This window comes from Battus philenor, unplaced genomic scaffold (assembly GCF_028537555.1).
Source record: "Battus philenor isolate CCGP_79_NKW_IND1 unplaced genomic scaffold, ilBatPhil1.0.hap1 SCAF_2, whole genome shotgun sequence".
In the NCBI taxonomy this organism is placed as follows: Eukaryota; Metazoa; Arthropoda; class Insecta; order Lepidoptera; family Papilionidae; genus Battus; species Battus philenor.
Genome location: NW_027181682.1, coordinates 17,737,525 through 17,860,000, shown reverse-complemented (window position 1 = coordinate 17,860,000; position 122,476 = coordinate 17,737,525). Strand labels below are relative to the sequence as shown.

Here is a 122,476-nt window from a genome sequence, read left to right as displayed (position 1 = left end):
TAACCTAACCTAACCTAACCTAACCTAACCTAACCTAACCTAACCTAACCTAACCTAACCTAACCTAACCTAACCTAACCTAACCTAACCTAACCTAACCTAACCTAACCAGTCCGCCGTACGCTCCCGAGCAGAACGCACGCTCCCACGTGGCCTAGATCGCTCAAAATAGATCGATAAATCAAAAAGTGTCAGTAAAAGTGCTCGAAAATTAGTGAAAATAGTGTCAAAAAAAGCGCGTTCACAGCCCGAACGCTTTGACACCAAAAAAGTGTAAATTGGACATAATTTGGATTTTTAAACACAAAAACAAAAATTACAGTGAGCAAGTAAGAAAAGAAAAAATTAAAACGCTGCACGATTTTCAGTGGGAAATCGTGTAACGGCAACTGTGGCGAGGTGCGCCGTACCAAGGCCTCTCGTTTGACACCTTTTTTGGATTTTTACGACCACAGACGGAGGAGCTGCAGCCGAAGTAAGGGAATTCCAACTGGAAAACATAAAGAAAACCGGTTGGAACCTTACTTCGAGAATACCAGCGAACATCCGGGGCCTTTTAAGGGTCCGAGGACCGCGGAGGTTGCAGCCGGGAGCCGGGAGCGACCTGGACTTAGCATAAGTAAGATAGCCGCCGAGTATTACACGCATTTACAAAGCGTAATATTAAATAAATAAAGTGGTGGGTAATTACATTTTCTTTTTAGCCCACCACAAGGTTAAATTCCCTTTATAAATACTAGAAATTAAAATACTCGGCGGCTGTCACTGGGAGTGAGGTCTTTTTGACCTATCCCATAGTTTTAAGATTAGCATTATAAGTAGAATTAGACAATAGTTGCTGTTTATAACAAAGCACCTTAATAAAAATAAGCGGACGGTAGAAGGTAAAAAACATAAAACCGAGCCAGATTCGCGCCGCCGCGGCCGTAGCAAAACATCTGGTGCGCGCCTGAGCGCCGCGGAAAGGGATAGACCTACCGGGCGGCGCAACCGTCTCTCTCGCACGCGCACGCTTTGTCGTGCGCAGTTGCCGAACTTCGGGCGCGCCCCTGCGGCCGCGGGCGAGGTCAGCGAGCCGGGAGACGTTGCCGTCCGCACCGCGCGAGCGACGCGCCGTGCGTAGCAATAATAATTAATATTACAGGGAGTTAAACGGCGCGCCGCGCGGGGTAATAAATTTTACGACCGGTCTTTGTTATAGACAGCAACTGCAATAGAATAGGGGCCCTATTGCCTTAGTTTAAGAGTCTTTTTGCCTTGTTGCACTAGAGTTAAGTTGACATTATTGTTTACATTTTTAAATTTTGAACTGTAAGACTAAGTATTAAATACTTTAAACTTTTAATAACGGACGAAGTATATAATACTTCAATTTTAAATTAGAACAATTTAGGACTAAGTATATAATACTTTATTTTTGAAATTTTTAATTTTGATTTTAATTTTTAATTTAGAACATTTTAATTATTTACATTTTTGAATTTTAAAATTTTTAAAATTTTTACACTTCAGACGAGTACCCCTACCATGTACCGGACCCCCACAAAGACCACCGACGCGGGCGAGGTGAGCCAGGCAGGCGCCAGCCAGGCGTGCAGGGTGAGCACCTCGCCCATTAAGAGCGTCCGGAGGAGTGTGGGGGAATGGGAGGGACAAGGGAAGAAGCCCAGGACCTCTCCCCGCAGCGTCGCGCCGGCCGTCAAACCGAGGACGCGTGCGGTGCCGAAAGCGGTGGAGCCGACACCTGCTCCTGCGGCGGCCGGGCAATCCCCGAAAGGGGACAAGCCGGCGTCCGCAGATCGAGTGAAGGAGGCGCGAGCGTGCCTAACTAAGGCAAAACTGCACTTGGGCAGCTCGCGCAACCTGAAGACCGAAATAAAGGAGCAGGTAATCAACGCGATAAATCGGCTCTACGAGCTTTACAAGGAGGCGGAGCTCGCAAACAGGGGACGAACCCAGGACCCAAAAGGGGGTCCAGTAGAGGAGCCGGCGAGTGGGGCAAACCGGGTGGAAGTAGAAGTAAAGGACCCACCCGCAAACCCCCCGCCGGCGACCCATTGCGAGCTCCTAAAGAAACTAGAAAGCCACGCGAGACTCCTTGAAGCCAATACCAAGGAATTGGAGGGCTTGAGGGAGTCTCTCGTGGCTACAAAAACAACAATACAAGAAAAGGGGAAGCCTCCCGGCACGTACGCGAGCGTGGCGGCCGCCCCGGCAAAAAGGCCGCCACCGGGGTGCGAACCTAAGCACTCGGTGGCGGTCTCGTCGGGGACCGACACGGGCGAGCAGGTTCTGGGCAAAATTCGAAAGGCCCTAAACGCCACCCAGACCGGCATAAGGGTCGACCGGATCCGCAGGGTGCGGGACGGTCGCGTCATCCTGGGCTGCGGCTCAGAGGCCGAGCTGGAGAGGGTGCGTGAGGGGCTGAGGAGAGCAGGGAAGGACCTGAGCCTTGCCGAAGTGAAAAACAAGGATCCGCTGGTGCTGCTCAGAGACGTGATGGCCTATAACACGAATGAAGAAATAGTAAAGGCCATCAAAAACCAGAATAAACATCTGCTGGCAGACGTCTCTGAGGAGGATCAGCGGGCGGAGGTAAGGTTCAGGAGGAGGGCGCGAAATGTGCAGACGATCCACGTGGTCATGCGCGTGTCGCCTGCTCTCTGGGGACGACTGACGGCTGCGGGCTACATGCACGTGGACCTCCAGCGAGTGCGGGTGCAGGACCACTCCCCGCTAGTCCAGTGCACTCGGTGCCTGGGTTACGGCCACACCAAACGGCACTGCGCGGAAAGCGAAGACCGCTGCAGCCATTGTGGTGGCCGGCACCTACGCGCCGAGTGTCCGGATCGGCAAGCCGGGAAACCTCCCGCCTGCCGGAACTGCCGACAAGCTAAGGCAGACCGGTGGGACCACGGCGCATTCGACGAAGACTGTCCTGTGCGGAGAAAGTGGGACACCATTGCACGGGCGTCCGTAGCGTATTGCTAAGGGCACCCAGGTGACCCACCGCACTCTCCGCGCAGGGCACCACCAGTACCGCGTGGCGCAGCTTAACCTGCAAAGGTCCGAGCTCGCTACAGCCGAGCTGATATGCGAAGCGCCGAAGAGAGGCTGGGCGTTCGCATTGGTCCAGGAGCCGTATATCGGCGCTATTGGCGAGATGAGGCACTACCCAGGGACAAGGGTGGTACAATGTGTCGCGCGAGGCAACGGGGAGGTTGTCAAGGCGGCCATTGTGCTATTCGACGACACCATCGATATCACTCAATGTCCCCAACTCACGTCTGGCAACGTTGCCGTGGCCAGGCTGAGGACTGGGGCTTGGGAGATAGGGGTGGTGTCCGTCTACCTGGAGCCTAATACGCCCGTCGGACCATACCTGGACCGGATCGGCTCGGCCGTGGAGGGCTTGGGGACTGCCAACGTGGTGCTGGGTGGCGACGTCAATGCGCATAACACCTGGTGGGGTAGCCGGTCCACGGACCGAAGGGGAGTTGAGATCGCAGCCGCCCTCGACCAACTGGGGGTGCACGTGTTGAACCAGGGGTCTGAGCCGACGTTTGATACGTATCGGGGCGGTAAGCACTACTCCAGTCGCGTCGACATTACTGCTTGCTCGACCACCCTGCTCGATCGAGCGGTGGGCTGGAGCCTCGTGGACGACATATCCTCGTCGGATCACAGGGCAATTGTGTTCAATCTGAAGCTTGACAGGTCCCGAGGCACGGACGTCAAGCGGACCACACGGCAGTACACTACCCGTAGGGCAGACTGGGGCGAGTTCCATCGAACTGTCGCCCGGCTGCTATCGGATCGCTGCCTGACGTCTGCCGAGGTGAATCAAATCACCGAGGAGGGGGCGTTGGACAGCATGGTCGGTCGGTACGTGGAAACCGTGAGGGACGCTTGCGAGTTGGTCCTGCCGAAGGCCTCCAAGCGGAAGAGGACGGAATTGCCCTGGTGGTCCGAACAGCTCTCTCTCCTCAAGGCGGATGTCCTGAGGAAGAAGAGAAGGATCAGGGCCGCGAGGCCGGCTCGTAAGGAGCTGGTCTGGCGCGAGTACTGCGACGCGAAGGAGGCATACCGTCTCGAGGCGAGGCGCGCTCAGACCCATAGCTGGAAGCGTTTCTGTGAGAGGCAGGATCGCGAGACCATGTGGGACGGGATCCACCGTGTGATGCGTCGCACGGAGGTGAGGCGAGAGGACGTCCCCCTCGTCCAGTCAGGCAAAGTGCTGGACGCAGCGGGATCAGCCAGGTTGCTGGCGGAGGTTTTCTTCCCGGAGGATGACCCCGGGAAGGACAATGCGGACCACAGAACTGTAAGAGCAAAGGCCAATGAAGTCAATTCGGGGGACCATGACGGAACATGTGATCCCCCGTTTACGATGGAGGAGCTCCGATGGTCCGTATCGACCTTCAATGCCAAGAAGGCACCTGGCTCTGACGGACTCACCGCGGACATCTGCCGAGCGGCCGTCGCCGTGGACCCCGTTCTGTACCTCGCGCTCTCCAACCGGTGTCTCGCTCTTTCCCACTTCCCCACGAGATGGAAGGAGGCAGTGGTCGTAGCGTTGCGGAAGCCGGACAAGGAGGACTACACGCACCCGAAATCCTACAGGCCCATCGGACTCTTGCCGATTTTCGGCAAGGTCCTAGAAAAAATGATGGTCCGTAGGATCCGGTGGTACACTGCACCGTATGTCAGCAGCCACCAATACGGCTTTATGCCGCAGAGGTGTACCGAGGACTCCCTGTATGTCCTGATCCAGCATCTGCGAACTCGGTTGAAGGAGAAGGAGATCGCAGTGCTGGTATCATTGGACATAGAGGGAGCCTTCGATAACGCCTGGTGGCCTGCTATACGGTGCAGACTGGCAGAAACTCGCTGCCCCGTGAATCTGCGGCGCCTTGCTGACAGCTATCTTAGCAATCGCAAGGTGTCCGTACGGTACGCGGGGGCAGAGTGGGCCAGAGAGACCACCAAGGGGTGCGTGCAGGGATCCGTAGGCGGCCCAACCTTCTGGACCCTCCTCATTAACCCTCTCTTGGAGGAGGTGGTAAAGACCGGGACACACTGCCAGGCGTTCGCAGACGACGTCGTGCTGGTCTTCTCGGGGCAGAAGGCCCAGGACATCTCGAGTCGGGCTAATGCCGTTCTCGCCCATGTTCATGAATGGGGAGTCAGGAACAAGCTGAGGTTTGCACCACACAAAACAAAGGTGATGGTGCTTACCAATAAGCAAAAGTTCGACTACCCATTACTGAGCATGGGGGGCGAGCCGCTTAGCCGGACTGGGGAAGTCCGGATACTAGGCCTCACAATTGACGATAGGCTCACGTTCAACACTCACGTGAAGAACGTGAGCAAGAAGGCACAGGGCCTCTATCGTCAGCTGTGTAGAGCCGCGAAGGTATCTTGGGGTCTGAACTCGGAGGTGATCAGAACGATGTATCTGGCGGTACTGGAGCCGACGATTTTGTATGCAGCGAGTGCATGGGCGCCGGCGGCTAGGAAGCTGCTGGTCCGCAGGCAGTTGGACGCGGTCCAGCGGGGCTTCGCGCAGAAGATTGCGAGGACCCACAGGACCGCGTCCCTGCACTCGGCCCTTATACTTGCCGGGTTGCTTCCTCTGGACCTTCGGGTCCAAGAAGCAGCCCGCTTATTTGAAATAAGAAAGGGTCATTCCCGGCAGGTGGTAGGGGACCGAGACCTGGAGGTACCGGTCAGCTACCTGAGACTACCGCACCCGTCTGGTCAAGTTGGTGTGGAGTTCTCCTGTCTGGGGGAAAGTGCGGAAGAAGTCCGACTTGCCACCGCGGCTGCCGACTTGGTAATTTATACCGACGGCAGCCGCATAGAGGACAAGGTGGGTGCGGCGTTCTGCGTCAAGCGGGGCGCCGCAGAGCTGTTCACGAAAAAGCTCAAGTTGGGCAACTTCTGCACCGTATACCAGGCAGAGCTGCTGGCTCTGGCTGAGGCAACAGGGCACGCGGCCAACGAGTCGGCGCAAGTCTGCGCCGTACTTAGCGACTCGCGGTCCGCCCTCGAAACTGTCGCAAGACCTGACACCCTCCATCCTTTAGCGTTAAGAGTGAAGGATAATGTTATGAAAGTGAGAGAAAAAGGGAAGGATGTAAGGTTGTTTTGGGTGAAAGCGCACGCGGGGATGGAGGGGAATGAGAGGGCGGACCAGCTGGCCAAGGAAGCGGCCCTGAAGAGTAAAAGACGACCGGAATATGAGAGATGCCCTGTTTCATTCGTCAAGAGGCAACTGAGACAGCAGTCGCTTGACGAATGGAACAGGAGGTATGTAGAAGGAACGACGGCTTCGGTGACGAGGATGTTCTTCCCGGACGCCGTCTCAGCCCACCGCGTGCTCCGCAGCATCGAGGTGGACACGGTCTTGGTTCAGCTCTTCACGGGGCACGGGGGGTTCTCTGAGTACCTTCACAGGTTCAAGCTCAAGGAGGACCCCTCGTGCTTCTGTGAACCGGGCGTGGACCAGACCGTGATCCACCTTGTGGCCCGGTGTCCCGCATTCGGGGGACTCCGGCTCGACTTCGAGTGCCGGTCTGGTGTTCAGGTCAAAGAAGACACGATACCCTCCCTGATAGGCGATAAAGCTACTAGGCAGGATTTTGTATATTATTGTAAAACAATAGTTAAAAAGATTATAGAAATAAATAAAACCTAGGTATAAGATAAAAGACTGTTATAAAATAAATAATAAATGTGCAAATATGTGATACCTAGAAAATAAGATATACAAAATAAAAAAAGGGATGAAAGAAGAGTAGTATAGAAGGGCACAAAAGAAAGAAATATAGCATGAAAGACAGACTAAAAGAATATGTGATGAAAGACTGATGAGTATGAAAATAAAAAAAAATATATGTGAAAAAATTACTGTAACAAAAGACCCTGTCCCACAAAAAGATAGGGGTACGTATAAAAAAAAAAAAAAAAAAAAAAAAAAAAAAAAAAAAAAAAAAAAAAAACCTAACCTAACCTAACCTAACCTAACCTAACCTAACCTAACCTAACCTAACCTAACCTAACCTAACCTAACCTAACCTAACCTAACCTAACCTAACCTAACCTAACCTAACCTAACCTAACCTAACCTAACCTAACCTAACCTAACCTAACCTAACCTAACCTAACCTAACCTAACCTAACCTAACCTAACCTAACCTAACCTAACCTAACCTAACCTAACCTAACCTAACCTAACCTAACCTAACCTAACCTAACCTAACCTAACCTAACCTAACCTAACCTAACCTAACCTAACCTAACCTAACCTAACCTAACCTAACCTAACCTAACCTAACCTAACCTAACCTAACCTAACCTAACCTAACCTAACCTAACCTAACCTAACCTAACCTAACCTAACCTAACCTAACCTAACCTAACCTAACCTAACCTAACCTAACCTAACCTAACCTAACCTAACCTAACCTAACCTAACCTAACCTAACCTAACCTAACCAGTCCGCCGTACGCTCCCGAGCAGAACGCACGCTCCCACGTGGCCTAGATCGCTCAAAATAGATCGATAAATCAAAAAGTGTCAGTAAAAGTGCTCGAAAATTAGTGAAAATAGTGTCAAAAAAAGCGCGTTCACAGCCCGAACGCTTTGACACTAAAAAAGTGTAAATTGGACATAATTTGGATTTTTAAACACAAAAACAAAAATTACAGTGAGCAAGTAAGAAAAGAAAAAATTAAAACGCTGCACGATTTTCAGTGGGAAATCGTGTAACGGCAACTGTGGCGAGGTGCGCCGTACCAAGGCCTCTCGTTTGACACCTTTTTTGGATTTTTACGACCACAGACGGAGGAGCTGCAGCCGAAGTAAGGGAATTCCAACTGGAAAACATAAAGAAAACCGGTTGGAACCTTACTTCGAGAATACCAGCGAACATCCGGGGCCTTTTAAGGGTCCGAGGACCGCGGAGGTTGCAGCCGGGAGCCGGGAGCGACCTGGACTTAGCATAAGTAAGATAGCCGCCGAGTATTACACGCAATTACAAAGCGTAATATTAAATAAATAAAGTGGTGGGTAATTACATTTTCTTTTTAGCCCACCACAAGGTTAAATTCCCTTTATAAATACTAGAAATTAAAATACTCGGCGGCTGTCACTGGGAGTGAGGTCTTTTTGACCTATCCCATAGTTTTAAGATTAGCATTATAAGTAGAATTAGACAATAGTTGCTGTTTATAACAAAGCACCTTAATAAAAATAAGCGGACGGTAGAAGGTAAAAAACATAAAACCGAGCCAGATTCGCGCCGCCGCGGCCGTAGAAAAACATCTGGTGCGCGCCTGAGCGCCGCGGAAAGGGATAGACCTACCGGGCGGCGCAACCGTCTCTCTCGCACGCGCACGCTTTGTCGTGCGCAGTTGCCAAACTTCGGGCGCGCCCCTGCGGCCGCGGGCGAGGTCAGCGAGCCGGGAGACGTTGCCGTCCGCACCGCGCGAGCGACGCGCCGTGCGTAGTAATAAATTTTACGACCGGTCTTTGTTATAGACAGCAACTGCAATAGAATAGGGGCCCTATTGCCTTAGTTTAAGAGTCTTTTTGCCTTGTTGCACTAGAGTTAAGTTGACATTATTGTTTACATTTTTAAATTTTGAACTGTAAGACTAAGTATTAAATACTTTAAACTTTTAATAACGGACGAAGTATATAATACTTCAATTTTAAATTAGAACAATTTAGGACTAAGTATATAATACTTTATTTTTGAAATTTTTAAATTTTTAAATTTTTAATTTTGATTTTAATTTTTAATTTAGAACATTTTAATTATTTACATTTTTGAATTTTAAAATTTTTAAATTTTTACACTTCAGACGAGTACCCCTACCATGTACCGGACCCCCACAAAGACCACCGACGCGGGCGAGGTGAGCCAGGCAGGCGCCAGCCAGGCGTGCAGGGTGAGCACCTCGCCCATTAAGAGCGTCCGGAGGAGTGTGGGGGAATGGGAGGGACAAGGGAAGAAGCCCAGGACCTCTCCCCGCAGCGTCGCGCCGGCCGTCAAACCGAGGACGCGTGCGGTGCCGAAAGCGGTGGAGCCGACACCTGCTCCTGCGGCGGCCGGGCAATCCCCGAAAGGGGACAAGCCGGCGTCCGCAGATCGAGTGAAGGAGGCGCGAGCGTGCCTAACTAAGGCAAAACTGCACTTGGGCAGCTCGCGCAACCTGAAGACCGAAATAAAGGAGCAGGTAATCAACGCGATAAATCGGCTCTACGAGCTTTACAAGGAGGCGGAGCTCGCAAACAGGGGACGAACCCAGGACCCAAAAGGGGGTCCAGTAGAGGAGCCGGCGAGTGGGGCAAACCGGGTGGAAGTAGAAGTAAAGGACCCACCCGCAAACCCCCCGCCGGCGACCCATTGCGAGCTCCTAAAGAAACTAGAAAGCCACGCGAGACTCCTTGAAGCCAATACCAAGGAATTGGAGGGCTTGAGGGAGTCTCTCGTGGCTACAAAAACAACAATACAAGAAAAGGGGAAGCCTCCCGGCACGTACGCGAGCGTGGCGGCCGCCCCGGCAAAAAGGCCGCCACCGGGGTGCGAACCTAAGCACTCGGTGGCGGTCTCGTCGGGGACCGACACGGGCGAGCAGGTTCTGGGCAAAATTCGAAAGGCCCTAAACGCCACCCAGACCGGCATAAGGGTCGACCGGATCCGCAGGGTGCGGGACGGTCGCGTCATCCTGGGCTGCGGCTCAGAGGCCGAGCTGGAGAGGGTGCGTGAGGGGCTGAGGAGAGCAGGGAAGGACCTGAGCCTTGCCGAAGTGAAAAACAAGGATCCGCTGGTGCTGCTCAGAGACGTGATGGCCTATAACACGAATGAAGAAATAGTAAAGGCCATCAAAAACCAGAATAAACATCTGCTGGTAGACGTCTCTGAGGAGGATCAGCGGGCGGAGGTAAGGTTCAGGAGGAGGGCGCGAAATGTGCAGACGATCCACGTGGTCATGCGCGTGTCGCCTGCTCTCTGGGGACGACTGACGGCTGCGGGCTACATGCACGTGGACCTCCAGCGAGTGCGGGTGCAGGACCACTCCCCGCTAGTCCAGTGCACTCGGTGCCTGGGTTACGGCCACACCAAACGGCACTGCGCGGAAAGCGAAGACCGCTGCAGCCATTGTGGTGGCCGGCACCTACGCGCCGAGTGTCCGGATCGGCAAGCCGGGAAACCTCCCGCCTGCCGGAACTGCCGACAAGCTAAGGCAGACCGGTGGGACCACGGCGCATTCGACGAAGACTGTCCTGTGCGGAGAAAGTGGGACACCATTGCACGGGCGTCCGTAGCGTATTGCTAAGGGCACCCAGGTGACCCACCGCACTCTCCGCGCAGGGCACCACCAGTACCGCGTGGCGCAGCTTAACCTGCAAAGGTCCGAGCTCGCTACAGCCGAGCTGATATGCGAAGCGCCGAAGAGAGGCTGGGCGTTCGCATTGGTCCAGGAGCCGTATATCGGCGCTATTGGCGAGATGAGGCACTACCCAGGGACAAGGGTGGTACAATGTGTCGCGCGAGGCAACGGGGAGGTTGTCAAGGCGGCCATTGTGCTATTCGACGACACCATCGATATCACTCAATGTCCCCAACTCACGTCTGGCAACGTTGCCGTGGCCAGGCTGAGGACTGGGGCTTGGGAGATAGGGGTGGTGTCCGTCTACCTGGAGCCTAATACGCCCGTCGGACCATACCTGGACCGGATCGGCTCGGCCGTGGAGGGCTTGGGGACTGCCAACGTGGTGCTGGGTGGCGACGTCAATGCGCATAACACCTGGTGGGGTAGCCGGTCCACGGACCGAAGGGGAGTTGAGATCGCAGCCGCCCTCGACCAACTGGGGGTGCACGTGTTGAACCAGGGGTCTGAGCCGACGTTTGATACGTATCGGGGCGGTAAGCACTACTCCAGTCGCGTCGACATTACTGCTTGCTCGACCACCCTGCTCGATCGAGCGGTGGGCTGGAGCCTCGTGGACGACATATCCTCGTCGGATCACAGGGCAATTGTGTTCAATCTGAAGCTTGACAGGTCCCGAGGCACGGACGTCAAGCGGACCACACGGCAGTACACTACCCGTAGGGCAGACTGGGGCGAGTTCCATCGAACTGTCGCCCGGCTGCTATCGGATCGCTGCCTGACGTCTGCCGAGGTGAATCAAATCACCGAGGAGGGGGCGTTGGACAGCATGGTCGGTCGGTACGTGGAAACCGTGAGGGACGCTTGCGAGTTGGTCCTGCCGAAGGCCTCCAAGCGGAAGAGGACGGAATTGCCCTGGTGGTCCGAACAGCTCTCTCTCCTCAAGGCGGATGTCCTGAGGAAGAAGAGAAGGATCAGGGCCGCGAGGCCGGCTCGTAAGGAGCTGGTCTGGCGCGAGTACTGCGACGCGAAGGAGGCATACCGTCTCGAGGCGAGGCGCGCTCAGACCCATAGCTGGAAGCGTTTCTGTGAGAGGCAGGATCGCGAGACCATGTGGGACGGGATCCACCGTGTGATGCGTCGCACGGAGGTGAGGCGAGAGGACGTCCCCCTCGTCCAGTCAGGCAAAGTGCTGGACGCAGCGGGATCAGCCAGGTTGCTGGCGGAGGTTTTCTTCCCGGAGGATGACCCCGGGAAGGACAATGCGGACCACAGAACTGTAAGAGCAAAGGCCAATGAAGTCAATTCGGGGGACCATGACGGAACATGTGATCCCCCGTTTACGATGGAGGAGCTCCGATGGTCCGTATCGACCTTCAATGCCAAGAAGGCACCTGGCTCTGACGGACTCACCGCGGACATCTGCCGAGCGGCCGTCGCCGTGGACCCCGTTCTGTACCTCGCGCTCTCCAACCGGTGTCTCGCTCTTTCCCACTTCCCCACGAGATGGAAGGAGGCAGTGGTCGTAGCGTTGCGGAAGCCGGACAAGGAGGACTACACGCACCCGAAATCCTACAGGCCCATCGGACTCTTGCCGATTTTCGGCAAGGTCCTAGAAAAAATGATGGTCCGTAGGATCCGGTGGTACACTGCACCGTATGTCAGCAGCCACCAATACGGCTTTATGCCGCAGAGGTGTACCGAGGACTCCCTGTATGTCCTGATCCAGCATCTGCGAACTCGGTTGAAGGAGAAGGAGATCGCAGTGCTGGTATCATTGGACATAGAGGGAGCCTTCGATAACGCCTGGTGGCCTGCTATACGGTGCAGACTGGCAGAAACTCGCTGCCCCGTGAATCTGCGGCGCCTTGCTGACAGCTATCTTAGCAATCGCAAGGTGTCCGTACGGTACGCGGGGGCAGAGTGGGCCAGAGAGACCACCAAGGGGTGCGTGCAGGGATCCGTAGGCGGCCCAACCTTCTGGACCCTCCTCATTAACCCTCTCTTGGAGGAGGTGGTAAAGACCGGGACACACTGCCAGGCGTTCGCAGACGACGTCGTGCTGGTCTTCTCGGGGCAGAAGGCCCAGGACATCTCGAGTCGGGCTAATGCCGTTCTCGCCCATGTTCATGAATGGGGAGTCAGGAACAAGCTGAGGTTTGCACCACACAAAACAAAGGTGATGGTGCTTACCAATAAGCAAAAGTTCGACTACCCATTACTGAGCATGGGGGGCGAGCCGCTTAGCCGGACTGGGGAAGTCCGGATACTAGGCCTCACAATTGACGATAGGCTCACGTTCAACACTCACGTGAAGAACGTGAGCAAGAAGGCACAGGGCCTCTATCGTCAGCTGTGTAGAGCCGCGAAGGTATCTTGGGGTCTGAACTCGGAGGTGATCAGAACGATGTATCTGGCGGTACTGGAGCCGACGATTTTGTATGCAGCGAGTGCATGGGCGCCGGCGGCTAGGAAGCTGCTGGTCCGCAGGCAGTTGGACGCGGTCCAGCGGGGCTTCGCGCAGAAGATTGCGAGGACCCACAGGACCGCGTCCCTGCACTCGGCCCTTATACTTGCCGGGTTGCTTCCTCTGGACCTTCGGGTCCAAGAAGCAGCCCGCTTATTTGAAATAAGAAAGGGTCATTCCCGGCAGGTGGTAGGGGACCGAGACCTGGAGGTACCGGTCAGCTACCTGAGACTACCGCACCCGTCTGGTCAAGTTGGTGTGGAGTTCTCCTGTCTGGGGGAAAGTGCGGAAGAAGTCCGACTTGCCACCGCGGCTGCCGACTTGGTAATTTATACCGACGGCAGCCGCATAGAGGACAAGGTGGGTGCGGCGTTCTGCGTCAAGCGGGGCGCCGCAGAGCTGTTCACGAAAAAGCTCAAGTTGGGCAACTTCTGCACCGTATACCAGGCAGAGCTGCTGGCTCTGGCTGAGGCAACAGGGCACGCGGCCAACGAGTCGGCGCAAGTCTGCGCCGTACTTAGCGACTCGCGGTCCGCCCTCGAAACTGTCGCAAGACCTGACACCCTCCATCCTTTAGCGTTAAGAGTGAAGGATAATGTTATGAAAGTGAGAGAAAAAGGGAAGGATGTAAGGTTGTTTTGGGTGAAAGCGCACGCGGGGATGGAGGGGAATGAGAGGGCGGACCAGCTGGCCAAGGAAGCGGCCCTGAAGAGTAAAAGACGACCGGAATATGAGAGATGCCCTGTTTCATTCGTCAAGAGGCAACTGAGACAGCAGTCGCTTGACGAATGGAACAGGAGGTATGTAGAAGGAACGACGGCTTCGGTGACGAGGATGTTCTTCCCGGACGCCGTCTCAGCCCACCGCGTGCTCCGCAGCATCGAGGTGGACACGGTCTTGGTTCAGCTCTTCACGGGGCACGGGGGGTTCTCTGAGTACCTTCACAGGTTCAAGCTCAAGGAGGACCCCTCGTGCTTCTGTGAACCGGGCGTGGACCAGACCGTGATCCACCTTGTGGCCCGGTGTCCCGCATTCGGGGGACTCCGGCTCGACTTCGAGTGCCGGTCTGGTGTTCAGGTCAAAGAAGACACGATACCCTCCCTGATAGGCGATAAAGCTACTAGGCAGGATTTTGTATATTATTGTAAAACAATAGTTAAAAAGATTATAGAAATAAATAAAACCTAGGTATAAGATAAAAGACTGTTATAAAATAAATAATAAATGTGCAAATATGTGATACCTAGAAAATAAGATATACAAAATAAAAAAAGGGATGAAAGAAGAGTAGTATAGAAGGGCACAAAAGAAAGAAATATAGCATGAAAGACAGACTAAAAGAATATGTGATGAAAGACTGATGAGTATGAAAATAAAAAAATATATGTGAAAAAATTACTGTAACAAAAGACCCTGTCCCACAAAAAGATAGGGGTACGAGAGACCCCCAATAGCGGGGGTCATAAAAAAAAAAAAAAAAAAAAAAAAAAAAAAAACCTAACCTAACCTAACCTAACCTAACCTAACCTAACCTAACCTAACCTAACCTAACCTAACCTAACCTAACCTAACCTAACCTAACCTAACCTAACCTAACCTAACCTAACCTAACCTAACCTAACCTAACCTAACCTAACCTAACCTAACCTAACCTAACCTAACCTAACCTAACCTAACCTAACCTAACCTAACCTAACCTAACCTAACCTAACCTAACCTAACCTAACCTAACCTAACCTAACCTAACCTAACCTAACCTAACCTAACCTAACCTAACCTAACCTAACCTAACCTAACCTAACCTAACCTAACCTAACCTAACCTAACCTAACCTAACCTAACCTAACCTAACCTAACCTAACCTAACCTAACCTAACCTAACCTAACCTAACCTAACCCAGTCCGCCGTACGCTCCCGAGCAGAACGCACGCTCCCACGTGGCCTAGATCGCTCAAAATAGATCGATAAATCAAAAAGTGTCAGTAAAAGTGCTCGAAAATTAGTGAAAATAGTGTCAAAAAAAGCGCGTTCACAGCCCGAACGCTTTGACACCAAAAAAGTGTAAATTGGACATAATTTGGATTTTTAAACACAAAAACAAAAATTACAGTGAGCAAGTAAGAAAAGAAAAAATTAAAACGCTGCACGATTTTCAGTGGGAAATCGTGTAACGGCAACTGTGGCGAGGTGCGCCGTACCAAGGCCTCTCGTTTGACACCTTTTTTGGATTTTTACGACCACAGACGGAGGAGCTGCAGCCGAAGTAAGGGAATTCCAACTGGAAAACATAAAGAAAACCGGTTGGAACCTTACTTCGAGAATACCAGCGAACATCCGGGGCCTTTTAAGGGTCCGAGGACCGCGGAGGTTGCAGCCGGGAGCCGGGAGCGACCTGGACTTAGCATAAGTAAGATAGCCGCCGAGTATTACACGCATTTACAAAGCGTAATATTAAATAAATAAAGTGGTGGGTAATTACATTTTCTTTTTAGCCCACCACAAGGTTAAATTCCCTTTATAAATACTAGAAATTAAAATACTCGGCGGCTGTCACTGGGAGTGAGGTCTTTTTGACCTATCCCATAGTTTTAAGATTAGCATTATAAGTAGAATTAGACAATAGTTGCTGTTTATAACAAAGCACCTTAATAAAAATAAGCGGACGGTAGAAGGTAAAAAACATAAAACCGAGCCAGATTCGCGCCGCCGCGGCCGTAGCAAAACATCTGGTGCGCGCCTGAGCGCCGCGGAAAGGGATAGACCTACCGGGCGGCGCAACCGTCTCTCTCGCACGCGCACGCTTTGTCGTGCGCAGTTGCCGAACTTCGGGCGCGCCCCTGCGGCCGCGGGCGAGGTCAGCGAGCCGGGAGACGTTGCCGTCCGCACCGCGCGAGCGACGCGCCGTGCGTAGCAATAATAATTAATATTACAGGGAGTTAAACGGCGCGCCGTGCGTAGTAATAAATTTTACGACCGGTCTTTGTTATAGACAGCAACTGCAACAGAATAGGGGCCCTATTGCCTTAGTTTAAGAGTCTTTTTGCCTTGTTGCACTAGAGTTAAGTTGACATTATTGTTTACATTTTTAAATTTTGAACTGTAAGACTAAGTATTAAATACTTTAAACTTTTAATAACGGACGAAGTATATAATACTTCAATTTTAAATTAGAACAATTTAGGACTAAGTATATAATACTTTATTTTTGAAATTTTTAAATTTTTAAATTTTTAATTTTGATTTTAATTTTTAATTTAGAACATTTTAATTATTTACATTTTTGAATTTTAAAATTTTTAAATTTTTACACTTCAGACGAGTACCCCTACCATGTACCGGACCCCCACAAAGACCACCGACGCGGGCGAGGTGAGCCAGGCAGGCGCCAGCCAGGCGTGCAGGGTGAGCACCTCGCCCATTAAGAGCGTCCGGAGGAGTGTGGGGGAATGGGAGGGACAAGGGAAGAAGCCCAGGACCTCTCCCCGCAGCGTCGCGCCGGCCGTCAAACCGAGGACGCGTGCGGTGCCGAAAGCGGTGGAGCCGACACCTGCTCCTGCGGCGGCCGGGCAATCCCCGAAAGGGGACAAGCCGGCGTCCGCAGATCGAGTGAAGGAGGCGCGAGCGTGCCTAACTAAGGCAAAACTGCACTTGGGCAGCTCGCGCAACCTGAAGACCGAAATAAAGGAGCAGGTAATCAACGCGATAAATCGGCTCTACGAGCTTTACAAGGAGGCGGAGCTCGCAAACAGGGGACGAACCCAGGACCCAAAAGGGGGTCCAGTAGAGGAGCCGGCGAGTGGGGCAAACCGGGTGGAAGTAGAAGTAAAGGACCCACCCGCAAACCCCCCGCCGGCGACCCATTGCGAGCTCCTAAAGAAACTAGAAAGCCACGCGAGACTCCTTGAAGCCAATACCAAAGAATTGGAGGGCTTGAGGGAGTCTCTCGTGGCTACAAAAACAACAATACAAGAAAAGGGGAAGCCTCCCGGCACGTACGCGAGCGTGGCGGCCGCCCCAGCAAAAAGGCCGCCACCGGGGTGCGAACCTAAGCACTCGGTGGCGGTCTCGTCGGGGACCGACACGGGCGAGCAGGTTCTGGGCAAAATTCGAAAGGCCCTAAACGCCACCCAGACCGGCATAAGGGTCGACCGGATCCGCAGGGTGCGGGACGGTCGCGTCATCCTGGGCTGCGGCTCAGAGGCCGAGCTGGAGAGGGTGCGTGAGGGGCTGAGGAGAGCAGGGAAGGACCTGAGCCTTGCCGAAGTGAAAAACAAGGATCCGCTGGTGCTGCTCAGAGACGTGATGGCCTATAACACGAATGAAGAAATAGTAAAGGCCATCAAAAACCAGAATAAACATCTGCTGGTAGACGTCTCTGAGGAGGATCAGCGGGCGGAGGTAAGGTTCAGGAGGAGGGCGCGAAATGTGCAGACGATCCACGTGGTCATGCGCGTGTCGCCTGCTCTCTGGGGACGACTGACGGCTGCGGGCTACATGCACGTGGACCTCCAGCGAGTGCGGGTGCAGGACCACTCCCCGCTAGTCCAGTGCACTCGGTGCCTGGGTTACGGCCACACCAAACGGCACTGCGCGGAAAGCGAAGACCGCTGCAGCCATTGTGGTGGCCGGCACCTACGCGCCGAGTGTCCGGATCGGCAAGCCGGGAAACCTCCCGCCTGCCGGAACTGCCGACAAGCTAAGGCAGACCGGTGGGACCACGGCGCATTCGACGAAGACTGTCCTGTGCGGAGAAAGTGGGACACCATAGCACGGGCGTCCGTAGCCTATTGCTAAGGGCACCCAGGTGACCCACCGCACTCTCCGCGCAGGGCACCACCAGTACCGCGTGGCGCAGCTTAACCTGCAAAGGTCCGAGCTCGCTACGGCCGAGCTGATATGCGAAGCGCCGAAGAGAGGCTGGGCGTTCGCATTGGTCCAGGAGCCGTATATCGGCGCTATTGGCGAGATGAGGCACTACCCAGGGACAAGGGTGGTACAATGTGTCGCGCGAGGCAACGGGGAGGTTGTCAAGGCGGCCATTGTGCTATTCGACGACACCATCGATATCACTCAATGTCCCCAACTCACGTCTGGCAACGTTGCCGTGGCCAGGCTGAGGACTGGGGCTTGGGAGATAGGGGTGGTGTCCGTCTACCTGGAGCCTAATACGCCCGTCGGACCATACCTGGACCGAATCGGCTCGGCCGTGGAGGGCTTGGGGACTGCCAACGTGGTACTGGGTGGCGACGTCAATGCGCATAACACCTGGTGGGGTAGCCGGTCCACGGACCGAAGGGGGGAGGAGGTCGCAGCCGCCCTCGACCAACTGGGGGTGCACGTGTTGAACCAAGGGTCTGAGCCGACGTTTGATACGTATCGGGGCGGTAAGCATTACTCCAGTCGCGTCGACATTACTGCTTGCTCGACCACCCTGCTCGACCGAGCGGTGGGCTGGAGCCTCGTGGACGACATATCCTCGTCGGACCACAGGGCAATTGTGTTCAATCTGAAGTTTGAGAAGTCCCGAGGCACGGACGTCAAGCGGACCACACGGCAGTACACTACCCGTAGGGCAGACTGGGGCGAGTTCCATCGAACTGTCGCCCGGCTGCTATCGGATCGCTGCCTGACGTCTACCGAGGTGAATCAGATCACCGAGGAGGGGGCGTTGGACAGCATGGTCGGTCGGTATGTGGAAACCGTGAGGGACGCTTGCGAGTTGGTCCTGCCGAAGGTCTCCAAGCGGAAGAGGACAGAATTGCCCTGGTGGTCCGAACAGCTCTCTCTCCTCAAGGCGGATGTCTTGAGGAAGAAGAGAAGGATCAGGGCCGCGAGGCCGGCTCGTAAGGAGCTGGTCTGGCGCGAGTACTGCGACGCGAAGGAGGCATACCGCCTCGAGGCGAGGCGCGCTCAGACCCATAGCTGGAAGCGTTTCTGTGAGAGACAGGATCGCGAGACCATGTGGGACGGGATCCACCGTGTGATGCGTCGCACGGAGGTGAGGCGAGAGGACGTCCCCCTCGTCCAGTCAGGTAAAGTGCTGGACGCAGCGGGATCAGCCAGGCTGCTGGCGGAGGTTTTCTTCCCGGAGGACGACCCCGGGAAGGACAATGCGGACCACAGAACTGTAAGAGCTAAAGCCGATGAAGTCAATTCGGGGGACCATGACGGAACATGCGATCCCCCGTTTACGATGGAGGAGCTCCGATGGTCCGTATCGACCTTCAACGCCAAGAAGGCACCTGGCTCTGACGGACTCACCGCGGACATCTGCCGAGCGGCCGTCGCCGTGGACCCCGTTCTGTACCTCGCGCTCTCCAACCGGTGTCTCGCGCTTTCCCACTTCCCCACGAGATGGAAGGAGGCAGTGGTCGTAGCGTTGCGGAAGCCGGACAAGGAGGACTACACGCACCCGAAATCCTACAGGCCCATCGGACTTCTGCCGATTCTCGGCAAGGTCCTTGAGAAAATGATGGTCCGTAGGATCCGGTGGTACACTGCACCGTATATCAGTAGCCACCAATACGGCTTCATGCCGCAGAGGTGTACCGAAGACTCCCTGTATGACCTGATCCAGCATCTGCGAACCCGGCTGAAGGAGAAGGAGATCGCGGTGCTGGTATCATTGGACATAGAGGGAGCCTTCGATAACGCCTGGTGGCCTGCTATACGGTGCAGACTGGCAGAAACTCGCTGCCCCGCGAATCTGCGGCGCCTTGCTGACAGCTATCTTAGCAATCGCAAGGTGTCCGTACGGTACGCGGGGGCAGAGTGGGCCAGAGAGACCACCAAGGGGTGCGTGCAGGGATCCGTAGGCGGCCCAACCTTCTGGACCCTCCTCATTAACCCTCTCTTGGAGGAGGTGGTAAAGACCGGGACACACTGCCAGGCGTTCGCAGACGACGTCGTGCTGGTCTTCTCGGGGCAGAAGGCCCAGGACATCTCGAGTCGGGCTAATGCCGTTCTCGCCCATGTTCATGAATGGGGAGTCAGGAACAAGCTGAGGTTTGCACCACACAAAACAAAGGTGATGGTGCTTACCAATAAGCAAAAGTTCGACTACCCATTACTGAGCATGGGGGGCGAGCCGCTTAGCCGGACTGGGGAAGTCCGGATACTAGGCCTCACAATTGACGATAGGCTCACGTTCAACACTCACGTGAAGAACGTGAGCAAGAAGGCACAGGGCCTCTATCGTCAGCTGTGTAGAGCCGCGAAGGTATCTTGGGGTCTGAACTCGGAGGTGATCAGAACGATGTATCTGGCGGTACTGGAGCCGACGATTTTGTATGCAGCGAGTGCATGGGCGCCGGCGGCTAGGAAGCTGCTGGTCCGCAGGCAGTTGGACGCGGTCCAGCGGGGCTTCGCGCAGAAGATTGCGAGGACCCACAGGACCGCGTCCCTGCACTCGGCCCTTATACTTGCCGGGTTGCTTCCTCTGGACCTTCGGGTCCAAGAAGCAGCCCGCTTATTTGAAATAAGAAAGGGTCATTCCCGGCAGGTGGTAGGGGACCGAGACCTGGAGGTACCGGTCAGCTACCTGAGACTACCGCACCCGTCTGGTCAAGTTGGTGTGGAGTTCTCCTGTCTGGGGGAAAGTGCGGAAGAAGTCCGACTTGCCACCGCGGCTGCCGACTTGGTAATTTATACCGACGGCAGCCGCATAGAGGACAAGGTGGGTGCGGCGTTCTGCGTCAAGCGGGGCGCCGCAGAGCTGTTCACGAAAAAGCTCAAGTTGGGCAACTTCTGCACCGTATACCAGGCAGAGCTGCTGGCTCTGGCTGAGGCAACAGGGCACGCGGCCAACGAGTCGGCGCAAGTCTGCGCCGTACTTAGCGACTCGCGGTCCGCCCTCGAAACTGTCGCAAGACCTGACACCCTCCATCCTTTAGCGTTAAGAGTGAAGGATAATGTTATGAAAGTGAGAGAAAAAGGGAAGGATGTAAGGTTGTTTTGGGTGAAAGCGCACGCGGGGATGGAGGGGAATGAGAGGGCGGACCAGCTGGCCAAGGAAGCGGCCCTGAAGAGTAAAAGACGACCGGAATATGAGAGATGCCCTGTTTCATTCGTCAAGAGGCAACTGAGACAGCAGTCGCTTGACGAATGGAACAGGAGGTATGTAGAAGGAACGACGGCTTCGGTGACGAGGATGTTCTTCCCGGACGCCGTCTCAGCCCACCGCGTGCTCCGCAGCATCGAGGTGGACACGGTCTTGGTTCAGCTCTTCACGGGGCACGGGGGGTTCTCTGAGTACCTTCACAGGTTCAAGCTCAAGGAGGACCCCTCGTGCTTCTGTGAACCGGGCGTGGACCAGACCGTGATCCACCTTGTGGCCCGGTGTCCCGCATTCGGGGGACTCCGGCTCGACTTCGAGTGCCGGTCTGGTGTTCAGGTCAAAGAAGACACGATACCCTCCCTGATAGGCGATAAAGCTACTAGGCAGGATTTTGTATATTATTGTAAAACAATAGTTAAAAAGATTATAGAAATAAATAAAACCTAGGTATAAGATAAAAGACTGTTATAAAATAAATAATAAATGTGCAAATATGTGATACCTAGAAAATAAGATATACAAAATAAAAAAAGGGATGAAAGAAGAGTAGTATAGAAGGGCACAAAAGAAAGAAATATAGCATGAAAGACAGACTAAAAGAATATGTGATGAAAGACTGATGAGTATGAAAATAAAAAAATATATGTGAAAAAATTACTGTAACAAAAGACCCTGTCCCACAAAAAGATAGGGGTACGAGAGACCCCCAATAGCGGGGGTCATATAAAAAAAAAAAAAAAAAAAAAAAAAAAAACCTAACCTAACCTAACCTAACCTAACCTAACCTAACCTAACCTAACCTAACCTAACCTAACCTAACCTAACCTAACCTAACCTAACCTAACCTAACCTAACCTAACCTAACCTAACCTAACCTAACCTAACCTAACCTAACCTAACCTAACCTAACCTAACCTAACCTAACCTGTATTGCATCTAATCAGCTGTTGCCCGAGGTATGGCAGATTGAGGTATGACTGCGAAATGACAATGGGCGTTGACATACAGAGGAACACCATCTCCTCTATCATAGACGACGCCCAGAGCCGTCCCGTATTTCTCCAATTTGCAGCAAAAATAATTAAAAAAGCCACAAAAGAAAATAAAGCCAGTCAGTAACAAAAATTAAACGTAAATAGGAAACAGACATTACCAGACAAATAAGTATAAGCCACAGTTAAATAAATAGATTAAGTACAAAATAAGAAAAATGGTTAAAATTCGAAATGCAGTGTAAATATAATGTATACATAGATAGGAACAAACATAAGTATAGAAATAAGAAATATTATTTAAGCATAGACTAAGTGAAATATTGTAATTAGCATAAGAAATAAATAAATAGCGATGTAAAACAAAAATAACCATACTATAGCGTAAGCAACAATAGATATATTAATATTAAATGTATAAAATTAAGATAGATAAATGATAAAACAGAGCCGGCGGTGGGGGGTTTTAGTCAGTAAGAGTCTGACACTGTCTGGGCCCTCCATTCCCAGACGTCCATTCGAGGATTTCCCCCCGCCGCCTAGAAATTGTAAACTAGAATAAAAAAAGCTCTGACCATGTTAGAGGTACTTTTGCATTGTATAATTTAAAAAAAAAAAAAAAAAAAAAAAAAAACCTAACCTAACCTAACCTAACCTAACCTAACCTAACCTAACCTAACCTAACCTAACCTAACCTAACCTAACCTAACCTAACCTAACCTAACCTAACCTAACCTAACCTAACCTAACCTAACCTAACCTAACCTAACCTAACCTAACCTAACCTAACCTAACCTAACCTAACCTAACCTAACCTAACCTAACCTAACCTAACCTAACCTAACCTAACCTAACCTAACCTAACCTAACCTAACCTAACCTAACCTAACCTAACCTAACCTAACCTAACCTAACCTAACCTCGGCTTCGAGTGCCGGTCTGGGGTTCAAATCAGGGAGGAGTCAATAGCCTCCCTGATAGGCGGAGAATACCAGCAAGATTTCATAACCCTCTGCAAAGAAATAGTTAAAAGAACAATAGAAATAAATAAAAGACAAACATAAGTAAGTAACAAAGCGACAATAAAATAGGAAAAAATTAAGAAATAAGACTGTGATAAATAAAAAATAATTATAAAATAAGAAATCCAAATGTAAATAAAAAGATAAAAATGTAATTATTAATAAGAAAAGAGGGAAGAATGAAAGCTGAATAGGGCGAATGAGAAAGAAAGATGAATTGTGGAATGAAAGATAGAAAATAGAATGAAAGAAATGACATTATAAGGAAAGAAAGAAGAGAAAGAAAATAATAAGAAATGTGAAAAATTATATTGATACAAAAGACCCTGTCCCAAACTAGATAGGGGTACGAATAAAAAAAAAAAAAAAAAAAAAAAAAAAAAAATAAAAAAACCTAACCTAACCTAACCTAACCTAACCTAACCTAACCTAACCTAACCTAACCTAACCTAACCTAACCTAACCTAACCTAACCTAACCTAACCTAACCTAACCTAACCTAACCTAACCTAACCTAACCTAACCTAACCCAGTATCTCGCCAAATCTCGAGGCGTTAGCAGCGAATAATAACTGCTCCGCGTTAAAAAAATAGAAATATCGGTTTCTAGTCATCCGATTTTGACGAATCAAGTGTCCGTGTGTGCATCTTAACGCAATCTAAGTGTTGGTGTTTGGTGCAAGAACGTGACAAAACTTATTGGATTGATTTGAACGTTTGAAGCGAAATTTTGAGGTTAGTTTTTACTATTTCGGTGATAACTCGAGTCTCAGAACTCGGAGACTCCTACTCTTTTCACCGTTCCGGAGGCCTCAAGGAGCTTTTTAATAAGCAAGAAAATTGGAAGTCGTTACTCACTGGATGACGTCACAAAGATCAGAAAACCGAACAACAAAAAACACGTGGTAGCAGAAGGAAGCATTTGTCGACGTTCAAATTTTATAAGACAATGCACCTAGGTGTATACATCAATTTTTTATAATAAAAAAAATTTTTGGACTTATAGTTTTTGAAAAATTAATTATTAAATTGTTAAAATTTGGAGGGTCATAACTCGAAAACTAGATCGAGGACACCCACTTTTTAAAGTGAATTTAGCTGCGCGCTTCTTTGTAGAAGCGAGATACAAAATTTTAGATTTTTCTCGTAAAAAAAAGTACCCCCCCAGCTGAAAAAACTGAAAATTTCTATGAAAATTGGATTATGTTAAAAATTTCTTATTATTTATTATAATTTTAAGATTTTTTTTTTGATTTATGTTAAAACGAAAATTTATGTTAATTTTAAAAAATTTTTTTCAAAATTTTATGACATACGGTTCCGGAGATATTAAAAGTTGAACAAATTTTTATATTCTTTCTTAATAAATAATAAAAAAAAAAGGTAATAAAATTAGTTTGACGCTATAGGTTATTCTATAGCATAGCATTCAATAGGAACAAGCATTTATTTTGGTCTCCTATGTCAAAAATTGACGAAGTTGTGACTGAAACCAAATTAGGTTTCTAGATTGCAAAGTTCAACCATTAATAACTCTGGAAATATTTTGTATAGAAAGCGGGGGTTTTCAGCTTCCGTACACTACCTACGCTACCCTCTGTACAAGAGCGGTTTCAGCATTTTCAGGCCCGAGGTTTTTCACCGCACCGAAACACGGTGCATAAGATAAAGTAGGTGAAAATATACTGTGCAGTCGAAACCGCGCACTTCTGCGGCGAACGAGTCGGGAGCTATAGCTAGTCAAAGTTTCCATTTGACAGCTGAGCGGCCATTTTGAAAAATTTCAAACCGCCATAGCTCAGTGGTTTTTCGTCGTAGAGGATCCGGGTTTTCTCCATTAAAAAGAGGATAACGCAGAGTACATTATACGAGATTTTCAGGTGTTTCGGATCGTAGAGGTTTCGAACCACTGAAAACGCACTATCCAAAAAAAAAAAAAAAAAGTTATCAGTAGTACTGTCCTCACAGAATCTTTAAGCAGGAGTTCTCTGTGACACATAAGACCGGAGATAACATCTGTCAAAGCTTAGTTTTGACAGTTGAACCGCCTATCTCGGTAACAGTTAGTCATACAGATCTCTAGTTTACATGTTTGGCGTCAGTGTACTTAGTTCCTGACGCCTGATAGTGTACTGGAAATTTCCGGGGCAGACGCATTTTCGGGCCTGTAAGGTAGTATATTCGAACGGCTTCAGGTGGAGCGAATATATTTGACGTTATATTTTAAGTTTAAGTTAGTATCGGTTAGGCTACTATTGTAAGACATATTTTATACACAGGTGTTTTATTACACAGATAAAGTATTTTAGTTAAGACAGGCTTTCTTGAGCCAAATATAAAGTGACAGTAAGAGACACTAGTGAGCTCACACTATTGTCTAACACAGCACTTTTTAGTGATTAGAATAAATGTATCGCACACCGTGCAAAATGGATAATGTTGCATCTGCAAACCAGTCAAATCAGACGGAGACGGCAGGACCGTCGAAGTTAGATGAAACATATGACTTCGGTGTTGTGACTACAAGAATCAAGGAGAAAACTGATCTTGAAAGTTACAACCCAACAAAAGTGAGAAAAAGTATAAATGACTGGGAAGCGGGAGTTTCAGATGCCAAACAAACATGCTCCCCGGAGAAATCCTTGCCTTCAGATCCTTCAAAAATGAAAACAAAAACAACGCTTTTGCAGGCTAAAAGTATTGGAGGGAGAAGAGCTTCGGCAGAAACAGGAAGTTCGCCGAAGCAATCTGCCACAAAGTACATAAGTAGAATATCAGAAGCGCGTGCCTGTGCCTTAAAAGCAAAAATGCAACTGGGAGCTTCTAAAAATACGAAAAGAGAGATCGTTGCGGAAGTCTTGAATGCGGTTGAAAGACTTGTGCAGTTAGTCAGGGAGTCGGAATCGGAGCGAGGGGTTTCCGCCAAGGAAAAAGAAAAGACCTCAAATCAGCTCAACAGAGGTGACAAAGTAGAGAAAGACTACAGCCTCGAACCAGAAGAACGCCAGGATTTAATACAAAATACCAACAGGAAGTTGGAGGAAGTTATGCAGATGCAGCGGCATGAGTTCGATCAACAAAAGCGCATGTCCGAAGCAACAAGAAGACAGCTTGATGAAATGAAAACACAGATGACACAGATGCTTTCCATTCAAGAAAAGATCCAAAACGAACAAAAGCTACCCACAAACGAAAGCTCGGGAGAATGTAATAGTCAGCTGAGGGAAATTAAGTCCCAGATTAGAGAGTTCACGAATGTCCAGGAGGAGATACGCAAAGAAATAAACACCGCAAGAAATATAACGTTATCATATGCGGAAGTCCTTGCTGGTAAGAGTGCCACACATCACGCCCATCCCCAAAACCCCAAACACACTATAATAGTGTCTTCCACGGAAGAAAAAGATACTAGTGAGGAAATATTGGAAAAGGTAAGGAAAGCAGTAAATGCCAAAGGAGAAGCAATCCAAATAGACCGCATGAGAAAAGCGAGGAACAAAAAAGTGGTCGTCAGCTGCAATTCGGAACAAAACCTAGAAAAAATCACTGAAAAACTGCAAAGTAGCGAGAGCCTCCAAGCACAAAAAGCCCGAAATAAAGATCCATTAGTAATCATAAGAGACCTTCTAGCTTATAACACAGATGAAGATATTATAACAGCCCTAAAAAAACAGAACGGCGACACTCTTGCGCATATACCGGAAGATGAATACAGAATAATTGTAAAGTACAGACGCAAAGCAAGAAACCCTCACGAGAACCATGTGATCTTGCAGGTCTCGCCAAAAGTCCACCGAAATCTGATAGCAGCCGGCGTGGTCTACATAGACATCCAAAAACGAACGGTCAAGGACCAATCTCCACTGATCCAATGCACAAAGTGCCTCGGTTTCGGCCATGGCAAAAAGACGTGCACAACTACGGAGACTCTGTGTAGCCATTGTTCTGGCCCACACCTAAGGTCAGAATGTCCATCTTGGATATCGGGTGATGGACCTAGTTGTAGAAATTGCAACCTAGCTAAGATGGACACCAGTAACCACAATGCGTTCGACTCTGAATGTCCAGTAAAAAAGAGATGGGACGCGTTGGCGAGAAGCAGTGTGGCTTACTGCTAAAGGCGTGCAAACGAAAGTTAAGTATAACATAATACAAGCTAACCTCCAGCGTAAAAGGCTCGCCACGGAAGAGTTATTTCAGGAGGCAATAAAAAGGAAGGCCAAATTCGCCTTGGTGCAGGAGCCCTATGTGGGAGCAATGGGGGAGCTAAAGAGGAAGCCCGGAACAAGGGTAATACAAAAAACCCAAAACAGGCAGGGCCCAGTGAAGGCTGCCGTGATCGTGTTCGACCAGGACCTGCTAATAGTCGAAGACCCCCAGCTAACCACTGAAAATGTAGTGGTCTTGGCTGCGAAGGCAGGTACAAAAACTCTGGCCCTCGTTTCGGTGTATTTTGAGGAGGACAAGCCCTTGGCCCCATATCTCGACCTCGTACAAAAAATCAGCGACAAATATCAGACAAAATATTTGCTCATTGGAGGAGATATTAATGCATGGAGTACGTGGTGGGGCAGTAAAATTGAAAACCATAGAGGAGCTGAACTGTCGACTTTCTTCGAAGAGATCGGGCTTCAAATCCTCAACATAGGGGAAGATCCGACATTTGAAACTGTTAGAGGCGACAAACAGTACAGCAGCAGAGTGGATGTGACGGTCTGTAACTTAAATCTGCTGCAATATGTTGGCAAGTGGAGGGTGGATAAAGGGGTCACAAGCTCGGACCACAATGCAGTCACATTCACCATCTTATTTGAACAACTCAGTCAAATACAAAATTTCTCCACTAGGATTTATAACACTAAAAGGGCGAATTGGCCTGATTTCAAGGAAGAATTTGAAAAGAACTTGATCGCAGAGGCCATCACCATAGAGAAAATAGAAGTCATCACGGATGTAGTAAGGTTGGAATCGACTATTAGAATATACAGTGACTGCGTTACAAGGGCGTGTGAAAAAAGTATTCCTAAAAAGAAAAATCCTATCAGGAAAAGAACGGTCCCTTGGTGGTCTGAGGAGTTAGAGCAATTAAAGCGCAACACTGTTACGAAGAAGAGGCGCATACGGAATGCGGCAGCCAGCAGGAGGAAATATGTAATTGAAGAATACCTCAAAGCAAAAAGGAAGTACGAAGAGGCTGCAACTGAGGCACAGACTGCTGGATGGAGGGAGTTCTGCACAAAACAAGAGCGAGAGAGTATGTGGGATGGTATTTATAGGGTACTGAACAAGACGCGCGCAGTGGAAAGTGACCAAATGCTTACAGCAAGCGGCAGACAGTTGGACCCGGAAGAATCAGTGAAGCTGCTCGCCGAAACTTTCTACCCGGATGATAGTGAGGAAGGGGAAACATCAGTCCAGCAGAAAATCAGAAAAGAAGTCGAAGAATCGAACACGGGAGAGCTAAATGCGCTCGAAGGCGACCCTATCTTCACTGCAACTGAGGTGGAGGTCGCGGCGAGCAGTTTCTCATCCAAAAAGGCGCCCGGTCCCGATGGGTTTACAGCCGACATTTGCCTGGCAGCGATAAGAGCGGCGCCCGGCATTTTCCTAACCATTGCCAATCGCTGTCTGAAACTGGGATATTTCCCACAAATGTGGAAAGTAGCTTCAGTAATAATATTGCGAAAACCGGGCAAAACTGATTATACCCATCCCAAATCATACCGGCCCATAGGCTTGCTCTCAATTCTGGGCAAAGTTCTAGAGAAGATGCTGGTCGCGAGGCTGAAGTGGCATCTCTTACCAAAAGGAAACAAACAACAGTATGGGTTTGTGCCGCGGCGCTCGACGGAGGACTCCCTCTATGATCTGGTCACACATATAGACAATAAGCTAAGCCAGAAACATATCATAGCTCTAGTGTCGCTAGACATAGAGGGGGCGTTTGACGGTGCGTGGTGGCCTGCGGTCAAGCTACAACTAATCAAGAAAAGATGCCCGTGGAACCTTCGCAGAGTAGTGAGTAGCTACCTGCAAGACAGAAGTGTTTCCGTGGCTTATGGAGGAAAAAAGTTCGAGAAGGCCACAAATAAGGGCTGTGTGCAGGGATCCATAGCTGGACCACTCTTTTGGAACGTGCTGTTGGATCCACTATTGGACGCACTGGAAAAGGAAGGAACGTACGTTCAGGCCTTCGCGGACGACGTGGTTCTGGTGTTCTCCGAAAGCTCCACAGAAGCTATAGAAACGAAAGCTAACAAAACGTTAGAAAAAGTCAATAAATGGGGATTGGATAATAAATTAAAATTTGCAGCGCACAAAACTAACCTTATGGTGATTACAAATAAACTCAAATTTGATACACCGAGACTAAGCATGGGGGGTGAAATTATAAAAGCAGTGGAAGAGATAAAATTACTTGGGCTGATAATAGATAGTAAAATGACATTCAACAAACATGTCTCATATATCTGTAAAAAGGCCACAAACATTTACAGACAGCTTTCTAAAGCAGCTAAAATAAACTGGGGGATAAATTCGGAAATCATCAGAACCATGTATGTAGCAGTGATAGAACCCATGGTGATGTATGCCGCCAGCGCATGGGCTCCAGCAACTAGGAAAATCACAGTACAGAAGCAACTTAATACCATCCAAAGAGGCTTTGCCCAGAAAATCTGCCGCTCATACCGTACAGTGTCACTGACCGCGGCCTTAGTGATTTCGGGACTTCTGCCGCTGGACATTCGAATAAGAGAAAGTGCCCAGCTTTTCCGTGCTAAGCGTGGTGAGACGCTAAAGGGACTACCTGACGATTGGCCCATTGAAGGGCGCGCGAATGTCCTGGAGAGGATTCACCCATCACAGCAAATAAAAATCTTATACGAATGCGTGAATGGAGTGGATGAACTCCCTCCCGGAGAGGAATCCCTGTTCATATATACAGATGGCAGTAAGATACAGGAAAGAGTGGGGGCCGCAGTGTCGTTATGGAAAAATGGGGAGGAAGTGAAATCTGTAAAAATGAGACTGGAGCCATATTGCTCGGTCTTCCAAGCGGAGCTCCTTGCCATAAAAAAGGCACTCTGCATAGCGGAGAAACGCAAAGAAGATAGAATCACCATTTTGAGTGACTCCAGGTCAGCGCTAGATTTAATCAGCAGCTGTTCGGATTGTCACCCACTTTCCCATGACATCAAGTTGTCGATGAAGAAAATGACTGAACATAGAAAAACGGTGAAGTGGTGTTGGGTTAAGGCCCACACAGGAATACCTGGTAATGAAAGGGCTGATGAACTGGCAAAGGACGCCGCCCTATACAGAAAGACCGCAGCAGAATACAGCAGCTTCCCAGTGTCATTTGCTAAAAGAATAATAAGGACAGGCTCCATTGAGGAATGGCAAAGGCGATATACCGCAGAGAGCACGGGAGAAATAACGAAAATTTTTCTCCCGGACGTTAGAAAAGCGAAGAAAGTAGTCAAAAACTTAAAATTGGACCCCATATTGGTTCAAGTGCTAACAGGTCATGGTGGTTTCTCGTCTTATTTGTGTAGGTTCAAATGCAAAACAGATCCGACGTGTATCTGCGACCCGGACGCGGAGGAAAGTATAATTCATCTACTAACCGCGTGCCCAAAGTACATTCGCCATAGAGCTGAATTGGAAATCAAACATAGAATGGAAATAGGGCACAATACGCTTAAAGATTGGCTAGAAGGCGAGACTACTCGCAGTGATTTCGCCGAATTCTGCGTCCGGGTGGCGGAGGACGCCGTGCAAAGAAACAAAGTTAAGTAAGAAAGATATGTAGAATGTATATACTAATGTATATACAGGTAACATATAAAATAGTAGTAATAAGTAACCATGTATTAAGTATAAGAAAAAAAAAAGGGCCGAAGAAAAAAAAAAAAAAAAAAGAAAAAAAAAATATATTTATAATTATAATACAAAAAAAAAGTAAAAATAATACAAAAGAGATAAGAAAACGACTATGATAATCATAGCCACAACACTTAATTTAAAAAAAAAAAAAAAAAAAAAAGAAGAAAAAAATATATAGTTAAGGCCAGCACGAATAATACTAGTATGTAAGACAATAAGCAAGGAATCGAGGAACCACACTGACCTGTAACACAAAGAAGGATCTGAACAAAAGGCATCGACCTCCATGTCGATGGACAAACTTGAAAAGTGGGGAGATTGGCAAATGGGGTTTTTAGTCGGTTAGAGTCCGACACTACCTGGGCAACATTCCCAGGTGTCCATGAGGATTTTCCCCATTTGCCAATTAGCTCGACTACAATTAAAAAAAAAAAAAAAAAAAAAAAAACCTAACCTAACCTAACCTAACCTAACCTAACCTAACCTAACCTAACCTAACCTAACCTAACCTAACCTAACCTAACCTAACCTAACCTAACCTAACCTAACCTAACCTAACCTAACCTAACCTAACCTAACCTAACCTAACCTAACCTAACCTAACCTAACCTAACCTAACCTAACCTAACCTAACCTAACCTAACCTAACCTAACCTAACCTAACCTAACCTAACCTAACCTAACCTAACCTAACCTAACCTAACCTAACCTAACCTAACCTAACCTAACCTAACCTAACCTAACCTAACCTAACCTAACCTAACCTAACCTAACCTAACCTAACCTAACCTAACCTAACCTAACCAATGATTCGCACACCAACAAAACAGACAGAATCAGGAGAAATGAGCCAGTTAGGCGCTACAGCCACTGGCAAAGCAATCACCTCCCCCGTTCCTGCTATTAGAAAAAGCTTAGGAGATAAAGACAGCGGTAATATAGTCGGACCCAAACCCTCTCCCCGTAAAGTCATCCAGGCTGGAAAAACAAAACCAAGGGTGGTGCCGCAGAAGCTGGTAGAGCAGCCTCAGTTAGATACGGGGTCCGGAGAGCCCCCGAAAGGAGACAAACCGGCCCCCGTAGACCGTATTAAGGAAGCGCGAGCATGCCTGAATAAGGCAAAGCTAAACTTGGGCATGTCTCGCAATCTGAAATCTGAAATAAAAGAAGTAGTAGTTAATGCGCTCGACAGGCTCTACCAGCTTGTGAAAGAGGCAGAGCTCACTAAAGGGAATCAAACCCGGGTCCTTACCCAGGAAACGGATGCTGAACCAGCAAGCAAAGGTAGTGAGGAGAAGGTGGATAGGGTGGCTCCCCCTACTGAACCCTCGCAGGTGCAGCACACAGCAACGGAAAGAGAGCTCCTACTTAGGCTAGACAGTCATGCGAGACTACTTGAGGCTAACACGAAGGAGCTTCAAAACCTCAAGGAGTCTCTCAAGACAGTCAAAGCACAAGAAAACAAAGGAACGTATGCGAGCGTAGCGGCCGGGCCAGCAAAAGGACCGCAGCTGAGAAGCGAGCCAACGCACTCAGTTGCGGTCTCGTCTGGGAGCGATACTGGGGACCAGGTTTTGGGTAAGATTAGATCCGCCCTAAATGCAACGAAAACCGGAATACAAATCGACCGCGTCCGGAAGATACGGGACGGCAAAGTCATAATTGGATGTGGATCGGAAGCGGAGCTGAAGAAAGTCAGAGAGGGCCTCAGCAAAGCGGGTAAGGGCCTGAACCTAGAGGAAGTCCGCAGCAGAGACCCTCTGGTTATTCTGCGGGACGTAATGGCCTATAATAAGGACGAGGATATAATTAGGGCCATCAAGTCTCAGAATGCGCAAATTTTGAGTGACGTTCCGGAGAAGGACCAGAGAATGGAGGTTAGGTTTAGGCGGAGGACGCGCAATGCACACACAGTGCACATAGTTATGCGGCTCTCACCAAAACTGTGGAGCCGGTTCACGACTGCCGGCATGTTGCATGTGGATCTCCAAAGGGTCCGTGTGTACGACCACTCCCCGCTTGTCCAGTGTACCCGGTGCCTGGGATACGGCCACAGCAAGCGGCTGTGTACGGGGGCGGAAGACAGATGCGGTCACTGCGGCGGTTGTCACCACCGCACCGAGTGCACCGATAGGCATGCGGGAAAACCCCCTACCTGCCGTAACTGCCACAAAAATAAGGCTGAACGACAGGACCACGGGGCATTTGACGCCGACTGTCCAGTAAGGAGGCGTTGGGACACCATTGCACGGGCGTCCATAGCTTATTGCTAAAGGCACCCAGGTGACTCAATGCACCCAACATGCTGGGCTCCACCAGTATCATGTTGTGCAGCAAAATTTGCAACGATCTGAGCTTGCCACGGCCGAGTTGATTAGCGAGGCGCCGAAGAGGGGATGGGCGCTCGCGCTGGTTCAGGAACCTTATATCGGAGCTATAGGTGAGATGCGGCATTATCCAGGGACTAGGATAATACAATGTGTCACCCGGGACGCAGGCGAAGTGGTCAAGGCGGCCATTGTACTATTCGACGATGCGATTGATATCATCCAATGTCCCCAACTCACGACGGCTAACATCGCTGTCGCTAAGTTGCGAACGGGGGCGTGGGAGATAGCAATCGTATCAGTCTACCTGGAACCAAATGTCGCAGTCGGACCTTACCTGGACCAAATTAGCTCGGCGGTGGAAGACTTGGGGATGGTCAATGTGTTACTGGGAGGAGACGTCAATGCCCGCAACACGGAATGGGGCTGCCAAAGTGCAGACCAAAGGGGTATAGAAGTGGCGGCAACATTGGACCAGCTGGAGCTCCACTTGCTAAATAAAGGGTCTGAGCCGACCTTTGACACGTACAGGGGCGGGAGGCATTATTCGAGTCGCGTCGACGTAACCGCGTGCTCAACCGCCCTCCTCGACCGGGTGGAGAACTGGAGTCTTGCTGATGATATAACATCTTCTGACCACAGGGCAATCGTGTTCCACTTGAAACTTGTGAGGTCCCAAGGTATAGACGTTAGGCGAACCACACGGAAGTTCAACACCAGTAGGGCAGACTGGGAAGAATTCAATACGACTCTAACCCGGCTGCTGACTGACAGCTGTTTGACGACCGCCGAGGTGAACGAGATCACTGAAAAAGGGGCGTTGGACAGCTTTGTTGGTCGGTACATGGACACCGTGGGGGAAGCCTGCGAGCTGGTCTTGCCAAAGGTCTCCAAGCGGAAAGGGCCACAGCTGCCCTGGTGGTCTGAGAATCTCACCCTCCTCAAGAAAGACGTGGCGAGAAAAAAGAGACGGATAAGAAACGCGAGGCCGGCCCGAAGGGAGCTGGTTGTACGCGAATACGTCGAAGCGAAAGAAGCTTACCGCCTTGAGGCAAAGGCGGCTCAGACCTCCAGTTGGAAACAGTTTTGTGAGAAACAAGACAGAGAGTCAATGTGGGATGGGATATACCGCGTGATTCGCCGCACGCAGACAATGCGCGAGGACGTCCTCCTCGTCCAGTCCAATAAAGTGCTGGATGCAGAGGGATCAGCCAGGCTGCTGGCAGAGGTTTTCTTCCCGGAAGACAACCCCGGGGAGGACAATGCGGACCACCAAATTGTAAGAGTTAAATCCGATGAAATCAACGCGGAGAGTGGTGGCGAAACCTTCGACCCTCCGTTTACGATGGAGGAACTCCGATGGTCCGTGTCAACCTCAAATGCCAAGAAGGCACCGGGCGCAGACGGACTCACTGCGGATATCTGCCGGGCGGCCATTGACGCGGACCCAGTCCTATTTTTGGCTCTCACAAATAGATGTCTCGCGCTTTCCCACTTCCCCACGAGGTGGAAGGAAGCGGTTGTCGTGGCTTTCCGGAAGCCCAACAAAGAGGACTATACGCACCCGAAATCTTATAGGCCGATCGGACTTCTGCCCGTCATGGGGAAAATGTTCGAAAAGATCATGGTCAAAAGAATCCGGTGGTACACTGCGCCTTATATCAGTAGCCATCAATATGGCTTTATGCCGCAGAGATGTACCGAGGACTCCCTGTATAACCTGACCCAGCACCTGCGAGCTCGCTTGGAGGAGAAGGAGATTGTAGTGCTGGTGTCACTGGATATAGAGGGAGCCTTCGATAACGCTTGGTGGCCTGCTATAAGGTGTAGACTGGCCGAAACGCGCTGCCCCGTGAATCTGCGGCGCCTTGTCGATAGCTACTTTAGCGATCGCAAGGTGTCCGTACGGTACGCGGGGGCAGAGTGGGCCAGAGAGACCACCAAGGGGTGCGTGCAAGGGTCCGTGGGGGGTCCGGCCTTCTGGACCCTCCTCATTAACCCCCTTCTGGAAGAGGTGGTAAAGGGCGGGACATACTGCCAAGCGTTCGCAGATGACATTGTGCTGGTCATCTCGGGGCAGAAGGCTCAGGACATCTCGAGTAAGGCCAATGAGGCTCTCGCTCATATTCATGAATGGGGAGTCAAGAACAAGCTGCGGTTTGCACCACACAAAACAAAGGTGATGGTGCTAACCAATAAGCTTAAATACGACACCCCATTACTAACTATGGGAGGCGAGCAACTCGGCCATACAAGGGAAGTCCGGATACTAGGTATCACGATTGACGATAGACTGACGTACAACAGCCACGTCAAAAATGTCTGTAAGAAGGCCGAGGGCCTCTATCGTCAATTGTGCAGGGCCGCGAAGGTATCTTGGGGTCTGAATTCCGAGGTGATCAGGACAATGTATCTGGCGGTGTTGGAGCCAGTGATTTTGTATGGAGCGAGTGCATGGGCGCCAGCAGCTAGGAAGCTGACGGTTCGCAGGCAGCTCGAGGCGGTGCAGCGGGGGTTCGCGCGAAAAATAGCGAAAACCCACCGTACCGCTTCACTGCACTCGGCCCTTATACTCGCCGGGCTGCTCCCCTTGGACCTCCGAGTCCAGGAGGCGGCAGAGCTGTACGCGGTAAAACGTGGGCACTCCCGGCGGATAGTAGGCGACCGAGAACTGGAGACACCAGAAAGCTTCCTGAGACTACCACACCCGTCTGTTCAAATTGGTGTGGAGTTCTCATGCCTGGGAGAAAGTGCGGAGGAAGTCCAACTTGCCACCGCGGCTGTCGATCTGGTTATTTACACCGATGGCAGTCGCATAGACGACAAAGTGGGAGCGGCGTTCACTGTCACGCGGAACGCCGCAGAGTTAAAAACCAAAAAGCTCAAGTTGGGTAACTTCTGCACCGTATACCAGGCAGAGCTGTTGGCCTTAGAGGAAGCAACAAGGCACGCGGCCAACGAGTCGGCGCAATCGTGTGCCATTATGAGCGACTCGCGATCCGCCCTCGAAACTCTCGCACAACCGGACACCCTCCATCCCCTAGCGTTTAGAGTGAAAGAGAATATAATGAAAGCGAGAGAGAAAGGAAAGAATGTGAAATTATTTTGGGTGAAAGCGCACGCGGGGATGGTGGGCAACGAGAGGGCGGACCAGCTGGCCAAGGATGCGGCCTTAAAAAGCAAGAAGAGACCAGAGTATGAGAGGTGCCCCGTTTCCTTCGTCAAGCGACAACTCAGGTTGGATACGCTTGACGAATGGAACCGGAGGTATGCGGAAGGCAACACGGCTTCAACAACGAGGATTTTCTTCCCGAACGCAGATATAGCATATCGAGTCCTCCGAAGTATTCAGATGGACACAGTTCTGGTCCAGATGTTCACGGGGCACGGGGGATTCTCGGAGTACCTGCACAGGTTTAAACTCAAAGAGAGTCCTTCGTGCCTTTGTGATCCTGCGGTGGACCAGACTGTATTGCATCTAATCAGCTGTTGCCCGAGGTATGGCAGATTGAGGTATGACTGCGAAATGACAATGGGCGTTGACATACAGAGGAACACCATCTCCTCTATCATAGACGACGCCCAGAGCCGTCCCGTATTTCTCCAATTTGCAGCAAAAATAATTAAAAAAGCCACAAAAGAAAATAAAGCCAGTCAGTAACAAAAATTAAACGTAAATAGGAAACAGACATTACCAGACAAATAAGTATAAGCCACAGTTAAATAAATAGATTAAGTACAAAATAAGAAAAATGGTTAAAATTCGAAATGCATTGTAAATATAAGGTATACATAGATAGGAACAAACATAAGTATAGAAATAAGAAATATTATTTAAGCATAGACTAAGTGAAATATTGTAATTAGCATAAGAAATAAATAAATAGCGATGTAAAACAAAAATAACCATACTATAGCGTAAGCAACAATAGATATATTAAAATTAAATGTATAAAATTAAGATAGATAAATGATAAAACAGAGCCGGCGGTGGGGGGTTTTAGTCAGTAAGAGTCTGACACTGTCTGGGCCCTCCATTCCCAGACGTCCATTCGAGGATTTCCCCCCGCCGCCTAGAAATTGTAAACTAGAATTAAAAGGCTCTGACCATGTTAGAGGTACTTTTGCATTGTATAATTTAAAAAAAAAAAAAAAAAAAACCTAACCTAACCTAACCTAACCTAACCTAACCTAACCGAGGTGGACGCGGTCTCGGCCCAGCTCTTCACGGGGCACGGGGGGTTCTCTGAGTACCTTCATAGGTTCAAGCTCAAGGAGGACCCCTCGTGCTTCTGTGAACCGGGCGTGGACCAGACCGTGATCCACCTTGTGGCCCGGTGTCCCGCATTCGGGGGACTCCGGTTCGGCTTCGAGTGCCGGTCTGGGGTTCAAATCAGGGAGGAGTCAATAGCCTCCCTGATAGGCGGAGAATACCAGCAAGATTTCATAACCCTCTGCAAAGAAATAGTTAAAAGAACAATAGAAATAAATAAAAGACAAACATAAGTAAGTAACAAAGCGACAATAAAATGGGAAAAAATTAAGAAATAAGACTGTGATAAATAAAAAATAATTATAAAATAAGAAATCCAAATGTAAATAAAAAGATAAAAATGTAATTATTAATAAGAAAAGAGGGAAGAATGAAAGCTGAATAGGGCGAATGAGAAAGAAAGATGAATTGTGGAATGAAAGATAGAAAATAGAATGAAAGAAATGACATTATAAGGAAAGAAAGAAGAGAAAGAAAATAATAAGAAATGTGAAAAATTATATTGATACAAAAGACCCTGTCCCAAACTAGATAGGGGTACGAATAAAAAAAAAAAAAAAAAAAAAAAAAAAAAAAAAAAACCTAACCTAACCTAACCTAACCTAACCTAACCTAACCTAACCTAACCTAACCTAACCTAACCTAACCTAACCTAACCTAACCTAACCTAACCTAACCTAACCTAACCTAACCTAACCTAACCTAACCCCCAGTCCGCGCCGCGCTCCCGAGCAGTACACACGCTCCCACGTGCCGAGATCGTTCCGTAAAGTTAGAAAAATTAGTAAAAGTGGTATAAAGTTAAGTAATATAGAAGTGTTATATATAGAAAAAAGCGCGCTTTTACGAGGAATCGATCGGTACTAAGAAAATAAAAATCGGATTATAAACCGATTTTTAATTAAGAAAACAACGAATTAGACGCGGAGTGCGGCAACGAGAAAAGTGCGAACGCTGCAAATATTTGAGTGTAAAAGTGTGTAACGGCGATTGTAGAAAGTTGCGGAATTGTCTCCTCTACACCCCTGTGCAAGTTTCATAATTTTCGTGCAAAAATTAGCAAAGATACAAATTTTTAAATCATTTTTTCCGTTAAATTCTGCCCATAAATCAACAACAAGTGCCTAAAAATAGTAAATTCCAGTGAAAAATTGTGCAAAATTTTACTCAGCGAGCAACACCTCGTCCTAGGCCAGAGTTTAAGTGCCTTCACAACCAGCTAGAGGCAACCACCTGGCCAGGGCAAACAAAAACTCCAGTATCACACGCCCTTGAGGTACTGGATCCGGAGCCATCAGCCACCAGAGAAATACATCATTGCAAAGGGGACATTGCGGCCATTCCAAAACTGTGCGGACATTAAAGATAAGTTCATGTGTTTTAAAGTTATAGAGCTGCAAAGTTTTGCAAAGTTGACATTTGTTGATAAGGCCGAAACTAGCTAAAATCTTCATTTTTAAAATACGAAAAATAGCTCAAATTTATTTTTTAGTAACGCTTTATTAAGTTAGATATTCAAATTCAGTAATTTCAGAGGCACAACAAAGGTCAAATTACTTTTCATATTACGTAAAAATAAAAATTGTAAAAATTATTGCATCTCTATAGCCACTAAGTAAGAGCAGTGGTTTTTAAACCCTCTCTGATAGTTTTTAGATTTTTTACTATATTCCTTGCATGATATTTACAGCTTCTAAGTGACAATTTTATGTTTTTAACGACCTTTTGTCGATCTAGAAGTGAACGCCATTTAGTACAGTCTTCAGTGAATAGATATATATAAATTAATACACCAATACACCGAATAAATATCAAAAATTTACATGTGCCATATCACATGCCTAGTCACTAACTCATGACGTCATAACCGAGTAGAATCATACGTCGCAAACGAGTAGCAACGTACATCACACGCAACGAGCAGCGCCGAGGTGGCGAGAAGATACACCACAATACACAGTAACTCTGTCAACTAGGGACTTACACACATTAGCTGGTAATTTAGGCTCCGCCCACGAAAAATTGCTATTAAAATTCTAACAGGAACACCAAAAATTTAAATTTTTGCATCTCTAAAATTGTACATCAAGTAGATAAACATAACTAGAAATTAACCAGGATACAAATAAAAATATTCACACAAAAATTAATACGAAAAATTTTTTACAAAACAAATTTTTACACTGGAAAAAATCTCAAAATTCCCAATCTAACATTTTTTAACCCAGCACAAATAAATTAAAATAGATTTCAAATAAAATACAGGGAAAATTCGATACAAAAAGTACTCAGTCACCGTGGATTAGAACACGGGACTAGGGCGTTCCCAAGCCACGCCCCCGAAAAATTCAACCGTATTGACTGAAGACTTGTACACACTTGCGTTGAATATTTTTCTGCTGACATTTGTTGCAAAGGCCGAAACTAACCAAATCCTTATAATAAAAATACCAAAAATAGCCCAAATTCATTTTTCAGTAATACTTAATTAAATTAAATAATCAAATTAAATTTATACAAAGGCACAACAAAGGTCAAAATACGTTTCAGATTACGCAAAAAAATTAAAATTGTCAAAGTTTGCTGTCTATAGTTAGTAGTTTAGAGCCGTGGTTTTTTGACCCGCTCTGATAGTTTAAGACTTTTTATATCCTGGTGTGAAATACACAGCTCCATTTGACAATTCAACTCAATTAACGGTTCATAGTAGTTCTGGCATTAGAAGCTCTTAGCACTAAGTCTTAAGTAAATATTTAAACATAAGCCAAAACATCAACACATCGAACACACATTAAAAAATTACACATACCATATCGTATGCCTATTTATTAAAAATTATTAATATATTACGTCACAACTCAGATACGGCATACGTCGCAAACGAGTAGCAACGAACGTACACGCCCCACGCGACGATCAGCGCCGCGGTGGTGGAAGGATACACCACGCAACTCACTAAACCGCGTCAACTAGTGACGTAACACGGTTGTTGGTGATTTAGGCCCCGCCCACAAATCATTGCTATTAAAATCTGACAGGAGCAACGAAATTATTTAGGCCACCATTAAAACATTGCTACTAAAATTCTCACAGGAATAACGAAATTGTCAAAAACCTTGCTTCTTTATAGCTAGCAAGTAAGAGCAGAGGTTTTTAAACCCTCTCTTATAGTTATAAGATTTTACTGTTAATTTTGTAGTGTTGTAGTGTATTCTGACTCTTTAAGAAAACACTTACAACTAGAGTAGAGAGGTTTATTGCCGCAAATAGGAAATAGAACCAAATCCAGGTACTAGAAATAAAATAAGCCCGTATCTTTAAATAGGAACAAATAAACATTGAAATGCTCCGCACACCTACAAAAATGGCGGAGAAAGAGGTCGTTGGCTCTGTTGAAGAAAGCGCAGCGGTGGGGCCATCACCAAATAGCAGGGCCACAAGCAGCAAAGGCGACATGGTGGTAAACAAGGGCGATGACGTACCGGCGGGTGGCCGAGCGATAACAACGAGAAAGGTAAATGCATCGCCCGCAATTGTAGATAATGGTGCCGGGGAAAGCACATCAGCACAGGGGAACAAGCCCGGTACCTCCTCCGAGCAGGTCAGTCAGAAACCCGAACAAGTAAAAAGGAGACGCATAGTGCCGGACAAGCTTGCAAAGGGTTCGCTTGTGGGTCAAGGGGCTGAAGAAACCCCGAAAGTGCTCAACCCAGCTCAGACGGATAGGGTCAAGGAGGCCAGAGCGTGCTTAAATAAAGCGAAGCTTAATTTAGGCATCTCTCGCAACCTAAAGACGGAAATTAAGGAGGAAGTGACCCGGGCATTGGATAAGTTATACCAGCTTGTTAAAGAGGCCGAAACTGACAGACTGAAGGCCAGTGGACATTATAGGACTGCGAGCTCGACCGCCGGGCAGACGAGCGAGATAGTAGGGAGGAAAGAGGAAGAGGAAGCCTCCCTTACTGCACCCCCGAGTGTCGGGCGGCCGGAGTCGCAGCCGCAACCACACACCGCGGAGCTCTTTAAAAGACTTGAGGAGCATGGGAAACTTTTGGCGGCTAACACCAAGGAGGTAGAAAGCCTCAAGGAGTCTCTCCATGCTATGAAAGTTAACAAGGAGCAACCACTGGCAAAAGGCACATATGCAAGTGTAGCCGCCGTACCGGCAAAAGGACCGCCACCGGGGGTCGAAAAAACACACTCGGTCGCGGTCTCGTCGGGAACGGCAACGGGAGAGGAGGTGCTCAGTAAAATAAGAAAGGCACTCGACGCCACAAAAACAGGTATAAGAGTAGACAAAGTGCGAAAGGTACGGGATGGCAAGGTGATACTGGGATGTAGCACGGAAGCTGAATTGGCGAAAGTTCGCGAAAGATTAAGAACAGGGAAAGATCTTAATCTTAACCTCGAGGAACTGAAGAGCAAAGATCCTCTGGTCATTCTCAGGGACGTCATGGCATACAACACGAATGAGGACATAATAAGGGCCATTAAATCCCAAAATCAACATCTTTTAGGAGACGTACCTGAGAAGGAGCAGAGGATAGAGGTTAGGTATAGAAAGGGAACACGGAACGCGCTAACGACGCACGTAATACTCCGAGTGTCGCCGAAGGTATGGAGCCGTTTGACCGACACGGGTCTAGTGCACGTGGACCTCCAGCGGGTGCGCGTGTATGACCACTCACCACTGGTACAATGCACTCGCTGCCTCGGATACGGACACAGTAAAAGACTGTGTACTGAGACCGAGGACAGATGCGGCCACTGCGGAGGTCGTCATCATAGAAACGAGTGTACAGACAGGCAAGCTGGGAAAGCACCCACCTGTCGAAACTGCTGCAAAGCAAAAATAGATCGACAGGACCACGGGGCATTTGACGCCGACTGTCCAGTAAGGAGGCGCTGGGACACCATTGCACGGGCATCCATAGCTTATTGCTAAAGGCACCCAGGTGACTCAACGCACCCAACATGCTGGGCTCCACCAGTATCATGTTGTGCAGCAAAATTTGCAACGATCTGAGCTTGCCACGGCCGAGTTGATTAGCGAGGCGCCGAAGAGGGGATGGGCGATCGCGCTGGTTCAGGAACCTTATATCGGAGCTATAGGCGAGATGCGGCATTATCCAGGGACTAGGATAGTACAATGTGTCGCCCGGGACGCAGGCGAAGTGGTCAAGGCGGCCATTGTACTATTCGACGATGCGATTGATATCATCCAATGTCCCCAACTCACGACGGCTAACATCGCTGTCGCTAAGTTGCGAACTGGGGCGTGGGAGATAGCAATCGTATCAGTCTACCTGGAACCAAATGTCGCAGTCGGACCTTACCTGGACCAAATTAGCTCGGCGGTGGAAGACTTGGGGATGGTCAATGTGTTACTGGGAGGAGACGTCAATGCCCGCAACACGGAATGGGGCTGCCAAAGTGCAGACCAAAGGGGTATAGAAGTGGCGGCAACATTGGACCAGCTGGAGCTCCACTTGCTAAATAAGGGGTCTGAGCCGACCTTCGACACGTACAGGGGCGGGAGGCATTATTCGAGTCGCGTCGACGTAACCGCGTGCTCAACCGCTCTCCTCGACCGGGTGGAGAACTGGAGTCTTGCTGATGATATAACATCTTCTGACCACAGGGCAATCGTGTTTCACTTGAAACTTGTGAGGTCCCAAGGTATAGACGTCAGGCGAACCACACGGAAGTTCAACACCCGTAGGGCAGACTGGGAAGAATTCAATACGACTCTAACCCGGCTGCTAACTGACAGCTGCCTAACGACCGCCGAGGTGAACGAGATCACTAAAAAAGGGGCGTTGGACAGCTTTGTTGGTCGGTACATGGACACCGTGGGGGAAGCCTGCGAGCTGGTCTTGCCAAAGGTCTCCAAGCGGAAAGGGGCACAGCTGCCCTGGTGGTCTGAGAATCTCACCCTCCTCAAGAAAGACGTGGCGAGAAAAAAGAGACGGATAAGAAACGCGAGGCCGGCCCGGAAGGAGCTGGTTGTACGCGAATACGTCGAAGCGAAAGAAGCTTACCGCCTTGAGGCAAAGGCGGCTCAGACCTCCAGTTGGAAACAGTTCTGTGAGAAACAAGACAGAGAGTCAATGTGGGATGGGATATACCGCGTGATTCGCCGCACACAGACAATGCGCGAGGACGTCCTCCTCGTCCAGTCCAATAAAGTGCTGGATGCAGAGGGATCAGCCAGGCTGCTGGCAGAGGTTTTCTTCCCGGAAGACAACCCCGGGGAGGACAATGCGGACCACCAAATTGTAAGAGTTAAATCCGATGAAATCAACGCGGAGAGTGGTGGCGAAACCCTCGACCCTCCGTTTACGATGGAGGAACTCCGATGGTCTGTGTCAACCTCAAATGCCAAGAAGGCACCGGGCGCAGACGGACTCACTGCGGACATCTGCCGGGCGGCCATTGACGCGGACCCAGTCCTATTTTTGGCTCTCACAAATAGATGTCTCGCGCTTTCCCACTTCCCCACGAGGTGGAAGGAGGCGGTTGTCGTGGCTTTCCGGAAGCCCAACAAAGAGGACTATACGCACCCGAAATCTTATAGGCCGATCGGACTTCTGCCCGTCATGGGGAAAATGTTCGAAAAGATCATGGTCAAAAGAATCCGGTGGTACACTGCGCCTTATATCAGTAGCCATCAATATGGCTTTATGCCGCAGAGATGTACCGAGGACTCCCTGTATAACCTGACCCAGCACCTGCGAGCTCGCTTGGAGGAGAAGGAGATTGTAGTGTTGGTGTCACTGGATATAGAGGGAGCCTTCGATAACGCTTGGTGGCCTGCTATAAGGTGTAGACTGGCCGAAACGCGCTGCCCCGTGAATCTGCGGCGCCTTGTCGATAGCTACTTTAGCGATCGCAAGGTGTCCGTACGGTACGCGGGGGCAGAGTGGGCCAGAGAGACCACCAAGGGGTGCGTGCAAGGGTCCGTGGGGGGTCCGGCCTTCTGGACCCTCCTCATTAACCCCCTCCTGGAAGAGGTGGTAAAGGGCGGGACATACTGCCAAGCGTTCGCAGATGACATTGTGCTGGTCTTCTCGGGGCAGAAGGCTCAGGACATCTCGAGTAAGGCCAATGAGGCTCTCGCTCATATTCATGAATGGGGAGTCAAGAACAAGCTGCGGTTTGCACCACACAAAACAAAGGTGATGGTGCTAACCAATAAGCTTAAATACGACACCCCATTACTGACTATGGGAGGCGAGCAACTCGGCCATACAAGGGAAGTCCGGATACTAGGTATCACGATTGACGATAGACTGACGTACAACAGCCACGTCAAAAATGTCTGTAGGAAGGCCGAGGGCCTCTATCGTCAATTGTGCAGGGCCGCGAAGGTATCTTGGGGCCTGAATTCCGAGGTGATCAGGACAATGTATCTGGCGGTGTTGGAGCCAGTGATTTTGTATGGAGCGAGTGCATGGGCGCCAGCAGCTAGGAAGCTGACGGTTCGCAGGCAGCTCGAGGCGGTGCAGCGGGGGTTCGCGCGAAAAATAGCGAAAACCCATCGTACCGCTTCACTGCACTCGGCCCTTATACTCGCCGGGCTGCTCCCCTTGGACCTCCGAGTCCAGGAGGCGGCAGAGCTGTTCGCGGTAAAACGTGGGCACTCCCGGCGGATAGTAGGCGACCGAGAACTGGAGACACCAGAAAGCTTCCTGAAACTACCACACCCGTCTGTTCAAATTGGTGTGGAGTTCTCATGCCTGGGAGAAAGTGCGGAGGAAGTCCAACTTGCCACCGCGGCTGTCGATCTGGTTATTTACACCGATGGCAGTCGCATAGACGACAAAGTGGGAGCGGCGTTCACTGTCACGCGGAACGCCGCAGAGTTAAAAACCAAAAAGCTCAAGTTGGGTAACTTCTGCACCGTATACCAGGCAGAGCTGTTGGCCTTAGAGGAAGCAACAAGGCACGCGGCCAACGAGTCGGCGCAATCGTGTGCCATTATGAGCGACTCGCGATCCGCCCTCGAAACTCTCGCACAACCGGACACCCTCCATCCCCTAGCGTTTAGAGTGAAAGAGAATATAATGAAAGCGAGAGAGAAAGGAAAGAATGTGAAACTATTTTGGGTGAAAGCGCACGCGGGGATGGTGGGCAACGAGAGGGCGGACCAGCTGGCCAAGGATGCGGCCTTAAAAAGCAAGAAGAGACCAGAGTATGAGAGGTGCCCCGTTTCCTTCGTCAAGCGACAACTCAGGTTGGATACGCTTGACGAATGGAACCGGAGGTATGCGGAAGGCAACACGGCTTCAACAACGAGGATTTTCTTCCCGAACGCAGATATAGCATATCGAGTCCTCCGAAGTATTCAGATGGACACAGTTCTGGTCCAGATGTTCACGGGGCACGGGGGATTCTCGGAGTACCTGCACAGGTTTAAACTCAAAGAGAGTCCTTCGTGCCTTTGTGATCCTGCGGTGGACCAGACTGTGTTGCATCTAATCACCTGCTGCCCAAGGTATGGTAGATTGAAGTATGACTGCGAATTGGCAATGGGCGTTGACATACAGAAGAACACCATCTCCTCTATCATAGACGACGCCCAGAGCCGTCTCGTATTTCTAGAATTTGCAGCAAAAATAATTAAAAAAGCCACAAAAGAAAATAAAGTCAGTCAGTAACAAAAATTAAACGTAAATAGGAAACAGATATTATCAGACAAATAAGTATAAACAACTGTAAAATAAATAGAGTAAGTAGAAAATAAGAAAAATGGTTAAAATTCGAAATGCATTGTAAATATAAGGTAAACATAGATAAGAACAAACATAAGTATAGAAATAAGAAATATTATTTAAGCATAGACTAAGTGAAATATTGTAATTAGCATAAGAAATAAATAAATAGCGATGTAAAAACAAAAATAACCATACTTTAAGCGTAAGCAACAATAGATATATTAATATTAAATGTATAAAATTAAGATAGATAAATGATAAAACAGAGCCGGCGGTGGGGGGTTTTAGTCAGTAAGAGTCTGACACTGTCTGGGCCCTCCATTCCCAGACGTCCATTCGAGGATTTCCCCCCGCCGCCTAGAAATTGTAAACTAGAATAAAAAAGGCTCTGACCATGTTAGAGGTACTTTTGCATTGTATAATTTAAAAAAAAAAAAAAAAAAAAAAAACCTAACCTAACCTAACCTAACCTAACCTAACCTAACCTAACCTAACCTAACCTAACCTAACCTAACCTAACCTAACCTAACCTAACCTAACCTAACCTAACCTAACCTAACCTAACCTAACCTAACCTAACCGTCTCAGCCTCACGGGGCACGGGGGGTTCTCTGAGTACCTTTATAGGTTTAAGCTCAAGGAGGACCCCTCGTGCTTCTGTGAACCGGGCGTGGACCAGACCGTGATCCACCTTGTGGCCCGGTGTCCCGCATTCGGGGGACTCCGGCTCGACTTCGAGTGCCGGTCTGGTGTTCAGGTCAAAGAAGACACGATACCCTCCCTGATAGGCGATAAAGCTACTAGGCAGGATTTTGTATATTATTGTAAAACAATAGTTAAAAAGATTATAGAAATAAATAAAACCTAGGTATAAGATAAAAGACTGTTATAAAATAAATAATAAATGTGCAAATATGTGATACCTAGAAAATAAGATATACAAAATAAAAAAAAGGGATGAAAGAAGAGTAGTATAGAAGGGCACAAAAGAAAGAAATATAGCATGAAAGACAGACTAAAAGAATATGTGATGAAAGACTGATGAGTATGAAAATAAAAAAATATATGTGAAAAAATTACTGTAACAAAAGACCCTGTCCCACAAAAAGATAGGGGTACGAGAGACCCCCAATAGCGGGGGTCATAAAAAAAAAAAAAAAAAAAAAAAACCGTCTCAGCCTACCGCGTGCTCCGCAGCATCGAGGTGGACGCGGTCTCGGCCCAGCTCTTCACGGGGCACGGGGGGTTCTCTGAGTACCTTCATAGGTTCAAGCTCAAGGAGGACCCCTCGTGCTTCTGTGAACCGGGCGTGGGCCAGACCGTGATCCACCTTGTGGCCCGGTGTCCCGCATTCGGGGGACTCCGGCTCGACTTCGAGTGCCGGTCTGGTGTTCAGGTCAAAGAAGACACGATACCCTCCCTGATAGGCGATAAAGCTACTAGGAGTATGGTTCCTGTTGCGCTTCTTGCAGATGAAAGAACTGATCTGTACCGAAGCAAAAAAAGCAAATCAGACCCAACTTCAGCTGAACTTCGAATTCGGGGAAGACTGAAAAGCTTGCAACAGTGGCAATCGTCCTGGGAAAAGTCGACGAAAGAAAAATGGGCGCGTAAGCTAATACCAAACCTAGAGCCATGGGTGAACCGGGATCATGGAGAGTTGAACTACTACCTGACTCAGATGATATCCGGCCACGGCTGCTACCGAGCGTACCTCCATAGGTTCAAATACGAAGATTCCCCTGACTGTCCTAATTGTGTGAAAAACTCGTAAAAAATGTTTATTTCGAGTTGAAGCCAAAAAAACGCGCCCGTAGGGCGCTCGCGTTTTACAACTGCCGCCCCTGTACTGGCTGGCCGCATCTATGCGTTCAACACGTGAAATAACGTTTATTTCGAGTTGAAGCAAAATGTTAACAAAACGCCCGCGTAGTGCGCTCGCGTTTAATAACTGCCGCCCCTACACTGGCTGGCCGCTTCTTAACTTTAATCTCGTGAAATAAGGTATTTTTCCAGTAGAAAAAAAATGTTAAAAAAACGCGTCAATAGGGCGCTCGCGTTTTATAACTGCCGTCCCTGCACTGGCTGGCCGCTTCTAAACCTTATGTACGTAAATAGTGTAATTCGAGATGAAACAAAATGTTCGCAAAAGAAGCCGCCCATGGGCCGCTCGCGTTTAATAACTGCCACCACAGCACTGGCTGGCCGTTTCTAGACCTTAAATGTGTGAATTAGGTTTATTCGAGATTAAACAAAACGTTTCTGAAAAAAGTTGTCCATAGGACAATTTGCTTAATAAGCGTGTTAATGGTTTGTAAAACGCTGTTATTATCACATTGATTAAAACAAAATGTAGTAATTGATAGCGTTTTCATTTTACTAAATAATTATTTATTTATTTTATTTCAGGAACAAGCAGTCGTTCAACTATAGTTTTTCTATGAGAAGCTTCATTACAGATTTATAGTTCCCTTAAATGTACTCGTAAATGTAAATCTTAACAATATAACAAAATAACTGCTACACGATGTAATACGCTCGCATCATCATAAGCAGTTTAATTATAAGTACAGTTCAAATTCGTAAAACATGATCAATAATAATAATTACGACCAAATCTTTTCATTTTAACTTTTTATTTACTTTACAATTTCTAGATATTCCACATACGATGGTAATTTGCTGTAAATTTAGCGGCAGTTGTATAAATCTTTATCAATTCTATGAATGTTATATTGAACAGTAGATTAGATGATTTGAATTTACTGTTTTACTGTTCTTATAAATTTACACAGACGATAGTTACAGAACTTGAGTCTTATTTTTGGATGATAATCTACTTTGGTTCTAAAGTATGCCCACCGAGTTTTAGGTGATGGATGTTAGATATTGTGAACCAAAAAGGTTTGTGTCGTCGAGTTTTACCAGTCAGCGGGCTCGGTTCGCACGGGTTTATAATGGTTTTTTATAATATTTTTTCATCAGCTCGGATGTACACAAATCGTAGTTTATAAGAGAAATATTACGTCAGAAAAAGGAGATTTTTCACACTATTTTTAATGTGACTTTGTTATTTTCTTTTGTGTCAATTGACTCTGGCAAGTGTATAGGCTTTTTGGAGATGAGCAGGTGCACGCGTGTTGCTGAGTACCCCGCACACAGAGTAAGTTAATAAAAGTAAATTAATAAAAGTAAGGAATTGGAATAAAGAAAAAACATAGAAAACAATCAAAATGTAAATAAATATGAAAATATAAATTTAAGAATAGTGGCGAAAAATGAGAGATGACGAAAGAAATGAATAAGCTGAATGAGAAAGAGTGATAGAATTTGTAATGTACTTCCTACTACTTCCTAGAGGGAGCGAAAAATCATGCGAAAAATTAAAGAAAAAATAGATAGAGCAAAGCTGAAAAACTCGGGCCGTACGAGAGGCCAGAGGAGGGAGCCAGGAAAAAACACTACCTAACGATCGCAAGTCTCACTCCTGCTCGGCAAGGCTGCCACCGCTCATTGATCTTGTGCGTCGTTTGCTCTGTGTACATAAGAAATATAGTTTCGAATTGGTCCGGACCTATTAGGTAACTATCTTGTACATCTGTGTTAAACTGACTGGTCGCTTGTGGGTTAATAATAGTTTAGTTAATAATTTTTAATTTTAGTTAATAATGTATTATATAATGTAATATACGTATTTTTTATATACGCTATAAGTGGACTATTTTTTCGAGGCGCTTGTGCAAATTACGCGGTATAAAATATTATGTAGAGTCTTCAGTTTGTTACAACAGGAAAGAGAATAGTAAGATAGGAAAACAAGGGCCAAGGTACTCACCATATCAGCATTAATTCCTTATTCGCAGTGTCCTGAGAGCGGCGCGGAACTCGATTCTCGTTCTAGCACTAATTGTCTGTTTTACAATAAAAAAACACACGTGGCGTGGATGCGGTTAGTATTAAGGTTTGCGAAACAATAATGGTGGGCGGAAGAAAGTTTTGTCGCGGTTTTTAACCTATGCGTCAATGTTGCCACTTCACAGCACAGCGTGTTCCCTCGGCGTATTGATGCGTGAGTGGGAAATGGATGGGAACATTGGAAATGAAAAACTTACAGCTACATAATTATTTCGAGTGTGAAATATGAACGCGAAAAAGTAAATGTATTGATAATTAGAATAATTGTACGTATAATACATATCACGGCGTAAACACTGACTTTATATATTAGGCGCAGGATTGTTGCCGTCTTGAATGGATGTTTCATTTGCTCTCTGTACGAATTTATTTAATTTCTTTTATTTTACATTAATGTTGCCTAGAGACCTCTAAAAATATATTTGCCGGACTCAATTTAGATTTCCTTGAATAGAACTGCATACAGTTGCTAGCGATACAACTAGATGGCGTTATCCTCAACACGCGTTGTGCGGAAGAGAAAAGGATATTTCTCGGTCTTTGATTGGCTGCAATTTTGTGTTATTTTTGGTTAAGTATTGTATTCATAGTTTTAAGATTTCGTATTGTCACCATCTCCAAGGTCTACCAGCCCTAGGAATAAATCCCACAAAGTATTATCGATATTAAACAAAATCGGGCACATCGAAGCCGGATGTCTAATGATGTCCTCCGTGATGAAAACATAAGAGTACGTTTAATCTTTTCTATTTCCCTACCCGTCGCGTGCAAGCGCACCGACTGACGACTCGGCTGGAGTTTTGGTTCCAGTAAGTAAAATAACAAGTAACATAAGAAACAAGTCAGTTAATAGCAAGCAATCCGGAACCAAGGGAGTCATAAAGAAACGAAAATGAAGAAACTGTGCAAATAAGTCCCACGGGGTGCGTTTTTTCATTTGACACCTGTTAGGACTACTCTCATTGCGCCGCGCACAGTTACATTTATGGCGGACACGTTCGGCGCTTAAAAATAAATACAATATATTTACACTTTTTATTTACTACACGTACACGCATAAACTTCAACAGTAATATGAACACAAACACCAAAAATGAATAAGGACTCCCGCGCGGCGAGGTAGCCTCGCTGCACCCGCGGCACTTGCTCGCGCGACTTTGACTTTGTTGTTGTTCTTCTTTTCAGCCGATGCGACGCTCGCTGCAAAGCCTAGGCCTGCCCCAAAGATCGCCGCGGTCCCGCGCTGCTCGCGTCAACTGCCCGCGACCTTAACTTTGTCGTCGCTCCGCCCAGCGGCGGCGCCGGCTCGTGGTCGCCACTTGAAAATCTTTCGAGCCAAGCGGCTGTCGGTTTTTCTTTAAGTATAACATAGTTACGATTTCGTCCCATATGTTAAACCTTTCAGTGCTGACCACTTGTATACGGAGCCGTTTCATAGTAGCAATGCCCACCACTCGGAACCGAGCAGGCGTCTCGTTCATTATGTATTATTAAAAAATATCCGGCATTTATGGCGAGCGAGCATTATTTTAACTACTCTGATAATATGGTTGACTTTTGGAAACTAGTATTGGATTCATTCTTACAGTGTAATAAAGATTTGTATCGTTGGTTGCATGAGAAACAAAAACGCGCAGAGATTCATCTGCACTTCTCAGCTCCGAGGCATTTCATCCGAACACGTAGGAGAGTCAGCTTGACGGCAACAAGAGAGGTAATTCATTTTATGTTGGTAATAAAATATAGTCTTAGTTGATTGAAATGTCTGCAAGTTGGTCTGTTGACTTATTAGCAGAGTTCATAATATAATGTATATCATACTTTGTCAATTCTTTTTTTAAAAAAAAACCAACTGCGAATTGTACTTCTCAGCATCGCGAACCAGCACTAACCACGGACTGACTGCACTGACTTTTTATAATGTTAAAAAAGGTTAACGATTGAAAAGTTCTTGTAGATGCCTGTTGAAATGAAGGTATTATAAATTTGAGTAAGTAAATAAAAGGCGGTCAGAGTATGCAATATATTTATTGTTCAGCTGCGGTAATTACAATCATATTAACAATTTATATCGGAATGGAGACCAAATAATATTTACAGGAGGCCGCGGCGACGCGCGCTCAGCACCTGCAACATGAGGAGGAGCCAAGTGAGCGTGCTGCTACTGCTGCTGGTGCCGGTGGGGGTGTTCGCTATCTACCTCGGCGGCGGCGGCTGGTGCTGCTGGTGTTGCTGGTGCGGCAGGTGCGGCGCAAGGGGCCCGAGGGGTGCGCCGTGCGGGGGCGGAGGCCCGGCGAGCGGGGGCGCGGCGTGCGGCAGGGCGGCGTGCTGCAGCGTCGCGAAGGCGGGCGGCGGCGCGTACAGCTGCTTGGGCGGGTCGCGCATCAGCGAGTGGTAGAGGTTGAGTGCATCCACGAGGTCGGCGCTGAGCTGCGTGAGACGCGCGTGGCGGCGATCGGCGCGCTCCAGCGCCGCGTCCACCAGCGGGCCCATGGCGTGCACGCGCGCCTCCAGCCGCCGCAGCTCGCGCTCCTCGCCGGCCGCCGCGGGGTCCGCCTCGTGCAGCAGCGCCAGCGCCGCGTCCATGCACGCCTCGTCGATGCGCGCCTCCTCCTCGGCGCCGCTCGCGCCCGCGCCCTCCTCTTCGCTGGCTGCGAACTGTACGCTCTTGCCGCCGCCGCCGCGTTGCTCCATGTCTGAAGAAATATTGCATGAAAGCCTTAGAGGCATCCGGAACGCAGCGAGCTTTAAACATCTTGAACACTCTAGGTAATAAAATTAAAGCGAAAGGTAACTTACCGGGGCACGGCTCGCTGAGGTCTGACGTCACAAAATTTGCGGGAAACAACCCTTCGCCGCGCTCGTTGTAGCCCTTCCACCAGTTGGGGTCGCTGGAGTCGGTCACGTGAACTGCAACACTTTACTAATTAACATCAGCTTCACGCGGCGCGGACAACGAGCAGCCATCAGAGCAAATCGACTAGACGGCCGAAATTAGCCCGTGCAGAGAAATATATTGAAAAATATTGAATGTACGAACCTATTTCACCCGCCAGGAAGGTCAGCTCATTGTCCTCGGCCGCCTCGAAGTCGTAGAGGGCACGGACTTTGCGAGGCGGCGCGGTCTCGGCGGGCTCCACGCGCGGGTAGAGTGTGCTACCCGCGCCTGCAGCCGCCGCCGGGCCCGCCTCACGCAGCGACAGCGCGATAGCGCGTGCCAGCTCGTCCTGCTCGCGCTGCGCAGCCGCGGCGGCAGCAGCGCTGGCACCGGGCGCGGGTGAAGGCGCCGCGGGCGCGCGCTCTCCCGCCTCGGCGGCCAACTTGGCGTGCAGCGAGGGTATGAGGTCGAGCTGCGGGTCGTCACGGAACTCGCCTTCCGCCCACTTGCGCAGTAGCGCGCGCAGGCGCTGTGCGACCGGCGGCTGCGCGCGCGCCAAGAGGCGCCGAAACTCCAGCTCGAAGTCGCGGGAGGCCACTTCGAGCAGAAAGGCGCGGCCGCAGTTGGCGACGCAGGCGTCGAGCAACGTCGCCGCGTGTACCTGCACGTGCGGGTCGGCGTGCGCCAGGCGGCGCAGCACGGCGCGCAAGCAGTCGCGCGCGCTCGCCGCTGACGCGCCCGCGCGGTCGCAGATCTCCATGATCAGCCCCCACTCCTCGCTCGTGTTGTTCTCGCTGGTCGCGCGCTCTGTAATGACACCCGCACCTCGTCCTCAGTGAACGCGCGCCAACTTTACACCTCGCAGCGAGGGAACAGCCCGCGCTCATACGTAATGCATCACACAGATTCAGACCTTGATCCTCGAGTGTCCCGAGACATAAAAATGAACAACGACATCATTTTAACTAATTATGTTTTTAATGTTCTAGTAGAGAGGCAGCAGCCATTAGACATGTTGCAAATCCTGGACTTGAGGAGTTAATAGTGAATGTAGTACATAAGAGAACTGTGAGTACTAAAAAAATTGTTTTTCCAGAACAGGAAGAGCGCAGTGGGGCGCCCCCATTACCACCGTAAACTGAGGCTACATAGTGACGCATTATATTTGCGTGAAGTTTATTTGTGTACTCGTACTCTAGTTCCCACTAAAATGTATTGATGTTAAAGAAATGGTGTATTGAATTATTTATTTAAATTTAGTTGTAAAACTTTATGCATATGCTAAGGGTGGACTCAGTGTTCTCAGCATTCATCTCTGGTAGTGAAGGTATTGGCACTTTTGTAATGCTCGTAATTATGAACACTATGTCGTTTTTCAATGACACAGTAATTATTTATGCAAATCAATGAGTTTAGTTCAGTATGATCTAAATCATTCTTCTAGGATACCTTCTCTGTGGCTTTTTTTTCTTGTTACTTGTTTTATCTATATTACTGATGAATAAAAAAACTGCATGTTTTAAAATATATGTTTCCTTGTACAAAAATAACATTTATAAAATATATGCAATTAATACACTTATCATCAAAATTAACTTATTTCTAGTGGCTTTTTTGCAATTAATTCATGAACTTCCGAGCAAGTGTATGTTATAGCATGGAACACACATAAAACAGTTTTACGGTTTATAAAGCAGAGGTTGACATTTTTAAAAACAAAAATTGTGTCACCCAAGGGCCACTTATTCAACACAATAACCAAATAAATAATAACTTTATAAAAATTCTGCCAAAAAGTGAGCTAAATTGCAGTCCATCTTATTAAAAACTAGGCAAAGTGCAAAACCAGCAGTCTAAGATCATAGGCGCGCTTCAAAAGGAATGCAAATAACAACACGTCCAGCCAGCAATGGATAAACAAAGGAGCTGGCTTCACAGAGAATAATGCAGAGAGACACAGTGCACTTACACTTTCCTCCAAAAGCAGCTGACAATGACATATTTCAAACAGCTGACAAAAGAATCAGCAAAACAACTTCGTAAAAGAGATTTGAACCAGTTTTATAATTGTAGTGTGTGTGGATTACACAGTCCATCCAAAATTATTTGACGTGAATGTAAAACCCATGGCTAGTTGTTTCTGTAGACAAGTTGATGCAGCTTGTGCCGGGCGCATAAGCCGCAGCACACCAGGCTCAATTGCGCTGTATCTATTTAGACAGCTAACAGATTGGCAAGGCCCACATCTCACTAATCAACTAACTACATTCCATCACCACCGTAATAATCCAATGAATACATTTCCTCAGAGCTAAAATAATTATGAAATACTAAATGCAATATTTATTCACTAAGTAAATAAACACTCTGACAAAAGCTCTCAGTCTTAAGAAAAATGGTGAAGGTGAACCACTATGAAAAGAATAAGGGTAACAAGTAAAATATTCACACAAAATAAAGTTGTACAAAATATGTAAACTATTTTACTGTAATATAGAAAACAAACCAAACAATATACATCAAAATAAATACACTAGCGTCCAAAGTTTGGAAGCAGCAAGGTAAAATCAAATAAAACAAAATTTATTTAATGATCTACAATTACTTATATTGATATAAAATTAATAATTTAACAAAAGGTAACTTAGACCATAGAGAAAATTAACAAAAAATGGGAAACATAATCAAATTTTAGCTTCATCAAAGTGACCACCTTATGCTTTAATCACTCCATAGAACATTTTCCCATTGATCTGTAGTCCAATATTTAAGTGTCTTTACCCATCCTAATTTATTTTTCTTTTGTAGAATTGTTAATTTGGGCTTCTTAGCAGCAACACATCCTCTTAGACTACTAATAGTAGTTATTGAGATGGGCATTTCTTGTGTGCTATTCACTGTTGCAGTAATTTGAGCAACTGTTAAGTGTCAATTCCATTTAGACAGAACTCTGATGAAGTTATCCTCTTGAGTAGTTGTGGTCTTAGGCCTGCCTGTCTTTATTCTGTCTGCATTTGTCCCTGTTTCTTGTTTTTTTGCAAGAGTGTAGTGAAGACCTTGCAAGAAATTCTAAGCCCTGCAGCAATTTGACATTCACTGTATCTTTCCTATTGAAGCATACGAATAGCATTTCGCTGTTCAAGCGTTATTTGCTTGTGTATTGCCATTTTTAGAAGAAAAAACTATTCAATAGACAAGTCAATAATTTCCACATACAGATAATGTTATTACCACAACTTGCATGTGCCAATACTCAAGTGCGACTAAACAGGACCCAAAAAGTTAAATATAAAACATAACACTGACAGCATCACTTCAAGGCACAAAAAAATTCAACCGCAGTCCTAAATCATAAAATGCCTGTTTAATTAAAACCTAGGAAATTGGTAAAACATGTTTAATAAGAGCAGATGATCCCTTTGTTAATATCTAAATTATTGTAAAAAGCTGCAAAGATAATATTCATTACAATTTTTTTTCAAGACCTAATTTTTCATAACATTATACCCATAGTTTCCAACATCTAAAAACTGACAAGATTCCAATGTCTAAATAAAATCCTCAACTTGTTTCTGGAGTCTCTGATGTACGAATAAAAGTGCTGAACTAAAATATCTCATTGCAACTACTCAAACTTCAGCAGAAACTGACATTGTTTGCTTGATCCAAGCTATTATTCAATTTCACTACTGTTTTGAGTGTAAATAAGCCATTAAAATACTTTATTAAGTAACTTTTTGTTTTTAAGGTGAGTGTTGAAACACTGGATTCTAATAATAATAAAAGACATGACTATCAATAAAACCATTATGATAGTAACAGTTTCATTCCAGTTGTTTAGCAATGTTTCAAAAGATTATAGTATTATTGATTTGTGGTTAGTTTATATGATATGTATCATCAAACATTTTTAGCTTCATAAATAACAATTATAACACCATTGGACAATTATCTGAGAAGAAGCGCCTCCGTCGTACGTGATTCATGGTGCATCAGGCTGATGCAACATAGGCACTGACTACTTTTATTAAATAAAAATTATTCAATTGAGGTTTGTGCCTGGTCGCCATTTCCCATTTCAGCCTTAAACTGTTTTAGTAGGTTATTAATAAACATTAGAATATTATTAATTAACTCCAAGACGCCGTAATGCGTAGCTGCGACGATAGAAACCAACAAAGTGATCGTATTTCTCGGAAACGTCATCGTTTATATATGGCCGACAATAATTTTGATTTAAATTGAACTGCATGCTAAGAAATACAATTAAAGAGTAACAAAGAACTCGTAGGCGATAACCGTCATATTATCTAGTTCGTACTCACCAACATCTTGGTCGAACGGCGAAGACGTTGTGAATATGCCCATTTCCTCAAATCACATTCGATATAATTGGGTAATAATTTTAAGTTTACAAATTAAGCCAGAGTCCTTTTGTTTATAAAAGTTTTAACGACATTAATGCCAATATATAAGCAACTTGACATTCAATTTACTCTTGTTTTGATTACACAGCGAGTAATTTATGTGACGCGTGACACAACAAAACTATACCTTATCGAACGAAACTGACATTGACGTGAATATGTTGCCATCTATTGACTAAAATTGTTTTATATCAACGATTGTTCTTTGTTCTTTGTTCTTTCGTTTAATATACAAAAAAATATATACACCAATTTTAATGTACTTAAAGCCATAAAATAGAAATAATTAATTAAAAATCTACAAATATTTCAAAGTATTCAAAATTTTTTTTAAACTTAAAAAAAATTGAGTTAAAATAATTTCGTGTTTTTTTTCAAGCAATGTGCTGCCGGTGACCTTTCAGGCGAACGACATCTGTTTAATAAAATAAAGCAGTTCGAGTTTCATCCGAATTTATTTTTTTAATTTATTAATAAGTGTTAACACAGAAATTTAAATTTGATTTGCACACAATACACTAGAACATTATAATGAAATTTCCATTAATGGAACATAAATTAATCGAGGCTCCCCAATTTTCGAATAAATTTGTATTTATCAGATCGTGTTTTGATAAAACAAACGATTGGCACGACTTGCCGTCTTCTAGAACCGCGAGTGCTCAATATCCGCTCCTTGCTTTAAGCATTGAAGGTAACAATTTCTGAAACCAAAAATAACAACCTGAATAAAATGTGATGATTTTATGACCTAAAAGTTTCAATAAAAAATCAAGATTTTTTTTGTAAAATATTAATTTGACTTACCCACGGCTCAAGTACTTGTTCAGGTCCACAATTCTTTATTGAGCTCGTTGCAGGATTTCGGTTTGGTTTTAGAGATAGCCCCGCGACACTAATGTACGGGAGCGAGCAGTACGGGCGCCAGCGCGTCGGGGTGGCGCCGCAGCGCGTGCAGCACCTGCTCGGCGCTCGGCCGCTCGCACGCGCAGCGCCGCCAGCACCACTCCAGTAGCTCCTGACTGCAACGAAAGCCGACCGCGTCATCGCAGGCCATATTACACTTCATATTACGTTACGCATACTTGTCTCGTGCTGGTTTTTTTTATTTTAATGTGTTTTGATGACATAAAAATGTTAAAAAATCATATCATCAGCACTCCGAGCTGGTTCATCTCGCCTAGAGAAATATTGCCATATTTGAGTTGATCTGAATCCTTTAAAATGCAATCATTACATTTATAAGTAAGCGTGAGCGTGAGGGTTCGACCTCGTATTATATATTGGAAGAATCTAGAGTTTCTATAGTTAGAAAAGAGTTCGAAAGCATTTGGTTTTTATTACACATTTCCAAATGTTGTTTGAAAGCTAAAACCGTTGAGAACGTTACTGTATACACGGAGGGATTCTTTGAGCGCATAGACCGTGCTGAAAACGTTTAAGAATGATTTATTAAATACCTTCGCTAGCACCAAAAATTCCAAGTGACTCTAAAAACTATTCGAAGTTATGCCAAAAATTCCACTTGCTGCCTATATAGTCTCTCTAGTTCTTTCGATACAGTGAAGTTGTCTAACTCTATTCGGCGACGTCAGTAGATTTGGTTTACATTTTAATGTAATCTTATATATATATATAAATATATATATATATATATATATATATATATTTATATATTTATATATATATATATATATATATACTTACATAGATAGATATAAATATAAATATATGCTAAAAATTATATTAAAATAAGAAAAACATAACAGGTTACTTAAAGTTGCTAAAGGGTGCAAGTGAGTAAATAATACAACAAGATTCCAGTTATATTATTCACTCCCTAATTTTGCATGCGTATTATAGGAAAATGTCAAAAATATGCGAACGTTTATAAAGGAAAACAAAAAGGAGGAAAACAAGAGTCTAACTAGAAGCAGTGTGAGCGACGCTTGCCAAATAAGTCATTTTAAAAGAATGGTTTCGCTGAGAGTCATCACGGCGCCCGCGCCCGCGCCCGCTCCCGCTCCTGCTTTATATATTACAAGATTCAAGCGATGATGAAGTTCATCAAATGCTTTCTAAAAACTACCGGCTCCTGTACTCGGTACTTGCATATTAGTCCGTAATCCTATTTTTGCAAGTAATGCTACACTAACGATGGAGTCATTAGCAATATTTTCAGCAAACTTCAATTATTAATGTGTCGCCGCGCGCGTCGTATCCAACGGCAGAAATTGATATCTTTTACATCGGTGGATGAAGTCTAGTTAAGATTGACATTTGATTTATGGTCCAGATAGTGCAACACCTCTTTTGGACACCCTTGAGTCGGGAATTTTAGACCTTGCGTTGCGTATTTCAAAAGACTTCTGACGAAAGACCAATACACGTTTTCAATGGTTTTGTAGAACTGAAATCAGTTGAAGTCCTAATTGTAAATCCCAGGGTTCTGGATGCTGCTCGTACTCGTACACATAACGGTATAAGTGAACTTGTAATGGGCGGTACTGACGCGGGCGGCGACGCGTCGTGCGGCGCGGGCGGGTGCCGACCGCCGGCCACCAGCGCCATGATGGCAGCAGCGTCCGCGCGCCCGTACGGCGGCTCGCCCAGCGTCACCAGTTCCAGCAATAGTACGCCCAGCGCCCACACGTCCGTCGCGGGGGAAAACACGCCATGCAGGAGGCTCTCGGGCGCCATGCAAGCGGCTGGCAGCCGGCGCCGGTGCCTGCAGACGTACTCGCGGCCGTCGTCGTCGAGGCGGCGCGCTAGTCCGAAGTCGGCCAGCTTGAGGCGGCGCGTCTCGTCCACCAGGCAGTTGGCGGCACGCACGTCGCGGTGCACAACGCGCCGCGCTGCCAGGTACTGCAGCGCCGCAGCGGCCTGCGCTCCCAGCGAGGAGAGCGCCCGCGCCGACACGAACACCGCCTCCGCCTCCGCCCGTTCAGGGCGCATGAACTCCGCGAGCGGTCGGCGCGCACGCAAGTACCGCTCCAGGTCGCCGAAGAACGCATGCTCCATGAACAGCAGCGCGCGCCCGTCCAGACACACGCCCACAAACCGCACTATGTTCTCGTGCTCCAGCGAGAACAGAACGCCGGCCTCGCGGATGAGGTCGGCCTCGTCCTGCAGCCGCTCTTCGGCGGGTTCTTTGGCTGCTACCGCCGCCGGCGGGCGGCCTGCACGCCGCAGCACGGCAACGCGCACGCGCCCGTACTCGCCGCAGCCCAGTTTCTCGCGCAGCTCGAACTCGCCGCGTGACACCAAGCACGACGCAAACCGCGACGAACTGCTGCGCCTCTGCTCCACCAGCTGTTCGAGCAGCGCCAGGTCTCGTAGCTTGAGTTGCCTCAGTCGCTGGCGCCGCGCGAACGCGAGCGCCAGCGACGCCGTCAATAGCACCACCGTCATCGTCAGCCAGACCGCGTCGTGACACCTCGGAGCGAAAGGGTCCCCGGAGCTGGTGCTGTAGCACGTAGGCGTGACGCGGAAGGCTGGCGCGCACAGCGCCGCGGCCTCGTAGTGTGCCTGCAGCCCGCCGGCGCGCACGCGCCACGCGGCTAGCAGCGTGCGTCGCGCCGCGCCTGCGCGCTCCCACCGCTCCACGAAGGCCCACGCGCTTGACAACTCGTATGTATCCTCTTCGTAGGTTATTGTCTCCATTATTCCCGCAATCGATGTCGCATTCAAGGCTTTCGAAAAATTTCTGCAAAGTTATGAAATTTTCATTTCGCACACGCAAGTGTCGGTGTATGATATATTGTAATCTGCAATATTTACGCAGCGTTGCCGAAAACGTAGCGGTCGTATGCGCTCTCCGGGTGACGATGAAGAAAATCGGCCAGCGTGCGCACCAGCAGTGAAAGCCCGTCCGCGAGCGGCGCGGCCAGCACCGGCCAGGCGCGCCCGGCCCAGCGCGCGTCCAGGAGACGCGCCGCGCCACCCGCGCCCACCGCGCCGCGCGCCCAGGCCTCTGCGCCCGCCGCACCGCGCCACGCCAGTCCTACCCGCCACGGCCGTAGCGCGCCGCGCGCCCCGCAGCGCTGCGCTCCGTGCCATTCGCGCACTAGCCACACGTAGTCGCGCGCGGCCGCCATGCCTGCGCGCTCAGCCGCGCATACCGCCAGCGCGCACAGCATCGCCTCGCCGTTCACGAAGAACACTCGTGCGCCAGAGTCGCGGAAGTCGGCGAGAGCGGCTCCGATGCTCTCGTCAGACAGCGACACGTTGCGCTCACGCAGCGGCACTCCGGCAGCGCGCACCGCCGCCAGTAGATCCCGTGCGTGCGCCGACTGCCCCTCCTGCGAGAGCACGGCGAGACGGCGTGCGCCACAGCGTTGCAGCAGTTGCACCAGAGCGCGCACGTACACCCACTTGGAGCCAGCGGTGGCGCGCACCACGCGGTTGGGGCGCAGGCCATCCGCCGGCGCGGCGTATGCGATCAAAGGCAGCGCAAATTTTTGAAACTGACGTTGTATCTTGTCCGCGCCAGCATTAGGCGTCAGCCAGCCGATAGTCTGGTGCTCGTCCCTCTTGTCCTGGTGCGCGGACAGAGGTCCTAGCAGACCGTCGTCGCTCGCGCACTCTATAGACGTGGTGTTAATGCTAAGCATCGGGGCGTCCGAGGCGAGCGACATTAGCACAACTTTGGCCATTTGTTCATATTCACCGCGGTCCGGGTCATCAGCACACACGAAAAGTCTGATTCGATAACGAACAGTGTCCGTGGAGTTCCACCGGATCAGTCTATCGGGATGCCGCAGGCCCCACTCGCAGGCAGCCTCCTCGATGTCGTCCTCATCATGACGGGCCGCGATGGTGAGCACCTCCCTGATGTCAGCGGCACTCGGCACGAACGAGGACACGGCGTCAAACACGGGAGGTGCGTAGTAGCTTAAGAGCGTGTCGTGTCCGCGAATATCCACCGGTGCGTGAAGCGCCAACGTGCAGAGACAGTCGGTGGCGCGGGCGCACGGCGGCGGCTGCACCACGAGCACGCGTGCGTCGTCGCTCCACAGCGGCTCCTCGAAAAACAGCAGGGACCGGTTGTCGGCCGCCTCCAGCAGCAGCAGCGGCTCGCGCTCCACCACGCGCAGCGCCAGCCCCGCGGTCGCCGCGCGCGCTTCTATCACTCGTGCCTGCGCTGCCAGCCGCGCGGTCGACGCCAGCGCCAAGCAGCGTGGGCAGTCCGCCGCGCCCTCCTCGCCGCGCCCGCTGCAACGACACCGCGTACTTAGACACAAACCGTACGTGACGACAATGAAGCTGCTCCAATGACTGCACGCCTGGCCCTTGGCAAGACGGGGTGTTCATATAACAATGCGTACAGTACCGAAGTTCTAAAAGGCTTTCTTTATTTCATAAGCAAAATTGAGTAATCTGTCATTTTATAATTCTAATCAATCCAGTGAATGTTGTTCTATCAATTCGCACGACACCCGTACATCGTTTTTTTTTGCGACAAGCCGCCTTACGTTAGGATCTTTATTCTTGATGTTTAAGTACGGAAGAACTTACTCAATTTTGTGCACATCAGACACGCGCAGGAACGCACAGGCGCTCAGCTCCGCGTCGCTGCGGTAGAAGGGCCAAGCGGCGGCGAGCGCGCAGCCGGCGTCCGTGTGCGCTAGCCGCGCCTGCAGCAGCGCCGCGCCGCTCGACGCGCAGCCCGCCCCGCTGCGCAGCGACGCAGCCCCGGCGCCCACCGATATGTTCAGCCTGCACATTCACAGGATTTGCTACAAACGCCCATACATGCGCACAGCAACAGATCTGCCTGAAACCACGCACATCTTCGACTAAATATAATCAACGGGTTTACTTTCGTTCTTCGTCTCTGTGTGATGCTGTTACCTGCTTCCGTAAGATAGAAGCGTCACAATCTACTGAGAGAAGAGCCTTGTGCATGCTCTCTTAAAAAGCGGTGCGCTTACCAGAAATGGGACTTTCGGAGTCGCAAAAGTTTAGGGCGGGGATCGCTAATTCATTTACTTCAGCGTGACAATGGATCGACGTGGTCTCGAGTCATCGTGAGTGTTTCAGAGGTAGTGCGAGCAGCGCGTGCTCTGGGTTAAGCTATCTAGAATTGCTCAGCACAGAGGACCGAGGGAAGAGAAGAATAATCCTAATGTTGTAGGATAATCCCTAGCCTGTCACTCCGCGCAGACGACGACCGTCGAGAGCGTTTTGGTGGGTAGAGTTACCACATACACCTTATAAAAACAAAAGGCGCGCTTTCGAATATAATTTTATTTATCTGACCTCATTAGCGAGGGATGCCCGGCCTGTTGCGGGGCGTCGCGTGCGAGCAGGCGCACGCGGCCGTAGCGCAAGCGGCGCAGCGCGAATGCCAGCAGCGCTGCGTGCGCGCGGGCTGTGTGGCTCGCCTCCGGCGCCCAGCTGACCACCAGCTCGGCCGGCACGCCGCGCACCGTAACCTGCCGTTCGCCCGCGCCCCCTGCAACACGCAACGCTCTCCGTCACCTTGTACCGTACGCCGGGTGCGCGCGACGTGCGCGGCGCCAGTACTTACAGCTCAGCAGCCGAGAGCATGCGGTGCTGTCCGGCTCGCCCGACACGCACGACACGCACGTCGCGCACGCCTGCAACAGCAGCGCGCTCACGACCACGCCCACGCCCGCGTCGCTCATGCCGCACCGCGACGACTGCTTCATTTGAATGAAGAAGGAGATCTCCGAGGCCGACGCGGTACCATTACACCGGACCGGGGTGACACAATTTGAGTGCACGCAGAGCGCCACGAGCTCACGAGCGCGCGCTGCTCCGATATGATTTGTCGGTGCAGTAGTTTTAACAACGTTGGATATAGAACCGGACGCAACACCTTCAGCGGTCGAGGTGCACGTCGACTGTTGTTTGAGGAAATAAGTCTGTCTCGGTGTGGAGCAGCGCGGGGAGCGGGGCGGGCAGCGGGGCGGGGAGGTGCACGGATAACGGAACGGGAAACTAAGTACTGATATTGAGAAATAATAATAGCGGCGGATTTATAGGCGCGCGCGCCGGCTGCGGCACTGCGCACCGCTGCTGCAGTCAGATAAAAGTTCTGAGCGGAAACACTTCACCCAATTCCAAGTAAGTGAATGGTTTGAATGTCTTTCACTTTCGTACTATTGTTGTATTTAAGTCTGGCAGTATGTTGATAGTGAGACTTCCGCAGGATTTGCCACAAACACCCCGTCCGCAGCCACTGTCCGTAACCGCGCGCGCGTGTGACTGACAGTTACGCGCCGTCTCGCGAGCAGCGGCTTGAAGCCACCGGGAGAACCTAAATCGTAATGTCGCCTCAATGACCTAGCGGACGCTTAACCGCGTTGAAAAAATGTGTCTTCGCTGATATAATATCATATATCATAGTTCTAAATACTGTTTTGTCAAATCGTCGATGCTTGAACAAACGTGCGGGAGTGAGCGGGATGCAAAGCTTTTCACGAGCCAAGTATTGCTAGCTTATCTGCAGTGCTATATATGCAACACATCGGTTAAAGGTTCGGGACGAATTCTGATGATGAGAGGAACTGGAGATGTCCAGGCGGCCTTGTCAAACAACTGAAAGTCGGCAACACCGGCGCTATAGTGCGGCGAACTTTCTACCACAAAACTAACTTGAGCTTCGTCCGTTCAATTTTACCGAAACATTTTTGTAGTAGCTTTTGGAAATTATACTCCTTTTTATTTATAACTATGTCCCGTTCCAACCATTCGTTGAGTCAACACACCAAGGTCTACATTTTACAACAAAATGTTTTGGTCGCTCATTGAGACCATAGGACTCGGTATTTGGAGGCTACCGCAGCGTCGCCGCTGACGGCCGCTGGGCCGCCGCACGAGGCGGTGTCGCGGTGCTGCTCGGCGTTGTCCGGAGCAGGCAGCAGTGATAGATTGCGAATGAAATTCAGGACATAAGTAATGAGTTGTCTTTATTTCATGAGTTCATATAAATATTGGCTATGATTACGTATAGTACGCTGCTACAGCTGACTAGAATACATTGGAATGTGCGACGAGGAGCCGAGCGGTGCGGGTCAGGGCAAGAAGCGGTCGGTGTCGCGCGGGTCCGCGCTGAGGTAGGTGGTGTCGGTGTGCGCCGAGGCGGGGCCGGCGGGCGGCGCGACGGGCGCGGCCCACGACAGCCAGCGGGCGGCGGCGCGCTCGGGCGGCGCGCGCCACGGTGGTTCGGCGGCCAGCGGCAGCGCGTCCAGCGGCACGTCCAAACACGGCTGCAGCAGCTGCGGCGCTTCCTGCAGCCGCGCCGCTAGTTGCGCCGCAGTGGGCCGCGCGCCGCGCTCGCGCTGCCAGCACCACGTGATAAGCTCCTCCCTGCGCATAAATAGATGTTCCATTGTACTGCGGAACACTCACGTGGACGCGGTTAGAAGGGCTGAAGCTAAGTCGCTTCGTTTTTTGTTCCGCAGCACTTAATAAGACGTTATCATCAATATGACGTTTATACAAACAAAGTGAGCAATCTGTTCGAGGCGCACGCGACTAGCAATTCTTTTAGACTTACCGTCCAGAAAATGTGCATCTGTCGAACTCTTGGAGGAAATTTACACTTGCACATTTTCAATTATCAAGTCAATTTCTATGAATATGACGGATATTTTTTTATCATCGCTCAGGGAATCCTCAAGATATCAGACTTGGTTTTTGATATTATTACACTAAAGGCACATACGGTAAACTGGCGAGTGATGGCCGTTAATAAAAGGATATGAAGGCAAAAAGCAAATGTGGCAGTGGCAGTGCCGCGCACTCACAATTCGGGGCGCAGCGCCGCCGGCAGGTCGGCGGTGTGGCCGGCCTTGACGCGCGCCAGCACCTCGGCGTTGCTGAGCCCCTGGAACGGCAGCGAGCCGAACGTCACGATCTCGTAGAGCAGCACGCCGAACGCCCAGACGTCGGAGGCCGGCGAGAAGATGCCGAGCGCGAGGCTCTCGGGCGCCATCCAGCGCACGGGCAACATGCCCTTGCGGCTGAAGCGGTAGTAGTCGTTGTCGAACACGAGGCGCGTCATGCCGAAGTCGGCCAGCTTGAGCACGCGGCGCGCCGACACCAGACAGTTGCGCGCGGCCACGTCGCGGTGCACGTAGCGCAGCTGCGCCAGGTAAGCGAGCGCGCGCGCCGCGTCGCGCGCCATGCCCGTCAGCCGTCGCGCCGACACCTCGTCCGCCTCACCCCCGGTCTCGCCTCCGGCGTCCCCGCCCACCGGTGCGCCTGCCAGGTGGCGCCGCGCCAGCAGGTAATTCTTCAGGTCCCCGTACAGCATGAACTCCATGACGGTGCACACGGGCTCCGTTTTCGTGACCACCCCCAATAGGCGGACTATGTTCTTGTGGTCGAAGCGCTTCATCGCCTCGGCCTCCGACAGGAAGTCGAGCTTCTCCTCGGTAGTGGCGCCCGCCTTCAGCGTCTTGACGGCGACGGCGGTCCAGCCGCGCTCCCGGGAGAGCAGCGCGTGGCCACCGTACACGGTGCCGAACGCGCCCATTCCCAGCTTGCGGTTGATGACGACGCGCTCACGCGGAACCTCCCAGCGGTCTAGACCTTCAGTCTTAGCGGGCGTCGCTGGTATCGTGCGTAACGCCAGGGCGGCCAACCGTCCGCGGTACTCGCGCTCGGCTCGCCGCTTGCAATGCAGCGCAGCGGCGGCCAGCGCGGCCATGCTTAGCACCAGCAACAGCGCCGCCAGCGCAACGCCGGCCGCGCGGCAGTCGGCGCGCAGCAGCTCGGCGAGCGGACGCAGCGCGCAGTGCTCGCTGCCGTCGCCGGGCGGCTCTGCGTCGGGCGTGCGCCAGCGCGGCGAGAGCAGCTGCAATTCGCCGGCGCGCTGCCAGCGCCCGACGGTGCGGCGTGTGCCGTTCTCCCACTGCAGCAGAACCAGCGGGGCAACGCGCGCCGCCCCCGCGCCTTCACGCACCCACTCGAAACGTCCCGTCAGCCCCACGTACTCCTCTCCTGTCGCGTTCGCCACGAGACTTCTGAAACAAAACTAAAATATTGCAATACTGACAGCGCTTGGTAGACAAGCTAACTTGTGGAAACACTATCGCGGAAAATACCAGAAAGATCGATGGACACATTAGATTATTTATTAGGACACATGAGACACATAGGACAGATTTGATGCTTGTTTACTGCCCTTCGCGCAGATATTTGGTACGATACCATGGGGACACGCGCCTATTATTTTAAAAATATTATGCGTCTTATTATATCAGACAGAAGGTAAAACATTTTGTTTTATAGATAGATATCGTTCAATGATGCTCTTATATCCGGAGCCGTACGGCCGAGTTCTGCAAGTCATCAGATTAATAACCGTTGACCACGCAATGTGTTCATTGCGTGCTCAAGTGAATACGGGATAATATAATTCACTCGCCGCACGGTGTCGGGGTCGTGCAGGTCGGCGAGGCGGTCGGGCTGCGCGGTCAGCAGCCGGTCCAGTGCGGCCGCCCACAGGCGCAGCGCGTCGTACAGCAGCGCGCCCAGCGGCGCCGCGCTCGCGCAGCGGCCGGCGCCCCCGTCGCCGACGCGCCGCGCCCACGCCGCGCAGCGTGTGCGCCACCGCTCGCGCCAAGCGCTCTGCAGCGACGTAAGGTACTTGTGAAACCGCCGCCTGCTAGAGTACGCGTCGCAGATCGGGTCACATATGAACTCACGATGTTGAGGTCGGGCGCGCGGGCGCCGGTGTCGGTCTCGCCGCGCCACGCAGCCAGCCACTCGGGTACGAAGCTGAGGTGTCCGTCGGCGGCGGCGTCGAGCTCGTGCTGCGCGCAGGCGGGCCGGTCGGCGCGCGCGGCGCGCAGCCAGCCCGGGGGCAGCGTGGCCGGCAGCAGCCAGGCGGAGCCCGCGGCCGGCGCGAGGCCCGCGCGCCACCCCGCGCACAGCGCCGCGCGCACCGCCCGCGCGTCCTCCGCTGCCACGAGGAGGACGCGCGCGCCGCCCGCCGCGCCCGCCGCCGCGCGCGCCGCCCACTGCAACTCGCTTTTATCAACACACTCGCATTTAACTTACTCTATCTATCGCTCTCTCACAAATCTATACATATTATTAAATTTAATAATAATGACAGTTTCAAAGGGAAAATAAAATTCCATGATATACCCAAACAAAATCAATGTTCACGGTCATTTTAAACATATTGAATTTGCCGCGTCATCATCTGACAGGTCTGACATTTGTTGGCAGTCGTGACAAGTTTGCATTAAAAAATTATAAAAAACGCAAAAGAGCTTTAAATATTGTTTCTTTTATAAGACAATATTAATGATTAAGTATTTTTCGCGCATCAATACATTGTAAATAAACTTTGGTTTTTCAGAAACAATTTTTCGTATTTATTTTTGTCAAACATTAATTTAAAAGTTGCGATTTAATTTTGCTGCGAAACTAACAAATCGCTAAACAAATATTATGTGAAACATCTTACTAAAAATAGACAGATTTTTCCGATAAAAGAGAAAAAAAAAACTCAAATTTTGCCCGCTTTACACGGCGACAACTTGTCGGAAATTAATAGTTCTAATATAACAATTACCTACATTCCCGATGCACTAGATGATATAAATAAAAAAAATTGATAATGTTGTGAATTGTTATAATTTCAATGGACACATAGACTCCAATAAGTTGAAAATGTTTGCACACCGCCTACACATGCATCGACAATCATAACTTAATGGATTGATAGAAAAATTGAAACCTGTCTCTGCTAAGGATCAATATTGTTACAAGCGTTCACGCAGATTCCCAGCCGAAGATAGAAGAGAAATAGTAAATTAAAATAAAATTTGTTCCAGGAATCTTATATCCCAGTTCCAGCTCCAGTTACCTTGGCATTCAAAGGGAAGACGGAAAAAAACAAAGATGTGTATGTGTGATATTAGAGAATCGACCAACACTGAGGTTCCATGAAAACAGCCATTTGCACAGGTTAAAGTTTCAGTGTCAGAAACAGAAAACTCGAAATATTTTTATAGTTTTACGTGTACACAGCACCGACATTAAATCAGCGTTATGGTCAGTTCCTTTAAAGAGACAAAATAGGTACAAAACTAGCTTCGTTACACAAGAATGTCACATCCGATGGGCTCTCCCCCGTTCAGATTATAGACGATCGTTATAAGGAAATACGGGCTCTCCACCTTTGAAGTAAATTTCATAGGTCTTTAATTTCTTGAAACGTGTATTGGGGAATGAAATTGGTTACAATAGGAATACAAGGTAATAAAAAAACTATACAATCGGAATAACTTGGCAAAACACTTATAAGCGATGTCCACAGTGCACCTTGGCGGAACGCAGGCGACAAGTGAAATAACACCGCCCTGCCCCGCAAATAACATAATTGCAAACATAAACCGAATTTTTTATAGTTGTGAAGTTCGTGTTAAATTATTTTACGAAAAATAATACATTTGAAGTGTGTGATAATCCCGACTGAACAGATAAAAAATGAAAGAGCTGAGGATCACATCACACGAAATTGACAAAATAAGTTCACGTTTGATGTGCGACGTCGCTGCCGCCTTCGCGGGAACAGAATCAAGCTTCTTCCGCGCGGCTAATTGTTCCCACGGAAACAATCACGTGCTGTTCCACTCCTGACTGTTGGCCTCCGGGAGGTGAGGTGTGCACAACATCACTGTGCGCACTGTCGCTTCTCTTAAATTGCATTTTGCCGCTTTATCATCGCGACTCCGCACACCGCACAGCGCTCGTCGCAGCTGACGGTTGAGACGTTTATTAAGAAAATATCAATTGGCGCTAACACTGAGCAGTTTTTATTGTTAATTACAAAATTGCAATAAACCTAAAAAAAGGACACTAAATGGTAATTTTTGGATGTCCGATTCCAGCGCAACAAACCCTGAATTTGAAGAGAGACTCTTTTAAGGAACCTTTTTGACTGTATAATAAATAGGCTCGTGAAAATTTTGTTTATTGTGGACTATTACTCCTAAATCGCATAAAAACATTTTGTCAATGCTTAAGAACATTTTATTCGTGGTGAGCAGCCTTTCATGAACTTAGATTTATCAATTACTTCGGTTTTTGTTAATTGATTCGGTGAGCGGACTCGGAGGAGTTGTTTTCAAATATAAAGTGAATTAATTACGTCGTGAAAGATTTGTCCGTCGTCGTCGGGCAACGGGTCGGGCAGCTCTACGTGCACGTCGACGGGCACGCGCAGGCGCGAGGAGTCCAGCGCGGCGCGTGCGCTCCCCTCCGACAGCGCGGCCAGGCGGCGCCAGTGCAGCCGCCGCGCCAGCGCGTCCAGCGCGGCAGAAGCGTCTCGCGCGTCGCCCGCAGCGAGCAGCGCCGCGGCGCCGCCCGCGCTCACCTGCGGGCTGTAGGCCAGCAGAGGCAACGCGTGCGCTGGGCTCAGCCGCGCCAGCTCGGCGAAGGGCGCGGCGCAGGCCGGCCCCGCCACGGCGGATAGCGCGCCGAACTCGCCGGCGCCCAGCGCGCGGAACACGTAGCGGTAGGCGCGGCGCGCATCGCAGCGGTCGTCGTACAGTTCCACCTTCAGGCGCGCGGCGCGTGGCTCTCCCGCCGCTTCCAAGTCCGCCTCCAGCAGCTCGGCGGCGGCCGCCAGCGCCGGCGCCCAGTACGCCTCGCGCGCAGTCTCGCCCGGCACCATCACCGCTACTCGCACCTCGCCGCGCCGCTCGGCACGCGGGTGCGCCGCTAGGAAGGCACGCGCCGCCTCCGGCGGCTCCGCGGAGAGCACGCGCCGCGTCAGCTCGCGCATCTCGTCGGCGTCGAGCGCCAGACGCACGAGCGCCCGCACGGCGCGCGTCGAGTGTGTCAGAGCCCTTATGTTCGCGAGCTTCATGAGACGCAGGCTCTCGAACGGACAGTCCGCTGACGAGTCGTTCGTCAGGTCGAGGTTGGAAGGACACGGCGGCGGGCCGAGGCGCACGGCATGCAGTCCCGCGAGCGCGCTCCACTCCGGCGCCCAGTCGCACAGCAGCGGCGCGGATACGCCGAGTGCTGTAGCCACTGCGGGCAGCTGCCGACCCAGCGGCAGCACGCGCAGGCGCAGACGGAACCGCTCTGCGGCAGCCAGGAGCACGGCCGCCTCGCCGAGGTCGCTTGTCAGTGCCAGTGCGCAGGTCGCATTAACCGTTGCGCACCAGGGCGGCGCAAGACCCTCGCCAACAGTCCTGAGCCGGAAAGTACTGATTTTTTAGTAAAAATTAAGTCTCTACTTATCGAAAGCATAAGATTTCTCAAGCCTGCTGCTCTATTTGGTTAACAAAAAATCCAATGGATGTTGTGCACTGGACATGACGATATTGCTTACAATGAGACATTGGCGGAGTGCAGAGCAGCGTCCAGGAGTCGCTCGTGTATTTGGTGGTTGCGAGCGACGTCCTCGTCAGCCAGGTCGAGCAGGGACCGCGCGGGGCGCGTGGCCGGCGCGGCAGGCTCGGAGAGTGCGGCGGGGCGCAGGCAAGCGCGGCGCGTAGGCGGCGTCACGTCACCAAAGTCGTCCAGGCCGAGGTCGCGGAGCAGCCAGGCGGCGGGCGCGGCAGACGCCGGCACGTGTAGAACGGCGGCGTGCAGCGACCCGGCCGCCAGCGCCACGAGCATAGCGTCGCGGCAGGCGAGCGCATCGGGCGCGGCGGGCGCGCGGCAGGCGGGCGGCGGCGGCACGGCAAGCGCACGGAGCCCGGCACCGCGCAGCGCGGCCGCCAACAGCTCGGCCAATGCAGCGCCGGCGCGCGGCCTGCCCGCCACCGCCGCCGTGACGTTCAGCACCGGGCCCGCCGCCGCCGCCGCCGCTGCCGGGGTTACGTTGCGGTCGGCGTCTGTAACATGTATGACTGTGTTGTACTGCGCATGGTGAAGGCGAAACTCAGAATGTATTGTCTGTTTTTTTAACTTTCGAAAGCGCTTCATTCAATTAAAGGGTCACAGCCGTGTGGCGGCCTTTTGCGGCCGCGCGCTACAGAGCGGTACATTAGTTAACCGACGACAAGGATACCTCTCTGGACTGGAGGTTATCACTTAATTAAGTGAAGTTGGTGACAAATGACGTGCGGGCATTTGTAATCCCATTCTTATGTGACTGGTCCGTATCGTCGCGGATGCACGTAAATAATTGGTCTTTGTGTTTAATCAACTACCCTACTACAAGAGTTGAGTTGACACAAAATGTTCTAGGGGCCTCAAAGGATTTACGTGACCCAATAAATGAGTGCAATAAGTCACACAACCAAACGGCTTGCGCAAGTCACTGGCCTGCGAGCGCGGAGAAGCTGATGGGACTCACCCGGGTCCGCGGATGTCGCCGCGCACAGCAGCAGCAGCAGCAGCGCGGCGCCGCGGCACCTGCGTCAAGCGGCGCGTCAGTGCGGCCGCAGCGGGGCGGGGCGGCGGCTGCCCTCCCCCCCCGCCCCGCTGCACATTAGTCGGTCGCGCCATTCTATTAGTCTTTTACATAAATTATAAACAAGTCGGAGTACATTTACTTGCATTGAGATTTATTTAAATGGTTATGAAGACCTTGTTTTTATTTTCATTTGCCATGCCTCCCAAACAAATCTCCACCGAAGTGGCAAAGACTTTTTATATTTAGTTTACTTATTTATTTCGGATTCTATACAATAACTAAGTATTCAGTACGTGCTCGCACACTGCGCGCCGCTAACAATTCATAATATACAAGTACACATTGTGCACTTCACTGTCTTGTGTCACTTACGACTACAACTTAGTTCGGGCGGTAATTTTTGTCTGTCATGTTGGCTACGGTAAATTCTGGGCGCGTAGCGCGGGTTTATTTTACCCTGGATAAGTATCTGTTAGCTGTGCACACACTTATTCTTTAAAATTCTATACACATCTAAGCATTAGCAGGTAATATAAATTGAATTTAAATATACGGGTTGTTCTCTAATGTGCCAGTGTGCCCGCGAGCTGACAGACGGCGTATAGAACGCTGCCCAGTAGATTTGATTTCTTGATCTTACTGCCACTACAGCCCAAGTGGCCCAAGTGTGTGGTGGCAGGGCGCTGAGAGCGGTTAGCCTTAATCTGTTTCAAGGTAAGGAGGCTCTGAGGCTACAATTAGAGCGGATGGGGCGGCTCCGTGGAAGCGAGCACGCCTGCCGGCACGTACCCCATTTGCGGCGCGGGCGTGTGCGGGGCGCGGGGCGGGGCGCGGGCGCGCGGCGAGGCACGGGCATGGGCGGCCGCGGCCGTGCGCTCCTGTGAAAGACAATTGCTAACTTGTAAAGCAACCTGCGCAACCTTCAGTCTAGCGGAGCGGAGCGGGCCGCCGCCAGCGCGCTACTGCGCAGCGGCCGACGCTCATTGCGATGCTAATGTATACAATTAATTACGTTGTTTTTCGACTTTAACCTTTACCTGTAAAGCAGCGGGCGCGTCCCGGCGCTGTTTAGGGGATTGCCGCAGGAGCCTGCGCACGAGGGCCGCGGCTGTGCGGTTACGTCGGCGCGGCGGACACGTCCCGTCAGTCGGACAGCGGGCACGGCGCAAGACTCGCGAGTCGATCGCGGGAGTGGGCGCGGGGCGATCCGTCCGCGGAACACGTGTGCGCTGCGCCGGCGCCGGGCGAGCACTGCGCGTGGCGCGCCAGTGACACTGCGCCGCTCGGGGTCGCGGTATTAAAATATTGCGCGCGGCGCCTGTCGATGCGCATTCGTGGATATTTTTACGCGTACTTTTCTATGAATACGCACCGGCGCCCAGCGATTGCACCGGCTGCGCTGTTAAGGTCAATGCGACGCTCATCGAGTGCCCGCACGCGAGTGCGACACGTGGGTGCGCGCTGCGAGCGCTCGCACAGACAGATTACTGTCTCTTCGAAGGATTGCTCTTTCGGTTTATTTCATTGTTATCTTTATCTGTTTGCAGGTGTCAGGGTGCAGCGGGGGGTCGGTTAATTCGAGCACTTCTTGGGCGGTGAGTCATGTACTCTTTGGAACAAGTAACGAAAGCCAACAGGCAAGCGTGTTGTGCACCTGCACAAACTTGTAGACCTCCTCACTTCTTCACGACGGTTAAGCCGGGGGATTTTTAAGGAGTCTCGCTGTTTAGGCTATCGAAGGTCGGATCGGATTATCGTCTCTGATGTGCATTCCATGAAGCGCTTGGGCAAAATAACTAGAGACGACTGCGACCGGGAGCGCGCCGTGACAATGACGGACTGAACGAGCAGCGGCGCGCGCTATCGCCGCGAGTCAAGTTCACAGATAGCGTCGCGCCCGATAGCCGCCCTCCCCCCGCACCGCCGAGGGCAAATTTCCCCCCTGCATCGTGTGACTCGTTGTTGTTTACATTTTGTGCGAGCGCTGACGCGAATAGAAACGAGCGTGTGCGTGGGCGCGCCCGCTGTTGTCCACTTTATCGGCGTTTATTTAGAGAGCGCGCGACCCTGCCTCTCTTCGGCGAGGGCGGTGCGCGTCGTGCCCGACCTGGTGGAGTAACGGGAGCGAGAGAGAGAGAGCCCCACGGGAACATCCACACGATAGATATTACCATCAAGATGGCCGGTTTGTTCAACGACTTAAAAGTAGTATAGCTGTACTGTTGAATAATAAGTACTTAGCTTATAATCTCTCTAAAAGATGTGGCAACGACACGTTGGTTTTACTTGATGTGTCGCTGTTGAAGTGCATTCCGGGCCGTCCGCGTTGCGAGGGAGCTATTAGCTGCTCTATTATCTTTATGTTAATTCTGTCAGTACGCGGGCGGGTAACGGGAATCCCCGGCGCCGCGGCGGCGGACGGTTTTCCGTTGCATCGGCCCGTGCCTCTGCCCCCCCCGCCCGCGTGCCCCGCGCACCCCCCGCGCAGTGCGCTCGGCCGCGTGCGCGAAAATCAGGAAAATTCGAAGCGCGCGAGCTGCCGTCGCGGACGGACGGCCGCTCCCCGACGTCAGCGCCGAGCTGCGCCACGGTTGAGCACTTGGCGGTTTATGTTTATGTTGTTGATTTTGGAAAATTTATTGCTAGTACGTATTCGCACATTATTGGTTGTAACGGAAGGTAAACGTACCCGATTATTTTTAATTAAAATTTTCAATTTTCAAAGAAAAATTTTCTCTTAAAGTAGACCTACAGAAAGTACATCTTATAGTCTACTCGACACGAGACAAATTGGTAACACGGGGTATACCGTAATAATACTTATGATAAAAGCTAATGGACAATAAATACATGGATGACATTTTTGGTAACCTAATTCTAAGGTGGAGTTGGTTGCGGGCACGGCCCACTCACCGACCACTGGGTCCATTGGCGCGGGGGGGGGGGGGGTGCGGTTAGGGAACAGATATTTTGTCAAAACATAAGTCGGGCGCCGGTCCGCAACGTCCGAGGTAAATGTAGGCGCTTAAGGTGTTGGCGTATTCCCATCCGGAGCGAAAGCGAACCGCCCGGGCGCTTCCCACAGCTCGGGGTCAACGCTTCAACTGGCACACAGATGGGGACGCTCGGTGTCGCCAGAGCGCACCGCGCGCCGCGGCCATGCGGAGCCGCGCGAGAAAGTGCTCCGGAATGCGATCTGAACGGACTTTTACTTTCCAACGTCGGTCTTAATTTGTTTTCGACTTTCACACCTCATTTCCGTAAATGGAAATGAATGTTCATTACTTTAGGCATGGAGGGTGCGTGCAGTTCTGGGCGCCTCGCGTCAGGCCCCCGCGCCCCCGCGCCGACGCACCAGGTGTGCACTGCTGCACTGACAGACTGCTGGTGCGGCTTCAGCACCGCGTGGAATGGCCCGAGAAAGGCGAGCCGGGCCCGGCGAGGAGCAGCGCGGCCGGCTCTGTTCGTGAGGTTTTCCTGTCCGGCTCATCAATCACGAGGCTGCGCCGCGCGTTGCGTCATTCGTTGCCGACGCCCACGTGACCACAAGTAAGCGCACAGAACGTATGCCACTGCGCTTTGTATGCGCCGGCGCGGCCCCGCGTGTGTTATTCATTGATCCGGCGCGGTGCCGTCGCGCGCAGCGGCCACTCGTGCGCGCCGCCGGGATAATATCCGAAGAGTGTACTTCAGAAAATTTTAAAAATTCGCGGATTAAATAGAAACTGCAGAATTTTTGTTGGATCACTTTCACAAACAGTTTACATCAGTAGTTGGAGCAATTTATAGTTACTAACAAATATTTTATTTAATAAGCGTTTTGAATTTAAAAATCTTTCGTTTTTATTAAATTTAATTTATATAGTGTTGCCCGATCATGTTCCAACCGTTTCGTAGCAACATTTACATATATGTTCTTGGTAAAAAACTAATAAAATACCACTGGCGTAATAGAATTTTATAAACTAGTTTGTATGGTAATAATTTGCTAAATAATTGCTTAATAATGAATATCGCAGGAGAGGTCGTTGTAATATAAACGTTCATTAAGTTCGCGGAGCGCAGGGAGCGGCGCCGCCGCGCTGGCCTCGTGCCGTCGCTGTTTATCGAATGTTCATTATTTGTCCGTTCTCAAGTTTGCTGGCGCCGCGCAGAGCAAGCCCCCGCTGCATGCGAGTCCTTGCATGCGGCGCGGTGCACGCAGCCGGGCTTGCTTGTACTCGGTACAGTATTGCAGTACCGCCGCGCGGCCTTGTCGCGTAGTTCGCACGCGGAGCCGCTGCACGCGCTGCACGCGCCGCATACAGATAACGGAGCAATAGCGCGGTCTTGTCGAATCATCCGCGTGCCGGGCGGCGCGTGCGTTGCGTGAGTTTTGATGAAGATGACAAACGGGTTGGCAAGACCATCAGCAGAACTTTCCATAAGACAACAAAACCACACACAAATATGTCCATGACAATTTAGGACAAAGTCAATGACAGGGGTTCTCCTCGGCAAGTGGCTGCGCAGTCGAAGACCGACGCGGCGCCTGCTGCCGTCGCCGAGGTGCGTCACGTAAGCAGTGACGAGGTCCGGTCACAGGAGATTTAGTTGCAATAACAAAAGACATGTAATTTTAACATTTTATTGGTTAAAAGTTAATAAATAAATAGTTTAATTGTGTAATGTTAGACAAGGAGCTGTAGAGTCGTTAGATACTATTGCAATGGTTCGTTGTGAAGTCGGACTAGGTCATCCAGCGCTAGAAGCGCGCGGCGAGCCCGCCGGCGCGGCTGTCGGCGTGCGACAGCAGGGCGTCGCCGCGCTGCCGCACCAGGTTGACAGGCGCGGGGTCCGCGCGCGCCGCCTCCACCGCGTCCGCGGGCGCCGCGCCGCGCACCAGCGCCGCCGCCGTCTGCAGCAGCGCGCCGCGCGACGCCGCGCCAACCACGTACCGAGTGCCTGCAACCAACACGCGCCGCCGTCATTGCACCCCCCCGCACCGCCCCGCACTCACCGGCGCGCCCCCGCACCGCCCCGCACTTACCGCAGATGTGCTCGTCCACGATGATGGCCGGCGCGTAGTCTGGCAGCGCGCCCGCCTCGCCCGCGCCGCTGCCGACGTTAAATAGACTTTCGTTAAATACATAAAACACATCACATTCAATTACTTTATCTTTTAACACAAGTTAAGTTAGGTCCGGCGGTCGCGCTGTGAGTGCACTTAATACGAACTGCGTCGTTTCATTTCGGCGCACGTCCACTGTAGACAATACATCTTGCCGCCGGGACGAAACAGTTGATGTGGATTATTTTTCATAAAACTCTCAACGATTGCACTCGGCACTGAAGAGAGGGGTCTCTTGTAACAGCCGGATAAGCCGGTACCATTCAATGTTGTCAATGAACGGGACGTATAAGGAAGACGGCAGCACCGAAGCGATCCAAAAACTATATTGCTTAGCTATCCTCTTTCAGATTCACTTTAATGAACAATGAACCCTCGAGGCTCATGAGCACGCTCTACTTTGTGAATAGCGCCAACCCTCGACGGGTCTTCTTCAGCGCATCGCAGCTGCAAAGGGTGAAGTGAATGACAACGACGTGACTGACGTTGCGAGCGCGACGTAGGTGCCGCGTGTGTCCACCACGGCCAGCGCGCTGCCCTGCGCCGGGCGCGCCGGGGGCTCGGGCGCGGCGTCGCCGGCGAGCGCGCGCCGCAGCGCCTCGCGCGCCGGCCCCGCGCCCGCCGCCGCGCCGCCCGCGTACGCGCGCCACGCGCCCGACGCCACGCGCTGCGCCGCCGACACGCGCACCAGCGCCGCGCACCGCCACGCCGCGCACACCTCTGCACAGCACGCGCGCATACTCATTAGCATAGGAACTACTAAAACATAACCCATCTCACGTGTGAAGGCAATTTTAACGGGAAAGATACCTCGTCATCTCCCCTGAGGTGGAGCGTTTTGAACATCCGGGAGATTACTCCCCGGAAATTAAACAAATACTGAGATAATACGATAACGGTTCCTTTACGTACTGCTTTATAGGTGACACTACATTAAAAATTTACTTTATACAACGCTGCAGAAAGAAAAAGAACATCGCGTGTAGAACAAAAAGAAATCATCTGGCTCACGGCTTCGCGCACCCACGCGACCTTTTAATGTTTCTTCCGGTGCACGATCTTCTTGAAAGCGATTAAAAATCTGTTATGCCTGCCATGAATTATAAAGATATTTCAGCAGAGCATATAAAAGCCACGAAAGATTTCGATGATGTCTACAATATAGAGATGAAACAAAAAAATAATGAAAAAAAACTGAAAGGTGGTGGTGTGAGAACGCTTCTTTGTAAACTTAACACAGAAACATGTTTTGGTGCTTGCAATCATACAATTATCTTCACAGATGTCCGAGTTCCATTGAGCTCGTCTAACAATAGTGTCAGTCGGCGATCGAATCCTTGCGCGCGCCCGCAGGGCATCAGCGAGCAGCGGAAAGTGATATTGATGAATTACAGCAGTACTGTTACTGCCGATACACAAAGCGAAGAGGGCCGGTCGCAGGCGACGCCCTGCGCCACGCCGGCTGGTGCGCCGGGGTTCCGTTATTATCCGCGTAACCGCCGACACCCGCTATTTGTGACCGAGTGTCAAGGTTACGATTTGAACCATATTTACACGATGACATTCTTTAGAAGCCGCTATTCCAGTTGCTTTCAAAAAACTACGCAGTAAAGTGACTGCATGGCAGGCACCTCGCGAGCGCGGCGCAAGGCAGGAGTATTTTTTTTCAAGAGACATAAGAGGTTATGTGTTCAACGCGTTACAGCACCGTCCACATCGCGAGCACCGGCGCAGCGGGTCGCCTCGCGTTTCGCTATGAGACTACGTCGGGGCCGGCTGATAGTATAGCAGTAGCGACATTACAGCTCGTCTACCGGTGAAGACGTAAGAAAGCTCTGATCCCAGGACATTTTTTAGATGTAGCGACGTGTTCAAAAGTTCAGATAATTCCTTTCGGACAAGTAAGGAGTTCTGTTGTGGCGATGGGAAGCATGGGGAAGTGAAAAGTAACCAGAGCTATCGTAAGCTCGACATGAACGGACTACAAATTTCCGAATAACAAAGCAGCGAGGGCAACGCCCGCGGTCGCACCTGTGCTGGTGTTGTGCTGCACGGCGCGCAGCTGTGCCGACAACGCGCGCGCCGCCGCCGAGCTTTCCGCGTTGCCCCCTGCTTCGCCCCCCGCCGCCGCCAGCCTGCAAGCAGCCGCCGAAACAGTAGTCAGTCGGTAACAGCGCTATACTCCTGCTGCACCGCGGCCGGCGCATTGCATTGCACCGGGCACCGGGCCGCGGGAAGCATAGCCTGTCGATTTATATCTGTCTCCACGATCTCATCAATAAATTTTCATTTAGTTTGAATACTAATTTAACAAAACCCAGCGGAGAAGCAAGCAGGGCCGGAAAGTTTTGAAGTAGAAGCCCACGGTAAGCAGGGGACATGGCCAGCCAGCATAAGACGGCCGATACGTTGATGATACAGTTTTCTATTCTCAGATGGACACTCACTCGGCGAGGTCTATAGCGGGCTGTAGTACAAGCGCCCAGGGTAGCACGCCGAACCGCGCGTGCAACGCCACCAGCGCGCCCAGCAGCTGAGGCGGACCCGTTTCCTCGCCCGCAGCCTCAATCCCCGCCGCATCCCACTCCGCTAGAGTGGGGTCTGCACCGTGCGCCGTGCGGTACTCCCAGTAGAGCACAGAGCCACTCCTGCAAAAGTAATTACCGGATCTGTTTCAATTTATTTGTTGGTTGGGCGACGATGACGTCACTAAGAGTTGGTGAGTTAGCAAATAAATAAATAAATAAGCCAGGTATAGGTGGCCGAGAGCGCGCTGCAAGCCGCAAGGGTTAGTGTCGGTACTGACGCGTTCAGCGCGGCGGGGCCGGGGCGTGCGGCGGCCAGGCACAGCGCCGCGGCGACGGCAGCGTCCAGCGCGCCGCCCCCCGCACGCAGCAGGCGCGCGCCGCCCTCCGAGCACGCGGCCACCGACGACGACACCGACCCGTGCGGCACCACCTGCGCACACCGCTGCGTCACGCCGGGCAATGGAAGAGGGCTTCTGAGTCGCAACGCGGGTTCCGAGAAAGGTCTAACTAGCCTGGAGCCTTTTCAAGATTAGACAAAAAACTTGTTGGCTTTACAATCGAAGTTGTAATAAGCGATTGGGGCAATGCGAGGACGTTGCCGGTCACCTCGTAGTCGCCGTAGTATATCTGCGTGAGCAGCGCCAGCGTGATGGCGGCGCTGAGCGCGGCGAAGGCGGCGGCGATGAGACGCGGGCCGGCGCACCGCCGCGCGCCCCCTGCGCCCGCCGCAGCGCCCGCCAGCGGCACATCCTCGCGCAGCTCCACCGCGCCTGCCACACACATCGACCTTAACATCCAGAGCTGCTCGTCAAGCAGTAGCCGCAATGAAATGGAAATTTAACATCAAACATCATTTATGTCAGCGGGTAAACGTCCACTGCAAGGACTAAAGAACCTTTCGACCCTAGCGCCGTCGGCTGATCGAGCGATGTCTCACGCCCACTTCAGACGACCAAACTTTCGAACTCCGTCGGTGATTTTAGTTCTTCTGCAGATCTCCTCATTCGTGATTCGATCTCGCAACGAAACTTCGTGTAGAGCCCTCTCCATTGCCACAGGCCCATTGTAAGCGGCTGGCAAGGATCCATATGTAGAAAATACTCATAGGATAAAGACTTTCATCTTTAGACATTGCAGTAATTTCGGGGAGAGCATTTTGGTTGATGCCTATCCGAGCTAGATTCAGTGAGTGATCTCTCTTCGAAGTTAGACGGTTCATCCCAGGTGTATTGACAACCATGAGCGTAGCACCTCCTGGAACTTATTGAGTGAGCACAACATGGATATTAGACATGCACTTTGTAGAGTACACATCAATAAATTGAAATTTTGAAACAACTTCTGCTCAATTATTGATACTTATTTTACTCAAAATACATTATTTAGCTACAATTATCAATCGATGTGTTACATATTTAATAACCACATTCTATGAAATTATGTAATTTCAAAACTTTTAAGCAATACTGCACCATGCTGCTACTAACTAAAAATCACAAAAATATAAGTATGAACATTATGAGAACTATAGAACTAAATATGTTCCAGAGGCAACAGAAACATTTTTATTTTATAACTAATTAGTGCTGCAGACAGATTCATGACCAGACGCACAGTCCCGCTCACCTGCGGGGACACTAGGCCTGCCTTTAACCTGTAACTAATTTTGTTCATAGCTTTTCAAATATTGAAGCTACAGTTTGTTTACCTGTACATTAGTAAGGCAGACAGCTTGAAACATATTTTGTTTTTACTCAGAACCTACCATAATACACAAGTTTACCTTGTTGAAAATTTTTCTTAGTTTACATCATATTTTAGAGATTTTGACAGTAGAAAAGTAGTATCTAGCTTATGCTGTGACTTCAACTGTGCTTGTAAAAGCTAAAAAAATTATTGTAGTACTAACTGTGATAGTACCTGCTTTCCTGTAGCCATTTTACAGCTCAGTCAAACTACATAAGGATGCATCAATTTGCTTAAATGTAAAAACTAAGTTTTCTTTTTTATTCAGTTGCGGTAAGTTTATAATGCTTTCAGATAAAATACTATTTACAAACAGAGAACCAAAATGTGTAAATAAATAATTTAAGAGACTAATCCTTTTTACGAGTTAACTTACATTTTAGTTATGGTTATCGCGCAGATCATATAAGTTTATGGTACAGCAACATTTTGAGGTGTATGGAAGTCCGCGCGCAACTATATTTAAATATAAATGTTCGTTCAAGTCCACTTGCAGACGAGGCGCTCTTAGAGCACGAGTTCGCGCGCCGCTTCGTGTCCGGCATATAATTCGGTCCCACATATATAGAATAACATTTCACGAGTTTAAAAAAAAAATAGGTTTTAGAGGTTCTTGTCCTGCGTTAAGAATGTAGATATCATCCAATGCACCATCAAATAAAATTCCTTACATAATTCAACTATGTTTACTGCTGCAGTACGCTGTGTATAAACTACATTCACAGTAAACCAGTTTACAAGGACGTAACCTCGGAAGCGCCCGGCAGACAAGTGACGTCCGTCACGTCGGACAGCTGTCATTTTGTTTTTGTTTCGGGAGGCGCATTCGAATGTTGCCACAAGATGATAAGCAAACAAATCAATCAACACTTCTATGAACTCTAGTTTTATTGATTTTAATAGAAATAAGTAATTGATAATTGTAGCGATAGAAATGAGGGTTTAACTAATCCATATTGTGATATAACAACTTATATCATTGTTAAATAAACTGTTTCAAGTTCACCGATGTTGAACCGGGGATCGAATAGTTCATGTTAATTTTAGTTTAGATTTTTTTTATCTTCAGGACGATATCAACTGCTTGGTGTGCAATGTTTTATTTTTAGCTCGTTATGTTATTATTTTTATATTTTGTTTATACAGTTTTGCTCTTGAATAATAGTCCGGTTAATTACCTTTTTATTTATTTTTTATGTTATTATCAAAACTGCCAGTATCAGGTGTAGGTTTTTTTTCGTTCAATATTTAATTATTGTTTATGTAATAATTATGTAAGTAATGTAAGTTTGCTTCTTTTGCAATTATTGAAACATTCTCACATGTATATCGCGACCACTGTGGACAGACTATCACACATTTATTTTGTGTGAACCGTAAATTAGCTTTTGATGGTAATGCGTAGTGCGGTGCCGCAAAGAAAAGAAAAGTTTGGTGCCAACTGCAATAGGCGTTACCTGCATAATTGGTTATAAAGTAATTATTTGTCGGGAGTGCGTACCGGTTGGAGGGTGGTCGCTGCACGTGGTGGCCACCATGGCCTGCGCGCCGCTGCTGCAACGGGACGGTGGAATATTAAGAAGTAAATAAAGACGCAGGACTCAGTGTTTGTGTTCATGGAAGATGGTTATCGAATATTATCCTTTAAAATTATTTTTGGTAACATCAGTTTTCAAAAATAAAGTCTGGTTGTGTTTGAAAAGCCTATGGGATTTTCTATTAACTGTATTTTTTGTCGAGGATTTAGAGATCAACAAGTAAAATAATCACATCCTGCATGGGGGGCGTTTACGTGAAAATACCATACTGTGCTCATTTAAAATTTATTTAACAGTGTCATCATTTGGCGGTTGCGTCTGGTGATGGTTCGATATCTAAGCTGATGTATTTTGCAGAGAAATGGGTGTATTGACGCACTCCTCTTGAATTTTTCTGTCATTTTGTAATTAAATTATACTTTTTAAGAACGTCAAACGCTAACCGGTTCAATTTTTTAACAGAACAGCCTGTTATTCGTTTATGGCATCAAAAGGTGATGACATTGGTGAGAGATTCACTTGATGATATTGTTTATCCGAAATGGAAGGTTTATTATCGGTGAAAGTAAGTAGCAAGCTTATATACATTGGACAGGGGTTTTAGTGAGTCATTGTATTATGCTAAACATCAATAAGTTTACCGTGTTAAAGGTCTGTTTAAGTTGCGCAAAATACGTGCAGCTGGCCGGTGTCCGCGTGCACGCGTGTGTAGCACCGGCGCAAAGCACACGTAAGTAAAGACAATCTACGGGCGTGCGCGTGCGCGTGCGCGTGCGGCGCGCTGCGCGAGAACCGACTGCCCGCTGACGTCACCGCCGCAACCGGCGCGCGCGCCTCTAGGGCTGCGCTGCGCGCCGCTTCCGTTGCGCGCTGTGCGTATCGATACCAATAATAAAGATTTATCGTCGCTATTCAACCACCGCATACCGCTTATAAAGGTATTGAGACATTGAATAGAAACAAATTTACTGTGTAATTAGATCTTACAGCTTAGAGTCTTTTTACAGAAAATATGGTAAAAATGTCAAAAAGTGCATGTAGTAAATGGTCATATTACAAAATTGGAATAATCGGTGCGTCGAAAGTGTAGCGAAAACATTTTGTCAATTTTTTATTATTTTGCCAGTCTCAGTGTCTTGTCAACATGATGCCAATGACTTGAAATTTATAATTAATTTTAATCAATTAGACTTTATATAAATATGTTTTAACCATTATCAACTGGTCAGTCGATAAAGGTAACCGTCTCCACGGACGGGACCGCTGCCTTCATTTATGATACAGTTGCGTCTTCAAATCACTCCGCCTCCTCGCGCACCGGTTGCGCGACAGTGTTCGAGGCGAACAAGTCTTTGATATTTACTTATTTCGACATGAAACACGTATCGGGGCTTAGATTTGATCCGATGAAAGAAGCCTTGAGAATCCTAAGACTAAGTAACGGTGAGAGTATGTTATTAGTAATAACGTGTCCGAGGATTAGCGTATGAACAGAAGAAAGCTCAGCGCGCCAGTACCGCGTGGTCTTGTCCACTGCTGTGCCTGTTCAGAGGAACGCGACCACAGCGAACATTATCCTTTTAGACGGAATCGATGTTACTTAACATGAACGCAGGGCACTTCACTACTTCGCTACGGACTGACCTCGCCTCGCTCGCCGGGCAGCGCTTCGCGGCACCGACGCCGCAGCCGCACGGTCACTAGTCACCGATGATACCTATTTAATTACATGAACAAATCGATATTTCTACATAGACGTAGTGCGCGGATACAGTTATTCACAAATATAATTGTTTTTAAAAACGTATATCCGTAAGTAAGGTAACGGTAAGGCGTAATAACAACAATACGGCGTGCGAGAGGTAAATGACCGGCGCACGCGCACCGTACCCCCACCCGCCTGGCGAGAGCGCCGGTCGGCAGGCAGCGCGAGAATTTGCAGACGCGGACGGAATAAATACTTAGTTTTGATTGTCTGCGCCGGCTGCACTAGGCTGCACTAGGCTGCACTAGGCTGCAGTAGGCTGCATCTACTGGCGGTCCAACCGGCAGACGTTCAACCAGGTTGTTGGACGTTGGAGACATAATTATTGTAGTTTATTGAAACAAATGTAGTACTATACTTTAGTATTTTTGCTGCAAATGTCATCGCTATAGAATTCATACCGACAAATAGTTCGGGCTTGTCAGAGGCCATTCGAGATCCTTTGTGCGCGATGCCAATTTCTTGCTTTCGTAGAATTACTAGAAAAGGAAATCCAAATAATGGAAAGAGGCGGAACTTGAGTAAGGTGTACCAATATAAGCACTGTGAACATAATGATTACGTATACTTTTGATATGATTAAACAACATTTGCAATTAAAATGGAAAAATTGCAACGAGAGAGAGCAGCTTTGAATTAGCGGTTAAGCATTCTTATTTTCTCCGTTGCAAAGATCTCCGACTACTTGCCATCAAAAGTCCGTGGGGTCTATCAAAGTATACGCGTCAACAGTTATGTCGGTAAAATTTGAAATTTGAAACGGTTTTAAGGGTTCTTTTTTGACCCGTTATAGTTTTATTTGCCCAAAGACTAACTGGCAATTGATTTTGCGAAAGGATGACATTGTTGGCGTTCGATAACCACTCCTACAATTATTCCCTGATCGTTTGCCGTAACACTCGTTGCTCCCGACGTTAGTTTGCTCGTCTTTAAGCTCGAGCGCCGCAGACGGTGACGGTCAGATTGTTGTCGCGTCACTAATGTTATATCGTTGAGCTAGTCGCGGTCCTGGTCCAGATGTTCTCGGGGCGCGGTGGATTCTCCGATAACCTCATAGGGTTAAGCTCAAGCAGAGTGCCTCGTGCACCCGTGTCCCCCAGTGGACCAGACCGTGATTCGTCTAACCATCGGCCGCGCCGTATTTGGCGCGGAAAGAGTGGAGCATCGGTTTCAGTTGCAAGACAGGATCGAGGAGGGAATCGTCGCCTCATGAGTGAGCAAGAAGGAAAGTCCAAGAAAAGTCCTTCCTAGACTTCTGTATGGAGGTCGTAGGATCTACGATAAGAGTTAACGAATAAGGGATTTAATTGAAATAATTTAAATAAACAAAAAAAAAGCAAGGAACGTTATAATGAAATGTGATAATTTTGAAAGTCGACTAAAAATAAGCTATGATGTAGATAATAAAGAAAAAAATAATATTAATATTAAACTAAGGCAATTAATGTAAAAAGCAAAAATTAAGAAACATTAATAAAAGGAAATGAAATGAAGGAAATGAGGATCCTGCAGAGAAGGCGATGGAAGTGAGCCGATTTAAGAAAGAAAAAGTAAGAAAAGGAATGCGAGATATTGTGAAAGGAAATAAATGTAAGATGTTCCGAAGGGTGAGAGAGGAGCATGACCGTAATAAAATTTAGTAAAAAATTGTTAACTGTACAAATAGTCTCTGTTTTACCATGGCAGAGGAAAAAACTGGCTCCCAAAAGCAGGGGAGCAAAATTGTTAATACTCTTTCTTTATTACACGCAAAATGTACATTTCGCGCCGAAAAAGGAAGAAATCCCCGCAGCCATCTTCAACACGTTCGTATATTTCTTTACAGTAATGTCTGTCGTGAGTGATTGGCATTTGCAAAATAGGATGCTGCTGTGGTCTCCGCTTTAGGGGGATTTTCGCTCTTCTCGTTCTCCTCGTCCTCCCTGCCATGCGAGGCGCAGGAACGTTGCATTTCTGGTAAATGAATTTTTTTAGTTTCTTAATTTTCAACGGCTTCGCTTCACACACTCGGCTCGCGGCGCTGAATTAGGCGATGCTGGGTCCCGTCGGATTTATTCGCCGAAGTGTTTGTTTAGTTGTATCCAAGACCGAAGAAGGAAGCATCCGCAAAGACTGGCTCGCGTCCGTCGTTGTAGTGGTGACCGCAAGGAGCATTTTGTCATTTTTTATTTAACATAAGGGGAACAAGCGCCGGAATGTTTGGATTCTTTAAAGAACGACCTAATGCCTGCTAACATGAGTATTTCGTCAACTTTACCCAAGGTAAAGATGACTATAATGATTGTAAATGAGTACAAATAATCGTAGTTGGTATATTTATTACCCGTGCACTCGAGCGGTGGCACAACAACGCCGTAAATAGCGCTATTTAAAGAAGCCATAAAAGTCTGTTGAATGAAAAATCTAACTATTGTGCTAGAGACGAATGTTAAGGATTCCGTAGACTGCTCGTAAAACGAACGCGTCGATACTGATTAAACTCGGAGAGTCCACTCGCTTTGCCACTTTGTGCACAAAGCGGATTTATGAGTTTTCGGTCATATAGCTAGGAAAAGCAGTAATAGCTTGGTATAACTTTTGATAGACACTAGAAAAGTGCATGGACGCCAAATACAAAGCCCCAGTCCCACGCACGGGTACGATCAGGTCTGAACCTCATTTGATGCCATGCGCGACATACTTTCCAAAAGGCGACACGATCCTCAGTAGTGTGCAATACGAGGCAAGCAGGTAGTAGCGAAGGAACCGCATTAACTTTTTTTGTTGACAAAAGAGTTATTCTAAGAACCTTTCGAAGTTAGGAGCGTTGAACAATATGAGGGCCCAGCGGGTAGATCGAAGCCTCGTGCCGGCAAGGATTAAAGACGCCGGACTTGCTCTAACTGAAATCTCTGCGACGTATCTTCTTCACCGCTATTTGGTAAGACGTGACTCTAAGAAAAAAAAAAGCTTTCACACTCATTCGTAGCGACCGTCGCTCAAGTGAATCGTACGTCGATGAATACAATCCTCGCTCACCTGCCCTCGATAATCGCACCACAAACGCGACTCCCTTCGTTCGCGATTCATCCTCTGCTGCGAATGTCGAGGCAGTGGCAGCGCGTGGAAACATGCGGCAACCCACTTGCTCGCATAATAAGTGGATTAATAGAGGCCGCAAGTGCCGGCCCGCTGCGCCCGCGTTGCCTGTCAGTCCTGTGCAGTCCTTCCTGTAACAGTTACTGTCCATATAATGCGAGGAAATTGTTGATAAAAAAATGATACGCAGTTCTGCTCGCTGTAATGTAATTATGTTATTAGAGAGCGTTCGACACATTCGTCTAATCCGGCTTATCCCGCACACTTCACCTTGGCGGCGGGCGCGGTTAACAAGATGAACGCGAAGCCCCGGCGGGCGCGTATAAAGGCACGCGCTACCCGCGCTCCCGCACTGCGCCCGCACCACGCACGCATCGCACACGCAGCGCAACCGCAGCACCGGCATCAACATGGTGTACAATTTCAAAGTGTTCAAGAAGTGCGCGCCCAATGGCAAGCTCACGCTGTACATGGCAAAGCGCGAGTTTGTCGACCACATCTCGTTTGTGGAGCCCATAGGTCAGTGCCCCTCAACGAAACGACATGCCACGAAATACCACTTCTTGTCTTCTGTTACTTGTTTTTTAAGCGTTGTGACTTGTTGGAGCCACAGGTGGAATTGTGCAAGCACGCGTTTTGGATGATGAGGCGCCGAGGCCTTTTTTATCCTTGGTTACAGTTTTTAAGAAAACGTAACATTGTCTATAGAATGAGTATCGTGTGTGCAGACGGCGTAGTGGTGGTGGACGAGGAGTATGTGCGCGGGCGGCGTGTGTTCGCGCAGGTGGTGTGCACATTTCGCTACGGCCGCGAGGAGGACGAGGTGATGGGCCTCAACTTCTACAAGGAGCTATACCTGGCCTCCGAGCAGGTCTACCCCGCGCCCGACAAGCAGCCCTACGACCTCAGCAGAACGCAGGTATGGTGTGAGCAGCTTCGTTCGTTTGGCAACACTCACCGCAGCTTCTCCTCTCTTGACGCTGCGTTTCGTGGCACGAAGGGTTCGGTCGTAAACCCGTTCGGTTGTGTGCAGGAGCGCCTGGTCCGCAAGCTGGGCGCCGGTGCTTTCGCGTTTCGGCTAACGGTGCCAGCGGGCGCCCCAGGCTCCGTGACGCTGCAGAACGCGCTAGAGGATGAGGGCGAGCCCTGCGGCGTGCACTACTATGTGAAGCTGTTCGTCGGCGACAGCGAGATCGACCGCTCCCACCGCCGGTAACGTCTGCAGCCCGCGCGCCACCTTTGCACACAACTCCTTATGTGCTTCTCTCTCTTCGATAGTATACGATGTCTGCAGTTTACGTCGGCCGGTCCAAGACCGTACGAGCGAGAACTTTTGTTACTGGCAGAGATCGCTAAAGCTGTACTATTTGTGGTTGGTGCAAACGGTCAAAATGCTAATTGTACATATGTGGCGGCAGGAGCACGATCGCACTGGGCATCCGCAAGGTGCAGTTTGCGCCCAGCAAGCCCGGCCCGCAGCCCTGCACCGTGGTGCGCAAGGACTTCGTGCTGTCGCCGGGGCAGCTGGAGTTGGAGCTCACCCTCGACAAACAGGTGCACCTGGCGCACCGTCAACTCGGCGCGTTGGACTCCATTTATAATCATGTATAAATTTGACTACAAAAAATAACAGTATCCTACACTGTTTTTTTTTGTAGTCAAATTTAATTGAATTTCATACCTTTAAGGTCCAATTTGTTTGCCATAATCAGATCAAGTAACAATGGTATGAAAATTACAATATAAATTAATGAAAAATATATAATTACAATATTAATTAGTGAAACGATGGTTTGTATCTTTAATTATGCAAGAAGAGAAGAGAATTTATAAAATCGTTTTTGTGTCGGTGGCATCGCTGTGCAGCTATACATGCACGGCGAGACGATCGCAGTGAACGTGTGCGTGCGCAACCACAGCAACAAGGTGGTGAAGAAGATTAAGGCGAGCGTGCAGCAGGCCGTGGACGTGCTGCTGCTGCAGAACGGCCAGTACCGCAACGTCGTCAGCAGCGTCGAGACGCAGTGAGTGCTTCGGCCGCCGGTCCGCATCGTCACGGCGCTTCTCTCTGTAGCGCAACGTGTGGTCCGCAGGGACGGGTGCCCGCTGCAGCCGGGAGCCAGCCTGCAGAAGGTGCTGGCGCTAACGCCGTCGCTGGGTACTCTGCGCGACCGCCGCGGCATCGCGCTGGACGCGCAGCTCAAGCGGCAGGACGCCACGCTCGCCTCCACCACGCTGTGAGTGCACGCGCTGCCTCAGGCAGCTCGGTCGAGGCGAGCCGCGACTAATCCGTGGCCTTCGCCGCAGGTTGCTGGAGCCGGAGCAACGCGACGCCTTCGGCATCGTGGTCAGCTACAGCGTGAAGGCCAAGCTGTACCTGGGCGCGCTGGGCGGTGAGCTCAGCGCCGAGTTGCCCTTCATACTCATGCACCCGAAGGTGACCATAATATATTTGTTTGTTTATACAAACGTGACGTTTTCAAGTTTTTATTTCATTTGTGTAACAAGTGTTGGTCAAGTGAAAGTAATTCGACTGTTAGTTCGAGGGACACGGTCTTGATACGTATCGACACGGTGCGGCGCTGAGCGGTAGTGTCTCGCATGTTGCAGGAGGGTCGCAGCAAGCTGATCCAGGCGGATAGCCAGGCCGACGTGGAGATGTTCCGCCAGGACACCGTGCATCACCAGGAGAGCGTGGAGGTGTACTAGCGCGGAATATTTTTAGAAGTCGGTTTTTATAAAGAATGTGTTGTGAACGTATCTCTTTATATAAATCTAAACAGCACGACAGTGATATTAAAAACCCCTCTAATCTGTTGACACGCGCGCGGCAGCTGCCGGCGCCCCGCGCTGTCAGCGCCGTGTTAACCTCTCCTATTGTTTAATCACGTTTGCTGCGGTAGTGTAGTGTTGCTCTTGTATCGTTTTATATCGTACTCTCTAATATTATATAACTATTCATAGTTTGCTTTCATTGCTTCGATTATTAAAGATGCTAATTACGTAATCGCCGGTGTTTTATTTAGTGTCTTGATGAACGAGAATAGTTTCTTTTATGATAAAACGTGCAACTATTTCATGAAGCGGTGGATAGATGGCGGTAAAATAAAAATAATGTTAAGGTTCAATCATGTTTGGAAAGTGTGACCTCTCGAACGAACTGCCTCGTTTTAAAGTTAGACATAGCATTATATTTAGATGTCGTTGTTGGTATGAATGAGTGATATCACTAGCCCCCGCGCTGGGCTCGTGACCGGAGTAAAGAGTTTTGGCGCCCGCAGTAATGTACGAGTTACGTGCGTGTGGTCGTCCGCCGCGACGCGACGCGCAAGTGTTGCTGTGTGCAGGTCGCCGAGAGCGCAGCAGGACGTGCAGGCGGCGCCGCGTGCACCAAGAGAACGCAGTGCACGAGCTTTAGAATACGACGGCGCACGTCGGGCACGTCGCACGCACTCATCCAAGGATGTTGTTACACATTAAGACAATGTATCTAATATTCAGTTAGGAGGCAGCACGGCGTCGGTCTGTTGCGCGTGCGTTTCATTAAATCATAGGCCGCGCATCCTTACATTTTGCGCATGCGTAGTCCGACGGATTGACAGCGAAAGTATCTTGACAACTGTGATTATTTCGCTACAAATGTATAAATAGAGAAGACATTACAATTGCAAGCGATCACAGTAGGGCTCTACGTAAGTGCGCATAAAATCACGCCAAAGTGCGGCGTCCAACAGAACAGGCGGCTGCGAGAGCCGAGATGCGGAACTGTGACAAATAGCGCAGTGGTCCACGCTGCACACACAACAATATAGTTAGAGGCTCAGGTAGAAGACATCCCGTGCCGCCGACGTGCCGCCGACGTGCCGCCGACGTGCCGCCGACGTGCCGGCGCGCACTTGCGCTTATTGCTTTAATTATCAACCGAGCGGACCCCCGCCTTGCGCTCGGTTCTTCTAATCGAATCGTCTAATGAAATAAAGTGTAAATATAACTTTTGTACTTATAAACCGACGCGCCGCGCCCAACGATTGCTGTGAAGGGTGCGCTCACGTGTGCGCTAGTTAAACGTAACGAATAAAAAGTTCGCATCGAATTACTTCGACGAACACGATTCGACGTAAGATTCCGTTATCAGAAGATCAAGACGTTCCGCCGCGCGCCGCGCTGATAAGCATCTGCCCAATTACCTGAGCGGAAAGGAGCGATCCATTTGCAGTTAAGATTGCGCAAGTCACGGCGCCGCACCGGGAACGCGCCGGGCACACGCCGGACACGCGCCGGACACGCGCCGGCTAAAAGTGCAAAGAGTAACCTGTTAAATAGCCCGCGATTAAGGTTTGAAAAGTATTCAGCTTTCAGAAAAATATTGAAAGTTACGTGCAGCTCTTGCTCTGTAATATTTTGAGAGTCAACGTTCTTCGTAATATAAAAAGGTCCACGGGGCCAGATGTGTCTGCTATCCCGAAGACTTGGTCAGCTACGATATTTTTCGTTCACAAATAAATATATCTCAGCTGCATGCCCCACAGATCGGGAACACGGTGGATGCTACACCCGCGACCGTCGCCGGCAGGCACATACTCGTGCGTTGCAGGTGTGATCCGGACTGATTACCCGAGCGCGGCACTGAGCGCGCCTGTTGCGAAGGCTCTCGCTCGGCCGCCGCGAGCCCGGCTGCGCTCCAGCGCGCACAACATTCGCGCTCAACTGAAACGAGTACGTCGCGAGCCACGCGTCGACTCTTATAACAAAGACGAAATATTTGTTTTGTCTGAGCATTAAATATTTGCGAATGAATTCCCGGACGGTTTCAACTATCTGATAGTTTTCAGAACAATGCATCAGTGTGCAACGCATTCGGGTTTTAATGAGCAGCTCTTTGTTGTATGAGTAACATTAAAAAAAGCACAGTTGCACTAACACATTATAATATTACAATGGGCGGTCGTATCACTCCAGCCAATTTCTCAAAGATAGCCATTGTATGAAAACCTAAGAACGAATAGCGGGTAGTCGAGTTGTTGCACAAGAGATCTCTTATAGCATCTCTATTGACGGGACATGCCAAGCCGCCACCACGACCGGCAAGATTTTATCACCAGAATCAATCAACGAATATTGTTCGCATTTCAGTATTCTTCAAGCGAAGTGTGGAGACCTTCCGTAAATACAAGAGCACCCAGACCGCGATCCACCTGGTAGCAGAATGCCCCGCATTTGGAGGGCTCCGATATGAGACCGAATGCCGGCTAGCCAAAAAGATAGAGGAGGCAACACTTGCCTCTATTGTAATGAAAAAGGATGAGAGAGAGCGCGTCCTCAAATTCTTTAGGAAAGTTGCACAATACGCAATAGACAGGAACAAAACATAGGTGAATAAAACATTGTAAAGTTGTTAAAAATAGATTCATTGGTATTAAAAAAAATGTAAAATAAATCCGTGATAAAATTGATGTACACTAGAGATCAAATAAACCAATTAAAACTGAAATACTGTAATAGAAATAGATAACTGAAGTGTTTGAGGATGTACGAAAGGAATGGAATGATTGAGAAAGGAAGATGGAATTGTAGAATGATAGAAGGAGGAGAAAAAGATATTGTGAACTATGGAAGACGAGAACGAAAATAAAAATTCAAGTGAAAAAATTATTAAGAAATATAAAACCGTGTTCCCAATTAAAAAGGGGTGGAAGGAGAGTTCCCCAATAGCGGGGGCCACAAAAAAAATACAAGAGTACTCCACGGCGCACAAGTTTGTAATCATTCTAGTTTTAGCACGGCTTGCGATTTCCTCGCGTAGAAAAGAATCGTTTCTGCAACCCGGGCGACTGGTCGCGGCGCCACAGTCAGTAATACTTTGTACACAAAATCAATACGTTCACGTTTTTGCAGCACGGAAGCCTAAAAAGACTCCGGCCACCAGTTCAGAAACATAATTCAAAAAGCGTAGCCGCGGTCTGTCGTGTATTCAACTCTACCGAAAATAATTGCGCCCCGTCTGCTTGGGCCCGCGCCTCACGTCGCACCGTCTGCGTCAAATATAAAGGCGCTCAGCCGTTTGCTTCGGCGCGCTTGACTTATCTAAGGAACTGACTGACATCCGAGCCGCAGTGACCACAGCACAGGCCACAGATATTTCCAACAATCAAGAACGAACTAACTGACGTTAGCGGGTGCGCGCGCGTGCGGTTCTAAAGGCTTTCATGGGGAAACTGTGTTCACGTCAGGTCGTGTCTCGTCATCATCATTTGGGTCGCGAGGCTCCACTCCACGTTTTAATGTTTAAAAAAAAGGGATTTGTTGTCGCGGCAGACGTCCCGCTGAGTTGTCTCAGTCGCTTGCTCGAGTGCGTCAGCGCATGTTTCAAAATATAACGTTTGTTACTGTTTGCTTGGAATCACGGAGGTGGAATAGACAGCTTGCGGCGTCTAGCTCACTCTTTCAAGTGGCAACAGTCAGTTTAGTATTTGAAGACGCACAGTCTATTTCGTAGAAATAATTTTTGTGGAGTATTATTTCTTCATTCTTTTCCTTTCCTTCATCTTCATAAATTAAGCAAATTACTGACCGATATATACAGATATAATGCTACCTCTCTGCCTCGAATCTGAGTTGCTGCCCCTTCCTGCCATCGTTATAATATATAATCAAGCTTCACTATTCTTCTCGTAGAACTTTCTCGGTGAAAATTCTCCACTGTTGAATGAGCAGTGCTGTGATGCAGAGCGGTGATGTCATACACTTGCCCTTGGGTAGCGTAACGAAATTTTTTAAAAAAGATTTTGGAACTAATTTCAAGTAAAAAATTACATTTGGAATGTATAAGTTTTATATTTTGTAATTGACATATTTAGTCTCATATCTTTACTTGTTATGTACGTATATAATGTATTCTTTTTTATATTTGTGGATATGAAACTAGCACGTGAGAGATTGTTACACTTAAATAAATATATACCGTCTACATACTGACTTCAGTAAGTGTGGGCAATTGTTGATTTGTTATAGTAATAAATATATATACAAAACAATGTCGTAATTGTGTTTTTTTGTAAATACAATTGAAACCACGTTTAGGACGAGTTTCGGTGACGAAGCATCTCATGTTTGTCGGCAAATGCGTTGCGCGGCAGGTTTCGCAAGAGCAGCTTGTTCTCGTAGGCGTGCGGAAGTGCCGGCGTGTGCCGCGGTGCAGCGCTGCATGCGGTCCCGCTTTGATCACATTGTAAAGCAACGTTTAACCGTGAACCAAATATCAACTATCGAAACTGCACCGGAGAAAATTGTAGAGTTTCAGCTTAGTTTGACGCGCTCCGTTCGTCGAATATTCTTATTTGTTTTTTTGCCAAAATACGCGTTACTTTGTAGCAGTTATCTCAGTAACGATCCTTAGGCGGCGACAGGTGGCGGCCGGCGGGCAGACGCAATCACTCGCGGCAAATGAGCCGTGAAACGAGGCGGCGCCGGGCGAGGCGCGCGGGATCCGGGGCCGCCGGTCCGTCCAAGGATCGCAATATTGAGCCACACGACGCGAGCCGGGCGCCTGCTGTCGTTTTTAAATTGTTTCCGATGCGACACGACAATCGTCATCTCACCTAGCATCTCAGCGCGCGTAGCTCCAACCGACGCCGTCTCGTTGGTGTTGCTGTCTAATTGACGCTCGTACTTAAGGACGCCTTCGGAAGTCGGACTCGTAAGCCGCGTCGCAGGCGACGGTCGCATTCATGTCTGTATTAATTACCGCGGTGGACAAAAACAGCGCAGACTGCGGGTCGCATTATCTCGGCTCGAATTACCGGAACGTAAAAATCAGAAATTAGATCCAATTCGAAATATTTATTCGGACGATTTAGAATAACTATCCTCGTCGTCGTTAAAGTACAAGCTTCCCCCAAAGATATCTACGGGGTAAGCTAAGCTAAAAGAATAAGAAGGAAGAAGGGGAGCCAGCCTTCTGCGCGCTGGCTCTTAAGGCCACGGAATTTTTAAATAGTAGCATGGCAACGGTGACCTTCTGTCACGTCGATAAAGTTGAATGTCTGGTCGATTGATTAGAGAATCAATGCACACCCTCAACTTCTCCCGTTTACCCTATCCGTCGGAGTACGATCGAAACTGAGTTCTGGATTAAATCGGCGCTCCCGCCGGGCGGACCGAATATCCCTCCCGCCTCCTTCGAAGAGGCAGCTTATAAAAGATCTTAAAAATAAATCATTCCCGAAACCTGATGGCATATCCAACAGAGTCCTGAAATTCCTTCCTTCCCATCTTATTCTCCTGGCTACTAGTTTCCAAATATCTGGAAGGAAGCGGCGGCGATAGGGATTCCAAAGCCTGGCTAACCAAGGAATCCCTCGTCATCCTACCGCCCTATAAGTCTCCGTAACGCCTTGGGGATGTTATACGAGCGGATCCTTCTAAAGCGAGTTAAACATGTCGCAAGCGAGCAACAACTGCTTCCGGACGAACAGTCCGGATTTCGCAATTACCACATAGATTCACCGAATCTATCTCTCCACTTGGGCGGAGGGGTATCAGCGCAATGTAGACCTCCACAGCGACATCAAACTCCCAACAATCCAAGAATTCTTTAAGGCCTGCTTAAAGACACTTTGAGTAGGCCTTTTCCCACCCAAACCCTCTCATAAAGAATGCTTTTCGCTACTCCCAAGACCAAAAGAGGCCCCAAAGTACAACGCACTCCTCACGCCCATTTCAGAATTCCCACAAAACACGCGCCACACCACACTCGCTGCAGACATGCAACTTGTACGCGCCCGACCAACTTTTTTTTTTATTTTTAAGTATTTAAGTGTGATGAAGCTGTAAAAGCCCTCGGGCTAATAGCAACAACATCAAGAGAGAATAAGTAAGTAAAAAAAACATTAGCACTAATACGCACAAAGGACCGGAGTATTGGTTATTTGCACCCGCAGCGGTACCGCGCGCGCTGATCGACGGTCGCACCGCGCGGACACAAGCCTGCGGCGCGCCGCGCGCACGCGTTGGGGGGGCGCCGCCTATAAAATTACACGTAATTACAGCGAAACTATAATTAGTAGCTGTTAATTAGCTAATTACGAATTTGTGCGGTGGCCCGTGTTTAATTTTATAATTTGCAATCAGCGCGCGCCGCGCAGTAACCGCGGGTCGCGACGCGGGTCGCGGCCGCTCCGTGCGCCCGACTCTCCGCTCGAATTAAAATCCTTTGTTATATAGTGCTAGTAATGTTTCTTTGTCCGGAATAGAATGCGCACTACACGACCGGTGCTTATGCTTCTTCGGTATTGACGCGTGTGGCGGACGAGGCGATGTGTTTGGTAACTCGGTGCGCAGCGCACCCGCGCCCGACGTCGGGGAAAAGCTGTGGCGGCCGCCGCGACGGCTCTCACTCAAACTATTGCAACGTCCATCGTAACTTAACGTCAAAAACTTAAAGAGTATCAAATATAAGTTAATTGCATACATTTGCTGCACAGGCAGCAGAAATATTACAGATTACACACAAAGAAACACAAAATATATTTGCTTATGCCTTTAGCAACATGGCCGCGTGCATCGCAGTTGTCGATACAGAACATGTGGCGCGAGCCGCGGACAGTGGCGAGTCCAGCGCAGCCAGCTCGGCGACGCTAAGAGGTAGATTGCTCGATCCATCTCGACTGTGTTCATATTACATATAGTACAAATATAATAAATGTTGTTTTAACTTATCACGACGTATTTAAAATTCTTTTCTTATATCTCATCATTTACTGCCCTCATTGGTCGTCAAGTTAGATCAGCTTGGCTGGATAGACTTACCTCGGAACACTTGGACCACTCTTGGTCACGCAGGAGCAAGCTATATGAAAGCGGTTCCCGACATATCGCAGCGGGAAGTTTTTCCTTTTATAATGACGGCGGGTGGTTGGCCGCAGTGAGGCCGGCGAGTGCGCGGGGCGGCATCAGATAAGCCAAATTGCTTTTTGTGACGTCACTGCAAATGTTTGTTATCTCGCGCGCCGGGCTTAGCGCGGGCGCCCGGAATTATGAGGGCGCGCGCACGCGAGTCAGCGCTTAACTTAATAAGAGGCTGACAGAATTTCTTCACGAGTTGAGCTCGTAGTTTTGCGCGATTCGTACAGACTTTCTGCGCAACAGTCAGCTTGCGGCCGAGCAGCCGCAGTCTCATCGAAAGGAACGACAGCCGTTACGTTGCAAAACAGCCCCGCCTGCCCGCCCCGACCGGACTCGTGCAGCGCGTGACATTGACTTGGCCGCTAGACGATGTCGTCTCTTAGCTCTTAAGCAAGTAGCGGTCACTGAAAAAACTTCGCGATGCTGCGGACATGTCAATCCATATTTTCTTAAAAAGTTCCTGCTGTAACTCGGGAGGACCTCGGCGGGGCGTTAGCGCTGTAATTTGATTGTTGCCGGAATCGCGATCTATCAGAGGCAAATAGGATGAGTGGCGCCTTAATGCGATCACGACGGGCGTGGGCGGGCGGGATATGATTTTTGTCATTAAATCAATTCGGACAGTGCTGAGGGGAGGCCAAAGTCGACGCCGCTCGTCTACTGAACACCGTATTTTTACGATTAAACTTGAATAATATCGTTATGTGTTCTTTTGCAGCGCAATGAGTCATGTTTGCGTGTAATTTAAACCTTTAAATTTAGTAAACTTTATGTCCGTGCTTTACGCTTTTGTTGGTTTTGTGTTATTTTTGCTTGTTGTTATTTACATTTTTATGCTTAATACACTATGTTTCAGACAGACTGTATAACAGATTAAGGATACTATTGCGGTCACTATTTATATTTGATCCATCCTTGCTTGTTACAACAGTAAAAATCTTTCTTTTTTTGTCTTTTGCTCGCCACACCCGTCACACTCGCTAGATGCGCAGGCGAGTGGGGACATTGTTTTCTGCTCGAGAAGCGTGATCTGCCTGCGTTGGTTTGTCTGCGTGAGCTGGCGGCGGGCGGGAACAAACATGACCTCACACAAACCGGCTCAGCCCGCCGCGGACGGACCCCGCGCAGGCCTTTTATTTTGTCGACTCTGCAGTGTCTGTATAACATTTGCATTATTAAGTTTTAAGACGTTGTTCTTTACGTTGCATCTCAGGGGGGAGAGAAGAAGAGATCCAATGGGTAATTTTACTCCAAAGCCCGTAAGAGCTAGTTTATCAACCGCGCCCTTGTTACTGCCAGTAATTTAACTGCATGTGTGTGTGTCGGTGTTCATCGAACTGAGCTCTTTTGACACTCTTGACACGACGCACACAATTGGTCGCTATGGTTGATCCAAAGTGATAATTAATAGCGATATATAATCACCTGTCGTCCAGCGTGCGGCTCCGCGCGTCCGCTCGACTCGCCTCGCGACGGCGACGAAGTTTCTCTTAGTCGTGCGCGATACCTTTCCCTCGGGCGCAGTACCGTCACGTGATTTACGTCATTACACAGTATATGTGCAGACATTCAGGGCGCTACGACAAAATGTTTTACAGCTATTTCCAATCGCCTTTAAAATGCTAGATTATTTTTCTATCGGAATGCGACTGGCCAACAATTTCTGGCTGTAAAAAATAGTAATTAGCTTTTTGAAAAAGTGTTTCTTACTAGATTATTACCATTGCAAACTATCGATCTTTTGGTCCGGGTGTAATATATTAATTGTACATAATAATTTAACAAAAATGATGCATTCTTTACATCCGTTTCGGTATAAAGACTTTCTTTGCACCAACAATCAAACACTTTTCGTTTTTTTGATCAGATTATTAACTAAGTTTGAATTTATGACGTTAAATTTTTTTGTGAACACATAATTACACGATTCAACAAGCAAAGGATGTATCGTTCAATGTATTCTAACAAGCGCATTGTTTTGAGTGACGCATTAAAAATGTTGTTAATTGATTGTTTGATAATAAGGGATCGTAATTGAAAATTGATTATGAAATCACGCGCTCTGTGAGGTAAGGCAGGCGTCATACATACGTGCAGCGGCGTGGTGGCTGCGCGTGCAGCGGCGGGGTGGCTGCGCGTGCAGCGGCGGGGTGGCTGCGCGTGCAGCGGCGGGGTGGCTGCGCGTGCAGCGGCGTGGTGGCTGCGCGTGCAGCGGCGGGGTGGCTGCGCGTGCAGCGGCGGGGTGGCTGCGCGTGCAGCGGCGGGGTGGCTGCGCGTGCAGCGGCGGGGTGGCTGCGCGTGCAGCGGCGTGGTGGCTGCGCGTGCAGCGGCGGGGTGGCTGCGCGTGCAGCGGCGTGGTGGCTGCGCGTGCAGCGGCGGGGTGGCTGCGCGTGCAGCGGCGGGGTGGCTGCGCGTGCAGCGGCGTGGTGGCTGCGCGTGCAGCGGCGGGGTGGCTGCGCGTGCAGCGGCGGGGTGGCTGCGCGTGCAGCGGCGTGGTGGCTGCGCGTGCAGCGGCGGGGTGGCTGCGCGTGCAGCGGCGGGGTGGCTGCGCGTGCAGCGGCGTGGTGGCTGCGCGTGCAGCGGCGGGGTGGCTGCGCGTGCAGCGGCGGGGTGGCTGCGCGTGCAGCGGCGTGGTGGCTGCGCGTGCAGCGGCGTGGTGGCTGCGCGTGCAGCGGCGGGGTGGCTGCGCGTGCAGCGGCGGGGTGGCTGCGCGTGCAGCGGCGGGGTGGCTGCGCGTGCAGCGGCGGGGTGGCTGCGCGTGCAGCGGCGTGGTGGCTGCGCGTGCAGCGGCGGGGTGGCTGCGCGTGCAGCGGCGGGGTGGCTGCGCGTGCAGCGGCGGGGTGGCTGCGCGTGCAGCGGCGGGGTGGCTGCGCGTGCAGCGGCGGGGTGGCTGCGCGTGGCACTCCGAAGTGAGTACTCCATGACAGGAAAGCATTTCCGCGCGGCACGCGCTGCTACACGACAGACACTTTCCTAACGTACGGACCAACAAAGTTTAAGAGTATTTTTGAAAATACACAATAATCAGTGGTTTAGTATCAAAGCACAACACTTTTGGTTGTTCTTTTGAGATAAGTAACAAAATCAGTTGATTCATGCAGCTCTGAATTGTTATTATTTAAATGTAAACAAACATAAAACGTAGCGTGTAGCGGGCCACAGATATGCAAGACTAGTGTTGTTAGTTCGTTGGCTGCTCCTTGCCTTTGGGTCCAAGGTTGAGACTCGTGTAATCCTTACGGAGAGTTTTAATTGATTGGTGGCGCTGATTAGAGCGCAGCGACGACGCAATAACGCGCAGCGCATCAGCCGCTGGGCGCGAGTTCAGCGCTTGGAGCGTTTGGACGTGTCTCCCGACTTTCCCGCTTCCCGTATTGCTGACTTGCAATTAAGTTCGTTGCCTTGCACCTCGGTGCAAGGAATTCCTGCGCACAACGTCTGCTTCTGCTGCCCGTCAAATCCTGTGCCCCTGCGCACGGATTCGCTACGCTCGGCGTTTGGAGTGTCGGAAGTGTCTTGAGACGCTAAAAAAACGCCGCGCAAGCTGCCCCTCGACCTCCCGTCCTCCCAAAGTTGCCGTCCGACCAACCTCCTCAGCTCCCGCGGAGAATATTTCGAAGCCCGCTTCGAAACATCTTCTCCCGCCTCCGCCCCCAGCCTCTTCAGCCTGGGCGAAGCCACTCTACCCGAGAGGTAAGCTCACCACCCTCCCTACCGCCCCATCGATTGCTCATGAGCAACCGAAACCCTCCAAACCCCAAACCGGGTCCTTTTCGCCTGCCGAGGAACTCAAAGCTCTCGCACAATACCTAGCCAATGTAGTAGATCTCGACGAGGTCTGCATTTTCGCCGCGAAACTCCGCAAAGCCTTCGGTCCCTCGGAGCGCTTTCTCTGTATTGCGGAGCACTCGGCCCTTCTCGCCGCCCTTAAAGCGGAATTTAAATAATATCCGCCCCCCCGTCTCAACGCCAGGACACGCGCCTCACATCTAGCCCCGGCGGTCTCGATGCACATATCACTACTCACCTACACATGACACGGCGGCCGCGTCCGCCTAACCCGCGTTCAAGCGAGGGCGGTCCGGAGAGGCTCGACCGCCGAGTAGTCCTCGCTTCATGCTACACTCAACACCCCACTCACTACACTATACACCTACACGTTTATAGTTCTCCGCGTGTAGACGTCTTCGTCGTAACTGAGGTACGATCCCCAGCGTAATTTTTTTAGTCCATGGACCTCTGTTTCCACGGGCTCCATTTCGATGAAGCTGTACAAAGCCTACATCGGCTAGCAGCACAACATCTAATACATCAAATGTCAAATGTCAACCGCGGGGCGCCGGCAGACAAAGTTCTCATAGCCCGCGCTGCGTCTCCATCAGTGCCTGATGTGACGCCGGCGCGGCGCCATGCGGACCTTGCTTGTATAAATATAAAGTCGATGCGCGTCCGTGCGTGCCGGCGCGCGCATGGCCGCGTGTCACTGCCGGCGGACACGCTCCTCGTTGTCGCATTCACAACAACGTGCAGCTTCACTGCTGCGAGCATGCTACAAGCATAGGATCATATATTTTGTTCGACTGGCGGTTGAAGTGAAGATGCGCGCGGCGGCGGGGCGGGGAGACATCAGTGCGGTGCCGGTGGCTGTACGCAATTTGCGTGGGGTTCCAATACAATAGCTTTCACAGTTTACTGACGTCACGACGATACATACTGTCTCAGCCGGTGTCACCTGCCACTTGCCGCGCGCTGCCTGTCACCTGTTACACATCGGGAATACACAAACAAAAATGAACCGGTTGCTTTTGTCGCAGTCATAACGCGAAGTAACACATTCAAAATGTAAAGACAGATGTCGAATTGGAGCCCCATTGCCTTTTCAATTTCTACTGCGCGCCCTTATCTGCGGGGCGCTGCGTCCGATGTCGGAAGAGAGTCGCAGACATGTTAACGCCGCTGTTTCGCGATCTTAGTCAGCGACAATATCACTACAGACTTCGTTTTGCTTTTGGTGACTGAGCTGCACCTCGTGCTAAAGTTGGCAACCAGTTTATTGAGTTCAAGCATGGGTACGACCATTATTATTTCAGTGACGGTCCGCGTGCAGGGCGTGCTTCTATAGCAACTACTTTAACATCGTTGTTGCGTGATACGTAATAGAATCTTACCACGGAAAGAATGAAAGAAAAATAGAATGGAATGAAGAAGCGTAAGAAAAATGATCGCTTCTTTCAGTCAGACAGACTATGGCGCAACATCTCTTTTCGAAAATAAAAAAAAAACAGTAAAGAAGAGAGTGGCGATTCTTTAACGGCCGGTATTGTACCGCAAGTAGTTTTTGAATCGGGGCTAAGGGAGCACGCTGAACTCGGTCATGTAATGTTTGCATCGATTGGTCGCGCTGCGTGGCTGCGGGGCGCCCGCAATTCGCTGAAATTTAGCTTTTATTTGCTCTTACACATCAGCAACCACAAGAGCGGCCGCACCGCACACCTATAAACTTTCACTCGAGAAAATTGTAGCCGCACTCGCGGATGTCATTCGCACGTGCAGCCGGAGCCGGAAATAAAATGAGATGTTCGTTCAAATGGATTTCCTCATACCAAAGTGTTTGAAGCTGGGCTCGAGCAGACCGCGTGCCAGCGGCAGGCCGCGCGCTGGCCCCGCGCCGGCCGCCGGCGTCGCTCCGGGCCCAGCCGACGACCTTTAATTAAACCGACTAATACGACAGACAGTCGTTAGGTAGAACGCAGTCAGCCGTGGGCTTTATTCAGGTAACTTTTTTTAAAGCGTAATAAGCGGTATTATCTTTATATTAGTATTAATCCGCAGGGGATTGATTGGCTCCTTGAAGGGATAATACCGCTCGAAGACGTAGTTCTCGAAAAGTAGCAGCGTATGTTTCATGGCGTCAACCCTGTAGTCCAGGTTTGATTCGGATCCGGAGAGGACAGAGACGCAAAACGGTTCCGTGTATTTGCGGCGCGTCGCGAGCATCGGGGGTGCCTAGCCTTCTCCGGAGACGAATTTTGTCACAGCGCATCAAACCACTGCTTCCCATTAGAGGCTGTAGCTTTCTGCACGCCACTGCTCTGTAAAAAAGGATGAGTTAGATGAGGAGTATATTTTATGTACCACTCATTTGATAATCACCTATAATACTTTATAGACTAAAGGTCTATCTAATGTTTGTCTGGGAAAAATGTCCGTTTACCATAAGACTGTTGTTGGTTTTTCTTCTTCAGTTTATTTCACGTAATTTTTTGTTTTTGTGTTAGTGTAAAACAAAGAGACAAAACCTAAATAAATTAATAATTTATTGAAAAAGCAGGCTGCACTGCGCCGCGGCCCGGAGCAATTTTGCTTCATCTGATATTTCTCCAGAATATGATCTCCGTTGGGTTTATGCGGCCATAAATTAACGGAATGTGTCAATTAACAATAAATCTGCGGCGGCGCGGCCTGGCGGCGGTCCAGCGCCCGCCACAGTAAATACTATTTGCGACATAAAAACCAATGCGAGTTTTTTCGGATGGCTATAACCGTAGGAGGAGCCGCAGGGTATTTTTATAGCTCGAAAGCAATTCAACTTCATCATCAACTAAGCCGTAGGATGTTCACCGTTGAACATATCCTTCCACGTAGACTGCAATAGGACCGATTGGTAGACGCCTGTATCCAGCGTTAATGGATTTTTCTTTGTTTTAAGTACAAGCGTCTTCTTGGTGGGCAGGTAAATCGTTCCTTTCCACGTTCCTTTCTGTTTCGAGAGAGGTCAGTTGGGTCGCGTGTTCTACACATAAAAGCGAACTCGAGTCGTGGACAACGCCGCAGTCGGCTGCCACACGCACTATCGCTTCGTGAGAAACAGTAAAAAAATGGCGACCCATCCTTTGTGCCTTGTCACACGTCCGTGTGCTACACGCAGCAGTATTGTCCTAATTACTTAAAATATAAATAAATGACAAACCAATTAACAAAAAACTTTTCAAGTTTGTTTCAGATTATTACGAATAAGGTTAATATTAGCCGCTAACGCAGACATCTGGGGCTAGATGAAGACGAAGAGGCGCAAGCAATGACATTCCCGGGCCGCGGGCCGCAGCTGGATGTCTCCCGCGACGCGGCGTGACGCACGGCGCGGCGCTCGCGGCTCGACGTGCGCCGTATTTCACTGGGGGCGGCGGGGCTACAAATTACATTTGAGTTTTGCCAAATTTTACGACAATGTTGGTTGCCATGTTGAAGACCGCGACTCTGGCTACCCAATGGCAGCACTGCCATGGATTGCCCGACTGTGGGAGGCTCTTTTCCTTTTGGTGGATTCGCAACACGTGACCAGATCAACTAAATTTGTCCATCGCTGGGCTCTGTCTTATTAAAGATAACTTTTTCTTAAATAAAAAAATACCATACCGACAAATAATATTAAGGAAACACTAACTTTTACTAACATTACATGAAATGTATATTTTTAAGATTAAATTATATGTATGGCTACATTCATTTAGGCAACATTTTCTTAATCATCGGGATTGTTTTGATATCTTACGTAGGACAGATAAAAGTAAATAATTCACCGCAACATAGTTTTAGCGTTTAAAGCATGTCTGCCGGCGCGGCCAATCTCTACGCGCTGCACCGTGAGGTACACGATGCAGATGTCATATCGTGATTCCAGTATTGGCGCACAAGTGCCCCGCAAAGCCGGCGCGCAACAATAAAAAGTCGAGGCGAGTAATTAAGGAAAGCACGGCGGCCTCCGCTGTTGCTGCAGTTCCGATAGATTAGCGCGGCCGAGTCCCGCTCGCGCGGTGCTCTTGCAGCGAGGTCCTTGCGTGCAGGCGATAAGGTACGTTTTCGTGTGCAGCGGCCGAGTTCACTGGACTGTCACTAACGGCTAACGGCCTTTATTTTGTTTCGCACGAGCTGGACTTTGTCATTAGCTTTGTTCTGTGTGCAGGCACCGCGCCCGCCGCGCGTCGGACGCGTGTCTTTTTAATCCCAACAAGTGACGATAAGTGCGGTCAATCAATACAGTGCTTCTCCACACAATCAACATATAGACATGAATTAAATAAATGTTTATATAATAAATTCTAGCATATACCTAAAGTAGGAAAGAAAATTGCAAAGAATCAAAATATTAAATTGCACGTAATTGTCTATTCCGATTTATGGAAGCCGATTTAGGCGTGGCCTCAAACTAGTGCCAGAGCCCTCACACTGGGACACAGTGATACTTGAGCGCTGCTCGCTGCCGGGGGACAGCGGCTGCGGCCGAATCGTCTCGCGCGCGGTGGTCGGCGCCGGTGCGGACCGAAACTGCGGCGGGTTGGTCGCAAAACAAGACGTTGAAAGCTGAGGGACAGCAGAAGCCATTCGGAAAGGAGGCGAAGTGGTGGAAATTAAGTAAGAAAGCAAGCTTCAGCTTCCACGGCCCCAAGTTTAATTTATTCATAAACAATTTCGTAACTACGCGATCTCTCAACTATAACTCTGTGATCACTCAACGTGTTCTCGCCACTTGGACGCGCGCTAACGTGCCGACTGTCGTTTTGTTGTCGCCACGAGCCGCTGACGTCACGGCGTCACTGCTACGAGCTGCGCACTGTGGCGAGGTGTTTCATGGACGGTTCGTCTTGGGATGGAGAAGTAATGTTAAACACAATAAGATCACGCGAGCCTCTATTGTAATCCGTACTTTATTATAAATTACCGCCTGTCAGTTGCAGCGAAAGATGCAATGAAGCGTGGGACGCACAATACTGCCCAAATAACGTTATTGCCTAAATAACCCTAGCTGCCCCATTTTTGACGTCAACTCCGATTGGCGTTTTCGTGGAATTCGTCCTTTATTTTTTTTATGTCAAATGTTTTGGCGGTCGTCACAAAACATTAAAATGCTTAACACCGGCCACTGCGGGCTCGGTTCGATCGCTCAAAAGTGCTGGTAACTATTCTACCTCTTCCTACTTCTTTCAATCTAACAGAAAGTGTGCGTGTTGCAGATACTTTTTGCGTTTGCGCCTTTTATACTGCACCCGACTCGACTCTTCAGCGAACGGGTGCAGGAACAAGAGCCCGGGTGGCGCCTTTGCATAGAAGTCTGTTGTATAGACGATGTTGATTACAAAGGACACGTGCGCAAGGCGTGTAGCACACAGAGTGCAGTGCGCGCCGCGGCCGGGCGCAGCCGGGCCCCGCAGCCGAGCGCAGCCGGGCTCCGCAGCCGGGCGCCGGCTGAACATTTGTTGTGCGACGAAGCGTGCGAGCCATCGGAGCGGACAGACCGCCGGCGCGCGTGCTTACATATTAAGCCCGATTTTAATGGCGATTTATATTTAACAATTAAATTCGGAAACACACGAGAAGCCTGCACATAAGCTTTTTTTGCACTTTGTTTTCAATACGGATAAAGGTATTTATTTCAAATTGAATTGACATGACTAGCAGCCGCCTCGTTTATATTTCTCGCACGATAAGGGAATATGATGTAGATAGAGAGATAGAACTAATAGAAAGGATCGCATCCTCTGCAAACTCAAAATCCGATATGCAGTTAACGAAATAGGCTCATTTATTGTGTCAAAAAATAATAGTAAAGTCTGGTAACATTGACGAATCAACGTGGCGCACGGTATCATCAAACATTTGTCGCGTCGTTGGCATTGCTTCTGAAAATGTTAATGCTGTTAGCCCCAAGGCTACAGCTTCATCGGTTCTGAGTTGACGGAGCGGAAGGGTCCGTGGACTAGATTTAAAATTAGAAACTAAAAGCTGGTGGGGCGCCTACCAGCTGCACAGGGACGCTCCCACGTTGTTAAAGCTCTTCGCGATAGAGCTTTGACGGGGTGTATTGCTGGAGTGTGCTTGCGGGTTAGGACGGCAGCGCGGACCACAGGCGAGCCGAAGAGGGATCCGGATCCAACCACGGTTCGCCCACGCTGTTCACGGTTAGGGAGCGGGCGGCCGCTCACTAAAAACGGGTGTTGTGGCGTGGTGGGTGATGTTTGATTTTGTTATGTATAACGCGACGACCTGTGTAAAGTGTTGCAGGTGCAGTGGTTGCTGTTGATGCTGAGTGGTTTGCGCGTGCAGTGTTGTAAAGATCGTTGGTTAACGCATGTTAGTTCATTAATTCTGCGACCGTCTCAAACAACAGCGCGAGGCAATCTGTTGCTAGCGCCATCTGTTGGCGCCGCCCGAAGTAATAGTGATCCGCCGAGCCAAATCATATTCTTGCGAATATAATTATAGGGTTTAATGAAGGTCTTTTAAGGGCCAGTGGTAACAAAATAGACAAACGTTAGAAAAACTAGTAGAAGTTACTCTGTACTACATGCGAAAGGTATGGACGAGTTCCACGGTTTCTTTCAATACGTTTCGTCTTCTAATCCAAAGGCATCTAACTCCAATTAATTAGTTGAAAATGTTTACGCATTCGGCGTGCGCTGTCCAAGTCATCATCATTAAACTCCGCGATTATTACCGACGTACTGTAGAAGTAATGTATTTTGAATGTTTATTACGGTCGTAAAATCAAACCTCCAGAATAAACGACGTTTTATATGGGCCGTGGCCCGGCCCGGCGCTGCGATCGAGCGGCGCACGAAATATCGTCAACAGTAATCGATAAGCGGTTATTTGAAAAAGAGTTCCTCGTGCTTGACCGTCTACTAGCAGGCCACGCGCCCTGCTCGCGTAAGAGAGTGCAGCACAGCGCTATTAAACGTTGAACAACACACACGATATACATTTTATCTCAGACTGCACTGGGTCCATAGAATATTAGTAGGTTACTCGTAGTAATCATACCCCAAAAGGCTTTGTTAGTAACAGGTTAGTATTTAACATAACATAGAGATAACAATAGCTTTATATTTTTTTTAACTAAAAAAATGATTTAAATAAAAACTTCCTTTTGTACTAATCATATAGCAGACTTAAAAATACCTCAGAGGTACAAAAGAGAAGAGTCATTCCAGCAAGAAATCATCAACACGACGAAGAATCGTGGCAATCTTTCTGGTAGTCATTTCTAAACTAGAGTAAACTCACAACAGAGTTTGACAACTTGCTTAGGAGCCGCACAGTGCCCACGGGTCAGGGCTCGGATCTCCTCACAGTGCTCCGCGTCTCCAACTCTCTGCGACCGCAAGTAATCGTTCCGCCGATGATCCGCACCCTTCACCATGAAGGTAAGCGAGCTCTGATTCGTAAGCCAATCAGTCTACCCCGAGCGATGTAGTCTCTGTATTTGACAATCGTGCTCTGCGATTGATTTGTGTTAGTTTGTTTGTTTCGGCCGTGCACACGGAACGGTCAGCGCTCCCGTAGCCTTCGATCAAGGTGCTCGCTAGTCATTGTGTGTTCGGGAAACCGCTTGTGAAGAAATTGATGTTTGGTTACTTTGTACACGTCGCGATATCTTCATCAACGTCACTGCGGGCGCGCGAGTGCGGCGGCGAGTGGTGCGAGCTCTGAGCCGACGTTGCTGAAGTTCGCCTGTAACTTGTAAATGAAGAGAAACTGTGACACAACATGATACAGGGCTTTCTGGCCACAGCCCTCACTACTGAGGATCGTAACCCTTTTGAGAAAATTCGTCGTGTGCTATGTTACGCCCTCTGTACTATTTTACAGCGGTGTGGAGTGCTTCAGCTACTGTTGAAGAGAGTATGGTTCAGAGCTGGTCGTGCCAACTGATAACGCTACCGCCTCGTAGACGACGTCACTCCATTGTACAGTGATCAATGTGGGGGGCCATATCTGAGTTGTAAACCTTACATTCGAAAGGCTTTAAAGTGGCGTGATTACTCTGTAATGCCGAACACTCAGCACAAAGTATGCAAATAAGAAGAAAACTATAAAGATCATAATGAAAATTATTAGCAACAAGTATTGTAACCTGAGAGGCATTCGGTGGGATATCGTCCTCATGGACGTCTCTCTCTGTTCTTAATCGGAAGCCGTAGTTTGTTGTTTTGTATTATTGCATAACAAATCGATGCCTGTTTGCCGTGCTGTGCGTGAGCGCGGAGCCGGCCGGGGTTAATTAATTTAATGCGAAATTAAGTACTTGATAGAAGTTTTTCCCACCTTAACTATGTGGACGCACGAAGGCGACTTGGCTGAAGGCAAAATTCCTAAACTAATAAGCTCCAGAGCTACGTTTCCAGGCGGTACAAAAATATGCCCGGAGCAGACAGTCCCGTTCATCTCCTTGGTTCGAATAAAAACAATTTTGTTCAAACAAATGTCAACTCGCTGCCCCGGTGACCTTATCAGGCGTAGGACGTAGTTCTGCAAACATCTCAATATTATGTTTGAAAGTAAACAGCCGCGTCCGATCGCGCCGGAACAAATCGGAGCGCAGTCATTTACTGCCGCACACTTTGTTTGCTTGTTCGTTGCGTCAGCTGCCTCGCGTCACGACAAACGCGTAATAACAGTAAATATTGAGCGCCTCTCTGCTTGTTCGTGATGCGCTGAGGTATGCAAATGTAATAAAATAATAATGACAAAGATTCATCGCTGAGTTTCTGATGCAGCCGAGATTTGATATGTAAAACTAATACAAAGTTATAAAAACTAATGTATTTTCTTTCTAGAAAATAACACGTTATACAGTTGACGCAATTTGAACGCTTCAATATCAATGTAAAGCAGCGTCGTTTGTGTTATCTTGAGCCCGCGACGTTATTTAATTGATGTAATGTAACAACAATATAATTAATGTAATGCTGCGCCATGAAGAAATGCTTGACAAATTTAATTGATTGTGTAGATATTGTATCAAGTTATTATTTTTTGTACGTTTGTATGTTCCACGCCCAATGATTTATGATTAATGATTATGGTTGAATATGGCTTACATGCACGTCGGACATGTAACATGCACGTAACCTGCGTCCAAATGCGGGGGTGCGAGGGACAAGTCGATGTGTTTCTAACGACAGCAGCGCAGCGGCGCCGCCGCGAGCCGGTGCCCGCTCTCCTAACGCTTGCATCAAGCTTTGTGTGCGGCATCAAAGGTTTGTTACATCTGTATCAGCAGGTGCACACGTGCCGCATGCCAGAAATCTGAAAGGACTTTGTAAGTTTTGAGCGGGCACAAAAGCCCGGAGAGCCTCCATAGGCATCCGGAAGTGTGTCGCGCGAAATAATTGCGTCGCCGAGAACTAAGCTAAATTGAAGCTTTGACGTTTGTAATTGCGTTCAACTCGCATTATATACACAGCGTTAACTCAGACAAATGTCGATGGGAGCGGCGCAGGGTAGGATGCGTGCGTGGTGGCTGGCAAAACAAAATACTTACTTCTTGGTGCTGCAGCGCCGGTGGTGCCCATGGTTCCTGGACGTCGCAGCCCGACTGCTAATAGTTCGTATTACGTTAATTTGGCTCAATACAAATGGATTTTTACCAATATATGACTGTAAACGAGAAGATGTCTTAAGATCTCAAACGACAAACGCAGAGGAAGTAATTTATAATAAGCAAAGTTAAATAAATAGTTCGCTACGAACTTAAAGTAGTAAACACGATATTTATTTTTATACTCGAAAGCGGTCTGTGCGGTAGTTTATCTTTTTCGTGTGCTTTTTGCAAAGCGGTCAGGACAATGATGGAGAGAAGAGGAAACAATTGGTGCAGCGTAGTTGTTGTGTTCTGCTCTTAAAAATCTGGAGTCCTGGTGGTGCCTGGTGACTTCCTACACGAGCTCGTGATGAGGTACTTAATATACAAAGCTGGTATGTATAAATTCAGTCATTGTTTTAGAAAGCCTGCAATGTTTTGTCTGCGAGAGCATTTCGTGTAATGCCGGCGACGTGTTCATTAAAAGTAATCTCGTCCATTCGCACGACGCGCAGGCCGCGGACAGTTTTAATTGTATTGCAATCGCGTGTTTGCAGTGCAAGCGACTAGTAGTTGATTTGAGACGTGTGTACAAATTGAAACGTACGTAATCAGCACGTAAATACTAATGCACCCCTAACTTTGTAGCTGAGCGCTGAGGCGGAGAACTGTTCTAACAATGGCCGTTCTTTTACCACCTTTAAAGTACGAAATAGTATTTTATGAACATTAAATAAATAAGAAAAATTAATAGAAAAAATCATAACAAAAAGCTTCAATGACATTACATAACACGCATTAAATTGAAACCCTCATCAACATCTTTTTGTTTTTCATAAAACATTTATAAATAAAATTATTTTTACATTTTTTTTATTGTTTTTTAGATTAAGAAATTACGTGTAACATGTTTTACATATGTTTTTATATTTCTCAGCGGAAGGTCTACGAGTCAAGTGAGTCCGGCAGTAAAATTTATTAAATTTGAGTTGGTCAATTGTTTACAGTTTGTGTTACATATAGATTGACCGCAATTATTTATAAAATCATCAACGAAAGTTCTCATTGCAAATATTTTGTTGGGTCGGTCATCGCGGCTTGCTGCAAGCGATGCGAAGCGGCGCTCCGTTTGTTGGCCGCCATGGAACGCGCGTAATGCAACCTATTTACTCCTTCTGATATGGTTTGCACTGCCTCGCTAACGTTACAATCGTCAACATATTTTAATTAAGGGTCGTTAGGACTTATATAATTAGCTTTTCCGAAAAGCATGGCTATCATCAAACTTGATGTTAAATTACGTAATCCTAGAAGGAACTTATGATGCCGATGAATCTTTTCATCTCTTTATTAATGTACTTAAATAAGTAGTTTCTTACATGTGTTGAAAGACGAAAACACAATAAAACACTTTACGTCGTAAATGCGAGCTGTTTGCCTCACGACGGGCGCTCGTGTCCGGCACAATGCTCAACACTATGACTCGTTATCTATTGCGGTTCACATTTTTCTGTTCACCTTAAGATATGCAGCGAGTTGTCCGCTGACAAATCGCGGCGCTGGTTTTTCCTTCGGCTCATAAATCGGCGCGGCATGTAAACGAGGCGGCGTGCTGGCAACGCAAGAAAAACCGGCTGCGGCGGGCGGCTGCGATTTGTCCGGCACAGGCGGAAGCTGCAAGGTTTTTTGTTCAGATGTCATTTTACAGCGTCACCGTCCGTGCCGTTTGTTTACGTATCGAAACCTGACGTAGTTGATACGGTCCACGCTATGAAAATATTCGGTAGCTAGGTTATACTGAATGATTCAAGATACAACTTTTCAATTGATAGATCTGGAAGACTCTGAAGAGTAACCGAGCCTCAGAGGACCTCGGAGACTGCGGCCGTCGCTCTATAGGGATGGCTCAGGTCAACCACTGCACGCCATGTGGCTAAAATGATGATCATTGTCAAGCCATGATAAGAAACCGACGATTGATTTTACCTAAAGCTTACTACAGCGTGAAATGATGCCTTCTATAATCTAGAAATTAATTCGTGTAACAGAGCGTTCATAGTACCGAGATATGAAGCAGGGAGCTCGTCTAGCAGACGGTATTCCACTTGCGATTGTCCCGTGTCCGCGCGTCTTTGAGTCGGCGCGGCCGGGCGCTGCGGCTCACTCGGCTGTTATCGTTCAATTACAAGGAGCTGAGCAGCGCCGCTCTGTACCGAGTTCATAATTAGCGTTGCCGGCGGGCTGCCGGGGCGGGGAGAGCCGGCCAGGGCGGGCGGAGCGGCCGGGGCGGCCGGGGCGGGCGGGATGAGCGGCCGGTAATGCAACGCAAACAGTCGGCCGATCAACTCGATCGCGCTTCTAATTAAACTCATCTCCGATAAGACAGGCTCCAGGCGAAGACGAGCTTCCGAAGTTGAAATTAATTCGAAATTCTTTTAAGAAAACCAGATCAGCTCGAATACAAAAAAAACAACAAAAACCAGATCATATTTTTTTAAGGTTCGCAGCGTGGCGCACGGCGTGTCCTTTGCTTAACCAAACTGTTTCTAAACTCTCCAGCGCCAGTCTAACCTCCTGCCCAAAAACGACTCAAAATCGTTCACCTTGAAATGGAAAATCTGACAGTTAGTGGCAAAGAGAACAACATAATCCGGCCTCGGAGACATTATTCTGCAGGGCATAATTCTTTACAATTAATTCGTTTACAAAGTGTTAAGCGGTAAGCCACTGCTCGGTATTATTAATTAGTACAATATTTTACGTGCACTAACTCGTGTGTGGTGAGGAAGGTACCTCACAGAGTAAGTAGGCTGTCGCGGGTCGCCAGGCGCCGCGCGGGCCCGCGGGGCGAGGCGCGTCTTATCGCCTCTCGTAAATTGTTACAAGTTTTTTCCGGAGCCCGCGGCCGATTTCGTTTCGGGTATAGTTTATGCGAGGGCCTCTCTCCGGGGACATTATTTATGGACGATCCAATTTTTAATTCCAAGTAGATCGATGTGCCGCAGCGCGACGGCGACGATAACCATTTGTTAAGTTTATGTGACGGAGGAACACTCAGCCCGCGGGCAGCGCTCTGGTCGCGGCGCTTTGAACGTGCAGCTTGGCAGGTTGGCAGGTTGGCAGGTTGGCAGGTTCTGCCAATTCCCACTCCACAATAGTTTGTGGAAATTCTATAAAACAGTGGAACAGGATATCCATGAATATTTAGTGAAGTGTTAAGCAAAGCGAAAAGATACGCTATGTACTCCGTTATAACAAATTCAAATTTTGATTTTAGAATCTATTTTCATATTTTCTACTTGGCACCTTTATCCCGAGGCAAAGGTAAAGATATAATGTTATGTAAATGCATTAATAATAATAATGTATTGCTCCATAAAAACATACACCGGCGCGTTTTTGTGCAAACGAACGACTCTCCGGAGACAAGCGGCGCGCGCGTATTTTAAAAGGGTCCGTCGAGGGTCACAGCGCGGTGCAGGAGGCCGCTAAAACAACTTCTATGTTAGTATCTTCTTATTCAGACGCCGCCCGAGGACGCGGCCAGCGCATCTGTAATAAAAAGTTTGTTTTATTTTTTAACATTAATGGGCAGTGCGAAGAGTCCTCTGGTTTATGTCAAGGTTTTGTAGAATCATTTTTTGCTGAACTTAAACTGTGATATTTGCACTTCAGGGTATTAGGCAAATACGTCGTCTGTGACCAGTAACGTCACGTAAACCGTTACTACCCGCGTCCTCCACCAGCTTGCCTCTTATTGGAACGGCAGGGCGAGCTACTAATCATAGCCACCTCTATCAAACTGAGTAAACAGAAGCGTGCATTATCATATTATTAACAATCTGATACACCTTCAAATCCCAATGCTAAAAGAGAACGGCTTTAGGAACGCCCAACGACCTCGGTCTTCCTAGGAGCACTTGCATCCGGTCACTCTTTGCAACCACCGCCTTAGCGACATTAAAACTTGACGGCATTCTTATTCTGTGAAATAGTTATAATAAAGTAGAGAGGTTTCGGGGAAGATATTGAGTTTAGTTAGCGTGAAGAAGTCTTAGTCGAATGCCTCCAGCGCCCCGCCAGCTCACACCCTGTTAAAGCGTAAATTCGAAGGAGTAAGCTCCGTAATAACCAAAAAATACTGGTTTCACAACAAAAAATTGTTTTTTTAGAAAGTCCTAGGTTGTTAGGTAGTATTCAAAGAACCGAAAGATAATTAAGTGCAAAAGAAATTCGCCAAAAGGCGTGGACATCGGCCTTAGACTTGCACGACTCATTCTTATCAATGATTTGGCCTTTTTAAAAGAAAACAAGATTCCTGGCATGAGCGACTGCTGGAACGAAAACACATAGGAACAGAAAAAGTCACAAGGAAGTCCATAAATACAAAGGAAGGATGACATCATGAAAATGGCGGGCTTCAACTGGACCATGCCAAGCAACTGGACTCTACCAAAAACACATTTATAAGTAGCCTAAATATATAAAAATAATTATTTAGTATGTTATTGTTAGTAAAATTTAATTCGATTGATTGATGCTTCTTAACTGTCATATCTCACAGACCTAATTATGTTTCTGATTTTTTTTCTCTTTCTAGCGTTTAATAAATTTGTAAAAATTGCATGAATGTAAACTTTTGTATATTATACTGGTATGATTAATTAATAGTACAATATTTGTAGGGATTAAATTATGAACAGTATTTACGTTTCAATAATAAATGGTTGTGACAGATTGGAACTATCCAGTCGATTCTCCCGCTAAAGGCACGCACGCACGCACGCACGCATTTTCCTTTTTCGATTTTAATCTTGAAGTGACAGGCGGGGAGTTCCCGCGGAGTTTTCACCGGCCGCCTCGCGAGGAGCTCAACAAGGCGCGCCAAAGTTTTTTTCATAAGGCGCGCAGATGCCGCGCCGCCTATGTTCGTCGCGTTTTAATTTCGCGTATCATTTCCACGTGCGTCTGGAACTTTCCACCCGCCGGGCGATACGTGCCGGGTATCCAGCAATACACACGCAGGGGCCGCCGGCTGGGTGCCGGGAGCTTGCTTAAATGATCGCGTAACTCGTGCAGTAAATTCATCTAAGTCGACCACGTGATTGACGTGGAAATGTGGACAGACGACGGGCTGAGGAATCTTGTCCGCCAGTAGTTCGTGGTCGGCTGACAGCTAATCCTTTAATTAAAGCGGGAGAAGCTCAGGGACCCCCGCACTAGAGACAGTTGTACACGTTTTTACAAAACAATTGATACGTTTCCACGTCAAGTTCGTACCTATCGTTCCAAAGTATTGTCGCGCGACGAAGAAACGTCTCAGCTGTTTTGTTGTTTAGTCGGAATTCGTGAAGAACGGCTAACTACTTCCAAAAGAGTGGTTATCTTTTTACTAACACATATTTTCTATACTAACAGAATTAAACCAGCCGTTTTGCTTTGCAACAACCGCCAAGATCACCTAGCCTGCAGAGCTGCCATTTTCTTCGAGTGTTTCGAAAAGTTCAAGCAGCAACGTCTAACCATGTAAGCTATTATCTTCGACCTGGAGGCTTTAATTGGAATTACGGTGTACACGCCAAAGTGGGGTTGCTTTAAAAAAATTCGTAAACTGTGTAGGCGTAAGAGTTCCCTGTGGAATAACTCTTATGCCTAAACAGTTTACAGAAGACAAACTTTTAAATGTTAAATGGAAAAAGGGTATTACACCCACTATTTGACTTTAAGATCCGGCACAAATCTTTGAAAACTTTATTAAGACACATTTAGTAAATTTAGTCATTGGTTTCAAAATTTAATTAAAAACCACTCAACCAATGCTTTGTCACTTACTCCCGGTCAGACTTTCTGAGGTTTTCTACAAACCAAGAAATACACATTGCCGCTGGATCAACAAGTAATGCATTTTAATGTAACCGTGTAACGAATTTTTAGAATTGGAAATGAGTTTCTTTTCTTTGTATATCTATAGGGTACGCAATACGAGATACACACAGATTTCAAAGATTTCTTTTTGTTTTACTATAACTTTTAATATAACTACATACTACATAAACAAATGTAATGGAACAACACCACGTTACTTTATACATAACACAAGGACATTAAAGAAAAAGATCATACAAAAATTTCAACAATGTTTTGGATTCTTTCAGATGAGAGAGATACATTTGAACCTTCGCTTCTCTAATTTAACAAGTTTCTATAAAATTGCGGAATTCATGACGTACACAAGTGATCATTATACCATAAGAATAAAGGTATGTGTAATTAAAGCGGAGACGCGCTCAAAACATAAACGTCAGTGCGCCCTCCGGCGAAGGTTTGCACCGCGCTCGCAGCGGGGCCCGTCCGGAGCTCACGCGATTGCGTCCGCCGCGCTGGCTGCGGGCCAAAGCTTATTTAAAATAAATATTCGTTATCCCGCCAGCGCCCTCACCGAAGCGCTGCTGCCTTATCAGGAAATACTCCTGGCTTTTCTTTTACCCACACCTTACAAAGCAGCGCAGCCTTCAAAATATTTATATGCAGGAAAAATATTATCTCTTTATGTCGATGCAGTTTGTCAATTTCAAATATTTACCTCCTTATTGACAGTTGCTGTTAAAAATAATGCGAAAAATAAAAACCTCAATCAAATGTCAAAAACGTAGCTAATACCGTGCAATAAGTAAGAAATAAGTGAATTAATAGTCGTTTGTTCTTCATTTGCAGGCGAATTAATGTTTAGTACTAGATTATGATAACAATAATTAACACGTCCCTACTAAACTATTGTATTTAATGCATGCTCCTATTTTATAACCTAACCTTACATTTTTTTAGGGAAGCGAAATTTCTTTATTGCTTCATATTCTTGTTAAACATATATTATGTTATATTTCAAAGCGATGTGTAAGTCGGCGCAATCGCAATGTTGTTATAAACACTAACCTCTGCGAGCCATGTCGGGGGTTCTGGCATTCTGAGCGTTGTCGAAGGTATATATTATAAGAACACCTCGAAGGCACTGAAAGAGTTGGCACTCGAACCACAACAGCATTCTGTCGAGACGTTTATCTGTCCGCTTATTAATGCTAAACGCTTATTTGTCTGCGTTTGATCATCAACTCACCTGATGAAAAGCGATGATGTGGTCGAAGATGAAGCACGCGGACTCAGTAGGTACCTGATCACTCTGGTCCTGCAGAGGTTGACCTGGGTTATAATTCACGAGATGCTTTGGAGCCGGCAGATCGTTCCACTCGGGCTGTTCGCATCAGAAACGTTGAATCGAAACGCTTGTATGGCCGATTTTCTACTCGTTCTATAGACAAACGGCGAATTTTGTGGAAAACATGGCTATATATTATTCAAATACTGGTAGATGCTCCGAAACTGTTTTATTGGATAAAAAGTAGTTGACAAAACGATATTCATAATGTAAGAGTTACCAACATTACCCTTATTAAAAATGCTCCCTGCGCCTCTGCCTCGGAGTACACATGTCGACACACTTTAATCTCAGACAGTTGCGCTAGATGGGGCTAGAGGATTGCACTCGAGTCCCCTGCTCACTCCGCACATTCATGAGGAGATTTTTCATGAAACGCAAATATCTTTACTAAAATTGAATTCCAAATTTACTTGTTAAGAACTTAGTCGTCTTACAGCTTCACCTCGGTTCTGTCATTCATTGCTTTATTCACACACTCACTCTTGACTAGTTCCCTTTCGTATACGACACGTGGCGTGACACAGGTAGAATATTTATTTTGCTCTGGTGATTTTGCTTGCTGTTGTGGCTCCTTGTGAGTGCCAGTCCACTACCTGCATTAGTTTCATTCCGTTGCCTCGTGTATTGGAGCGCTGGTTGACAGCGCCAGTTCGCGCCACATTACCAGGCGTTGAAAACTATTGCCAACATTATTAGCAATGTGGCCAAAAAATCGCAGAATATGTTGCAGTTACAAAATAGACTAATCCTGAGTGCTCTTATTTCCAGTTCATTATGATAAACACTTTTGTACCGCGGGCTATATCCGGGAGAAGATTCTTACCCTGCTTGAGCCCGTGTTTTTTTAAATTGTTGGTACATGGGGTTTTGTGGTGTGCAAAGTTGTTATCAGAGATCCACTCTCCGTATAATTTGACCACTTTACTATTTTGTGTAAGATGTTTGTCGTTCTTCTCAATAGTCCCACATGCCCAGGAGCGATGCTATAGAACTTTATAAGGAAGCTGCTACGCTCATAGTAGGACAGAATGTCTAGCTTGGTAAGTCCAACTTCGAGAAAGAGATCACTTTCCAAATCCAACTCTTATGGGTTGCGTTCGGGAAGCTCCCAAAAATCTTGTCTTAAAGTCAGAGGTCTTTGACCAATGTGTTTGCCAGGACAGACAGAGGACATACTGGCTCGACGTGGTCACCTACGACGGGCCTCAGTGAAAGGCTCAAGGTCACCCAGAGAACAGCGCAGAGAATGAAGTGAAAAGATCCGCGGGAGACCCAACGTCGTCGACGCAGCTCATCGACTTGGTCATCCAGTGGCGGTGGTCGGGGCACATGTACGGTGGCGGGAAGTCGTCGGACGCGGGCGGAGCGCGCAGAGAGGCTGCTCATCGTGAACATCTCTGGGGCGGGCCTGTGCCTTAAAGGGGACGTCTAGCGACGGAAAACAAGAATGAATTGATCAAACTTTTGCACTCCGTAAGTTTTAAATAAGTTATAAAATAAAGGAAAGTACATGATAGTGGATTCGAGAGCGGATCCGGGAGTGGAAGCGACAAAATAGAAGTGTTTAGTACTCTAATTTGTGTAATAATTGTTTTATGTTATACACTTGTATATACTATGTGTGTAATTATAACGAACTCATTGCCTCACAATAAATCACGCTGCCGAAGACATCTACACAAAGACACGTTGTCAGTTTATATAAATCATTGTATTCGTCTTACAAAGGACGCGGTACGTAGATTAATTCCGGAGCTAATTCTAACAAATCCCGCTAGATGACGCTGTTCCCAAATTATGTCTTCGAAAGCGTCATCGGAGGTTCTTCTATCAGCGGCTGAATAAACTCCAGGAACGTTACCATCTGGACTGAATCGGGATTATGTTCTCCTATACCTTTTTAACTGTTCTTACTTCGTCGGCTTGTTTTGAATTGTCTGGCATTTTTAATTCTTATAGATATTATGTCCCTTGAGAGCTTAGAGAATTTTTATGTTCAGAACTGTACAGTGAAGCTTAAATGGGACAGTTCTAACTGAGGCTTGTTTTCAAAGATGACAAACGGTACCAACACAAAAGCTAAAAGTTTAACAAACAGTTTACATATTAAACTTTCTATTTAAAGCAATTTCACTTATTTAATCCTTCTAAGAGATATTAAAAACGTAGCACAAGAAAACGTTTTTTAATGGCCGTTCCGTGGAGCTGGCCACCTGCGTGCCGCTTACAGTTATAATGAGCGGTGTAACGGAGCCGCCGCAATAATAATCGTGTTGGAAGTTCTTATCTGTGCAATTAACAAACACTATCAATCCACGCCCCCCCTTTCAGCCGCACGCCCCGCGCCCCCCACCCCCGAGCTCCTCCGGAAGCGCACCGTGCATTAATTTCTATCTTCTTGAAACACGCGAACCGAGCCTTGCGTTGACATGAATTGTGTTACAGAGATACTATCGTCCGGAGCGCAGGCAAACCTTGGCCACCGCAGCAGTAACTCCGAATGTATCTTCTTGGCAGAGCAGTTGTGATTACGGAAGTTCCTAAAATGGTCACAATCATTTGAAGTAATTGCTTACCTGTATGCATAGAGTATTCTTTAATGGTGAGTTCTATTGGAGTATCCTTATTGAGGATGTACTACTGCATAGAGTAATTAGACGCCTGTGCGCTGAACGATCACTTGTACAAACGCAATAATTGTCGGAGCGGCAACTCAACATGCGACTGAGCCGGCGAAACATACTGGACCCATTTCCAATAAGGTCGCACTCGTGACGGAAACACTGCCGTGTTTCATCCAGCTCCCCCCGCCTTATATTGTGTATAAAACAACAGCGGGCTGTTAATACAACTATAATCTTCATTTATATTCAAATAAACGCAGCAATGCTTTGTAGAAGGAAGCCGATACGAATCTGACAGCGTGATACGCGAGCGATAGCGCGGCGAACACCGCGGCACGCGGCACGCAGCCGCGCGGCGGCGCTGCTTCATAAAGATCATTTATAATAAACGCTTTGAGAGATTTTAGATCCAACAGAAGTAAATAAGTATGGAGGAAATTACTAAAATTAAGTAATTTATTTATACATGTTATTATCAACCTTGGTCCATTGATCTTTTTAATACCCTATGAGAAAATTTTAGAAGTGCCATAAATGCATGGAAAAATAATGAAGTTAAACTCCCGTGTGCTTTAATAGCAACATCTAACTTAAAATAAAGTTATGCGGATTGTGAACGTGTCCTGATGCGATAAGAGCCAGATATTAAAACAGATTTTTCTTGCGATCGTTTTCATCAATTACAACAATCAGTTCACAAGCTCTTACCATAAATTTACTTTACTGTGTAATACGATTACTACTTATTATTTTTTGTTTGATAAAGTGTTAAATTAGTGGAATGATACACATTAAGTTGTCTACAAATATGTGACTAATTTTATGGAGCCTTATGTTTACTCTGAGCGTTGAACTCGAATTGCGTTCAGCGACTGTTG

General features: G+C 48.5%; 7 protein-coding genes across 7 annotated transcripts; 2 read left to right on the top strand and 5 right to left on the bottom strand.

The window, feature by feature from the left end:
• Window positions 1-25,371: 25,371 nt before the first annotated feature.
• LOC137922192 (uncharacterized) lies at window positions 25,372-27,060 on the top strand. The gene has a single exon (XM_068765109.1). The coding sequence runs from the start codon at window positions 25,372-25,374 to the stop codon at window positions 27,058-27,060; it is 1,689 nt and encodes a 562-aa protein (XP_068621210.1).
• A 25,009-nt stretch (window positions 27,061-52,069) lies between these two features.
• Window positions 52,070-57,482, bottom strand: Stam (signal transducing adaptor molecule). The gene is made up of 5 exons (XM_068765194.1): window positions 57,265-57,482; window positions 53,102-53,746; window positions 52,861-52,971; window positions 52,262-52,757; window positions 52,070-52,188 (listed from the first exon to the last, which is right to left on the bottom strand). The coding sequence occupies exons 1-5, from the start codon at window positions 57,305-57,307 to the stop codon at window positions 52,182-52,184; spliced, it is 1,302 nt and encodes a 433-aa protein (XP_068621295.1). The 5' UTR covers window positions 57,308-57,482; the 3' UTR covers window positions 52,070-52,181.
• Window positions 57,483-58,261: 779 nt separating this feature from the next.
• On the bottom strand, window positions 58,262-64,738 carry LOC137922191 (uncharacterized). The gene is made up of 7 exons (XM_068765107.1): window positions 64,678-64,738; window positions 63,899-64,339; window positions 63,628-63,823; window positions 62,884-63,084; window positions 61,147-62,580; window positions 59,879-61,072; window positions 58,262-58,388 (listed from the first exon to the last, which is right to left on the bottom strand). The coding sequence occupies exons 1-7, from the start codon at window positions 64,736-64,738 to the stop codon at window positions 58,262-58,264; spliced, it is 3,654 nt and encodes a 1,217-aa protein (XP_068621208.1).
• Window positions 64,739-65,297: 559 nt separating this feature from the next.
• LOC137922190 (uncharacterized) lies at window positions 65,298-72,822 on the bottom strand. The gene is made up of 8 exons (XM_068765106.1): window positions 72,697-72,822; window positions 71,699-72,231; window positions 70,508-71,558; window positions 69,979-70,115; window positions 68,049-68,373; window positions 67,769-67,971; window positions 66,144-67,364; window positions 65,298-65,703 (listed from the first exon to the last, which is right to left on the bottom strand). The coding sequence occupies exons 1-8, from the start codon at window positions 72,820-72,822 to the stop codon at window positions 65,409-65,411; spliced, it is 3,891 nt and encodes a 1,296-aa protein (XP_068621207.1). The 3' UTR covers window positions 65,298-65,408.
• A 4,576-nt stretch (window positions 72,823-77,398) lies between these two features.
• Window positions 77,399-83,675, bottom strand: LOC137922189 (glutathione hydrolase 6-like). Its single transcript, XM_068765105.1, has 8 exons — window positions 83,616-83,675; window positions 80,975-81,138; window positions 80,647-80,798; window positions 80,288-80,488; window positions 79,872-79,975; window positions 78,326-78,560; window positions 77,760-77,827; window positions 77,399-77,674 (listed from the first exon to the last, which is right to left on the bottom strand). The coding sequence occupies exons 1-8, from the start codon at window positions 83,650-83,652 to the stop codon at window positions 77,475-77,477; spliced, it is 1,161 nt and encodes a 386-aa protein (XP_068621206.1). The 5' UTR covers window positions 83,653-83,675; the 3' UTR covers window positions 77,399-77,474.
• A 5,230-nt stretch (window positions 83,676-88,905) lies between these two features.
• Arr1 (arrestin 1) lies at window positions 88,906-91,204 on the top strand. Its single transcript, XM_068765257.1, has 8 exons — window positions 88,906-89,014; window positions 89,224-89,414; window positions 89,529-89,707; window positions 89,914-90,049; window positions 90,362-90,519; window positions 90,589-90,732; window positions 90,803-90,932; window positions 91,106-91,204. The coding sequence occupies exons 1-8, from the start codon at window positions 88,906-88,908 to the stop codon at window positions 91,202-91,204; spliced, it is 1,146 nt and encodes a 381-aa protein (XP_068621358.1).
• A 9,247-nt stretch (window positions 91,205-100,451) lies between these two features.
• On the bottom strand, window positions 100,452-101,333 carry LOC137922188 (serine/arginine repetitive matrix protein 1-like). Its single transcript, XM_068765104.1, has one exon. It carries the CDS (start codon window positions 101,331-101,333, stop codon window positions 100,452-100,454), a length of 882 nt encoding a protein of 293 aa, XP_068621205.1.
• Between the last annotated feature and the right edge of the window lie 21,143 nt (window positions 101,334-122,476).

Coding starts and splice junctions, on each gene's coding strand:
- LOC137922192 (XM_068765109.1), top strand. CDS start 25,372: ATGGATAATGTTGCATCTGCAAACCAGTCAAATCAGACGGAGACGGCA.
- Stam (XM_068765194.1), bottom strand. CDS start 57,307: ATGGGCATATTCACAACGTCTTCGCCGTTCGACCAAGATGTTG. Junction 53,747..57,264: donor GCCGTTCGACCAAGATGTTG/GTGAGTACGAAC, acceptor GTGTCATTACAG/AGCGCGCGACCAGCGAGAAC. Junction 52,972..53,101: donor CTTCCTGGCGGGTGAAATAG/GTTCGTACATTC, acceptor AAAGTGTTGCAG/TTCACGTGACCGACTCCAGC.
- LOC137922191 (XM_068765107.1), bottom strand. CDS start 64,738: ATGATATATGATATTATATCAGCGAAGACACATTTTTTCAACGCGGTT. Junction 63,824..63,898: donor ATGCTCTCGGCTGCTGAGCT/GTAAGTACTGGC, acceptor TGCGTGTTGCAG/GGGGCGCGGGCGAACGGCAG. Junction 58,389..59,878: donor CACGACGCGTCGCCGCCCGC/GTCAGTACCGCC, acceptor CTTTCGTTGCAG/TCAGGAGCTACTGGAGTGGT.
- LOC137922190 (XM_068765106.1), bottom strand. CDS start 72,822: ATGGCGCGACCGACTAATGTGCAGCGGGGCGGGGGGGGAGGGCAGCCG. Junction 71,559..71,698: donor CACTCCGCCAATGTCTCATT/GTAAGCAATATC, acceptor TTTCCGGCTCAG/GACTGTTGGCGAGGGTCTTG. Junction 67,365..67,768: donor CACGACCCCGACACCGTGCG/GCGAGTGAATTA, acceptor GTTTTGTTTCAG/AAGTCTCGTGGCGAACGCGA.
- LOC137922189 (XM_068765105.1), bottom strand. CDS start 83,652: ATGGTGGCCACCACGTGCAGCGACCACCCTCCAACCG. Junction 81,139..83,615: donor CAGCGACCACCCTCCAACCG/GTACGCACTCCC, acceptor TGTGTGTGGCAG/GCGCGGTGGAGCTGCGCGAG. Junction 77,675..77,759: donor CGTGGACGAGCACATCTGCG/GTAAGTGCGGGG, acceptor TGTTGGTTGCAG/GCACTCGGTACGTGGTTGGC.
- Arr1 (XM_068765257.1), top strand. CDS start 88,906: ATGGTGTACAATTTCAAAGTGTTCAAGAAGTGCGCGCCCAATGGCAAG. Junction 90,520..90,588: donor GTCAGCAGCGTCGAGACGCA/GTGAGTGCTTCG, acceptor TGTGGTCCGCAG/GGACGGGTGCCCGCTGCAGC. Junction 90,933..91,105: donor TCATACTCATGCACCCGAAG/GTGACCATAATA, acceptor CGCATGTTGCAG/GAGGGTCGCAGCAAGCTGAT.
- LOC137922188 (XM_068765104.1), bottom strand. CDS start 101,333: ATGCTTTCCTGTCATGGAGTACTCACTTCGGAGTGCCACGCGCAGCCA.